Here is a 144,179-nt window from a genome sequence, read left to right as displayed (position 1 = left end):
TAGAGCCTAGAGATCAGGGTGCCAAGCGTGGTACATAGAGGTCTGTGGGTGAGTGGTTAAACTGGACAGCTGGCAGTGCCAAGTCCACCCCCACCTAACCTTGCTGGTCTGAGTCTGTACTCAGCCCAGAACCCGGTGGGATTAGAGGAATCAAAGTTGTATTTGGTTCCTCTAGAAAGATATGAGTCCTCTTCTTGCATTTCCATTTCATACCCAGTTCAAGGAGGCCTAAAGCTCCCCCCCCCCACTAATTCCATCCTTAAGCCCACATAATGGGGAGGGGAATTAGGAATGTGTGAGTTTAGGGTGTCTGTGACTCAGACTGTGACTGAAGAACTCTAGAATAACAGGGTACCAGAAGCAGGAAGCAGGTCCTGGGGCCCTCCATGCACTGTTTGCTTGGTAGACTCCAACCTTCACCTCAGGTACACTGCAACAGAGTTCCTGGGCACATGACGTACCTTGCCCCTCACTGTGCTGGACTCTTGTCTACCCTGCATTCCTGTTCTCTGGGTGGACTTCAAGGGAAAAGGCATCAGGCCACTGGAATGGAGGCATAGAGGTCCATCAGTAGCCCGGCCAGGCATAGCAGGCATGGCCCAGCAGGAAGCCCTGTGCCATTCCAGGGAGAATTGTTCCAAACTGAAAAATGCCCCTGGTCACTTCTCTGACCCAGATCTCATTCCAGCCCATCTCTCCTGAGTCTTGAGAATGATACCAGAACTATGAGACTGTACAAGCAGGGTCATGTCCACTGGGGACAAACCAATTACACAGACCAGGCAAAGCTAAGTGGTATAGGTGGTTTCCAGGGAGAACTCCTACCTGCTAAATCTCCTGCCTCCTCCACACATGGGTTCCCCATAGAGGGTAAGTCTCAAGGGACTGTTGTTGGGAACAAAGATGGGCCTTAGGGACAGTGCTTGGCCAATCACAAATACCAAGGACTCTTGGCCACTGGGCACAGAGACACTAAAGGGAGAAACCAAGGGGGTTCCACCACTCCAGGGGGCACAAAACCACAAGGCTGAGGCCACACACAAAGGGTATAATGCAATGCGGCTGGAGCCTGGTACCTCGGCCTGCAGAGGAGGGAAGGAGACAACCCATGGGCTCAGCTCTGTAAGCACAAAGCATCACTGAAGAAGGCTTCACCACCAGCATGCTTCAGCCGTCTCAATAATTCCTTCTCCGTCTTGATAAAGCCTGAGCTAAAGAACCTCTATGTGTTATCTAAAGACTCCTGGAACTAGTGGTCTCTACCTGACATTTATAGTCAAGATTTCTTGAGTCCACAGTAGGTAAAACTCAGTAACAGTTTCAACTGCTCCCTTTAAATTTCATTACCATTGACTGCTATTTCACACAAGAATGTGGTAAAGAGCCGGGGCCCTGGAATCAAACTGTGCCCTAAAATCTCATCACTTCTGCACCTTGACCTTGACCAAATTACTTAGTTGTTCTTGTTTTCATCAAACATTAAAAAACAGCTAATAATAATACAGGCTGAGCATCCCTGATCTGAAAATCTGAAATCTGAAATGCTCCACAATCCAAAATATTTTGAGTACCAACATGATGCCACTGGTAGAAAATTCCACACTACACCTCATGCGACAGGTCACAGTCAGAACACAGGCACACTAAAGACACTGTATGAAATTACCTTTAGCCTATATATATAAGGTATATATGAAACAAGTATACTTCATATTTAGACCACACCCAAGTTACCTCATTAGGTATATGCAAATATTCAAAAAAAAAAAATCCAAAATCCAAAATAACTCTGTTCCCTAGCATTCTGGATAAGACATTCAGCTGGCAGCATTTTAAGGTATTTAGAATTATGCTTACTACACAGCAATTGCTCAATACATGTCATTAATTACTGTTATTGATATCATTATACATGATAGAATTATGAACAAATTCCTATACTCTTACATTTGCCTCACTATATTTCAAGGTGTCTCCAATAAGCATATATTATCATTTTATAATAATGAAAAATTTATCTTAGGAAAATAACTTTCAATTAAATTAATACAGTTTTACCAAAAGAATGTTCTAAAGACTAGTGATAAGATGGTTTTGAGTGAGCAGAGCTCTCTGGTTAGACCACATACAGTCTTATGGTAAGCACAGAAGACAGTGGCTAAACTGCTAGACCCTGCAGGAGACAAGAGGCTGCTGGCCCAGCCACCATCGTGCCAAGCTGGCACACCTCTGATGTGCTCACACTTCTGGAGCTCCACAAGGACTCCCTTGACACAGCCTCAGGGGATGATCATATCTGGGCTTTGAGCATGGACCACTGAAGCAGGAGTCTGAGCCTGCCTCTGACCAGCTATGCAGCTTGGAGCCAACTGCCCATCCTCTCTGCCTCACTTTCCCCATTCACCAGTCAGAGAAAATAGGAATTAAAGGCCAAAAACTGTTTCAGTGGCTACATCTCTACTGATTCCCAAACTGACTCCTCAGCCCTATGACAGGACCATAGCTTTGATGACCCACAGCACATCTCCCTTCCTTGTCTTCCTGGTTACTCAACTTAGCCTGTTCCAAACCCAAGCCCATACCCTAATGGGGAAGGGAAGGTGGAAGAGCACGATTTCCTAATTACAGCAGTGCTGAAATTCCCAAGGTTGAAACCAAGAGTACTTTTCAACCACTATATTGAGGTCTGACTTGTAAAAAGCTGCACGTATTTAATGCATATGCATCAAAGAGTTTGGGGATAAGTATACACTAGCAAAAGCATCATCAAGGCCATACACACATCTATCACCTCCAAAAATTCCTCTTCCCCTCTTTATTATTACCTCTGTCACTATTATTAGTGTGTGCGTGTATATGCCAAGAAGACTTAACATAGCTTGCACCCTCTTTGCAAACTCTTTAAGTATACAACACAGCATTGTTAGCTATAGGCACTATGCAGTACAGTAGCTCTCTAGAACTTTCACAGTGGAAATATTATACCCTTTGACCAACACCTTGGCATATCCCTTTCCTCCTATTTTCAGCCAACCATCATTCTACTTTCTGCTCCTTTGAGTTTGACTATTTCAGATTCCACATATAAGTGAGATTAATCTGTATTTGTCTTTCTGAGCCTGGCTTATTTCATCATGTGTTCCAGGTTCATCCATGTTGTTACAAATGTAGGACTTCATTTTTAAGGCTAAACAATATTCCGTTGTATATATATACACCACATTTTCTTTACTCATCCATCCATAGACAGTATATTGGCCACTATGAATAATACTGCAATGAATACAAAATGCAGCCATCTTTTTGAAGTCCTGATTTCAATTCATTTGTATAAATACCCAGAAGTGGGATTGCTGGATCACGTGGTAGTTGTTTTTATTTTGAGGAACCTATACAGTTTTCCATAATGGCTGTGCCAATTTACATTCCCACCAACAATGTAACAGGGCTCCCTTTTCTCCACATCCTTGCCAACAATTGTTATCATTCATCTTTTTTACCTTAGCCATGCTAATGGGTGTGAAATGATCATGGTTTTGATTTGCATTTGCCTGGTGATTAGTGATGTTGGGCATCGATTCACATACCTTAGAGTTATTTATATGTCTTCCTTGAGGAAATCTCTTTTCAGGTCCATTTTTAAACCAGATAATTTGGGGGGGGGTTGCTATTAAGCTATAGGAGTTCCTATACATATTAATCCCTTGTCTAATATATGGCTTTCAAATATTTTCTCTTGTTTATTTTTTCCTTACCTGTGCAGCAGCTTTTTAGTTTGATGTAGTTCCACTTGCTTACTTTTGTTTTAGTTATCTGAACTTTTGGTGTGCAAAAGAAAATCATTGGCAAGACCAATCCCAAGAAGCTTTCCCCTATGCTTTCTTTAAGGAGTTTTGTGGCTTTGGGTCTTATGTTGAAGCCCTTAATATATTTTAGTTGATTTGTGTGTGTGGTGTGAAATATGGGTCTAATTTCATTCTTTCACATGTGGATATTCAGTTTTCCCAGCTCAATTTACTGAAGAGATTGTCCTTTCTCTATTGTGCATTCTTAACTTTTGTCAAAGATTAACTGACCATATATGTGTGGGGTTTTTTTCTGGGCTTTCTATTCTGTTCCATTGGTCTAAAGGTCCATTTTTAATGCCAATCCCATACTGTTTTGATTACCATGGTGTAACTGAAATTAGGAAATGTGAAACCTCCAGCTTTATTCTAGCTGCTCCAGACACTCTGAGGTATTTATGGTTCTATATAAATTTAAGGATTTTCCCTATTTCTGAACAGAAAGATGCCACTGGAATTTTGATAGAGATTGCATTAAATGTGTAGATCACTTTTAGTAATATGGACAATTTAACAGTATTAATGTTTCCAATTCTTTGTGTCTTCTTTCCATTCATTTGTGTCTTTTTCAATTAAAGAGCATTTCTCTAGATACCTACATGTTGTCTCCCTTCTAGTTAAAACAGTTTATTTAGATTAACAAATTTTACTGAGTGTTTACTCAAAAGACTTACTCAGAAATGATGAGGTCAGCCCCTGCCCTCAAGAAGGACCAAGTTGTCTGGGTGAAACAGAATTAGGAATAAACAGTTAAAGCACACTCTGTGATCCACTAGATCTGCCCAGGGTTTGATACATCCCAGAAGAGGAAGCAATAGCTCTGCCCACAGGGGATGGGCCGCAAAAGCTTGGGCTGGGCCTTAGAGACTGAGGAGTCCAGCAGGTGGGCAAGAGGCAAAGACAGAGAGCAGAGCAGGCAAAAGACCAAACCATACAGCAGGAAGATGCAGCTAATCCCGTGCCTGGACACCAGGCTGCAGAGTGGGAAAGGACTGAAATGTGCCATAGAGAGTGGCTGCCACAAGTTGCAGAGCTTTTTACATAACAAATGTTTTGTGTAGTTTTTGAGGCCATAGTCCTCTTTGCATGAAAGCTAATGACCTTGTACCCAAAATGCATGTACCTATTCACAGTACAACACAGACAGCTTCCTACCCATCAGTGGCAGTCTACTGATGACTCCTAGCATACTGAGCCCAGTGGTCCCAGTGGGCATCCTCCAGAAGAAACCCCATAGTGTGACCCCACCCCTTTTCCAGGCACGTCAGATGGCTCAGACCTGTACTCTGTGGCTTCAATTCTTTTTTTTTTTTTTTCTTTTTGCTTAAATTCTTTTATTGGTACATTTTAGGTATACTTTTACATTTATCATTGGGTGCTTGTACCTGTACATGATGTATCTTAGTTCTTATTTTTTCCCCATTACCTGTGCACCCTTCACCCCCTCCACCCTTCCCTATTTACATAGACTTTTTTTGGCCATTTTTTTTCCTCATAATTTTTCCTTTCCCTTCTTTCCTTTCCCCTTCCTCTCCCACTTCCCCTATCCCTTTGGACCTTTTCTTCCTATTTCAAATTATCAATTATTCATCTTAATCATTTTAATCCTTATTTACACTTTCAGTTTCTCACACCAGAGAAACTATTCAGTATTTACACATGTGTGTCCTATTTATTTCATTTAAGAGTATGGCCTCAGCTGGGGATTTAGTTCAGTGGTTCCACCGCCTGCCTCACAAGTGCAAGGACCCAAGTTCGATCCCCGGTACCAAAAAAAAAAAGAGTATGGCCTCAATATGCATCCATTTAACTATAAATGTCTCTAGTTTCTCATTCTTTATGGCTGAATAGTACTCCGTTTTATTTTAAAAAAACAAAAAAACCCACATCTTCTTTCTCCAGTTTCCAGCTGATGGGCACTTGTGCTGTTTCCAAGCTTTCCCTATTACAAACTGTGTGTGGCTTCAATTCTTAATCACTGAAAGCATCATATCCCACTCTCCCACATTAATGCCACCCTGCTCTGCCTCTTCCATTTGCCCAGGCTGTGAACCCTCTTCATGATCTCTCCCCCAGAAGCCTGGAAGAATCTCTTGCAAACCTGGAGGTCACCTTGTGAACATCCTTCTTGTCACCATTTACAAGGTGCTCCATAGGCCCAGGTCCACCCGGGCCCAGGGAATAACTATTTTCATCCCATCCATCCTACCCTTCACTCCCTGTTGCCAAACAGCTCCTCTACCTGTAACCAAGTCATAGCCCAGCTTCATGGCAACTCAATTATCTTTAAATTGCCTTTGGTGAGTAACCTTGAACAGGCCTCTGAAAGCCAGGCAGATTAGAATTGCTGGCTCCCCTTCACCTGACTGCTTATTTCCCCCTCAAGGAAGCCCATTAAACCACCCAGTGCACATTCCCTGTGCAGAAATCCATAATCTGGCCCCCATTAAAGGTGTTCTGCTTATATGTTTGGTTACCCTGTTCAACTGGTAGAAGCTGACATGGTTTTCGATATTTAACCACTTTAAATACATTGGTAATGATAACAACTTTGCTGATGGCAGCTCAAATTAGGCTTCAGATCAAATAAGATCTGCTGAACCCAAAATACTTCTAATTAACTCCCTGGCTAGCTTCCCTCACAGCAGATGGCCACAAGGGGCAGCTGTATGTCCTGGGAAGAGCACTGTACTGGGAGTCCATCTGTAAAGGGGAGTAAATAGTACTTATTGTGTTGAAAAAGTATATAACATCACGCTGCACCAGTACTTCCTCTTGTCACCTATCAATAAGGAGATATAAATGTAAGGATTATGACACTGATCAAGACGCTAGTCACACTCAGGTGGCTGCCCTATGAGTTCCTAGAACTCTTACTCAGAAATCCTTTGGGACAGGCAGGACCAAGTGGGTGGCAGGCTAGTGCTGTCCTCCAGACCCACAGAAGCAACCACAGCATCAACATGAGGGCTGCACCCTCAGGGAAACTGTGAGGGGTGCCTTCCCCTCCAACTGAGTGTTCCACGTGCTGTATCCCAAATCTTAGGGAGCACCCCCAGCTACAGTCTCCCTGCTGAGTCCCTCTCCCCTGCTCTGGGAGTGGTGTTGGTCTTGGGTTCATTCAGGGAGCTTAGGGGGCAGATGGTCAGTGCCCCCTTTCTTCCCTTTCCCAACTGAGAGAGCAAAGAGAGGAGAAACGGAGTGTGGCCCCAGGCCGAGTGACAAAGCTGGCCTTCACTCTGTCACCTTCTGTGGGAGGACCCTAACTCTTCCCTGAGGTCACTCAGAAGTCTGAGTCCCCACCCTGGCATCACCAGAACTGTCCTGTAGGCTCACCTATCAATATATAGGATGAGTATCCCTCATCAGAAATGTTTGGGACCAGAAGTGTTTCAGATCTGAAGCATTGTCAGATTTTATATCTGCATTTTCATAATGAGATAACTTGGGGATGGGACCCAAGTCTAAATAGGAAATTCATGGATGATTCATTTATATCTTATAGATATAGACTGAAAAAAATAATTTTACACAATACATTTAATAATTCGGTCCGTTTTAGTTGCAACTCATCACACGAGGCCAGGTGTGGAACTTTCTACTTGTACTATGACATCAGTACTCGAAAGTTTTGAATTTTTTTTTTTTTTTTTTGGTACCAGGAATCAAACTCGGGAACTTGCATTCTCGAGACAGGCAGCAGAACCACTGAGCTAAATGCCTGGCCCGAAAGTTTTGAATTTTAAAGTATTTCAGATTGATTTCAGATTAGGGTTCTGCAACCTGTATCGCACTGATTCCAATGGAGAGGCTTTACTTTCCCTTCCTCCTGACTTCCTCCCTCTCTGGGGACAGTCAGGTAGTAAGCCAGGGGGACTTCCCTTATCAATGTCTCAGCCCAGCAGCAAACTTGAGCACCAGCCCCATCTGTGTACTTGAGGCAGAACAGAGGCCAGAGGCAGTTTGCCCAGACAGCCTGAAGCCACAAGGAAGCCAATGATAATGGCTAATGCAATACACACAATTTCATTACTAATGTGAAAATTGATTCCAACTCCCAAAGAAGGAAAAGGAAAATCTGATTGGAATGTTAAGTCCCAAGGATGTGGAATGGCTGGTTGTGCCTGTGCTGGGATAGCAAACCTTTTACAACACAGGTTTCATGGGAAGGGAATCAGATGCTTGGCTGGTGGACCAGGGGTAAGGGTCACCAGGACATTTTCAACTTCCCTAAGCAAGCATCTGCTATAACTGAACAGATTCATCTTTTCCTGCTCAGGAGGAGACGTGTCTCCAGAAGCGGGTCCTCTCCCACAGCCTGTCGTCGAAGTGATGTGCCATCCTGCCTGGGAAAGCAGCTGCATCCTGGGGCCAGGCACACCTTCAGAGGGATGTATGCTGCTTCAGAAACTGTGAATGGGGGCCAGCTCTTTATAGCTTCACAGAAAGACTTCTGCCCCCATCAGAGCTGTGTCATATATGGACGCCTGTGAATATGACATCAAAACCCACTTCTGTTTATTAAGGCTAAGAGAGACAAGGTTTTTATTTAAACATGGACTTGGCAATCAGTCACAAACCTGTATGTGAGTCTTCCTGCTGTGTGATCTATAGATGTATTGCCCTGCCCTCCACCTGGCTCTGTCTCCTTCACAGAAAAACTCACTGGAAGGTTTTCTGTTTTGTTTTTTTAAGAACAAGCAAATATGTGTTCCAGCCTGAACACAGAAGAACATGTATTTATTCTACAACAGATTCCTTCATTCATTATTGAGTATATACTTAGTTCATGGCACAGGGCCAAGACAGGCTGCAAACAGCCACAGGGAGTGTGCCACAGTGTGGTGGGAGGAAGGCTCGCAAATGCCCATCCACAGTGCAGGCTAATGAGCACTAACAGGAAGGTACAAGGTGGAGATCGAAGAGGGAATGACTAATTCTGTCTCTGGGTTTGGAGAGGGTTTCCAGGAGGCTGATCTGCTTTCTTCCTGGGTAGGACACCCCCAGGTATGAGATCCCAGACATTCTCTTGTACACACCCACCTGCCTTCTCTTTGTGTCCCATAAAAAGCAAGCAGACACTCTAGAGGGTGTGATCGGCTCTTTTGAAGTTTGCTGTATGGATGTGGCCCTGGCAGCACTGAACAGCTCCAGCAATGAGCTGCCCCTGATCACAGCCCTCATTTCCTCTGGCTTCTCATTCTCTCATCCCAAAGCACCTGCCAGCCAGGCTAGAAGCTAGGACTGAAAGGAGGAAAAGAGGGTGTCCTGCATGATCACTGGTTGGGGACAAACTGTAAGGGACAGAGACACAAATGAGTGGGCTCTCCTACAGCTCTTCCAGTATTTGAATCAGTTATCCCAAGTCTGTTCACATTCAGGGAAGACTCCCAAAGAAAGGGTCTTAGCTTCCCTGCCATCTGGCCAGTGCTCCTCAAGACCAACTGTGGGGTTTATCCATGGGCACCCTCAAGCATGCACTAATCAAGAAGCAGTGGGGTGTGTGTGCCCCTTGCCTGAACACTTGGGCTCCCTCAGCTGCATCTGGCAGGGGGTAGCTGGTGGGCAGCCCCACCTCCAAGTCATCGCCCTTAGTGAGGCTGCCTGACGTCTCACCATCTTGTGTTTATGCAACTAATGTTTAAAAATCTAGATGAGTGCTTTCCATTTGTCCATGCTTAATTCCATCTCATGGGTTTGGGCCCACTGTTCTGCCTATGGATCACTCTACACACTGATGACATCATCTCAAGGAGTCCCTCAAAGCCCAGCATCCTGTGTGAATTGAATAATCTGCTCCCTCAGCCACCAATAAATATGCCAGGAGGGATAAATAGGCCAAAGGAGGGTCCCCATGGCAGAAGAGACCTATAGGAAGGGAACAACTAATCTTTGTTATGGGCCAGAAGTAAAGTGAATAACTGAATGAATCAACAGTCAGATATCACCTCTCTACATCCACCCTGATCCTTAATCAATGTTCTGGGTCCAGTGGCTCACCCACCTATGAATCCACCTGTCTGTATCCCAGTTCAATGACAGCTTTGCATTGTTTCCTTATAGCCACCAGGCTGGGCTTTACGTTCACTAAAATGAAGACACCAACTTTTAGAAAACAAGAAGGGAGGTAAACGTGACCCAAGTTGTCCTTCATGAACTGCAGCTGCCCTGCGAGCACTCTGTTTACTCAGCGCCCCAGCCATCTGCTTCATACACTCTTGCAAACTGCTAGAGGAAAATGGCCTAACACTTATAGCTTCAGAATATTTTCTAATCTACCTTTTTCTTCCTTGCGAAAACATCTGCCTGTCTTCATCTTTCTGGCACTGCTCACTTTCTCCAGTTTCTCAGTAACACACACAATGCTTCCAGAATTGCATTTATAATCTTTCACCACTCCCCTGAGAATGACTTTATAGTTACCTTTGTTTGTCCTGGTCTCAGTTTATGTGCCTGGCATTGGCCCACCATGGTGTAAATGTAGTCCTGTGGCCAGAGGGAGCCAGCCAAGCATGCCAAGACAGTATTTATGTGCACTCAAGCCTATGGCAGAATAGTCACAATTAAGCCCACCAAGGGAAGGCAGGATACAGCACCAACTTCTGTATCTCAAGGATGGCTCATTATATGAAAACAAGGTAGAAATATGTGTGGCAATGCAAGTATAAGAAAATATTCAGTGGTTATAAGTATAAAATCTCAGTATGCATTGACTTCTTTCTATAAAAATACTAGTTAATGTTTTATATCACTTTACTATGCTCAGGTAGTGAGTGTTTCATATATTTTAACTCATTTAATTCACACTAAAGTCCTATGAGGTGAGTACCATCACTCTCCCAAATTTACACCAAACAAAAGCACACATCTGTAAGTGGTAAAGCCAGCCTGAAAGTGGCCTGGCTCCAGAGTTCAGGATCCCAACTACTATTGCCTCTTCTTAGGCTGTTTTACATACACCAGCAAGCCACACCACCCCCCAAAGCTTTTCACTTTACTTCCTCCAATGCACCAGCACACACCACACATTCTTTACAGCTGGACACTCCTCACTGTTTCCCAAATATTCCATGTACTTTCACATACCTGCACCCCTGCTGATGAGACTGGCTCTGCCTAGAACGTCCTTTCTCCTCTTGCCCACTCAGAAAACGCCTATTCATCCTCTGAAGCCCAGTTCAATGTCACCTTTCCCATAAAGCATGTCCTAATCCTATGTCAGGTTAACTCTGATCCTGCAGCAAACTGTTTGTACTGTACCATATCACAGCCTGCTTTTTACATAGTGAAAGAGTGTAGAACAAGGATCTAGAAGCCAGGAAGCTGACAAATACAATATAAAAAATAAAGTTTGCAGGGCTTTTATTTATCTATTCAGCAAATATTAAATGCTTACTGTGTATCAGGCACTGTTCTAGATACTGGGGTAGAACTTATAACAAAACACAAACTCACACCGCTTACAATCTAGTGAGGGGAGACAAACAATCAACACACCAATAGGTAAAGCCTGTGGCAGGTGAGAAGTTGACAGGTTCTGTAGGAAGGAAGAAAGCAGGGACAGGGGTAGAGAGCCCTCGGAGGAGCAGCAGGAAGGTTGTGCCAGGGAATGCCGAACTCAGACTTATTCCCACTCTCACAGGAGGTGCCAACCGCGATGGCATGGAGGGTGCTCCCATGCCCAGTGAACTGAGCCAGGTTCTCAGATAAACCAAAGACCCTTCAGCAGCCTCCCTCTCACCTCCCACAGTGGTGACGGTGAGGGTGAAAGGGGGAGGTAGACACCTATGAGAAGAGCCCTGCCCTGAGGTCACTGTGGAGCTACATCCATTGACAGCCTAATTCACTGGCTGAGCTCCAAACCTGCCCAAGAGCAGAGATGAGGCAGGGCAAGGAGGTGCCCAAGGGGAAACTGAGTGGTCTGGCCTGAAGCTGCCCTCCAGGACTGCCCATACGCTCTCCCATCTCCTGGACCCAGCCTGGGGCACCACCCCAACACCCCAGGACTCCCTTCATCTGGTCGCCTGGCACAGCAGATGTATTTATCCTCATCGAGGTTTGGCCGCCAGCTGGACTGACAGCCTGTGGCCACCACCTCAAGTTATATCCAGCTCCTCTGGAACCACTGAATATTGCTCATCTTTCACCAAACCTTTTCTGATACCAGTGACTAGACCCATGCTAGCCAGCTGCCAGCAGAGCCCATCACGCCTCCACAGGTCTGTACCCATCCCTCCTCCCCGAGGAGCTGCCCTTACCAGCTCTGCCTCCGCCCCCACTGCACCTGACAAGTAGAGTTTGCAGCTCTCCCTGACTGGTCTGCAGCCTATAGCCAGCTGCTGTACTGCCACGACCCTGAGCCAACCTGCCCTTGTCCTTTGGTCACCCTTGCCCTACAAAACCCAAAGGGAAGCCCGGTGTAGTAGCACACATTACAATCTCAGTCCTTTAGGGGTCTGAGGCAGGAGGATCACAAGTTTGAGCCCAGCTTGAGCAACTTAGTGACACCCTGCCTCAAAATAAAAGATAAAAATGGACGGGGATATAGCTCAGAGCAAAGGACCTGGGTCCAATCTCCAGCTCCACAGAAGAAAAGAAAACAAAACAATAAGCTGGCTTCTCCAAGCCCCTACAGCAGCTCCTGAAGGTTGCAAAGCAGAAGGCATCTGGACAGTGCTAGAGCCCAGCCGGCCAGTGCTGCTCTGGAGGCTTTCTTCGGGGTGGCTGGGATACTGGTCTGCTCCTCCTCCTCCTCCTCCTCCTCCTCTCACAGGCCTTTCTCAACTCCTTCTCCAGCCCCTCCTTCCACCTACCCCTTCACACCCCCAGAATCACTGTCACACTGGGACCCACACGGCCAGGCCCCACCTGCCCCTGTTCCTTGGTCTCCATGGAAGGGAACTCCTCCTCTGCCCCACCCCACCTGCTCTCCCAGGAGGTGCAGAGCCAGCTCAGAGCAGCTTGGGAGGGCAGGCAGTGCCCATCTCTCCCCAGCTCTGCATTAGCAACATCATGTTCCTAGCCTGACATCCACCACAGGAGAGTATCCATGCCTCAGAAGTCGACAAACCCTGAGGTCAAGGCTCCCCCAGGAGAGGCACTGCTAAACAGCACTGGGTCACGGCAGGACCAACCTGGCTTAGCACGAAGCCCCTCGGTCCTGGGTCCTGGCTACAACAGGCAGCTAGCGCCCCAACCACTCCAGCTCTTCTAAGTGTTCCCTCAGTTAGCAAACTCAGAAGAGGCCCCCCTGAGTCTGTCCCCACTCCTACCCTGGATCTCCAGTCTCCCCCCAGGGGTGGGGGGCCATGGAGGCCATCTCCACATATTCCCCCCCAACACACAGCGCCACCCTCCTACTGCAGTCCCTCCTGCCCGTGCCATGCCCAGGAGTAACCAAGCGACAGCAGTGACCTCCAATTGCCAGCCCACTGAACACTGTTCCCCTTCTCCTCCTTACAACTGCAGTGTTTCACCCTGCAAGTTGCTTTCTTCTGCAATCCCCTTCCCATGGGCTCCTGTCACCCTCTCTCCTCTGCTGCCCTGCCTGTGGCTGCTCCTTCCAGTCTCTTTGGTGGACTCAGGCCCTGGGTGTGGGGTCTAGAGCTCCATCAGGAGCTCCCCTCTCCCCACATTAAACCTTCTTCCAGAGGAGCTGACCCCCCTTTGCCCTTCTGTGCATGACCTGTGCTCCGGGTGTGCATGTTCTACACAGATGTTCCTCAGCCACATCAAACTAAGCAGTCAGAAAAAGAATGGACTCCACCACCTCTTTCCACAGTCTAGATTCTGGCTGTCCTGTCCTGGCAGCTGAGTGTCAAGTGCCCCAACTGAAGAATGTGAGACTCATCAGAACACTGGCCTTCTGCCCACCACCCTCACCCATACCCAGCCCTGGTGTCTTCTGTACCCATGCCCCGCCTTAGCCTCTCTTCAGTAGGACACCCCAGGCCCTCACCAACAAGTCCACCTACCCTGCACATAGCAGCTAGAGATTAATATTAAAAACAAGTCTGATAGAGCTAAAATTTTTCAGTGGCTGAGTTTTCAGGATAAAATTAAAACTTTTTAGTCTGCCTTCCATAATCTGGCACAGGGACACCCCAAGGTCGATGATCCAACCTTGTTGTCACATCCTTGGGCCAGACAACATGTAGAGGCCACCAGCAGCCTTTATTCAGATGCCTGCGTTCATGTCTCTGGTCCTCCACATGGAGGTATGAGATCCAGCCTCTGCTATCTGTGGGGGAGGAAGAGGCACTAATGGTACATGTGTGTGTGTGTGTGTGTGTGTGTGTGTGTAGTTCTTAGAAGAAGTAAACTAGATAACGCAGGCCCCTTCGAACAGCCAGGGTGCTTGGTAATTGAGCCACGGCATTGTCATTACTATAAACATAGCCCCAGCTGCACTCTCTGCCACCTCAGACTCCCCAGCCAGGACACCGCCTCTGCCTACATGCTCTTGCCCTGCCTCACCCAGGCAGCTCCCCCTACCCTCTGAAAAGCAGCCATGCTCTAGTGTAGGAATTCTTCTTCCTCCGGGAAGCCTTTCCTGCCAGCCCATCCTTCCTCTTCTGTGTCCCCATGTCACCCACACTGGCTCCTCTGTGGCATAGTATACTCACCTCTATTATTTCTTGCTTTCCTTTACAAACATTAAACTCAGATATTTGTCCTTTTAGTGCTGAACACTGGGCCTGGCACAGAGTTGGTGCCAAAAAAATATCTACCAGAGGAGGGAAGGAAGAGAGGAAGGAAAGGAGGGAGGGAAAGAGGGAGGGAGGAAAGAAGCAGCACACTTGGAACAAATGCCAAACTCCAGGTTACTGCTCTTCTCACGCTCTTCCAAAGAAATGCTCGAAGCACTGACATCCCCAAAAGAAAGGCAGCAGGCCCACTCTGCCTTTGTCTTGAGTATCCTGATACTTCAGAAAACTCTGGTTGAGAAATGAGTCACAAAAATCCACTTGGGAGGGACGAGTGGCTGCAGGGAGGCCAAGGCTGGAGCCAGAAAACAAAAGATGCTAATTATGAAGCCAGTGGAATGAAACCAAGATTTACTGGGCGCAGGGAAGGAGTCCACATTAGAAGAAGAGAAATGAGGGCAAAGCAAGCAACCTATTCAAACAGTTGACTAAGACTCCAAAGGGGAAGGACAGAGTAAATCAAACCTCTGACAGGCGATCAATGGACATTCAATTAACAGTTACAATATTACTAATTTACACAAAATGTCTAAACAATACCCTTTCCCCCTCTGAGGATACCTTGATTCAAAGCCTCCTAGCTGTGGGACATTCCCTGCTAACACTCTAGGGCCACAGAGCCGCTTTGCCCCACCCAGGGCAGACCCTGGCACACCGCAGCCCAAGCAAAGGGAGCAGGGAACGAGGTGGCCCCGGTGCAGGCAGAGAGCTTGGCCTGGGGCTGTGGGAAAGGGTTCCTAGTGGTGAGGCGAGGTCACTTCTGGGACAGGGAAGGCCACCAAGGACTCAGGGGGCCACACTCAGGGTCAAGCACTCACCCTCACATCGGCAGCCCCAGGGCCCAAGTGGCCGTGGCACAGCCTTTGTATGTCCTGCTCCCCTGCAGTCAGTGGCACACTCCCTCCAGAAATAAATGCATCAAGTAGGTGCAGCAACCTCAGAGTTATGATCCTGACCTTTCTGGCACCCCCTACACACAAGGTCTCCCTCCTTGGTCACATTTCCTAAGCCCACAAAACCACACCCCCTCCAAGCAGAGAAGGCAGTGTGAGAGTCACCTCCACACACCCAAAGGGCTGTGACACCCTTCTGTTTAGACAGCCCAACTCTCTGCTCTAGATCCTATGAAGTGGGCCACACAGGGTTCATGGTCTCCACTGCACAGATGGGAAAGCTAAGGCACAGAGGTAATTCACTCAAAGTCACACGGTGGCAAGTCTCATCTTGTTTAAATTGGTATTTGTCCCTGCTCACCACCTTCCTGAGAACACAAGCAAGAGATTCTACTCCAGGGAAGGGGTTCTAGCAATCAGAGTACTCCTCACCCCAATACGGTCAGCAGAGCCAGGCACTGTGGTGCAGACCTGTAAGGCCCGTTATTTGGGAGGCAGAGGCAGGAAGATCATAAGTTCAAGGCCAGCCTGGCCGACTTACCAGGAACTTATCTCAAAATAAAATTTTCAAAGGCCTGGGGATACAGCTCAGTGGTAGAATGCTTTCCTAGCATATGTGAGGCCCCACCACAGAAACCAAAACAAAGCAAAAAAGCCACTCTCCACCAAGTTCCCTCTGCAGCCCAGCACCAGGAAGCATCTTCACTCTCCAACAGCACAGGCCGTGCCATTCTCTCACGAAATACCCTTTGGGGGCATCCTCTCCCCATGGGGCATCGACCAATTCATTTACTCACCATTATTTTTAAAATTCAAGTTTTATTAGCAGTGGTGCACGAGTAATAAATACTAATACACTGTTTGCACTTGAATTAGCCCTGCACATCCTGGGACCACAGTGCTATTGGTCAGATTCATACTTCTCTCCCCATCTGTACCTAGTGGTCTGGACATTGGTCCTTCCGAGGTTAGGGGCTCTCATGCTAAACAAGGACATGGGGCTCTGAGGATTCACACCTGAGGCCCTCAATTCCTAAGCAGACCACTGCGCTGCCAGGAAGGAAGGGAGGACATGGTGGAGATGTACAGGAAAGAAAGAAATAGATTTCAGTCCTGCTGCTCACCAGCTAGGTGGCCTGCACTCCCAGGCTCAGTGCCCAATGGAGAGGCTGAGCAGGGAGCTGGCAGCTGCAATACAATGTGGGAAGTGATCCAAAGGGAAGGGGTAGGGGGCTGCTTCAGGAGCAACACAGAAGGGGTCTTGTGTAGGCTGGAGGTAGGGGCAGCAAAAAAAAGGGCTTCTCAAAAGGGGAATAAATAAGCCAAGTACAGCAAGCAAGGGAGGAGAGAGAAGAGGGGTTCCAAGCAGGTTTAAAAGCCTGTGCAAAGGTCCTGAGGCAGTAAGTCAAAGCCATACTGGGGGGCAGAGTGAGCACTATAGATGAGCACTCATTGGAAGGAACCCCTGAGCGAGGGTCCATGGTTGCTGCTCAAAGCCAGCCTCCAGTCAGAGTTAACAGTCCTAACATGCTAAAGACAAACAAGATATAAATAATCATAAGCAACCACAACGTACTGATGTGCTCTCTCCACAGTGTGTATGTCCCTGCTGAAGTCCCGTACGAAACAGTCCAAAGGCTGAAAGAGTTAATCATGGCAGGCCTCCCTTAGAAAGGCTGGCTTAGCTGGAAGAGAAGGGCCCTTTTCTAGCACCCTGAGTGGGGCCATCAGGCCCTTTTTCTCCACCTGATTGGAGCAGCTTTAGCTGCTCAGCCAGCTGCATGTAAACGGAACACAATGGCATCTCTCCCTCCCCACACAAGGCTCCATGTTGAGGCAATTTAGTGAGACTATAAGCAAGGTAACAAAAGCAGCTGACTTCCCATCTTCTTCCCAGTCCCCAGGAGGCTGCAGGCTGTGGGTGAGAAGGTGTCTGAGAAGCTGGGATCCCCAGCAGGGCTCTTGGGGAAATAGTAGGGGGAATACACACTCCACAGCAGCAGCAGTTCCTTTCTTCCCTCCACTGCTGGGTAAAAACTGGCAGGCCCCTTCTCTCCCCTCTCCCCTGGATGGCTGTAACTCAGCACCTGACCTTTGCCCTGAGCTCTCACCCACTCCCTTCCCTCCACAGCCCTAGAGACCCATACACACAGCACAATGGTCTCGCTGCTCTCCAGACTAACGCGTTCCTCCCTGGCTCCTGATCCCCACTACTTCCATTCTAAAAGCATCTCCAGATTGGGAGCCACAGGAACTGATGATGTCCCACACATTCCACCCAAGTAGCACCCAGGCACAACCCTGCACAGTCAGAGCTGCTGAGATGACTTGGACCCAGGGTCCACACGCCTAGTTCACCAATGAGGAGGTCAAGGTAACACTGTGCACCGCAGCATCCTGAAAAGGCTACTGAGCTCTGAGTGCTGGCTCTGGGTCAGACCTCCCTTGGGCCCCACCTCTGCCACTGGGCTGGCTGTGCAACTCTGGGCAACTTAGGTCACTCTCCAAGCCTCAGTTTACCCACTTATAAAATGTAGGTTGTTGTAGGATTAAACAAGAAAATGTTTGTGAAGTGATTAGCAAACTGGCTAAAATGCTCAACAAATATCAGCTATTATTTTTATTAATGTCTTTCCAGGTCTCCTCTTGGACATTCTGTCAAGTGACCTTACTTTAGCCATTTAACCTGGCCATTATACCCATTATAGCCACTTAAATTATAAAGAATTTTCAACACTGAAATACAATGTACAGGCATAAAAGAGAACCTAAGTGTCCAGCTCAATGAGTTTCCATGAAACAGCTCTCAGATCACAAAACAGCATAACCAGTATTCCAGGGGCTCCCCATGGGCCCCTTCCAGGGATAACTGCCATCCTGACTTTTGTTGCTATAGATTACTTTGCCTTCTTTTTAATTTTATAAAAATTAAATCATACAGTATGTACTGAAAGCATCTTAAGACTTAAGAACCTCTTATAAAGATGTCATCTTATTTGCTTTCCCCTAAACACTGTGAGATTAGGATTTTTATTGGCCCCATTTTAGTGCTGAGCAAACAGAGCCTTCAGATAAGTGAAGTGGCTTGTCCAAGGCTAAAGAGTGAGTAGACAGGGACTCTCATCACAGGCTGTCCAGGCCCCTCTCCGGGAACCCTGCCCCTACACCAGGTGATTTCCCACACATCTAACTAGACCCTCTCTATGATGCCTGGCCCCTCCCCCCCAAAGGCCTATGATCTCCAAGAAGCTTCCTTGGATTGTCTGAGGTCTTTCTCTGTTCCACCCCAACCTGGACCCCAGGACCTAACATACCTAACTTTGGCACGGGTCAGTTGGACATGTATTTACTGCCTGTGGCCTTGCTCTTCTCCATGTGCCCCTCAGAGTCACAGTGCTTGCTCCTGTGGCTCACTCCATACCCTGCCCAGCAAGAATGAAACCGGATGAAGTGAGGGATCGGGAGAACCACTGCTTTAAGCTCATCCCAGTGAGGAGCAAAGCATGTGCTCCCCTGTTTGATGAGAGGCTCCATAGGAGTGTGATGAAAGACAAAAGACTAAATGGACTACAGGCAAGGGAAGCCCATTTCAAGTCCTCATTCGGCAAGTCATATGACCTTGGAAAAGCTACTAGTCCTCTCAGGGCCTCAGTTTCCTTTTCTGCAGAAGGAGATGATTGGACCAACTCATTGTACTCTGGGCATAGTTCTAACATTACAAGGTGATAGAGCACCCTCTTCCCAAGGAGCACACACTTGGTCCCAGACATCCTTTAACCAGCCCTGCAGGTACCACTGCCAATCACTCTAAATGGGTAAAGGAAGGGAAACCCCCCTACAGCTGTGACTAGTGAAAGCACCATGGGCCAGTTACCGGGGCACCCCCAGGGTCGGTCCCCATGGGCTCAGGATCCAGAGGATGAAAGGTGACATCAGACCTCAGTTCCCCCTCCAGAATGTGGGTGCCTCTTTTTGCCCTGCACAAAGACAGCCTTCTCCTGGGACTCTGCCCCTATAAATCCCATTGTCCAGCCTGTCACCGCCCTCCGTATAACTAACTGGGCTCCAGGGTAAATGAACAGGAGTGCATACAAGTCCTAGCTCAAATTGTGTGCATCCAAGGAAACACTCCTGGGGTCTGGCCTATTCCCAGAGCCTCCTTCTGACTCATGGGAGGTGTGTGCTCCCTACCTTGACCTACAGTCATGCCGGTCACTCCACATGGCACCCTTCTCTGCCTCTCACCCCATGCCAGGCTCAGTTGGGTTCAAGGAGGGGGAAAAGTGCCTTGGGCCAAGATCCAGGCAGATCTAGGGTTACCCTTATACTAACACAGCTCCATTATTGGTGATGGTAACAAGATCCAGCAGGAGACAGATGTTTTGAACTTCTCAACCCCACACATCTGTGAGCTGAAGGCTGCCCATCCAGCTTTCCAGAGCCAAGGCTCACTGCTAGCCCAGGGCTCTAGGACACAGGTCCTGCAGACAAGCACCCTCAAAGTAAGCTGTTCATTCAACAGATAGGTATTGAGCACCTACTCCATACTGGTACTGCCCTAGCTATTGCTGAAAGAATGCTGAGAAACAGATACGGTGCCTGCCCTGGAGCCCACATCTGTGGGGCAGATAGATAATGGCAGAGGACCTCACTAAAGTGCCTGGGGCTGGAGGAGTGTGGGTTGGCCTCACCTTACCACTGCCCACCTGAACACCCACGGGGAAGCTGTACAGTTCCTGCCTTTAGGAGGCTGAAGCACAGATCTCTCTTGGCTATTGAAGAGGCCCTGGCCACCATGAAGACACAGTGGCATAAGAAGAGAGGGTAATGCTGTGGTTTAGCTGTGTGACCCTGTGCAAAGGACCAAGCATCCAAAAATCTCTGGTCTCCTGTGTCAAGTAGGATTAACAAAGCTACAGTGCAAGGACAGAAACTGGAAGTCCTGGCCCAGAAAACAGAACAAAGATCAGCCATGCCCCAGGCCCTGGAGCCAACAAGCTCTGGACATCCCAATACCTTCTCTTCCAAAATGAGCTGAGGGGAAGAGAGAGCCTATCAGCTGCAGATAGTAGCACACTTTCTCCATTGACTTTCCATTTCACTGACCGCCTAACTGCCTTGTTTACTGCCAGTTTGCACCCTACCTGGAAGAGGTCATGTTTCAGCCTATTGGGCTCTGGTAGGACTCTTCATTTCAAAGGAGGGTCTGATGGTGCTATTTTAGCTCAAATGAACTAGTGAGCTTTCTCCCCCTAGTTGTCCACTCTGTGCTCTTAGACTTGGTTCATAGGAATTTTGGGTCCTCTGATGGGGTGTTTTGCCTCTTAAAAGCTCAAAGAACAGCAGCCCCTCTGCCCTCAGACCCAGTCTAGCACCTGGAAGATTCAGTAGCTATCTGTGTACATACTGTGTAGGACCCAGGCTGGGGTGTACCAGCCCTGACTGCTGGCGTGCAGGAGGCACTCTAGAAACACACGCTCAGGAATGGATGTGTGGCACGGTGCTGAGTGGCAAGGGACCAGGCCACTTCCTCCCCCAGGAGGCAACTCCTAGCCTTGGACACTACTCTGAGCCCCCTGGGCCACTGCTGCCTTCTCAGATAGGTTTCAGTCTAAGGAGGAGAGTCTTAGAAACCCAGGGAGGATGAAATGAACTACTGGCTTTGTTCCTTGCTTATTAGGTATCTTCACACCTCAAGGGCTGCAATGGGGTTCCAAGGGGTGCAGGATAAGGACACAGGGAAAGTGGATTCGGCTCAGCACAAGAAAAACCCTCTGGTATCTCTAGAAGAAAGTCACTCCCATTTATTAAGCACCTGCCACATGCCTGACAGCACACTGAGTGCTTTCACCTGTTCCTGTGTTCACACCTGCCGAATCCAGGGATGGCCTGTCTTATGAATGGGGAAGAGTGTGGCCCAGCTGCCTTGGGTATGTCATGACTCCACCATGACAGGTGGTCACCTTGGGCAAACTGTAATCTCTGTAGATCTGCTTCCTCATACATAAGACTGAAGCCATACCCAAAATCATGCAGAACAGTGCCTGCCATGCATGGCAAGTGCCCAGTGAGGTCAGCTTTCAGAAGACAGGGCAAGGGGAGATAAGCAGAGCTGGATATTGATCCATGGGAAGTTCTGTGTGGAGCAGCACCAGGTGGAACATTGAATGCAATGGTCTCAGGCTCCTTCCTGGAAAAAGATTCTATGATTCATTTAACCTCCCTGGGTTTTAGTTTTCCCAGCAATCAAATAGGCATTGTCATTGCTGAACAAACACTGCTTTATTCTGTGTACAGTTTTCAACCTTAGGAGGAGCAGGTGTTCCTGAGGACTGCCACCTCTGCCCTTTGTGCAGATAGTGCCATGGATGGGGGCAGAGTCCTAGATTCTGCCCCAACATTCCCATCAAACTATGTGGGTCTCACCTGGTTACTGAACTTATTAGAATCTGGTGGTTCCTACCAGCCCAGTCTGCCTCTTAGGTTTGGTAGGTCTTAGGGGGAGGGGGACAGAGAGAGCCAAGAACATAATCAGCCTGGAGCAAGTGACCACTCATCAGACATGGTGTGGCAGTGTCAGCAGGAGGGCTGTGCTGTGCTGATGGAGGCTCAGAGGGCTGGGAAAGAGCTCCATGAAATGACTCCTCAAACCCACTCAAGTCTCTAATGCTAAAAACCCCTCTGCTGCCACCAATAAGAGAGATGCCTCAACTCCCAGTCTACCACCAACCTTACCAGGGATACTACCAATCATGACTCATGAACTGAACTAGCTACAGGAGGCACCAGCAAGGGCAACAATAACCATAACTGTCACAACTCTGCAGCCCTGGGGTTTCATCCCAGAGTCTCTGGTAATGCTGCTGAGAATCCAGGACCTCAGTCAGATCCTCTCCTGCTAACTCCAATTAACAACCCAGGACAGTCATGCCAGCTAGTAGGACCCTAGTTGGTCCTACTAGGGTGGGACTGTCCTAAAGTCAATGGGGTCCAGTCTCACCTGAGCTCCCACCAATGCTTGTGACAGGGTCTCATCAATGCTTCAGGTCGAAGCCCTTTCCCTGCCTCCACTCCAAGCCCATTCCATCCCTGGATGCCGTCTGAAAGATGAGCACCTGATTGACTATAACTAGGAGTGAATCCTTAACAGATTCCCAATATGGCCAGTGGCCCCCTCGCTCAGGGTGGAAGAAACCAGGACAAGGAGAGACAAGTAGCAAAATGCATAAGGCTCCACTGCCCTCCTCATGCTGGCTGACAGCAGGATAGCCTGGGCCTGGAGCTTGCTGCTGTCAGTTCTAGAAATGAACTTTGGCAAGCCTGCCAAAGACATGAGGAATATTAGTGTACATTTCACACACACATGCTCATAAAGACAAACATCATCAGAGTTTGAAATCAGACTGCCTAGATACAAATACCAACTCTGCTTCATACTAGCTACAGTGTTTTGGGGTTAATCATTTCTCTGAATCTCAGCTTCCTTATCTATAAAATGGGCATAATAACAGTACTTAAAGTTACTATCTTAGTCCATTCAAGCTGCTATAACAAAATGTCATAGCTCTAGAGGCCAGGAAATCCAAGATCAAGGCACCAGCAAGGTTCTGCGTCTGGTGAGAACTTCCTGGTTCCTCCACAGTACACTCTCAGTGTCTTCACATGGGGGAAGAGGTGAGGGAGCTCTGTGGAGCTTCTTTTATAAAAGCATTAATCCCTTTCCTAAGGTTCCACCCTCATGACCTCATCACCTCCCAAAGACCCCACTTCCTACCCTTGGCCATTAGAATTTCAACATAAGAATTTAGAGAGGGACTTAAACATTCTGGCCTTGGCAGTTAGTAAAAGGATTAACTGAGATAATATATGGAAAGCCCCTTGCATCATGCTTGGTACACAATGGGCATTTAATCAGTATTAGCTATTATTATTGTCATCGTCACTGTTGTTTTGTTGAATTCACATCTGCTGTATGTCAGCCTGGTGTAAGATAAAAAGACAAAGTCCCCCATCCCCCCTGGAGCTCACACACAAATGCTTTAAAGAATCCAGAGCAGGGCCAGGGATTTAGCTCAGTGGTTCCGTCGCCTGCCTTGCAAGCTCAAGGACCTGAGTTTGATCCCCAGCACCAAAAAAAAAGAAGAAGAAGAATCCAGAGCACTTTCCTGCTTAGTTCTACTTTGATTTTGTTTGAAGGCTGGCATTGGAGTGAATGACTGTTAAAATCTCTCTTTCAGCCCTCTCCCCAAAGAGGGCCACAAGACCCAGGAAAAGGGATGCAGGCCAGGGAGCCTAGAGCCTGGCCTCCAGCTCTGCTCCTCCCCTGCTGCACAACTTGGATAAGCGGCTTCACCTTCCTAGGCCCCAGGGCTCTCCTCTGACGGGGTCTCAAACTAAATCCACTCTAGATGTCTCCCCCAGAGGGCAATGTCCCCTTCCCAGTGTTCTCACCAGCCTTCCTAGGGACTCTTATCTGTAGAGTCTTATGAAGGGGACAGGGCTGGCAACAAGCTAGACAGATGAAAACATAGTTAATACTTTGAACACTAACAACTGCAGCCGCTCACTGGGTCCTCCTGCACCTGCTAGGTTTCAGAGACACTGCTGGCCTGGGTTCACTCCTGCCTGAAGCCATGCTGCTGGATCTGAAGAGCTGAGCACCCGATCCAAGAGTGCCAACCACTGCACTTCCCAGCATGTTGGGTCCAAATGCTGGAGGCAGCAGCAGAGCACAAGGCTGCCCTTCACTTTACTCCTGGGAGCCGACGTCAGGCTGCAGAGCAGGACACGCACAGAACAGCCCACCCCAGCTCCCCCATCCAGAGCAGCACCTCCATCTTCTGTGCCACGTTAAACTGTTCTTTTTTATTAAGTGTGCCTTACAGCCTACCTCTCACTTACACATCTTAACCACCTCTGGGCTATTGATTTCTCATTCTATTAAATCCTCCTTTTTAACTCTGGCCCTATACTCCAATTCAAAACATGTACTTATAGCACAGCCACCTCCTAGGCCACCCTAGGGCTCCCCTGTGGGTGTGGGAAGTTGGCCCCCACCTGCTCTTTCTGGGGCTGTGTGGAAGCCCCCTGCTTGGGTTGGGTCAGTGAATTGGGAAGCTGAGAGGTAAAGTTTATTAGATTCCCATGTCTTTAGAGAGGAAACTAAGGCAGCAATGAGTAGCCTGGGTTTCCTGTTTCCAAGGCTACCCTTCCGTTGGTCCACAGCACACCCCACTCCTACAGTGTCGCTGTGACTCTGGACACACCCCAGCCTCCATCTCAGCCTATGGCCAAACTACCACAAAGCACCCTGAAAAGTGATTACTGTCACTGGGTGGTTCTCCCTGCTCCCTGAGTCTCTTACAGGTGAGCAGGCAGGAGCTCACAGGGCCTGGTCTAGGGACCTGCCCAAGGCCTCCCACCATGAGCATTGCCCAAACCTCAAACACAGGACTGAGGGAAGAAGTGAGGCCTATCAGCCTGGGTCCTGGTAGTCCTGGGTGCTGCTGGCCACACAAACCAGTACTGCATGGTTGGATACAAAGGACAGGAGAGGGTCATAGACAGCAGGAGGTACAGGTAAGTTCTTATTCCCAGAAACCCAAGGCCCACACAGCCTGTGAATCCATCCCTGTAACAAACATTTGCTAAACACAAGTTGAGGCCTCTCACGCAGGACAAATATTTACTAGCACCTGCTCTGTGCAAGCGCTAGGGACACATCAGTGAGCAAAGCACATCCAGCCCTCATTGCCTTCTCTGATGGAAGTGCCACTCTGGGTGATGGACAGAAGAGGAGGAACTTTGTGGACAGAGTGCTGGGCACAGAGTCCTAGAGCCACAGGAGGCAGCAAAGCTGGCAGAGGTTGGGGAGGTGAGAACCAGGCAGCAGAGACACCTTAGGGACAGCACACTTGCTCAGGACTACTCAGCTGGTGCCTGGGGATTCAGCAGCCACACAGCCCAGTCCCCAATGCTCTAGTACCTTCCTCCTGGCAGCCTGGCAGCCTAATGTGGCAGCTTTCCCTAAGACCATGTCCCCTTCTGGCCCCACTGTTTCAGAAAGCAGCATCACCATTCTCTCTGGGCTACCAGGTTAGAAATCACAGTTTTCCCAATACTCCCTGCTCCTTCATCTGCTATACACAAGCTGTCGGCATGTTCCGCCGCTCCTTGGAAATGTCACCTGCTGTGCACATCAACACCTGTCCATGTCAGCATGGACATCATGTCCACTCGAGCCGGTGTCTCCGCACCAACTATACACCTCTGGGAAGAAGGGCAGGGCCCTGCTTCACACTAAGGGCTTCGTCACTACTCAGCCCTGACTGTGCTCTGTGTAGATGATGTTAATGCACAGCTTGTAAAGAAAGACCTATGGTGAACCATTTTATGAAGTGCCCCCTCCCACATTTTAAAAGGTAGTGATGCCCAGGTGTAGGGAAGAAGCAGGGGGCTGGAGCCATCACTGGTCTGTGATGTGGGACAGGTTATGTGACATGTGGTATGGGCCCCTGGGACCCATCCATCCTCATCTCTAAAGATGGAGATGTGTGCATCCAACACACAGGGTAGCCAAGTGGTTGAGCAAAACAAACAAGAGTATGCAGTCAATACAATATTAAATTAATTTCTTCTTTCCTTTCCATAATTTACACAGCCTGTATGGCATAAGATTTTTTTCTTCATAAAGGATCTGCTCAATATAAGGCATACCCTATTTTATGTCACAAAATGTTATAATCAAGTAACAGCTATTTCTTATGTCCCTGCTGTCAAACAAGGCCAGCTGACAGGTGTTGAGGGACAGTGCCATCTCTGTTAGGAACCACAGGATGGAAACAAGTGTCAGGCCCAAGCTTTGCTCCTCAGGGGATCTGCTGTCTGAGTACCAAGACAAATACAAACAGGTCATTATCAATACCAGGCAGGAGCTAGGAGCTAACCCAGCCCCCTGAGAGGGCGGGAGGAGGTCACCCCACAGGGGGTGACCCTGGATACCCAACAGACCTCCCTTCCTATGTGACCAATCACAGTTCCACCCTCTCACATTCCACACAGCCAATCCCCACTCTACAGGTGAGGAGGCTCAGAGAGGATACACAGTGTGTCCAAGGTCATGCAGCAAGTTGTGCGAGCTAGAGCTGCCACCCCTTCCACACCAGAGACAGACCAGCTGCATCTTGAAGATAGGGCATTTTAGTTACTTTTCTTGTTTCTGAGACAAAATACCCAATACCCGCAAGTTAAGGAGGAAAGGTTTATTTAGCTCACAGTTTGTGGAGGTTTCAATCCATAATTGGCTGGCCCCAAGGCAGGGTGGGATGGGAGACAGGCATCACAGAAACAGATCGTGGCAGGCAGAAGGTAGCAAAGCAATCAAGAAAAGGACAGCTCTTTCTGTCCCTTATATTTTATCTAGGCTAACTGCCTTTAGGGTGGGTAGCACTCACATCCTTAATCCTAGCCATGAATCAATCCCAGTGTCACAGACTCTTGATCCAGACCCCTCTGAAAAAGTCCCACCTATGACTGCATGAGGCTTTGAGAGGACATCTAGACACAAGCTGCCTCTGACCCCCTAAAGACTCATGCACATCCCTTTATGCAAAAGTCATTTAGTCCATCTCTAAGAGTTGCCAAAGTCCTAACAGTTTCAACATTGCTGAAAAGTCCATGTTCAGAGTCTCCTCTGAGATTTGAGGCAAACTCTTAGCTGTGAGCCCCTGTACAAATGAAAAGAAAATTAAACACTTCCAACATACAATGGCAAAAGATAAACATTACCACTCCAAAAAGGTACAAATGGGGGGATACAAAGGAATGGGACCACAGCAAGTCCAAAATCAAGTAGGACAAACATTAAATCCTATAGTTCCACGTGTAGCATCTGAGGCAATTTGTGGCAAGATGTGGTCTCTAAAGGGCTTGGGTAGCTTCGCCCCTATGACACTGCTGATGGTTGTAGCTCCCATGGCTTCTCTCTTGGGCCAGCTCTGCTCTCCCTCCTTACAGTTTTCCTCAGATGATCCACATTCCTGGCTTCTCCAAACTTCTGGAGTTTTCACTGCACCTTCAGTTTAACACTCAGAGCTTCACACACTGCCCTCTACGGGGCACACTGCCTGGCCTCCCAGGCCTTCTTCTGAAATCTAGGTGGAAGCCTTCCTGACTCCACAATTCCTGCATTCTGCACGCAACTAAAACTAGCACCGTTTGGATGATGCCAAGGTCTGCCACCAGCTGGAGCAGTAGCCAGGCTTGCTTTTCTCTTGGCTGTAGGGGGCAAGTACCTATGAACCAAATCCTGAGGAACAACTTCTCTAGGCTGCCACCATTCTGGAACATGATGCTCTTGGGCTCTCTTCTGAAAGGAAAGTCTCACTTTTGCAATTTTGAGGCTGTAAAGGGTGGATTTCTGGTGCTTCTTGTGATATCCTTAGGCCATCTTTTTGCTCCTATTCTTTCTCAGCAATCAAGATCTCCTCTGCTCTATCTTTGCAGTCCACAGCTTTACTGGAGCTTCGTTTCTAGCCAAACTCACCTTTTAAATCATTCTGCTGGCCTCTTTGCTCTTGATTCGCAACATAAATCTCGCTCAAATCCCCCAACAGGAGCCATGCCACTGCCTCAACATTAGACTGCTCTGAAATTTCTTTTCCAAGATTATTTGGTCCACCACCCTTAACATCAGTCAGGCAAGGTCTCTGGACACAAGCAAAATGCAGACAAACTTTCTGCCAAGGCATAACACACATTGCCTGGAATCCAACAGCCAGTGCAGTCCTTCTTCCCAGCAGAAAACTCCTGAGCCTGGTCTTTACTGGCAGCATTCTGGTCTTCTGAGCTTTGACCAGAATCTCCTATCAAGTACAGCCTAAGGCTTTTCAGGGCTGCTTTTTCAGCTGGTATCTCCAAACTGTTCCAAACTTTCCACAAGCCAGTTCCAAAGGCTCCTGAACCACTTGGCCAGGTACAGTCACAGTAATGACCCTACTTCTCTGGTACCAAATTCTGTTTCATTTTTTTCATTGCTAAAACAAAATACCTAACACCCACAAGTTAAGGGATGAAAAGTTTATTTAGCTCACAGTTTGTAGAGGTTTCAGTTAATAATCAGCTGGCTCCAAGGCAGGGTGGCATGGAAGATAGGCATCACAGAGGAGAAACACTGCATGGAGGGCAGAAGGTAGCAAAGCAATCAAGGAAACCACAGCTCTTTCTGTCCCTTATAGCTTATCCAGACTACTTAGGGCGGGTAGCACTCAAACCTTTAATCCTAGTGCCCTGGATCCTAGCACTGCATCATGAATCAATCCCAACCTCACACACTCTACATCCAGTCACCTTTGAAAAGCCCCACCTTTGACCACATGGGGTCTTGGGGAGACATCTAGACACAGCCATAACACTGGACAAGACACGGAAGGGTAGAAACAAGGAGGGAGGACAAGGACATGGGTGACAGCAGATGACACCTTTGCTGAGGGGTGAGCAAAAGGCTGTGCCAGATGGTACAGCATGACAGAAAGCTGGGACCCACAAGCAGAAGGTCCAACTCTGAGGGAGGCATCTGCACTGTATCCTGTGGCCCAGGAGCACAGACTCCCGAGATAGCATCCCCTGTGAGAAGCACCCCCTTTGTGGAGAGCCAAAGTCTCAGCCCAGGTGGAGAAAGCCAGCTAAGCTGACAATGGACCAAAGCAGTGGATAGGGAGAAGGCAGGCTTTCCAAGGACTGAACAGCTGAGACCTTGAAAACCAGCAAGGGTTTGCCTAAGAACACAGGACAGTGTGTCCAGAGACCTCCCATGTAGCTGTGGAGTTCTGACCAGCCAGGAAATCTCTTCAAGCCTTGCTTTCTGTGGGTTAGTGATACCTGCTTATGACAGTGTTAGCAGCACAGACCAAATGCTGTGGGGCTGGGGTGGAGACTAAATGAACTCATTCCCAAAAGCTTCTGGAAGCCTGCAGAAATCTGGGCATACATAAGGGATGAGTACAGTGCTCTGCGGCAGAGATTCAAGCCATGTCCTTCCCACATGCATGCTGTGGCAGCCCACCCTCGCCAGCCACATAACCACCCATCCTGCTCACCATTCCCCTTGATTTCTGAGCTGCTTTTCCATCTCACCAGAGCTGGTCTTCTTTCTTCTCAACTCTGCAGGGTGAGACCCAGCTCAGGAGCAGCTGAGCTCCCCTCATCAAAAACCCTCTGCCTCCCAGCAGCAGAGAGTCTCCCTAAGGAAGGGTCCACGCCCCGCCCCCATTACACATAAGTTCCCTCCCTTCCTAAGGGAAACCAAACTGGAAATCAAGACCATGAAGCAGCACCGGTCTCTGGAAAAACTTTCAGCACTGGGAAAACCAATGATCAACATGCCTTGGATAGGGGGTAAGGAAAACATGGAAATCTAAGATCTCCTCCCAGTATCTCCTTTACCACTACCTCTTCCCCACCTGGTGGGAAGAGCCCTGCCTCTGGGTCTAAGAAACAGGTCCAGAGGAGGACAGGGGGGTGGAGCTGGTGAGACAGGCAGAAGGCTGGTGGACAAGCCCAGGCCCCAGAAATGAACAAAATATGGAAAATTAAACAAACCCAGACACTGTAATGTGTGCACATTAGATTAATTCTTCAAAGGGTCGTGACCTTGAGGAACACATCCAACCAGCAAAGAAAATAATAAACCTGATTAATGATGAAGCATGAGCTGCAGCTTCAGCAAATAAAGCCAGCCTGACGAGGCCCAGTGGAGCTTCAGGGGCTTCCTTCCCTGGCAGGACCAGAGGTAACCACTCCTTCAACCCCTCACTCCCACCTCGCAAGCAACCCCTCAGGACCACAGCTCAACCAGGTTTCTCTTGAGTGCCCACTGCCTGCCTGGGCAGCCCCATCCCAAAAGGGTGCCACACCAGCTGTTTCCAGGTGTCCTGGAAGTGTCCCTATCACTAGGTGACCCACGGGAAGTGCAAGCGAAGGTAGTTCTCTTTGTCCCTGGCAGGGCTCGCTCCTCTTGGCCAGTCCTCAGACTTCTTGGGCTGGTCTTGAGCGAAACCCATTGCCCGGCACAAGGGCCCAGCCAGAGCTCCCTCCCCTTCCCAGACAACCCAGGCCCCTGGGAGACATGCCCAGGAGAGCCACTGGAGGGAGGCAGGGAGGTGGCACCGCGTGGCATCGCCAGACAACAGCACCAGGAGGAAGATGGCACCATCAAGTACAGATGCCAAAAGCCTCGCAGTCCGAGGTCCAGGCGGGGAACAGCTCGGACCGCATTGCCCCGCCACTGCCAGGCGGCTGGTCCTGAGGGATCTGGCCCCGCCACCTCGCACCTCCCCCACCCCAAGGCCCTGGCCAACTCTCCCCAGGCTCCACCTCCTCCCTCACTTTCCCCAGTCCCAGCAGCCAGGCAAGGAGGCACAGGTGCTCTAAGCGCCGCGAACCCCCGTCCCAGCTGCGGCGTCCGCGCGCCCTCCACCCGGGCCAGGTCCCAGCCAGGCAGGCCCCCACCGGGATGCCTCTCGGCGGCTCCCCTCCCCCCTTACCGCCCCCTCCCCCTCCCCCTCCCGCACCCAGTGCAGCTCTCCAGAGTTTCTCCCTCACTTCCCACTCGGGTGAACTAGGGTGTGATGGCCGGGAGCCCCATCAGTCGCGGGAAGGAGGGTCATTTCTGATAGGACGGCGGTTCAGCCAAAGACAGACGGCGCGTCGGGTGGGGGTGTGGTGGCGGCCAGAGTCCTGGGCAGGGCAGGGGGCAGTGGAGGCGGATGGCTGCGAGCAACGGGGGAGGGGGCGTCGCGAGCCGGGCTGTGCCCCGGGAACGGCGGCCGGGAGAGCGAGGGTGAGGAGACAGGGAGCAGCGCCAGGTCGGGAAGGCGCCGTCACCCCTGAGGGGGCAGATGCTGGGCCGCGAGTTGCGCGAGGAAGGGGAAGACCCCAGCGGGAGGGCCGGGGGGCGGCGGGACGAGACGAAAACTAGGGGGCAGCGCGGCGGGCTCAGCGGAGCGCGGGGGCCGGGCGGCCGAAGGCGGGAGCGGGAGGCGGGGGCGGGGGCTGCGGCCCCCCAGCGAAAGAGCGCTGGGGACCTCAAGTCCGGGTGCGGCGCAGCGGGGGCTGGCGCGGCTGCACTCGGGCCGCGGGCAGCCCTCCGTGCGGCCGGGGTCGCCGCGGCGGGCCGTTGCCCTTACCTGGACGGCTCCGCACTCCGGAGCTGAGTGGGGGCACGGGCGCTGCTCCGCCGCCCGCCGGGCTATTGGTTTCCATTTTTTTTTTTTCCTCTTCCGCAGCAGCCTCGGCGGCTCCAGTCCGATCCGCCGGCAGCCGAAGACAGAGTCTGTGTCCGGCTGCGAGCGAGCCGAGAGCGGGGAGCGCGGGAGGCGCGGGGCGCCGCCCGGCGGGCAGCGTAGGAACTGCGGCGGCCCCGCGCTCTGCCGGCTGGAGGGGGGCGGTCCCTACGGGGCCCGCCGGCCTCCGCACGCCCGGTGCCCGCTTGGGTTCTCGCTTGGAGCGGCCGGAGCCCAGGCGCAGGGTCCGCGGGGCGGCGGCGGGGTCGGGCGCCCGGGGCAAACTTCCCGCCGCGGGAGCTGGGGCGCGTGAGAGGCTCCTGGCCGCGGAGCGGCGCGGGGCCGGGACGAGGGGCGCTCCAGTGCGGTGGTGCGGGCGTGTGGGAAACTCAGGCTGGGCGGCCCGGCGCAGCCCGCACCCTCCCCTGCCCTGCGCAAAGGGGCAGCCCACCCGGCCCGAAGAGTTTTGAGCCGGGCTAGCTTCTGCGGGCAAAGGGCGCCCTCCGGTGGCGCTTGGGCAACAGCGCACGGGCAGGGTTACGGAAGAGACTGCGGCCTAGGTGGTGGCACGGAAGATGGAGACTGGGAAGGCTTTGTGAGGCGAGGCAAGACCACATTGTTCCAGGAGGCTGACGAGCAACAGCTTGCATTTGGTAGTTCCAGGGCACTACTTTATGAATATAAGCATCTACACCCACAATCTCACTAGATTCTCTGTGAAGGGCTTGTTTCCAGACATACTTGATTGGGTCTTAGGCAGGAAAAGACAATTGTGAGGATGCAGAATATTGATTGACATTGCCTTCCACAAGGCAGGCTTCCTGATGGGTGCACTTTAGGGAGGGTTATCATCATACGGTACAGGGCTGCATTTCTCCAGCCAAACATTATTTAGCGCCTGCTGTGTGCCAAGACTACACCACTACACAAGTATGAGTCCAGAAACCATCCTGTCAGAGTTACAAACTGACAAGGCAGATGTCAAGGTGAACCTAGCTCATTTCACAGATGAAATGGTTTAAGATCCTCTGTAGGAAAGTCACATCTGAGAGAATGGGCCTCTCAGAACTGAGGTTTACCTCCAGTTCAGTTCTCTCACTCTGGACTCACTCCCCTTTGTACATGGGACAGAACAGTAGCATGAGCCTAGCAGGAATTTCCCTGGGCTGGGAGGACTGAGGGGAATCCTTGTGACCTTGGCAAACGACTTCACTTCCCTTGCCCTCTATTTCCACATCTCTAAAAATGTGCATGGATCTCTGGTCCCTTTGACTGGAAGGATGCAAGGTCAGTGAGACCATTGTCTGGGAAGGAAAATACTATATAGATGAAATGCTTCTTCATATTTTATGCCCTGATGTGCTCATTCTCTGACCCAGGGAAGGAGGGAGAAGCTTTATGCAGGCCCCAGAGATGCTGGTGGCTGGAGGAAACCTTGACTATGGCCTTGTGAGGACTCCCTTCCAGCAGAGGAGATCCTTTCTCCTTTGTGTCTGGCCCTAGAAGAAGGAGCCTCTGTAGGCCAGAGTGAGCAACAGGGCCAGAGCAGTCTTTGAGCCCAGCCCTGGTTGCCCCCCGCCCGCTTCCTGTCTCTTTCTTCCCTCTGTAGCCAGTTGTTGAATTCTTTTGAAATACTCACTGCTTGCGTCCCACCTCATTTCCTCCTGAATGTCAGTGCCACTTGCCAGTCAAACTCCAATTCCGGGCAAGCTAATTTCTCAAGCTCCGCTCTAGGGCTAGAAAGGTCATTTTTGAATTCCATACCAGGGAGAGGTCAGAGGGCAGTGGGCTGGACCTGCTGATCTGAAATGAAGAAGCACAGGGGTTGGGAAATTGGGCCCCTTCCATGCTATGCTAGACAGAGAGGGTTTGGTGTGCTTGGGCATCATGATTAGGACAGGTGAAACCAAGCTTTTTCGTGGCCAGAGCCTGCTGGAAGGTGCTTGTCCTCTGGGGTTTATCTTTAGCTTCCTCCCTTTGTATTTGCCACAGGTACATCTACAAAGAATACTTGATCTGAATTTCCTACGATGTCTTTTCCAGAGGTCCCTCTTAAGGCTTATCACAAGTACATAATGACCCTACTCTCTAAAGGGTGCTGCCTGAGGTACCCAGGGAGCAGGTGACTTGTCCTCACATTGCTTAGTGGCATATGTCATCATCGTGTCACTGTCTGTTAGAAACTATTACAATAATCTTATTGGTCTCCCTGTCTGTGGACTAGCTCCCTCTAGTACCTCTTCAAACACTTGCCAGAATGGTATATATAGACAAAACTGACCACTTCACACCCAATCTGAAAACCCTTCCATCAACCCATATAAACCAGAAGGTGAAATCGAGTCCACAATTCCTTGGCACAGACTGGGTCTCTGCTTGCTTCTGCCTCTCTCAACTTCTGCCCCTGCCTGTCTTAAACACCATGAGTCCCGAACTGCTTCAAGTTCTGCTCATCCTGTCCTACGCCTCTGTGCCTTAACCAATGAACTTCTGCCTGGAATCCCTACACCCTCATAGATGCAGATACACAAGTGCATTCTTGCCTTTCAGAACTCAGGTCAGAATTGTGCCCTACCAGAAGCTTCTCAGACCTTGATAGCTAGTCCCTCTGGGCCTCTCTTGCATGTATTAGACTTTATGCTTCCTTATTTGATTCATGTCTGCTCTAATTGACAGTGAACTTGTCCTTCTGGATCTATATTTTAGCTTCTTTCTTCTTTGGATTTGCCTCAAGTATATCCATGAAGCAGAATATTTTATCTTAAATTTACCTGCCATTTCTCTTCTACGGTCCTATGGAAGGTTTGTCAACAAGTTCACAAAGTACAGAATATAGAATAGGGCTTAGTGGGGTCCATAATTCTGAGAAATCAAATTTGTTCCTGTCATTAGTCCACGAGTCAGGTGAAATGATCAAACTGAAAACTATGAAACTATGAGTCCTTGCTAAGCTTGAAGTCTCTAATTCCAGGCTGAAGTGGGAGTTCACATTTGAGAAAATTGAGGTCAAAGGAAGCAAGAGCCTGATTGTACGTCCACATTGCTATGTAGTATTATAGTTCATCTATCTTATCGGAGCACTCACTCAAACTCCAGATTAAAAGAAAATAATAAATACTGTGTCCTTCTTGTCACTTGAGGGATAAATGGTTCTTTTTTAAGGGATAATGTCCAACTGAACTTTGGAAGTAGAACTGAGGAGGAATGTTCTTTGATTTTTCTTTTTTACTCATGTCTTAAATGATGACATAACAAAAAATAGATTTACCCAATGACGTTAGGGACAAGTGTTGGCTAAGAATAAATACGGTACATGTGGCAGGTGGGGTAATCCTCATCATACCATATTGCTTAGTGTAGCTGGCTACATAGACTACACCCAATGTTAAAAAGCTGTGCACTGCCTCAACAACTATAGTCTAATGCAGCTGCATTCCCCCAGCATCTCTTATTTCTACTTTATTACTCTAGGCATAAAGAACACCATGCATGCTGAAATTAAAGTGAAACTCTGGATCATCTTTGATCAAAATACAACTTGCTTCTCATTTCTGCAGCCCTGCTCTCAACCCTAATGTGAGAACCTAATGTATGTTCACCACGTGTCTCACTTCCCATTTACCACATTGCAAAGGAGATAAGCTGCCATGCTAATTCTTTCTTCAAGAAATCTTTGGTGCCTTTTATGTGCCAGCCACCGGACACAAAATAGAAAACAAGACACATCCAGGTCTTGTCCTCTTGGAGTTCACAATCAAGTAAAAGGGACTGTAGATGTAGTGTGTCCTCCTCCTGACAGTTTCTGTCCATTCAGACATTGGCTATTTTCTGTATTGTATTGTGCAAGCAATTCACTCAGTTACACGGCCATTGTCCGGTCTAGCAAGTAGGGTAGGGGTGGGGTTGGAAGCAGGAATATGTTTAATGGCAATTCAAGAGTTGGGGGCCGGGGATTTAGCTCAGTGGTTCTATCGCCTGCCTTGAAAGTACAAGGACCCAAGTTTGATCCCTGGTACCAAAAAAAAAAGAAAGATAAAATACTTAGGGCCGGGGATTTAGCTCAGTGGTTCTGACGCCTGCCTCGCAAGCGCAAGGTCCCAAGTTTGATCCCTGGTACCAAAAAGAAAAAGAAAAGAAAAGAAGAGTTGGGGCCAAGGACCTTGAATGCACTGGCTTGGATGAAAACCCAGAATTCTGTCTGAATCTTCTAAAGATCCATACAGTAGCTGAAGCTGTACTACAATGGCTGTGCTCAATGGGAAAGGGGCAGTGGCATTCATTTGTACAAATAAAGGCTTGTAACCAGTACCACCATATCAGAGGCCCTCTGCTCAGATCTCAAAGCAGCATTTTGCTTGTGATAAGCTTTATCCTTCTACATCCACCTTTCCTCATTTGATTCTTACAGTTACCCTAGGTATAGTTTATTCCGTCATGCTAAAGATACAGACCATCCAGGAAGGAAGTAGCCCTGAGGCAGAGTTAAAACTCAGGGCTTCTGGCTCCAGGAGGGGGAGCATGTTGTCTGAAAGATCATCATGGCAAGGGATGAAGTTCATTTAGGTCACTTGGAATAAAATGTAAACAAAGACTAAAGAAGCTGCATTTCTTCATCTTTTCACTGTTTTCCTTCTCTCTCTGAGAGTAACTAAAAAGACAATACAATAGAACAGGAGCAACAGACAGGAGGAGCAGCAAATAGGGCAGCATTTTCTACCTGGAAGCAAAACTTAATCCCTATAGTGATGGAAGGTGTGCAGTATGACTGAAAAGTACAGTGACTGTTTAAGGACTTTTAAATTTGAATTTATTAAAGCAAAAGATACATTGCCATTAGTCCCGCTCATGATACTCCCCCTCACTTCAAACACACGTTCCATCATCCTTGTCACTTTCTGAAGCAGTTCTGGAAGTCCTTTTTTGTGTCTTTAATTGTTCTGTCATGGTTGCCTCTATGTCCTGAATCAATTCAAAACCTTTACCTTTCATGGTCATTTTTACTTTGGGGAAGAGTCAGAAGTCATAAGGTGCCATATGTGGTGAATAAGGTGGACAAGGACACACTTAATGCTTTTATGAACCTGTTTTTCTGTTGGATGGCACTCTCTGGCAGCATTTTTTGTATTTTTCATCATCCCTCTTAAAGACATGATAAACTTCCAGAAGTGCTCCAAAAATGGTGAGAATAATGGGATAAGTGTGTTCAAAGTGAGGGGGATTAATGGCAATGTGTTTCTTACTATAAGTCTTTTTATTGAAAAATTCACCATATATTTTGATCACACCCCACACAGAGTAAAGGGTTTGTTATCGCAGTGCTACACACTATGATATCAAAAAGGAGGTGGCAGTTTCCATATTACCTCAGGTGTTTGGCATTTGGAATTTATCCAGAGTAATGAACAGTGGCCTTAAGTCATGTTATGAATTATTATACAGGAACACAGAGATATTATAACAGTATTTGAAGGCAAAAAGTGTGTGTGTATATATATAGTTTATCTGTGTACATGTACGTGGGTTTATATGTTTATATTTTCAATATTTATATATATTTCTATGTAATTCTAGCCAGTTCTCTTCTTCAGCCCCACAGAGCACTACAATACTTCACTGAGTAGTGTATATCTGCCAGTAAGGTATTAGGCACTATAAGGGACAGAAAGAAAAACTGGACATGTTTTCTAGTTTTGAAAAACATGCTCTGATGCATTTAATTTTCCCTCCTAAAGGAAAACCTTTATATTTTATCTCACAACAATTTTCAAGAGTTTGGGCTCCCTTGAGGAATTCAGAATAGGGAAAGGAGTAAGATAGCAGCATTTCTGTTCACTCAGGACAGATGTCCTACTTACTGCAGCTAAATGAGGGCTGGGTTATATTCCAGAGCTGCACTAGGTAGTGACTGCGCCCAAGTGTGAAGTACTAGAAGAGACGCCTTACCTAGCTGCAACTGTAGAAAAACTTCCTGTTGGTCACTGCAGAATTTAATGTGCAGTCATTTCCACTCTTGTTCTTCCAGATTCCAGGCAATAGTCTTAATTTTAAAAGACTTGTTATCTTAATTTGGAAAACACTAACAGAAGATGCGATAGCTATATTCAAATACTTCAGATCATCCCTATGTTGTGCCACAGCCAGGACCAATGGATAAAGGTCACTGAGAAGCCAATTTTAGCTCAAATAAGACAGAATTGATGAGTTGCCTTGGGAGATAATGAGCTCCCCAGCACTGGAAGTATACAAGCAGATGGATGGCCATCTGCCAGGACTGTTGTGGAGGATATCCATCAATGGATTAGGAGGTTCAATGAGATAGCTTTCATTTCCAAATTCTTAGATTCTCAGCCTGTCTCCCTGTCCCAAGTCTAAAAGAAAATTTGAATCTTTGGAGAAATCTGACACTTGTTGAAAGTAAAAACTTGCCTATATCACTTGGTTTAACTCCCAGCACTACACACACACACACACACACACACACACACACACACCTGTGCCCTATGTTTTTGGTTCTTTTTTTTTCTTAGATGCATAGGCACTTTTCTTTAAATGCAGCAAAGATACTTAATACTATACTATAAAATGCAATAATAACTTGTGTGCTGTACTGACAAAAGCAGTATTATTGACATATTCAAGTATTACTAGGTAAATAGCATTCATGACCTTGTTGAAAAAGGTCATGTATTTACATGAAAGAAAGATAGTTCCAAAATAAGACCAAAGTTTGAACATCATGCTTATTTTTAAAATGACTTCTTAGAAAATACATATGTGCATATATTTTCAAGAATGAAGACAGGTGGAAGAAAAATGTAAAAAAGTATCTCAATCTATCCTACTGCTTTTATGCCTCTGAGACAGACTGCATCTCTTTCTAGAGAAAGGCAGGTTTTCTTCAAGCACTAAGCACTTGGGTGAAGCTCAGAACACACAATAATACCTTGTTCCTCTGAATACAAACTGTCTCCAAGCTACCCTTCCTCCCTATCTGATGGTGTACACTGCTTTTCAAATGCTAATTAATTCGGCCCACTGTGGAGGTGACATGGTTCTCTTAAAAATTTGGTGCAGAAAAGGAATAGAGAAAATTGAAAATCAAACACAAAAAAGGTAGACCCAGGCAAAAATACCTATGCACAACTATCTATATACAATATGTTCCTGCCCCCAGACAAGATTTTTGTTTTCTAGTAGTGATATAGGATCTGTTTTATGGTGGTGTTAGCTAATGAAGTATATAGGTGATGGTGGGCTGTTTATAAATAATGCAGGTAAATAAATAATGGGGCTGTTTGCAACCTTTGGTTGAATTTAGTGAATAATTTCTCAGTGGCTTTCTGATGCCAGGCACTGTTCTTGGTGCTGGGTGTCCTTGGTCCCTTGTGAGCAGCAAAGTCCCTGCAGTGGGAAGCTGGCTCACCCCAAGTAGCACAGACCAGCACATTGCCCTGTGTGTGCACTTCTGAAATTAGTTCTATACTGCTACCCCTTACTCATTAAAAACAGGGCTGGGGGTATAGCTTAGTGGTACAGCATATGGGTGAAGACCTAGGTTCAATCTCCAGCATCCTCTACCAAAAGAATAAATAAAATGAAAAATATGAGCATCTGAAAAATAAATCTGGATACATACATATAAATATGTACAAATGCAACCACAAGCATTCTCAGGATACTTTTCAATGGTCATTATATAGGTATATAATTCACGCCACCACTGTACTTCATAACCACTAACACTTGCACTGCACGTCACAGTTTACAAAGTGCTTTCACAGCCACAATTGTATTTGTTCCTCATCTCCACTCTCTGAGTTACATTATCTTCTTTTCCAAAATAGGAAAGTATCCTATTTAGTAAATTATGAGCCTTGAAGTGTCATTTTCTGATTTTAAATGAGAATAGTCTTCTTCTGCTGCTGTCCTGATACAGACATATGGGACTCAAGGCAGAGTGAGTATTTCACTGAACCAAGCTATACACTTAAGTGAACTGAAACTGAAACTCTGCTCCTCAGGACTCCAGGCTCTTTTCTTATAATGGAGACAAGTCACCAGCTTTGCCTTGGGGCTGAATGAAAAGATCAAAACATTCTTTGTAGAATGAAAAGCATAGGTGATACCAAAGTAGCTGAAAAATTCAACCTATCATTTGAAATAAAGTTAAAAATTACAGTAGAAGCCTACCTTTCACAAGAAGTTCAAGTGTATTTTAACTCTTAGTTTGTTCCTTGTTTTATATATGGTTTCAGATATGTCTCCTCCAAAGGCAGGAATTTAATAGAAATTGTATTAATTAATTGTATTAATAGAATTGTATTAATTTAATAGAAAATGTTTAGAAAACATCCCTGAGGGTGATATCCATTGACCACTGTACATTTTTTTTTTAGTTACAAGCGCTGAAGTCAAACCTCCCAGACTGTAAACCCAGACAGAGCCATGCTATTCTTTGGATTTAACAGAGCACATGGATGACATTTAATAAATGTTAAATAATAAAAATGCAAGTGGTACCTTACAATAAGAGTATGGAAGGAATCTCACTAAGCAGAAGAAAGGTGAACAAGCCACCGTCACGTCTGGACACCCAGCAAGACACCCTCCCCTTGGCCATTATACAAGACAGAGACTTAGGGTCCACTTAGACAGCACGTTTAAGTGTTTTAGGCAGCATGTTTCACCAACACCATGGTGAGAGAAAGGGGTAAAAGGTCACTTTTGTTCAGATCCCATCCCTATTTATATCTTAGATCTAAATAAAGAAAATACAGCATGCATGATCAGAAATGACTTAGAAGTAAATGCAAAGCCATACAGTGGGGAGTTTAATCACATTATCAGTGACAGGGTCAGAGGAAATGGACAGATGGAAGCACCAAATTATTGACCATGGCATGAAATGGAGAAAGAGACTCAAAGTCAGAGGAGCTGAATCAAGAAATTAAACTTTGTTTTCATGCTAATTCAAAACTGTCTGTTTGGAGGTTCAAGGAAAACAGAAGCAATGTGGTTTCCAATAGAGAAACTGCTCATTAATATCCTAACAAAGCAATAACCTCAGATAATAGGAAACATTATGATGTCTCCAGAGAACAGAGAAATTCAGATTTACTCTCCCATCCATGGAGCTCAGTTTAATACAATATATTCAACAGAGCTGAATAAATATCAACAAGAAGGTTAAAACACTGATTGGGAGAAACACTGACATCTGGAAACAGGCCAGTTTAAAAACAAACAGAAAAACAGGCAGAGAGACGTCGGTTGTTTTATTCCTCTGAAAGTAACACTGGTGATTTGTGGTTTCAGCTGCCCAGTGGGGGAAAGAAGTAGGGAGCGGGAGTAGGAAGGAGAGGAAATGTGGTTGGAGGGGATGTGCTCTTGGTGCAATGAGACTGAAGGCTGCTTCCACGGCATTTCTTACAGTGTTTTATGAAGCAGTACAAGAGACATCTTCAGCTAACACCAAGATTGCACTAGACACATAATATAACAAATGGTTTATAAAATGTTTCCGAATCTTCTAGATGACTAAACCTAAATAAATTGTGTCCTGTATAGGCTTTTGGTGCCACATCATTTCATAGTACTTGTCTCATCTCAGCCAAAACAAGGATGAGAAGTCTGAGGTTAGGACAAGAATCTAGGAAACAACTCCATGTTACTTTCACACATTGTACAAATTACCTTTCTGTTTATATCTTTCAACTACTAAAGAACATGGGGATGGTAGGAAGATTCAGATCAGGTGCTTTATGATAAATAAAACTGCTTTCAGCTCTCTTAATATCACTAGCTCTTTGGAATTGAGGGAAAAAACTGAAACTAAGCATGAAGCTCCCCTGGCATCTTGTGGGCCACCGCACTGCTGTCAAGATCTAAGGCACAGCCTATCTCTTGCTAAATGATACACATGTCTCTTGAAGAGAGAAACAGAACCGCTGGCAAATTGGCCTAACATAAATGCATCAGTAGATCCTAATGAAATTCTTAAAAAACAAAAACAAGCCACATGTTTTCATAGTTCATTCCAATTAAGCTCTTGTTCTCTGTTCCTCTACTTGGTGCAATAGACTTTTTGGGCTCTGAGGCAAAGAACAGTTGAGCTCTCACTAGATATTTTATATCATGAAGACTAGGCAAAAAATTATTTTTAAAAACCTAACTGTTACCACTTAGCAAGTGTTTGCTGTGTGCTAGGCACTACACTTCATATGCACTGTTTGATGACACAGCCCTATGTGGCAGGTACTTAAATGTTATGGTTTAAATCTAGATGACCCTTGAAAGCCTCAGGTGCCCATGGAGCTTTTGGGAGGTGGCTGGATCATGGGTGTGTGATACTGGATTAAGGGTGTGATAATTGGGTTAATTCACTGATTGGTTTAGTGCATTTCTAGGTGTGGGTGGCACCAGCCAGTAGACTTGTAGCTTGTATGGAATATAAAGGGTCTTCGGCCTCCCCTGCCATACACTGTTTCTCCTCGGCTTTGCCCCTCTGCCATGCCACCCTGCCTTGGAGCCAGCCAACTGAAACCTTGACAAACTATGAGCTGAAATAAACCTTTCCTCCTTTAACTTGTGACTGTGGGTTATTTTGTCCCAGCAAGAAGAAAGTAACTAAGACATCATGTTACCTCCCTTTGGCAGATAAATAGGGGCTTTTGAAGTTAACTGCCTTGTCCAATGTCACACAAGTTAGGAAGCAACAAAGCCAGGGCTGTCTGATGTCAAAGACCATGCTCTTTATCCAATTCCAAAGTAATGGAAGGGCTTATTGTGTAAGAGTAAGTCCCCTACAACATGTTTTCTACCTCCAGGCCAAGCAGGGGATGGATTAAGGCACTGAGTCACTTGGTATGGGGACAGAATAGGTGATTTTCAAGATTATTTCCTTCCAAATTTTAAAAAAATATAATCCACATGCCATACAATTCACCAATTAAAATGTATGATTTGATGGTTTTTAGTATATTCACAAATTTATACAACCATCACTACTAATTCCAGAATATTTTCATCACCCAATCTCCCTTCTTTCCAGCCTCTGGTAATCACTAATCTACTTTCTGTCTCCATGAATATAGCTATTCTAGACATTTCATATAAATGAATCATACAATATGTGGTCTTTTGTGACTGGCTTCTTCACTTAGCATAACGTTTTTAAGGTTCATCATATCACATGTATTAGTACTTTATTCCTTTATGGTCAAATAATGTTCCAGTGGAGGTACCACATTTTGTTTACCCATTCATTAAATTAGCTGATGAACTCTAAAGTACTTTCAAATCTGCTATTTTATGAACACAAGATTCCAGTCCTTAATCCAACCAGGAAAACTAACTTGTGAGGCTCACCGCCACCCAGACCCAGGGCTGAATTTGCAACTTCTTGCTGGATACAACTCAATGCAACACTTAATATGGCAAGATAAACTGACTTTCCCTATAAGGCCTTTCCCCTCTCCATGTTTCTCTACTCCTATTAATAGTAAGATTGATCTCTTATATACACTGATCTCTTATATTCAGAAATTGGTTCCAACTTCTCCTTCTCCTCTATGCAGCATATTAACTTCTGTGTCAACTACATCATTTTCTTTCCATTCTTTCACTTTACCACATTTACTGCTCATTTTTATATTACAGTAGCTTTCCATTCAATTTCTCTATTTCCTAACCCTCTCTGTACTCTGTCCTACCCAGTGTAATTCAATTTCTGAAAAGATCTTTTTAATCCTCAGCTATGTTTGAGTCATTCCCAAATCAAAAGCCTTGAATGAAATGGAAACTTCTCGGGATTTCTACCCCTGAGTTCAGCATAGGTGCCTGCAGGTTAGTGAGGGGGAAAGGCAGAAAAGTGATATTGATGTTCTTGTCTTTACTACTGATTGGTTTGTAAACCCTTTTAAGGGCAGAAACTGTTTCTCCAGCTGGGTAATAAAGACAAAGTTTTGGTGGAAGATAGACCTTGTTTGAATCCTGGCTGTACTACTAGGGGCATCATCATCACTAGCTTCAGTAACTTCTTCTGGAAAAGGCAGAGAAACCATTTACCTCTTAGATTAGATTAGAGGTAATTTTTGTAAAGTGGACAATGCCTGTCACATTGTTTGTGTTCAGTAATTTGTAGCTATTATTTTTAATACTTGTCTTTGAAACCTTTGCAAAATGCAGCACACTATTCTGCATAGGTTGTTACTCAAACATACTTCCGTTACTAAGTGGAAATGTGGGTGTCAGATGGAGCACCAGGGAGAACCATGGCTGCAGGAATAATCAAGCACAGCCAGCAGTAACTCATGTTTTCAGGAAACAAGAAAGGTGAGCTTGAAAAGATGAGCAGGATTCAGATGGCCAGAGAGGAAGAAGGGGTGCACTTCAGATGAGAATCAAAGGCTGAGGCAGTAAGTGGAATGCCAGGTGGAGGAAAAAGGAGGCCAAGAGTTGCTGGAGAAGGGTTCATGGTGGAGAACAGAAGGAAATGAAGCTGGATGGATAAATTATAAACATTTGGACACTAAGCAGGGTTTAGTCTGAGGAGAGCAGTGTCCACAGAGCCCACATAGATTCTTGGGCAGACAAGTGGCATGATGGAGTGTCTTTGGGGACATTGAATAGGCAGCTGTGTGCATGACAGACTGGAGAGCAAAAAGAGGCAATGTATGCAGGTGTTTAGTTGTGAAGATGTGCAGCAAAATGACCTGGCTACACTGGGAATAGACGGGGTAAATCAGAGAGACAATTTGAAAGAAGGAGGGCTGGGGATTTAGCTCAGTGGTGCTGCCACCTGCCTTGCAAGTGCAAGGTCTGGAGTTTGAGCCTGGGTGCCAAAAAAGGGGGAAAAAAAATCACAGGACCTAGTTATAAATACTGTAAATAATCCTAGTCTTTGGCCTCCTTTCCCTACAGCCTATGTTTCTTTTTGTTTTCTTTTCTGAGCCTTACTTTTACAGCTTAGAACAGTTTTTCTGATGGCACATTTGCTTGCCAAATCACCAACCAGCTCACTCGCATTGCTGGAACTCTATTTTTGGGAAGTCTCAGTCCTTACTCAGCCAATGCCCAGTGAATCTCATGAGAACCAGGAATGACAGATCTTTTTCCCAAAAGCCTGCAAGTTTCTTGTAAACTGGCAGTGAGACCAGGGTGGGGGGCGGGGGGGGATGAAAATAATGTTTCATCAGCCTGCAGGTGAACAGGAAGAAGTTATTTTAAAAAAAGATATTCCAAAGAGGAAGAGGGAATAAAGAAATTTCCAGGGACAGACCTCAGTGAGTGACACTAAAATAATTCTCTTATCTGAAGCAACACACAAAATTGGAAAAGAAAAGGATAGAGCTCACCTGAGAACATGCAGCAAGATAGTAACAGACTACCTGTCTCTATTTTCTTATGTCATCAAGTTCACAGGCTTTCGGAGCTGGAAAGACCTTAGAGAGAAGTATCACTCAACTTTCTCAGTGTGAGATGAGAACACAGAGACACCATAAGGTAAAGGACTTGTTCTAAGTGAAACAACAAGCTGAGACCACAGCAGAAATCAGAGAGAACTCAGTTTAGTTTGATCTTGCTTCCCTGGTAGGGATGGCCCTCTTGCCATGGACAAGAATCCCTGAGATCCTGCCATCCACTGGATTTCAGGCCATGATGTTAGGCTCTTTATTTCTTCAGAAAGGGTTTCAAAGTAGGACCAGGGATTTAGCTCAGTGGTTTTACCACCTGCTGCGCAAGCGCAAGGACCCGAGTTTGATCCCCGGTACCCCCCCCACAAAAAGAAGTACTATTATGATTTGTACTCTCTAATGCTATAGACATGGCAATCAATGCATTTTCAGAAAGACAAAACAGAAACTCTCATTAAATAAGCACAATGTAAATTGATTCCCCTTAAAAAAGAAAAGGAAAATAAAGAGCTAATATATTTGAAGAGAATAGCGATATTTCAGAACTAGCAAGATCTAGAAATTTCAACCTGCTGCAAATGGAAGGGGAACCTGTAGCTAGAGAACAACATTACAGTTACACAGGCCTACTGGGGTATTTCTGGAACATTTACTGCCATGCCACTCCCTTGTAACAGCAGTACCAGAACAGCACAAGCTCAACACACAGGTTTCTCCAAAACCAAGGTTCTTGCTAAATCAAATATAAAGACCAATTTTACTTTCTTAAAATACCAACCAACTTTAAAGTTTATTGTTTTAGGGCCAGGAATTTAGCTCAGTGGTTCCACCACCTGCTTTGCACACGCAAGGACCCAAGTTCAATCCCCAGTACCAAAAATAAATAAATAAATAAAGTTTATTGCTTTAGAGATTAGCATCTAATTTTTAAAACATGAACACAAAATAGCCCTCCCCCTGACAGCTGAGGGTTTGGACATAAAGAACCATTCTAAGGTATAAAATGCAGCTGTATTAGTGAGAGATATTTACATATTTTAACTTCATTGATCATTTTTCTCCTCTCCTTCAAGTACTTAAGACACTAGAATGGAAAAAAACCCAAAAAATAAAAAACACAACAACCTTCAGGGAAACCCAGTCTACTGAGTAATTTCTCATTCAATCCTCACAACAGTTGAGTATTATGTACTCTGACTTACAGATGAGAAAATGAAAACTGAAAGGGAAATTTACTCAAGGTCACAAGGTAAGTATGTAGAAGAGTTGGAATTGATTCCCAATCTTTCAAGTTCACGCTGTTCTCACAATTATCAACAGTTCTCTGTCTGAAAACCTCTGGGGTGTGCAAGATTCTTTAAGGGAATTTGGGGGGGGGGGTAAAATTATTTTCCTAAAACCACCAAGACATCATTTCCCTTTTCACCTTGTTGACATTTGCACTGATAGTGCAAAAACAATGTAAGTTCCTGCAGGCTTAGGTGTGGCACCAATCTTTACCAACAGTCACTACATTGCTTACTGCCACTCATTTGCAATATAGCCTCTGCCAGTTTCACTAAGAATGCCTTGATGTGGTGGAGCTGACCTATAATTCCAGCACTCAGGAGGGTGGGAACTTCAAGGCCACACTAGGCTACTTAGTAGCGAGGCTCCATCCAAAAGAAAAAGAAAAAAACCAACAAAACAAAAAGCCCTTGATGAAAGAATAAAAACTATTGTCATAAAATTTCAATCTTTGAATAAACTTTTTTTTCCTAGTGTTGCTGAGGATTGAATCCAAGGTCCACAGAGCTCCACCCCCAGCCCCACAACTTATTATCTTATGTGATGATATGGGAAACAGGCATAATGCACCTCCACCACATACCAAAATACCATGGCTTTGGCTGAAAAAAAAAGTACCTGAATGATTATTTGAGCTGAAATATAACTAGCCACTTTTTACTTTGTTCTTTTTTTTAAATTTAAGACTATTTCACCCTAAAAGAATGACTGGTAATTTCAAACTTGAATATGTGGCAGATATTTTCTCAAAAATAAAGTAAGTGAGACTATCATTTCAAGAAAAACTGTATTTGTTGCCCATGATAAAAAAAAAATTGAGATTTCAAGGAAAAATGATTATTTTGGAAGTTCTCATTTACCGTGAGACTTTGATGAGATCAACTGTGAAACTGACAAATTGGATATTATATAAGGTCCTATATCAATATTTAGAAGACTCGCATAACTGAATAAGCCAAATTTTCCAAATGACCAATATAGGATCCTACAAATCATGCCTGGGAAAACGATAACTCTCTTCACAGGTTTAAAGTATATAATGGACCAATGGATTCTTAGTGTTAATACAGAAAAACGTCATTGATTCTGTTTCTGATTTCACACTGCATCTCTTTTAAGAAACTACCACTTGTCAAGTTTCACTGTAGTATCAAAGAATAACCTTAATTATCTGAAAGAGTATTAAAATACTTCTCCCTTTTAAAAAAATATCTGTGGGGGCCCAGGATTTAGCTCAGTGGCACCACACCTGTCTCGCAAGCACAAGGTCCTGAGTTCGATCCCTGGTACTAAAAAAAAAAAATGTCTGTGAGAGGCTGAATTTTCTGTATATACTTTAATCACAATAGATTACATGCAGAAATACTTATGTGAATCCTATTGCCTTTTTTTTTTCTGTTGCCTTTTTTATGCCAAACATTATTATAGAGATATTTCAAAAACTCTTCTCAGTAAGTATTTTGTTGCGGGAAATACAGTAATTTTTCATGAAAATGCGACTTTTATGTTAACATGTAATGGATTTAATATTTTAAATTTATGTTTAAATTAATTTACTCATAATTTTTCTCATTTTAATTTTGAGTACAATAAGTATTGATAGATATAATCCATGTTTGTAAGCTTCTCCATAGTCTTCCATAATTTTTAAGTGTAAAGTCCTGAAATAAAAGGATTGAAAAATCACTGCATTCATACAGCTATTTGATCTGTAATGAAGGAGCAAAATATACAGTGGAAGAAAGATAGCCTCTTTAATAAATGACGCTGAAGACATGAAGAAGACTGAGTCTAGACCCATATAGCTCACCATGTACTAACTAAAATCAAAATGTATCAAAGATCTAAATGTTAAAACAGAAACAATCTACTGGAAGACAAAATAGGTACAATTGCTGAAGACATGGGTGTAGGCAAGAACTTTATGAACAGAACCCCAATGGCACAAGAAATAATACTGAGAATCAAGTGGAATCATATCAAATTAAAAGGCTTCTGCATAGCAAAGGAAAAAACCAACAGAGTAATGAGACAGTCTACAGGGTGGGAAAAAAATATTTGCAAGCTATTCCTCAGAGGACTAACATCAAGAATACGTAAAGAATTTTAAAAAACAGACCCCTCCCCAAATAAAAGACCCAATCAAAAAATGGGCAACTGGGAGACAGCAGCCTGCTGTGCGCCAAGCCCTGGAGATAGCTTTCACAAGTCACGTGACCTGCTATCACCATTGCCCTGGGACTTTGCTGGTTTTACTCCTAAAAGTCTTGCATCCCAGGAGTGCCTCTAGTCTTGGGTGATGGGTTACCCTATTACCAAACCTAAGCTTTATTGAATGCCTCTAAATCAAGAATTTGGTTTCTCTATTGCAAAGGTGAGCTAGACTCAATCATTTAGTCTCTTTGACAAGAAAATCTGAGGCTAAAAAATGAGCAGATCATAACAAACATTAGGGATACGCACCGAGATGCTGAGTGAGAGAAGACAGGCTTGGGGGGTGGGGGGGAGGCAACCAAAATGAACACATACTTCTCAGCAAATGGCCAATAAATACATGAAAAATGTTTATCATTGCTGACCATCAGAGAAATGCAAATTAAAAATACACTGAGATATCATCTTACCCCAGAAAGAATAACTATCATCAAAAAATCTAGTAACAAATCCTGGTGAGGCTTGGGGGGGGGCACTCCACTACATTGTTGGTGGGAATGTAAACTACTACAACCACCGTGGAAATCAGTGTGAAGATTCTTCAAAAAACTAAAAACAGAAATTGCATTTGACCCAGCTATCATCCTTCTAGGTATCTTCCCGAAGCAGTTAAAATCATTGTAATAAAGGGATACATGCATACCCTTGTGTATAGTAGCACAATTTGTAATAGCTAGATTTTTGAAACAGCGTGTATGTTCATCAACAAAAGAATGGCTAAGGAAAATGTAGTATTCATATACAATGGAGTACTAAGCTGCCATAAAGAGATAAAGTTGAGGCATCCCTGGGTAAACAGATGCTACTTGAGAACATAATGTTAAGTGACATAAAGACATTCAAGCTCAAATATGGTGTAGTTTTTCTTATATGAGAAACACAAAAGAACCAAATAGAAGACAGATAAATAGGAAATAGGGCAAGTTCAAATACCTCTCCAAACTACAAATTCTGTTGTTTTAAAAATACTTCAATATATATGCTAATTGGTTTCATTTATACTACTAGTTTATCTTAGTTTGGTGAAAACTTTGTGTTATCTGTTTGTCCTTTTTAATTTTTTGTTTTTTGGTTTTTTTGAAACAAGGTCTCACTATGTAGTTCAGGCTGGCCTCAAACTCCCAGTGATCCTCCTGGGTGCTGGGATTATAGGTGTGCACCACCACACTGGGCCAAATGTTTCTTTTTTTTTTTTTTTTTTTTTTGGTAACAATCTATTTGGTTCATGTCTTGTGTTTTAACTACTCTAAAGATAATAATACCTAATGTAAAAATTGTTATTCTCTTATTTAATGATAAAATTTTGTTCTATTTTTCATAAAATAAAAATTTTTAAATCACTTCATTATATCATGTTCTTTCTTATATTTAAAATAATGATAGTTTTAAAATTCTCTGAACAGATACTTCTCCAAAAGTTTTATGATTACCAAGATGTACCCTAGTGTTTTTTTGTTTTTTTTTTGTACCAGAGATCAAACTTAGGACCTTGTGCTTGCGAGGCAGGCTAATTAGTGTTTTTGATCAGTGTTTTCAGACAAGTCCAATCAAGTGATCATATGCACAGAAAAAGAGATCCCCTAAAACAAAATGCTTGTAAAAGCAGCTTTCTAAATAAGTCCAAAAACACCCTAAGCAATGAGGGAAAAGAGAGTGTTGCTTACCTTAAATAATCTCATACCAAGGTCCTCACCGACACTCACCTAATGATGTCTCACTGGTAATAACACATGGAAACAAACATATTCCTTGACAGATAAAATTGAGGGAGTGTTTTTAATTAGTCCCAAGAATGATCCTTGACATTACAGAAAAAAATGGAAAGCATCTCTATCTAGGTATTTATCTGTAATGTTTTATGATAGTCATCAAGGTAACAACAAATTTAATTGAAAAGCAACCTTTAGCAGTGCATGGTGGTGTATGTCTGTAATCACAGCACTCGGGGAGGCTGCAGCAAGAGGATCACAAGTAGGTCCCCAGCCAGCCTGGGCAACCTAGCAATTTAGTGAGATATCTCAAAATTTAAAAATTTTGTTGGAGATGTAGCTCAGTGTGGAGATGCTGGGTTCAATCCCCACTATCACAATAAAACAAGAACAAAAACCCAAAATAGCTATTTTTAAATATTTTCAGACATCAGGATAGACCCTGTTTTCTTTGAAGTCTATATTAAACCTTTGGTGAAATGGTCATCTGGCTTAAAGAGCGCAGTAGAAGTAGAAGCTACTGCTCATAGGCAAACAGTTTTATTTCCTCCATTGTATTAAAAGATGGCTATTTAAGAGCAAGTGGAAATGCTGTGAGCATTATTTGTTCTATCAGACATACATGCTATGTTTTTAAACAGAAGTAAGAATAAATTAAGTTTCTAATTTAAATTTCCAAGTGAGGGAAGATTACAAACATTTAACTTTTAAGTATTCTTAATTTTTAAAATGTTTAAAAGACCATACAAAATAAAGCACTAAGCACTTTTTATTCATCTTAGCTGTGTCACATTTGTGTTCTGAATGCCTAAAAACTAAATTACTATCCCCAAAATAAGTCAAATTAAACCTATATTTCAAAATCAAAATATAGAAAACACCAAAAGTCATTGAGCCTTCTGAGTTTAAATAAAAGCACAAAAATGTTTGTGTGTTAGGAAGCTCAGCACTGGGGACAGGGATGATAATAAAAATGCCGTATTTTTCATTTAGGGTAGTGGTAAACCAAAGTTATCTTCAAGTGAGCGATAAAAGCTAGCCCATTAATTCTACTAAATTATAAATTTAAAGATGATAAAAGGGTAAATTTTATGTCATATATATTTTACCCAAATTTTAAAAAGATATATGCCAAAACCCAATAGAGCGTACACTTTAAATGGATGCGCTGTTTTTTATCCTAATAAAATTGTTTTTAAAGAAACAGCAACAAAGTTGCCCTGCTTCTAATAAAATTCTAGCTGCTAACTTATTGAGGAGGTTCATATATTATCCAGCAAAGATACTCCAATAAGTGGGAAGATGTTCGAGTCACTGCCATTATGATTAGTTTTGAGCTACAAGCTCCTTGACTCTTCTAAAATAACTCGTATAAGACAATAAAAGTGCATACAAATAAATAGTCACATACTTGGTTCCTTTAAGCTTATTTAATATTTGAACTCTTATTTTCTATTTTCCCAAACCCCAGAAAACAGAAAGTTTTTAGATGACCAACATTTTGTTCCAGAAACATACAGCCTTATTAGGTAATTCATAAAAGAGCTATTTTACAAAGGTACATCTGGATAATTAGAACAATAGTCTTTTAGGTATTTCAAAATGTGATCAGTAAAAATACATGATTATTAATAAAGTTTTTTTAAAGATAGTTCCAGATTTTTTTTAAAGTAATTTCTGTTAAAGAGTACATGATTGTATGATGAACAAGGAAAATAAAATGTTCTAGTAGGAAGAGGCTTATTAAAAATAACCAACAGTGTGCACAGTACAGTTCCCATTTTTGAAGTACATCTGCTTAGCAGTTGGCACCTGGAAATGGCAGGGAGGCTTCCTTCTAGGAGGTACATTTTTTTCCTACTCATTTATTACCAAAACTCTCAGTTCCAGTGGTGACGGCATAAGGAATAAGACAACAGGAATCTTAAAATTAAAGATTAATTTTGCAGATCACTCTGAAAAGGTGGTAATGTCAGAAAAGCATGATTTACAAAACAAAAATTCTACTCTGGGGAGAGGGGACTAGCCCATAAGAAGCTGCTGTAAGTTCCTGCTAATTGTGTATTTTGAGGTCTTATGCACTAGTTCTCAGTGGTGTCTTCTATGACAAATAGAAAGGAAACACTGACCAAAGCTCTAGTAGCTCCAAATAACACCACATAGCAACTTCACAGAAGAGAGCTTTCAGTGTGAAATATGGATGCTACAGGTAATGCATCAAATTTACAAAATGTCAAAAAAGATGAAAGTAAATGACAATTTGCAGGAAACGTAATTATTTTTTCATTTCTAAAAATTAGGGAAGGATCTTTTTCCTCTATCACAGTAGCTCCCTCTCCCTCCCTGAAACACAGTAAGAAACAAAAGCCCACTTTTTCAAAGGAGCCTTATTTTATAATAGTCATTAGAAGTAGTTTTGGGGGAAAGCCAAAAAGCTCACAAAACATACCTCCCATGCAATATAATAAATAGTTACAATTTAAGTTCTAAAAGCCAACATAACTAACAGTCCAAGTTAGCTGATTTTAAAGTCTATAAAATATATGGCTAGGATGATAATCTCGATTTTAAATTACAGCACTTTGGGGCTTTGCTGATTGCCTTGATTAAGTCTGTTCTCTGAAAAGGATGGAGACACTCCAAATGAAATTTGGCAATTAATAGCAAAGGAGCCATTAAGCCCGCAAGAGAGTTGAGTGTCACTGCAGGTCACTTCCGTAGCTAACACAGCTTTCTGGCTTTGGGAAGGCTCTTTTCCCCATTTCCCTGTATTCTTCAGCACAAGAGTAGAGTCTAACTTCTAGTCATATAACTTAAAACCACTTTGAGATGAGAACCAGTCTCACTCAAAGACAGGGAAAATATATAATTCCATCATCCTGAGAGGCAGAGAGGAGAATCTAGTGGATATGATTATAACAGCTAAAATGAAATGGAAGGCATGGGAGCCCAAGTTGGGAAGAAGAAAGGAAAAAGCTAGAATATGATAAAAGGAATGCTCAAAATGGTGTTTGTTTTGTTTTGTTTTTTGTTTTGAGAATTAATTTGTCTTGGGGCTTCATTTGAAAATCTAATTTGGAAGCATTAGAGTTATAGTCCAGGTATTTTTTCAGTTAGCTCTGTTAGTCCAAGGAGAGAAAAAGAAATCACAAAGAACAAGATAATGGCTGAGCTGGAAGAGCAAACAAAACTTCATTCAGGTTTTTTGAGTGCTAGAGAATCATGCCGTCACCTTGCAGTATCTGAAGTTAAGAGGAAAATTTTATTATATTTACCTTTCTCCTATCTCCTGATAGTTTAGTGTCAAGTGGCTACAGGTATAACCCTTTTCCTTGAGAGTGACATTATTTCCAGCAGCACAATATAACCATTTGATTTCTACTTGCTTTTCCTAAGAGATACAGAAAATTCCAAATTCCAAGCTTCACTTATATATTAGCTTCTGCTTCTAAAAATTTAAATTCCATTCTGATTAAATTTGCTTGGTCTATGACTAGAAATATAATCCCAATTGATAGATGAGGTATGAAGATAAAAGTTGATCTACTTAACAACAGGTCAATTTTGAAGGACAGAAACAGGAATCTGGACACAAATAAGTGAGCTTGTTAAGTTGTAGTGGTGTTTATAAAGGTTGAGTATCTTTACCATTTGTAGTGAGGGAAAAACTTCCCTTTTGGGGTAGGGTTAGGGGGGACTGTCGGAAAGAATAAAATTACATCCTGACTACCCACAGAATTCAGCAGGCACTATTGAAAGATGTGAGCAATGGATGAACTCCTTGTTTATTAACAGAATTTACAGGTTGACAAATGATTTTGTTTTAGTTGGCAAAATACTTCAAAATCATTTACCTAATGCACAAAAATCAGACAGCTGATGTAACTGAAGGAGTTCTCAAGTTACAATTCTGATACATTTATCCCCTGTAGGTGCTGCCAAATACTGCTATTCATCCTAGAGCAGGCAGTTAGTTACCAACACTGTGCCTGCAGTATCCAGTGTATGTTCTGGTCTGCATTTCCTAAGGTCATTCATGGCCCAGTGTGAACAGAGCTGCAGTGGTGAAGTCAGAGGAAGTGCTTCTGGAGCTGGTGTAAGCAGTTCTGCCTCCTCCACCACATCTCTCTGTACTCTACCATTGGCTCTCCTTGTGACTCAAAGAGCCCTTTGGCACCATCAGTGCAAAAAATTAGAGTCAAACCTCCAGGTACTATTATTTTACTGGCCTTATAATCAGCAGTACCTGTGGCTAATGATAGCTATGGTTCAACTCAGTAGTGATTCAGTTTAGATAACCTCCCCAAACTCTTTACCCATCCCATCTCACCCTTCCTTAGCAACCCCCACCACCACGGAAGCATTTCCTTTTGTTCGTTCTTACTTCCTGCTCAATCTGCAGGGATGGTTTTACACAAGTGCCAAAGTCTAATGTATAATATAAAAATGAAACAATACCATGAATAACAAATTTATAATCAAGAAAATAAAAATTTGCTTTCTTTTCCCTCCGAAATCCCAACCCTTAACAGAAAAGACAATAGAAGAAAATACACCCATTTTCAAGTGCCTGCTATTTAGTACATTGAGGATTCTTGTTAATTGGGGGTGGATCCCAGCTACAGAGAAGTGCTTGCCTCAGGGTGGGAGGAAGTCCACCTACTCTCTGACCACCTTGGGCAGCATATACCTTGAGTCCACTGCACCTAAGGGCCACAGAGCACACCATGCTGTTAAGGTGACCCTCAGAAAAGCAGTGTACTGAGCAACAGAGGGCATGGCATAGACTTCCGTGAAGGCAAGATGTTTCTCCTTCCATACCCTTCTTGCTTCTTCAGTATCACCTCTCTACCAACCTCCTCAATACCCCATCCTGACCTCTGCTTCACGAGCAATTGATCCTTGGGTGTACTAAATACAAAACGCTAAAACTCTCACTACTTAAAACAAAACAAGGCAAATAAAAATTAAAATGTGCTTTCAAATATGGAATGAGTCAAATAAATACATCTGATTTTCTCTTTTTCTTACGTCTAAGTACAATTTCATATACTACACCCAAAGCTTTATACATTTGGTTTATTGTTCTGAATCAAAATGACTTTCCAACAATGAGGAGAGGAGAGTGAGGGAACGGACATTCCCTCACTGACAGACCAGTGCAGCTGCCAGACTGAAGAACTAGTCCCGCTCTGGGCACCTTGGGACATGGCTAATCCCTGGTGGTTTTCCAGCAGGTCCTCTAGCACACAATCTCTGCATCCACACTGGAGCCAGGATGTGGTTGATACAAGGCCGATGCTCAAAATCCAACAACCTGCAGTCACCTCCAGGGCACTCGGCTCTAACTTTTATCTGAGAAGAATAAAGATATATGCAAACTGAGTTAAGAATAAATGAACATGCAAAAGAAAAAAAAAAACCCCAAACAATAACAACAACAAAATTCCAAAAAGAATGACTAAAATCTATGGGCGTGGTTACATGCTTGTTTTTGAATCAGAACAATGCCTCCAGAAGGTACCCAAGTTAATGAGTATGAACTGCGGCAGGACACACAGACTCGTCTGTAGTCAAGGGGAGGCACTGGCCTCATCATCAGGAGAAGCACGAAAGCATAGCAGGACCTGAGGAGGACCCTTCCTCCTCACTGGGGAGTCATAGCAGCACCAGCACATCACACACTGAAGGTATGATTTATCAAGCATCCTGATGCTTGTGCTCTTGAAAAGGTGAAGAGCAAGAGAGAAGAGAGGTAGCATGAGAACTGACAATTGCAGTTCTTCTGAGAGAAGGAAGAGCAGAGTCAGCAGACAAGAGCTTTTGCTTGATATATGATGTTTAGCAACACACAGTTTTTAAAGACAGAAAAGAAATGGAATCTCAGAAGGTTTTCATTTTAAAGAATAATAAATCACTTTATTCAGTGTACTATTTGAGAAGGATGATTCTACCGCAATTTCACGTACCTGAGTGCTTGTCTGTGAGGGCTGATCCTGCCAGCCTTTGGCAAAGAAGGGTGTAACTTTCCTCCACCTCCTGTAAAATAAAACCCATGGGCTTTTCATTTGGACAGGATAAGAAAAACAAACTGTTCAAAGTATGAAAGAAGGCATTTTTATATTAGCGGTATATACACCCAAATTTCAACATTAATATTAATCATTAATAATATTGTTAATGTGGTGGGGGAGTAAATTTCCTTTTCCCATTTCTCCTTTGATCAAACAGCTTCAAACTTTCCCAGGTAAAAAAAGTATGTGGGAGGGGGCAGGAAAGGCAACTCTCCCACCCAAGAGTCTCCCTGAACATGGCTTCACATCATGTGGCATAAGCTACATGAGAGCCAATCTGTCCACAATGCCTTTGCGCTACTTCATTCCATCAGCACAGGATGACATTACATGTTGCCATATGAAAATCTATTATACAGAGTTAAAAAAAATTTAAGGGTTAACAGTCTTTAGCTAAAAGTCTAAGAACACACTGTTAAACCTGTCCCTAAAGCCTTCCAACTAAATAATTTGATGAAAAACATATGAGCTCTGGCAGCTGTCTACTGAAGGCCAACTTTAGTAGGGTCCTTTTCTTCAAAATTGCCACACATGTCATTTTTGAAACAGTGACATCTTCCATTACTGTGGACAGTGAAGGGTTGAAAGGACCCTGAGCCTTTTGAGATTCTTGAGTCAGGTAAGAACATAATGAGCCAGGATATGAACCTAGTACAAAACAAGGATGTTGACTTTTAAAGAGAACAACAAATATAGAAAAGATTTGAATGTCTGCTGGACAAGAAAGTAACATTCCCAGAATCGTAAAGATATAATTGACCTTTTCTCTGTAAAAATAATTAGTTACCAGCTCCTGAGGGGAGGAAGGGAGGGAGGCTGTGGGTAATGAAGGAGGACATATAAAAGGCTTAATAAAGTGGGAAGGAGAAGGCTCTCCCTCTCCTCTCCTTTTCTTTTCTCCCGCATTTGTGTTGGTTTTCTTAATCCTCACCCCTCTCCTCAGGTACTGTTCGTCTAGTGACGGCTGGCTCCATCACGTTACCAATTAAGTTTTTGAATTGCAGGAGCTCCTGAAGCCAATTTCTATCTGTCATGGCATCAAGGAAACTACTAGCATTACCTAATGAGTCATGGATTATTAATAGATTACAGCAAGACATAGCATTTCCCAGCCTAAATTCACAACTATACAAACACTACCTAGGTTCAGCTTGTTTATGTCATCTGATGGCTGCCAGGCAACTTCCCCAAGTGTTTTTACATTCTTAAACTTAGAAACATACACAGACAGTTACAGAAGTACAACTTTTTCTCTGCTTGTGATATGTCATAAGATAAACAGTATGCCTCTTAGCTTTTTATCTAAGCCTATTCATGAATAATGGTCAAAAAACCCCATAAGGATCTAAAACCTGGAAAAGTCTACTGGCATCAGCATTTCAGTCATTCCTTACTTTTGTTCTGCTAAGTGTATTTCTTATGATTAAAACCTATGGATTCTTAAGTGTGAGGTACCTTTAAGTGTTCAAGGTCAGCCTCTATCTTATGAATGTACTCCATGATCTGGCTTTGTGAATCTGTACAAGAGGAGGGACTCTGGATCTCAAAACAGGAATCCTCCATAGCTCCCCAGCGCTGCTGAACCAGGAATTCTGGGGTGAATGGTGAACCTGCCCCATCGGAATGAGCACTCTGGGGAGAATGTTGTTGCTGGTAGGTGGAGTCCATAGAGGAGATGCCTGTCACAGGCTGCAGGGTAAATGAGGAAGCAACCTCCTCATCTGTGGAGCTCTCCTGCACTGTGTCATAGCCATCAAGGATCAAGCAATTTCCTATTGATGAAGACAGAATGCTTTGATGAGATGAGCACTGATATCAGGAAATCAAAAACTAAGCTTATACGCTGAAAACCGGAAAGCTATTAAAAAGAGGGAAAATTCAATTACTCTAAAGTTTTGTATCTGTCAGAATTTTCTCACTTCAGATTAAAGCTAAATTGGGTAAACTTCCATGGTAACTCCTGAATAAGTTCATATTAGTAAGCATTTCAAAAGTTTAAAGCTGAAAATTAGAAAGTCCCTATGTGATCTTGCCACCACTCACTTCCCTACCAATCACCTCTCTTACCTGGCTTCCTCCCACTCTCTCCCCACACTACATTCCCTAACCACAAAGAGCTTGCTCCTGATATGCAGCCTGCCCACTGCTCCCAGCCATCCACAGGGATCTCTGCTCAGCAGAGGTCCTCTTCCCTGAAATCCCTGACTGCTCTCATTGCTCTCTGCCCCTGTACTCTCACTTGTTTTCTTCCTAATACTGACATCTGTTTTTCTTTTTTTTGTTTTGTTTTCTTTTGGTACTGGGGACTGAACTCAGGACCCGGTGCTTGTAAGGCAGGTGCAGCGCCACTGAGCTAAATCCCTGACCCTGTTTGTTTTCTTACCATTACTCTTTCCCCTGAGAGTAGTTACAGTTCTTGAGAATTGGGGACTTTTCTGCATTTTATTCAATTCTCTATCTCCGAGACTTTAGGATGAGGTCTGGTATACAGTAGATTCAGTAATTTATTGTATGAAGGAATAAATTAATACTACATACACAGAGACACACACAAACACAAATGATGCTTGGATACTGAAACAATATTCATCCCTGCATACAGAACAGTTAACAATGATCAAAATAAAAGTTTAAATGTAAAGAAACTTGCCTGAGATGTGTAAATTAACATCCTTCTCTTCCTTTTTAACGGCTCCATCACCTTCTGATGGATTATCATCACTATGTGCTTCACGGTCATCAAAAAAGTGCTCTCCACTCTCATCAAGACCCCCTTCTGGCTCTGTGGTAGACATCTCTGGGGTCAGAATCATGTGGTCCATTACTAAAATGTTACTTGCCTGGCTATCTTGGGATGCCAGTACCACTGAATCCCGTGGAGCAGACGATTCAGTTGAAGTCCATGAACTGTAACAACTTGCAGTGTCACCAGTTCCAGTTCTAAAGGGCATCTGTCCTTCAGCAGAATGACAGGCTTTAGTATTTTCAGAGTTCTGAATTCCACTGTCAGCCTGTGCCTCTTGAGAGCCTATCCTATATCTCGGGAAACGCTGCCAGTCTTCCTGATTGCTCTTCTCAGCCAAACCCAGCTGTTGTACCAGTAATTGCTTCAACAAACCCACTAACAAGTTAGGGGAGGGAATGAAGAAAAAAAAGCAGAGAAAAAGAGAAAAGAAAGGCACATTCAGATTGCTAAGATTATATTACCTGAGTTGCCAATCATCTCTAAAATTAAGTACCTTTTAACAACATAACCAAAATATTAATCTTTCACCTTTATCTTTTTCCAGTAGGAACTGAACCCAGGGCCTCACACAGGCTAGGCAAGCACTATAGCACTGAACTACATCCCTAGTCCCAAAATATTCATCTTATACAATCATTTGTTTTGAAAAATGAAATAAAGTGCCATCTTCTAGAGAAGACTTAGCACTAAACTAGAGTTGACAAGAATTAAGCACCCTAAGTAGGTAAGTGCTTCCCTGTTTAGAATCCCAAATACCAATATCATGCCTATATTTAATTTTCTATGTAGCTGAAGTAACACTCTAAAGGGATGTAAGGACGCTAAAAGGTTGTGTTAGGCTAGACAAAAAAGCTAAATGTTCTGCTTTTTCTAGAAGCAAACACTATAGGTATTGGCATTTCCCCACATTTTTATTAGGCATATAGAATACTTACTTTATCATTTATAGTAACTCAAGAATCTCCTAAAATGGTGGAGGAAATAAAATTGCCTTGTAATAAAATTTAATTCCAGTGATTGGTGTTTTATATATATATATTATATTATATATATAATTGCAAAAAATAAGAAGTTCATCAGTATTTTAAAAAATAACCATCTTACTAGTGGGACAGCTTCTTTAGCTTGTTGAAAATAAGAACCAGTTAAACTTTGAATGGGCTAAGTTTATATTGAGGTCACTCATACAGTGATAGAGCTTTAGGATAATATTAGTCAAACCATCAGAAATCACTAAAACTATTAATTCAGGAGAATCTAGTTAAGTAACAACTCCTTAATATCATCCTGGGCTTCATTTGTAACTTATATTTCTTTAGGTAAACAGTTTCCACACAGGTCTGAGTGTCTGACCCTCTGTGTTTCTGTTCTACATTCACTTCCAGAGAGATGCCATGAATTCTTAGGACTTTAGCACTCAAATCTTTCTTCCTAATCTCACCAGTCCTAAAATTCCAACTTTCTGCTATTTACTTCCTCTTGAATGGTTTGTCTCTCATTATCTTAATCTTGACATGTTTTAAAACGGAAGGTAGGAGAGGCAGCAGTGGTCCATTCTGACTCTTACTTCCAACAAAACACTGAAATTATCTCTAGATATTTCTTTTCCTTTGCCCTCATATCCAAATAAGTCAACTGTTCTAAATATGTGATGACCCCTCTCTTGACTCTAAACTCATTCTAGTTCAAACCCTTTCAATCTTGAACCCAGACCAGTATAATAGCTCACACTGAGTAAGTGCACTACTCCAACCCTCTTTCCATTGAAATCCTTGTGCTATTCTCAACTAATCTTTTCCATTAGTCATACTCTAGCTTTAAAACCTCTAGTGGTTTTCTATAGACGGAGCAACTAGTTTCAGACTTTTCCCTACTTCATTACTCCTGAGAGATATGCTAGCCTCCCACTGTGACAGTGATTCTCAACTAGGCTGGAGGGGGAGGAGGCAGCTATGGGGGTGTGTGGGGTGTGGGTGTGGGTGTGTGTGTGTGTGTGTGTGCGTGGTGAGCTCTGGCAGAGAATATTATAATCTCTGAAAGAGAGCTAGAAGGACATATGTAGTTTTGAAAAAGCTCTTATGTGACATGTATCCTTAAAGTACAGAGCCCACAGTCTGGTATCCAAAGTTCACAACAGCTGGGCTAAACAATACATCTTCCATCTTTCCAACTTTATCTCCCACACTCCTTTTACTTATAGCATTTACCACAGCCTCACTGCTTCCTGAACACCTTTACATTTTCTGTCTGTCTTTTTGGTGCTACCATTATTCTTGTCTAAATGGCTTCTATTCTTCCACAAATCTGTTTGAATCTTACCCATTCTTTAAGATAATAATTGGGCCAGGGATTTAGCTCAGTGATACCGCTCCTGCCTCGCAAGCACAAGGTCCTGAGTTCAATCCCTGGTACCAAAAAAAAAAGATAATCACATCTCTCTTGTTCCCTAATGCTTCCCTTCTCTGGTCACCCCAAACCAAATCAATTTTGACATATCTGCAATACTGTCTGAAAGGTGGGGGTGGGATGGGTAGGGGTTTCTGACATCTTCCCCAATAGAATATAAATTTCTTGATGGGAAAAGTTACAGCTTACACTTCTTTAGATTCTTCCAAATGACTCTTCAGTATATTACACAACTCTTGAATGCCAAACGTGGTGGCACATGCCTATTATCCCAGCACTTGGGAGGCTAAGGCAACAGGATCATGATGAGTTCCAGGCCAGCCTGGGCTACATAGTCAGTTCAAGACCAACCTGAACAACTACACAGTGCAATTCTGTCTCAAAAAAAAAAAAGTATCCATAATCAGTTATGAATGAAACTTACAATTCCTTAGTGCATTCAATGCCCACCGTTCTTCTGACACAGGCAAGTGGGGATCTGGGATTGTGATCTGATAGTTTTCTCCACCTTCCTTCCCATCTGCATGCTGTTCTTTTGCAAACTGTCTCTCCGCCACAAAGAGATCATCAGCCTCTGATTTTTCAGAGGTACTCAGTGAATGAGTCTGAGGTTTTGATGATATTAAGGGAGATTCTAATCCCAAATCTCTGTCTATTCAGTGGAACAGAAAAGGCAGAATAAAAATCTTAATAAAACTTTAAACTTTTCACATGAACATTCAGAAAATACTTGGAAAATAATAACCACCCAAGCTACAGAGATCATCTTTAAGCAAAACACACAACACATAGGGTAGTGTTCCACTGCCACACAGAAGGCTCCAAAACAGTTTCTTAAATTGTATAGCTAATGCCAAAAGCTGCATGCACCAAAAATTTCAAAGTTACTTTGCATTTTAGTAGATAATAGACTACATTCTTCCAGGAAAACTTATCTTTGAAGTTTACCTGGACTCTGTAGATTAGTGACTGAAATCCCATGATGCTCCACTTTTAATTTTGGAGGTTCTTCATCATTGTCTCCTCTATAGAAGAAAAAAAATCTTTGAGCTTCACAACATGTCCAAACATTGTTACAACCAAACAGAAAAATGATCAATTTCTTTTCTGACCAAAAACAATTCTATTACACAACACTCCTATTATGACACAAAGGAACACTCACTCGCAAGGTGGTGACTGTAAAGGAATAACTGGCTTTGTAGACTGCTCCTTTACTGACGTAGCCATTTGACAGATAAGATCCTGCCAGCTTCAGGACGTGTGAAAGGAATCCAAAATACAAAACAAAAAGGAAAAAAGAAATACCATTTAAATACACTTAGAAAGCAAAAATAAAAAAATATTTCTCCTAGAATTGCCAAAATAAGACTAGGCAGAGATTCTAAAGAAAAATCTAACAACATTATAGATACACTGCCAGTTAAAAAAATTCACTTGACCCTTCTGAGAATCTTTTCTTTAGAAAATTTCTTCTCCTAGAACAAAATAAAAGATTTCAATCTAAAAAGGTAAACGTTCTTAGGGGACTATCGCTAAAAGGATAAGAAGTACTTGGTGAGTATATAGCTTTTGGTTTTCAGAGTCTTATAAAACAAAGTTAAATCTGTGTAATACTACACATGGAATAATAAAAACTTTAATGACAGCAAGGTAGCTAATACATACACAGTCTTTTCAGAAACTGTCTGTGCCACCAGTTCATAAATCTGGGCTCCATTGTCTGACATGGAGATGATGAATAAAGCTTTGTTATCTGAAGAAAAAAAAAAAAAGACAAAATTTATTCTATCACTCTGATCTGGAGAGGTCATGAGTGTTATTTCTAGGGTCTTAGTAATATTCTGCATCTTAATTCAGATAAAGCTTCCATAAGTTTACTTCCTAAAAATTCATCAAGCTGTATATTTAAATGTTGTATCATTTACTGTATGTTATACTATATATATTATACTTCAATAAACAAAGATGATAAAAAGTAATACTACACTCAGAGTAGATTAGAAACAAGATGTCAAAGTACAAGACATTGAACTGGGTGCTATTACTCCTTTATATCTATTTTGAACTGTCCTTCTGCTAAACTGGTAGTTAATAATTTTCAATGATTAATGGAGAAAAAAGATCACAAATATATTTTGCCATTATGAAATTAACAAGGTTTAAAAGGGATCTCATTGTGGTACAGTTAAAATATAACTTGCCAATTTAAACTAATGTTGAAAAATCCAAACCCCACCTCTTCAGTTTTCATTTTTTTCCCCTCACCAAATCAAAAAACACATTTCTCTAATCAAAGACTTCTTTTTTTTTTTTTTCTACCAGAGATCGAACTCCGGTCCTTGCACTTGCGCAGCAGGTGGCGAAACCACTGAGCTGAATCCCCGGCCCAATCAAAGACTTCTTGTGGGAATTACTTCCCAATTCTCTGTCTTCATTGGTATCTATTAATGATTTGAACATGTAATAGAGCCCAAAATAACTGCACAAACTTTCAAATGCAAAAATGACTCAGAGAATTGAGGCATCTTAAATAATGTGGAGGGCTGGGGATTTAACTCAATGGTTCCACTGCCTGCTTCGCAAGCACAAGGACCCAAGTTCGATCCCTGGTAGAAAAAAGAAAAATAATGTGGAGGTATAGATTCTTTTTTTTTTTTGGTACCAGGGATTGAACTCGAGTCCTTGTGTTTGTGCAGCAGGCGGCGAAACCACTGAGCTAAATCCCCGGCCTGAGGTATAGATTCTTAATTCACTTTTTTTCCCCATGTTTTATTTCCTGTTGCTTTTTCTTCTAAAGATAAGGTCTCACTATATAGTACAGGCTGGCCTGGAACTTGCTATGTAACCTAGGGTGGCTTCTTGTCTCAGTCTCTCAAATGCTGGGATTACAAGCGTGTGCTACCACACCTGGCTTCTTAATTCATTTTAATAAACTTCACTTAATTTACCTAAATATATAAAAGTAACAAAACTCTATACCAGTTGTGCTATATAAGTAACACTGACTATCTCGTGCAGCTTTACAGTGAATCTGAAGGTCAGCATCCTCCAGTGGACATACTTACCTGTTGCCACTTGTCGAACCAACACAGTATTCAACTTAATGACAGGATTAAATGTGTGTTTGCTATCAGCTGTAGATGCCAGAATCTTACTATGGCACCTTAACACCAGTTTATCATCCTGCTTTTGTAACAGTACAAGAATGTCTTCCAGCAGTAATGTATACAGATCTAGAAATAAAAATGCACAAAAGGTGGGAAGTACAGAAGTTGAGATATATTTAATACACTTTAAAACAATTTGACAGAGAAATTTAACTTCTGCTAAATCTAATCATTTAAAAACTGAGGGCCGGGGATTTAGCTCAGAGGTGCCCCACCTGCCTTGAAAGTGCAAGGTCCTGAGTTCGATCCCTGGTACAAAAAACAAACAAACCCTGGTTTCATTCATTTTTATTGTATTTCACCAAAGCAATCAGTCTGTGACCAATAAAAATTAAAAACAATGATCACTCACCACAGATGATTGAGAGTTACTGGCTTAAAGAAAACTTATTACAAAGACTCATTAAACTTTAAGAATGATAGAAAAATCTGATTCATGACAAAGTTTTCTGCTGCATTCCTAAATAAATACTTAACACACTTTACATAATACAAAATAATGCAAGTAGATTTTCTATTATTATCTAAACAACACAAAGTAGCACTGCTAACTACTGTACTGCAAACTGTGTGGTTCTTTCTTTTTCCCTTTGTCAAAAAGGAACTTTTCTATTTTTTCCCTTTCTCCACTCTCCCTAAAATCTAACAGACAAATCAGACTTACCAATAGTTTTGTCTCTATTCACCTTCCAAACCAACGGCCCTTCATGAATCATCTTCCTTTTTGTTAAATCCAAATTCTACCAAACAGAATTACATACAAATTATTTACAAGCACTCAGTGAGATGATTTTTCATACAATTTGATCTCTTTTCAAAACATTCTTGATGTAAAAGATACATTTACATTCAATTGTTATTGCAATCTGTTTTGAAATGTAATAAAATAACCTACAGAAAATCTTTTTTAAAGAACAAGCTTCCTGCAGAAAAAATTCAGGAGTCTCATCTTCCAAATCTCACTCTAAATAGATGGTAACATCTTATGAAAATGAAGTTACAAACACTCAGCCACTACATTCCCAACCCATGCCTTAGGATGAGGAAGGTGCATGATGTACAGCCTTGTCTGTAAGAGGCTTCTGCAGCCTATAGTTTATTCTAAAGAAAGCTGTAGAGAACAGCATTCAACATGAAAAGACCAATGCTTACTCTAAATGTCAACAAATTATTAGTAAGAAAATCTTTTTTTTTTTAAAGCATAAGGAGCACTAGGAAAATCTCAGTCTTTGGAAGTTAACATGATAAATTCATTAAAATGCTTTTTTCCCACTGGTATCTGAGGATTGAACTCAGCACCTTCACCTTGAGCTCCATCTCCAGCACATTTTTGTCTATTTTGAGATAGAGTCTTGCTAAGTCACTAAGTTGCCCAGGCTGGACTTGAACATTTGATCTTCCTGCCATAAGCTAATGATATAGGCATGCACCTCCATGGCCAACTGTTTAGCATGCTTTTTGACAAACTTGTATATGACACAGAAATCTACTTCAAAAAGTCATCAAATAAATCTGCCAAAACAACTACCTAATAAAATGGTATAAGAAACTTAAAATACTAAAAAGTTTATGATACAAAAGCCCAGGTACAAGAAATGGCAATTAGTAAGTATTTTACTATCATATTTTTACTCTCATATTTTACTATTAATATTTTACTTGTAATAGTTTCAACGTTTTATACTTTTCAAGAGCTATGGGGAAAAAGAATTATTTTACTTTATTCAACAATATGGAAAATTCCGGTAGTAGATAAGCAAACACAGTAAAATTAAATTTACTAATGACTAGTGTTTCTCAGTTTCCTGACAGTTGCTGTCACAAAATATTCCTCTAACAAAAGACAAAAGTAACCATCATACAGATCAGGCATATAAAATCAGATTAAAATCATAAATATAGGTAATATATGTTACAGAACTCCTTCAGATGATGGATATTCCCATGGAGATGTTAATTACAGGGAGGGTCTTTAGTACATTTTATTTTATTTTTTAAATTATGATTAGACCATCTCTCACCCTGAGCTCTTCAACATTTGGGTACTTTGACTTCTTCAGTTTGGAGGTATCAAGGCGACGCTGATAATCTTCTAAGCGCTAAAAAGTAGACAAAATAGAACCATGGTTACTGCTTTGGGCATCATTTACTTCTCTGTTTCTGAATTGATGGACATTTTAAAATCTGCATTTTACTAAGCTTGCTGAGATACTCAGCATGACTGATAATTCACATTTTCTTAAACACCTTTCCCTTCGCTATGGTGATATTACACTTTCTTAGTTTTCTTCCTCTTTGTCCCTTCTCAATCCTCTTTTCAAACTCTGACTCCTAACTAGCTTATATTTATTTTCTAAATATGTAAATCATTTGCATAGTACAAAATTCAGAAGGTAATATAAAGCATACAATAAAAAGTCTCCTTCCAATTTTCTCTACAGAAGGAATCACTAAGATCCATTTCTTGAGTAGCCTTTGAGAAAAATCCTATGCAAATAGAATGTACCCATATTCAAGTACACTGATCTCTATGTATGTTGAAAAGTGTTGAGAAGGATATATACATCCTTTCCAAAAACTTGGCATAGCACTATCCATTCCTCATCTAAATGGTAGATCAATATGCTCACATACATATTCCTCTGTGTGTGTGTGTGTGTGTGTGTGTGTGTGTGTGTGTGACTTATCAGTGTATCTTGGAGACTGTTCCACATTACGATATTCAGAGAGATGTCTAATTTTTTTCCAACAACTACACAGTATTTAACTGTGAATGAACTATAATTTATTTAACTACATCTTAGTGATAGACAAATTGGTTAATTCCAAACTTTTCCAATAACTACTCTGTACTAAGATTGCCTGTACACTTGTGTAGATATAATTATAGAATAAATTTCTAGAAGAACTGTTAGATTGAATGTATATATGTATATATGTTTAGTACATTCTTCCTAAACATCATAAAAGTTTGAATATGTGTAATGAATACCTATTAGGATATATCCACCACATACGTTTTGTTATATCTAATTACATATCTACCCATCTATATATCCTTCTATCTACCCAAACACCATCTTATTTTTTGTATATATTTCAAAATAAATCATAGACTTAAGTACAGTTTAACTCTAAACACTGCAACATGCATATCATTAACAAGAGTTCAATATTTGTTTATAGTTCTTTTTAAATGTAAAATTCACATACTGTGAAATATATACTTTCGGGGGGCGGGGTACTGGGGATCAAACTCGGTACCTTACGCTTGCAAGGCAGGTGATGGAATCACTGAGCTAAGTCCCCAGCCCTTGAAATATATACTTTTAAAAGTCTATCTTTCCACATATCTGGACATAATGCATATGCCCTTGTAACTCAAACTTCTATCAAGATAGGAAATATTACCGGAACACCCCAGAATATGTTGTACTTCTTCCCAGTTAATCTCTACTCCCACATCTCCAGGGGCAACCATTTTTCTAATTTTTTTCTACCACAGATTAGTTTAGCCTCCTAGAAATTCATATAAATAGAATTATATGTATTATTTTGTGTCTGGCTTCCTTCACTCAGCATATTAGTGAGAGTCATTCCTTTTGATCACTAGTAGTATTCTATTTTATGACAATATCACAGTTGGTTTATCCACTTTCCTGCTGATGAATTCTTGGGCTGTTTCCAGGTTTTGCCTGTTATGAATAAAGCTGTCATAAACACTCTTGTATAAGTCTGTTTGTGGGCATAAATCTTCATTTCTCTTGAGTAAAATCACTACAAACAGAATTGCTAGGTCAAAAGGTAGAAGTAGCGGCAGGTACATTTTAATTTAAACCTTGCCAAATTTCTCTCTGGGGTTATATCATTTTACACTCCAAATAATACATTTCAAAGTAACTTTTTTTCTACAGCCTCCCTAACAGTCATCATCATAATCAGTTCCTAAGAAACTACACTCACTGTCCATGTATTCAATTAGCCTCTTTATATGTTTACAATTCTTCTTGTTGCTATTTTTGTTGTTGTTGTTTTTCCCCCGGTACTGGGGATTGAACTCAGGACCTTGCACTTGTCAGGAAGGTGTGATGCCACTGAGCTAAATCCCTGACCCATTTGTTTTTGTTTCTTTTTGAGACAAGGTCTCACTATGTAGTTCAGGCTGGTCTTGAACTCACTATGTAGTTCAGGCTGGCCTTGAACTCACAGTGATCCTCCTGCCTCAGCCTCCCCAGTGCCAGGATTACAGGCATGCACCACCATGCCCAGGCATAATCTTAAACTTCTATCTTCAGCATAGTCCTCTTGGAGGTGGACCCATATAGCTAACTGCTTACTGCACATCTCCACCTGAAATCCCAAACATCTTCCCCACACGTCAGAGACTTCTCCTGTCCAACCACATAAGAAAGCCAGAACGCTGGGGCTTTATTCTTGATATCACTTCTCAAATCCTTCTCTGAGCCAGTTACCAAGTCCTGCTAATTTTACCTCCTGAATACTTCTCCAGTTTTTGCCATTCTCTACACTACTTGTCCTGCTAACAGACTCATGACTGGGCTCTCCCATGCACTATCTTCCCCCTTCAATCCACTCTCCCTAGAACAGTGTAAGTGCTATAGTGAACATCTTCAATATCTATAACCAATTCCTACTGCTCTTAGACTAAAAATCAGTCTTTAACATGGTGTAAAGCACCTTGTATAATTTGGTTCTAACCTATCTTAACTGTTTTTATGACACTCTCAAGACTTTATAAGTGCATTCCACTCTTACCTTTCAGTTACTCAAACAGACCATGCTTCTTTTGCATACAAGGACTTTTGTACATAGTGGGTCCTCTACCTCTGTGTTACCCCCTTCCACACAGTTTAGGTTCATTTCTACTCATCTTCTAGAGCATGCCTCAAATGTCAATTCTTGAAGGAAGTTTTTCTGATTACCATGACTTAACATCCCCAAACGCAGCGAGGCCCTCTAGTTAGAGACAGTATCTCAGAATTCTCCTTCATGGTAGTTATCACAACTGATAGGAAACACCTGCACTATACTCTGTTAAATGCCTTTCTATCCTGCTAGAAAACAAGCTCAGTGTGGACAGTCACTGTGCTCATTTCTTCAACCACTCTATATAGCACACAGCGTATGTTGTACAAATATCTGTTGAATCAAACAAGCATCTACAGATACTCAAGACAGTCAAATACAATTCTGATATTCTATCACAAACTTATCTAGACTCATGTACTACGTGATCAGCTAACAAATGCCCAGCCCACTGATTATGTAATGATCACTTCAATTATTATTTCAGATTCCAGGTACTACTAACTTAATATTCTCAATGCCATCCTGTACCTTCTTGCTTTCCCCTTTTACCTGCTTGTTTTCTGCTTCCTTGACAGCCTGATTGACATAGTTTAATATCTGACGACAGTGATCTGCAGCTTTCTTCACCTTCTCCCTTTCTGTTGGCCATTCTAAGGGAAAGAAACCCAAAATGTAAGGTGAGAAAATTAGAAAATAAAAATATAAATATAATTATGAGATTTCATTTTATTTCAACATTTTTCAGTACATACCCTAAATATTTTCATATCAGTTAAAACCTAGGGCAGAGTCTCAACTCAGGAAGTCTTTGGACAATTGAGACTTTCATGAGTCGTGGTTCCCCAAAAATAAGACCTAACCAGAGATCAAAAATGTGAGTCCCAATCAGCCTATCCTTGCCTTACCTGCCATTACAGAGTACGCATCAAGCAATGGAATAGTGAGGCATAACCTGCATGGCACTGGCCATCACCATGGTGATAATCAGCTATTAATTACAGCTGAAGTTTATTTTCCAGTTAGGTCTTATTTTCAGGGAAACACAGCAGTACTTTAAAACAAAAATTCTCATCTTTAAAAAGAAACTGTAGCATAGAATCCTAAATCCAGGAATGATGCTTGACAGAACATAGTGGGGTAACAGTGTTATACATTCCAAGAGGCAGGTCTTATTCACTGTATAAACTATACAAGTGGGGCTTTTTTGTTTCTGGAATTTCACAGTATAGAGCTGATGTGATTATGTCCAGTGGACCTGTTAAGCAATATTTTTTGAGTAACTCCATTACAAAATTACAAAATAAGTTTCTTTGAGGTTGTATTAAACAAAGAAAATAGATTATAACATTTGTATCATTAAGAGATGAAGTTCACCAAAATATGTTGAAGCTTTATCATTTCTATAGTCTAAAGAAATCAGAACCAGAATACCCCAAATTATAATCCAGTGTAAAAAACAGTGCAGCTATAATGAACAAATTAAAGAATAAAAATTAACATCTGTAAATGTAAAACTACTTATTTTGCCAGATGCTGTAATTTTAAATTGCCAAGTGATACACTCAAATTCTCAAGCATAAGAAACAACAGTTTGGTTTAATAAGAAGTACAAGATCCTAAAGCTCAACTGAGAAACTCAGATTCATCTCATGTTTCAAAACAGGAGAGCTGGAATTATAAATACACTGGTTCACTTAATGAGAGTACACATATAAGTACAAAATATCTCTTCAACCCAATATTACTTTTCTTCAAAGAAAAAAATATGTGCTAGAGCAAGCTTTTTCTACAAAAGGTCAAATAATAACTATTTTACACTTTGCAGCCTAAATGGCTTCTGTTGTAACTACTCAACTCTGCCATTATAGAGTCAAAAGTAGTCAGAGATAATATATAAATAGATAAACAAAGCCGTATTCTAATAAAACTTTATTTACAAAAACAGGCAGCACGTGATTTGGCCCATGATCTAGTTTGCCAAACTGTGTTAGAGCTACCAATGGCATGTATTAAATCAAACAGGCTGAAGGATACTAGATTTTATCTTGTTTGACAATTTTGCCACAGTAATTGTAAATCCAATTCCGGGCACCAACATGCTGGGATAGACTAGTCAGCAGGACCTACTATTGGTTTGGTGTTTGTTTCTAGCTTTTTTATTTCAGTGAGAATGTTATACCTGTGTATTTGGCAATATTATCCAAGAGAAGTGGGTACTTAGTAAGTCTCTGCATTTGAGTGGGAATGAGATCTTTCAGCTGAAGACGACGACACAATGGATTACTCTCAGCATCCTGAAATTAAAGTGCAGTAAGTGAACCTGTAGTTCTTTTTAAGACAATAATTATCTAACCTGTACCACATAGTCAATTCTTTTAACATACCAAGACATTTCTTTGAACACAATACTTCTGCTTTCCTTTTTAATCAAATATTAGAGGAAGGCAGCCTTTAACAATAAATCAATGGTTTCTCCTATCTTTTAAACAAAGACAGAGCATCCATAATCAATTCTAACTGCTTTTTTGTGTGTTATTTGCTTTTTTTGTGCTTTATCTTCATCTATTCAGAAAATCTAGGCATATTTTCCTGATTGGCATTCCCACCAACAGTTACCTAATTCTTTACATGCCATTGCAAGTAGACACAATGGCTCATCAGTCTAGATATGCCAGCTTATCTGTATCAGACGTCTCCAAACTTTACAGTCACATTCCAGTTAGTTGCAGGCCAGGCTCTCATAACTATTCAACTCTGCTGTTTTAGCTCAAAAATAGCCATAGACAATCCATACATGAATGAACATGGCTGTTTACTAAAAACAAAACAAAACAAAGCAAAGCAAAGAAACCCTCTAAGATGGCCTCTGAGATTCCCATCTTCTGGTGTGCACATCCTATGTAATCCCATATACTTGAGTGTTGCTGAAATCTTCGAATACGAAACGATGATAGGAAATCCTTCCTATGATTAGTTTATCACCAGCTGACTTTAAGTTAACCAAAAAAGCAGACTATCCTGGGTAGGCTTGACTTTCAGAGCAGCCTTTAAAAGAAAGAATCTGGGTCAGTGAGATGCATTCCTGCTGGCCTAGAATAAAGCAAACAGCTACCTGTAAACTGCTTAAGGGGGCACAGAGATAAGGGCATTCCCTAGGAGCCAAGACTGGTTCCTCAACAACTAGCAGGAAGCTGGGGCCCTGAGTTATGTATTTACAAGGAAATTAATTCTAATAACAACCCAGGAGCTTAGAAGAGGCCCGAAGTCTCAGATGAGAATTGCAACTGTAGCTGACACTGTGATTTAAGCCCAGAAAAACCCTGAAGAGAGGATCTAGCTAAACTGTAGTTATACTCCTCAACCACAAAAGCTTGCAATGATAAATTTACATTAAGTGGCGACATTATAACAATTTCTTATACAATGACAGAAAATGAATACACTTTGCTCCAGTAAAATTTTTATTTACAAAAAAAGGCAACAAGGTGTGACCTATGGACCATGTTCACAGACTTTCACTTATACCAATATATACTCCTACCCCAATGAGTATGACTGCTGTTATAATCTTCCCTGGGCTTGATATATATCTATTCTCTATGCATTAACAATACCCTTTTAATGGTATGGTGCATTTCCTGATAAAACTTCCATGGCAATGTGATATCCATGTCAAGTATTTTAATAAAGATGCGTATTTTTTTATAATTCATCATTCCAAAATCATCTTTACGCCTTCCAGTAATTTAAGAGATACTGTATGGCTTTTTAAAGTAATATAATGTAATCCTTATAAAAGACATTCTATGTCAAAATTTAAGTTCATTCTATAATTGACAAAAAATCTTGTTATTTTCTCTTTTATGTGACTCACTCACTTGCACAAAAGTCTGGAATCGAGAATCCTTTTTCTGACGAGACTTGATCATTTCCAGGGCAAAAGGTTGGTTACTGCAAAACGTAGCAGCAGCGTGTTTCAACTTCTCCTCTCCTGGTCCACTGAACTGTGCCAAGAATGCAAAAGAAAACAATACAGGAAAGACTGAATTTAAATAGAAGGCTGAGCAAAATGTGAGACAAACACAATCCTTTCACTATTCCAGGAAGTATTCTCAAGCGACAAAAAATAGAGAGCTGTATATTCAGGTAGAGTAGTAATGGCTCTTCATTAAAAAGGTCTGACCCTGAGACATCCAGACCTCTCTCACTATGAACCAATGTTTCCTTGCTGGTAATTTACCGTACTTATTATCTTGTAGCCTATACCACTTCTAAATTAAATAGAAAGGTTAACATTTGAAGAATATGAGAACACAAAACACTCAGAGAATGATAATGAAATTCATCTCCATAGACTCTGACACCTTTACAAAAATTACTCTCTCACTGCCACAGGAAGCAAATCCCTGGGAGATCGGCTTTCTTTCCTACTCACTGTGAAATGCACCATGACTACGAACAAAGTAGAAATAAAATCAGGCTACTGCTACCTCACCTTTACAGAGGCTAGAGCTGGAGGGGGGAGATCCATGAGCATAGGAAACGTTTTAGCTAAAAATTATACTTTTTGATAATATTTTAAATTTATAAATTCAAGTTTGCATATGCCATGATTTTAAAATTTATGATGAAACATCTAACAGGTACTTTAGTCATAAAATATGCTTTTAAGTCAAACTTTTCATACAACGTCTATATTTTTAAATAATTACTTTAAAATTTACCAAGAGACTTTCCATATAATCTTTCATCTAAAGCCGTATTCCCAAAAATTTATACATGAAGACATTTTGTAAAAAGTCCTTTTGTAGTATATTTATAGACAAATTCTTTTCTTCAAGTAGGTTGCATCAAATTTGTATTATTATTCAATTAAAAACCTGACACTAGGGCTGGGGATGTAGCTCTCTGGTATAGTACTTGCCTACTATGTGCAAGCTCCTGGGTTCCATCTCCAGCATTGGGTAAGTAAATAAGTGAATAAATCAGAAACCTAACATGTTTTCAGATGAGACTGGCAGCATTTCTGATATGTTGGTCAATCAAAGCACCACACAAATACAAAGAGCAGCTGGGTTAACAAAAGAAAATAACACTGCCCACCTCAAGTATTCATACAATGGTTTTATAAGCAGCTTAAGTACATGTAAGGTGATTCTAATGGATCAATATAAGAAAAAAATTTTCCAAAACTATTTTTGAAAAATAGCAGGAGAGGGAGTATGGGTGTAACTTAGTTTTGCAGCAAGGCCCTAGATTCAATCCCTAGCCCCCCCCCCCAAAACAATATACACACACACACACACACACACACACACACACACTTAAAATAGCAACTTCTGCTTCTAGGATTTCTGTCTAATGCTTTCCCCTAAACTAACCCTTGATATGTAACAGTTAACAAACCACATTAGTTATTCCATTCTGTGTTTTCTCAACTTTTCATAAGGTATACATATAACTCAAGAATACATTTCTTTTTACATGTTCTGAAAAAAATCTTTTGTCTCACTCTGTTCATAGGTTTCTTCACTTTATTTTGCCCAGTGGATTTATGCACTGTGATAAGAGGACTTTTGTATCTTTTTGGGGGGTACCAGGGATCGAACTCAGGGCCTTGTGCTTGCAAGGCAGGTGGAGGCACCACTGAGCTAAATCCCCAGCCCTAGGACTTTTGTATCTTATTAATAATGTATCTCACTTGAAACTTGCCCATTATTTTATAGAAGAGGCAAATGAACCTGCATTATCTTAAATCCATATACCTTACAGCCTTTTAACTAAGTTGTACCTGGAAATTGATGTCTTATTATAAAAGGAAATCACAGTCTTACAAAACTTTCAGTGTCCCATTTCAAGTTGAGCACCATGCTGTCAAGCCAATGAAACTCAGTTATAGTTTTCATTGCTACACTGAGATCAAGGAATAAGACAGGCCACATTACTAAGAGTAGCCATACAGTAAGCTGAATTTTTCAAAGAAGTTAAATCTTCATAGTAACAATAATGCTAAAGTGGGCTTAGGATAGAAAATGCTTTGGCAAGTGTAATAAATGCAAAGTAAAAATGGATTATGATTTTTTGGCCCTGTTCTAAGACAAATAATTAAAGAATATCTAGGGACTGGGGATTTAGCTCAGTGGTTCTGCCACCTGCCTCGCAAGTACAAGGACCCAAGTTCGATCCCCCAGCACCAAAAAAAAAAGAATATCTACTATTAGATTACCTGATTCTAGACCATGATCTTACAAGTGAGATAAATAAACCAGTAAAATGAAGAATGTCTTAGTTAACTTTCTAGTCTTTAATCTTTTAAAAAGCTATAATTAAGGGCTGAGAATTTAGCTCAGTGGTGCCACACCTGCCTCACAAGTGCAAAGTCCTGAGTTTGATCCCTGGTATCAGAAAAAATAAAATAAAATTAAATAAATAAAAAGCTATAATTATAGAATTACAAAAATCTTGTGGCATTTCCTCAAGTAGTGTACGTAAAATGAAGTGAATTTCTGTGGGCATATCTAAACCATTCTTGTTCAGCCTGTGTTAAAATTCTGAGAACTAAGCCATACACTTCAACATTTTTATTATTAACTATACAGTACTTTCTTAAAAATTTAAATCAACTGTTTTTTATATGTTCTAGTTTCGAGGTCTCTGCTATGTAGTCCTGTAACAACCTGTATTCTCCCTTTTTGTTACACTCATCATGTTTCTTTTGTTTTTGTAAGAAATGGCTTCTTTTAAAAATAAATTTTATTGGTACAATTTAGATACACATAATGATCACATTCATTATGAGGAATTTGTGCCTGTAGAGTGGACCCTTGACTTATGAACTCAGTTTGTTCCCAAGGGCTGGTTTTAACTCAAGTTGGTCAACTGAAAGCTCAGGCTCCTCCACACAGCTCTCAAAGTCTCTCTTCTGTATACAGGCAGTGTCCTTAGAGAGACATTGCCAGGATTTCTCAACCCCACACAAGAAAGGATGTTGTATGTTCCTTCTAGAATTCTGTAGGGTTAAATCTGTTAATGACATGGATGAGACATAGTGTTCATTCATGAACCCTTAATAAAGGTGGAGTCGGGTGAAGGTGACTGAAGGTCAGGCTAGGAGATCCAAAGCATGTGCTCGCACCTAGAGCATTGGATTTACTCGTTCTTTGTTATGAGTCTCTGCCTCTCTTGGGACAAGGGAAGGAAGAAAGGCCCTCTGGTGCTGTGTAAAATTAAACGAGTGGAAGGGAGTGACTTCATCAGCTCCTTTGTTTCTAACTGTACTACTCCTTTCTCATGACAAAATTTTAAAATTTTTAAAAATTTTAATATAGTTTAAGATTTGAGTTAATTTCAAAGATAGAAAAAAGATTCCTCATACAGGTTAAAATTGTTTGAATAAATACATGTACACAAGTTAAATCTGATATATATCTTACTATGTAAAGTGAAAATTATTTGAAGGAGCACTGCTGTACATGCTACATCTTGATTCCTCTTTTTTTCCCATTCCCCTCCCCTTCCTTCAACCCTTCTTCTCCTCCTTATTTACAAAGCTTTGTTTCCATTTTATCCTTCTTTTCTCATTTTTTTTTCTTTTCCCTTCCTCCCTAGCTCTCCTTTCCTTTTGAACTATTTCTTCCTATTTCACAATATCTATTACACACTTTGGTCTTTATTTATACTTTCAATTTCTCACACCAGAGAGACAATGTGATATTTACATATGTGTGTCCGATTTATTGCACTTAATAGCCTCAACATGCACCCATTTACCTAGAAATGTCTCAAGTGTATCCTTCTTTATGGCTGAGTACTACTACATTGTATAAAAAACACATTTTTTATACATTCATCAGCTGATGGGCATCTAGGTTGTTTCAAGATTTAGCCATTACAAACTGTGCTATAAACATGGATGTGCATATATTGCTGTGGTATGATGCTTTTAATTCTTTTGGGAAGACACCCAGAAGTGAAATAGCTGGGTCAAATGGGACTTCTAATCCTAGTTTTTTGAAGAATCTCCATACTGATCTCCATACTGGTGGCACCAGTCCACACTCCCACCAATAGGAAAGAAAGGTTCCTTTTTTCCCCACAGCCCCGCCAGCATTTGTTATTGGTTGATTTCATGATTCATGATACCAGCCATTCTTTCTTGAGTGAGATGGAATCTCAGAGTTGTTTTAATTTGCATCTCTCAAATGACCGTGATGTTGAACATTTTTTCACATATTTATTTGCCATTTGTACTTCTTCAACTGAGAAGTACATATGCATTTCCAATGCCCATTTTTGGATTGCATCTTTAAATTTGAGGGGTCTCATATCTTTTACCACGCACTAACCTAAAATCGAAATGGATCGAAGATCTAAATATTAAAAAAGAAACATTAAATCTGCCAGAAGAGAGAATAGGTAGGATGCTTGAAGATACAGGAGTAGGCAAAGACTTCATGAACAAAACCCAGACTGCACAGGAAAGACTACAAAGAATCAACAACTGGAACTTCATTTATTAAAAAGCTTTTGCACAGCAAGAGAAACCACCAACAGAGTGAAGAGACAATCCACAGTGCAGGAAAAAAATTTTACCAGCTGTTCATCAGATAAAGGACTATTATCTAGAACATATAAAGAACTCAAAAAAATCAGACCCCCTAAATTTAAAGATCTAATCCAAAAATGGGCATCTGAAATGAAAAGACACTTCTCAGATGAAGAATTAGAAACAGCAAGTAAATGTATGAAAAAATGTTCAACATCACTGGTCATTCTTAAAATGAAAATTAAAACAAAGCTGAGATTCCATCTCACTCCAGAAAGAATGGCTGTTATCAAGAAATCAATGAATAACAAATGCTGGAGGGGCTGGAGGGAAAAAGGAACCCTTCTCCACTGTTGGTGGAAGTGTAGACTGGTGCAATCACTGTGAAAATCAGTGTAGAGATTTCTCAAAAAACTAAAACTGGAGGTTCCATTTGACCCAGCTATACCTCTTTTTGGTAACTTCATGAAAGAATTTTAAAAGCATCATACCACAACGATATATGCACACCCATGTTTATCGCAACACAATCTTGGAAACAGCCCAAATACCTATCAAGCGACAAATGGATAAAGAAAATATGGGTTTTTTTTTTATACTCTGCCATAAAGAAGGATGAGCTTCAGACATTTATAGTTAAATGGATGCACCTTGAGACCATACTCCTATGTGAAATAAATCTGACATATATGTTTAAATACCACACTGTTTCTATGGTGTGAGAAACCAAAAGTGGAAATAAGGATTGAAATGTATAACGGATGTTGGGAAATTGGAAAAAAGTGTTCAAATGGGAAGGGGAACAAGGGAGGATGGAAGGAGAAAGGAAGGAAGGGACAAGAAAAAAAGTGAAAATAGAAGGAAAAAATGGAAACAAATCTTTTGCATGTAGGGAGAGGAGGGGGCTTGAAGGGGAATGGGATTAAATAAATAAATAAATTTGAGGAGTCTGAATTTTTTCAATTTTTTATGTTTTAGATACTAGTCCTTTGTCTGAAGAAAACTGGCTAAAATTTTTCCCCACTCTGTGCATTGTCTTTTTACTCTGTTGGTGATTTCTTTTGCTGTGCAAAAGCTTTTTAATAAGGACTCATCGTATTTTAAATAACCAAGAGAATGTTTTCCCATTAATTACAAGCTCTCGAGGGCAGGAGCTATGTTTCTTTTGATGGCCACTGTGTCCCAGCACTTTGCACAGCACTGTCCTGTATACTGACCTAGTCAAAAAGACAGAATTTGACAGACAAGTACTACAGCTTCTGGACTCATACCATATACAAATAAGATTAAATAATTTTCATTTTTCTATCATGATGGCAGTTCTGTATCTATCATTGCATATTATATAGTTGTAAGATTTAGACAATAGAAGATAATTAAAATACTATATTAAATTATTTTTATCAAGATGCATTTTACTCTATTCTTTAAAACACAAAGACTAGTATTATCTTTATTTCAATGAAATAGAGCACTTAGTTTCATTAATGATTAGAATATACTAACCAAAACAACACATAATTCTACCCTTTCCAGCTTTACATTAATTTTGCCAAACGGATGAGTTTGTATATTTGGAAAAGACTTGCTACTTAACATTGAATCTGATTGTTAAGTCTCTGTAAAAATATTAAAAAGAAACAGGAAATTTCCTTACCCAGCTCAGCAAATCTTCCCCAATATGATCTATAACAGGGGTCTCATTTCTCTTTCGAACAGCCTTCATTTGCTCATTCAACCCAACTGGAAAAAAAAAAAGTACAGACATATTGAATTATTGGTAGTACTAAGTACCTAAATTTTCAAAATAAGAATTTTCAAGCCAGAATGGTGGTAAATGCCTGTAATCTCAGATACTAATGAGGCTGAGGCAGGAGGATTATAAGTTCAAGGTCAACATGGGCAACTTAGTGAGACTGTTTCAAAATCTGAAAAATCAAAAGAGCGAGGGTTGTAGCTCAGTGCTCCCAGGGTTTGAGTTCTAGTACTAGAAACCAACACACACACACAAACAAATTTCAGAGAATCATCAGTACTTCCAACATCCTTAAATATAAATATGGACCCAATGCTTATCCATCTAGATAACTCTAAGCCTGACCTAAAAAACAGGTGCTACGCCACCTGCCTCGTAAGTGCAAGGTCCTGAGTTCGATCCCCAGTACAAAAAAACAAAACAAAACAAAAAAGCAGGTGCTAAAGCATCAAACATTTTTAGAAACTAGTACATTACACACAGTGTAGTTGCATCAAATATGCATTTAACCTTAAAACTCCATCTATAACCATGCTCAGAAAGAATTTAAGTAGAAATAGTGCAGGTGATTCTGTTCACTATTCCTCTCAAAATATGTATGTGCGGGCCGGGGATTTAGCTCAGTGGTTCCGCCGCCTGCCTCACAAGTGCAAGGACCCGAGTTTGATCCCTGGTATCAAAAATAAATAAATAAATATGTATGTGCATAGCAATGGATGTAATCAGGCCTGAACTTTTCCATGCATGCTGGTAAACCTGATTGCCTACAGAACTGTAAAAGGCATTCATTGATTTGGCTGGAAGGTGTTGAGTTGATAGGTGGTAATGATACCCTTGACAGAGACTGAAAATTAAGGGTCATAGAGAAATGGTGACCTAACAAAGTGAAGGACATCCCACTATTATCTACAAAAATCTAAGATGAGGGCCAGCGATTTAGTTCAGTGGTTCTGTTGCCTGCTTTGCAAGTGCAAGGTCCTGAGTTTGATCCCCGGTACCAAAAATAAAAAATAACAAAATCCAAGATGAGTCACCCAGGGAAAGTCAGAGGTAGAATATTTGTATATTTAACAATATAACAATTTCTCAAAATTATCCCACTATGGGATAATGATAGTTATAACAGTAATATTGTATATTACTATTTATAAAATACATTTAAGCATATATTATTAAATGGGATATAAAATTTTGAGTCATATATACTGTACCTGACAGGAAATTTTGGGCGGGGGGGTGGGGGTACCGGGGATTGAACTCAGGTCCTTGCGCTTGCACAGCAGGTGGCAAAACCACTGAGCTAAATCCCTGGCCCTGACAGGAAATTTTTTAGGGCAATTTTGACTGTTATTATTTTTCAGCTTAAGCACTGACTTTAGACTTAAAGGCTTGTGTTTACACTCTATATAAAAAAAAAACTGACTGTGGGGATAAAGGACCTAGTGAAAGATCCAGTCATTTCTTTATTTACATGATACGTTCACATATAATTTTAGGCATGCTAACCTATACACATTTACAAAATTATATACTCACAATCTTTTCTCTATTCCAGTCATTTCTTTATTTACATGATACGTTCACATATAATTTTAGGCATGCTAACTTATGCACATTTACAAAACTATATACTCACAATCTTTTCTCTATTGGAAATGTAGGGACAAAGATCACAGCCAATTCATCTTACCATGAAGTTGAAGAATATCTTCCAAGTTTGAAAAAATCTTCCGTAATTCTGAAGGTGACAGAATTCCTTCTCTGGACACACGCTGATAGAACACTTGGTCAAGAACCTTCAGTGTCCGAACGTGAGCTCTTTCAGTATAGAACAATTCTAAGTTTTAAAAAAATGTATGAAATGTTCTTATTTAGAATAATTCCAAAGGACCAAACAATCTTTAGTTGGAATTAGGTAGCAAATGAGTTACATAATAAATTATTCATGTAGAAAGAATGACCTATCCTCTGAAGTCATTCTGATTCCATGAAATTCTCCTATATAGTGGTTCTGAGTTGAATGAAAGCTATCATTCAAAACTATTTTATACTTAAGCTGGCATGGTAACACATGCCTGTAATGCAGTACTCTAGGAGGCTAAGACAAGAGGATCGAAATTTTGAGTCCAGCCCAACCCTGGACAGTTTAACAACTTAGCAAAAGCCTGTTTCAAAATAAAAAAGGCCTGGGGATGTAGTTCAGTGTGAAAGCCTTGGATTCCATCCCTAGTACTGTACAAAATAACCATAACAACAAAAACAAGTCTATTTATACTTAAAAAGTAATGATGCACCCCTAAACTTATCCATTTGTTTATCTATCATGACCACAATATTAAAAAACTAAGCACCAATACCATATAGACTTTAACGTAAGCCACTTTCAGAATACAGGGCCTTTGGTTATCTAATCTGCCTAAAAAACAGGCAAAGTAGACTGTAATTTCATTACATCACAAAGTTGTCAGAGACAAAAAGGATATTAAATCATGTCCTAAGGACAGTACAGAATACAGCATCCAAGCCACATTTGTGTCACATATCTGTCAGGGTAACTAAAAAGCACTGGAACAAGGTACAGGGGGCCGTGGATGTAGCTCAGTGGTTTTGCTGCCTGCTGCACAAGCGCAAGGACCCAAATTTGATCCCCGGTACCAAAAAAAAAAAAAACCAAAAGAAACAAGGTACAGAAAGAGCTAGATCCTAGTTTCCCTTTATCACTTACCGGCTATTATGATCTTCATTAACTCAATTGATTTCCCTGGGCTTTAGCCTCCTCTTTATGCATAAAAAATGACTTTGACTAGCTTAAGATCTATAATGCTATGGATCTTAAATATCTTGAAGGATAAACACCCTTCCATTTTAAATTATCAGTAAGAGTCATAGAATCATTTACATTTTTTGAGTTGAAAGATTCAAGAATTTTCTATTTAATTCTCTTTGTTTAAAAAAAGGTTGAGAGAAACTGAAGCAAACTCCAAGGCAGGGAGTGGTGGTGGTGGTGTCTGTTTTACTCTGATAAAACTCAATATATGTGAAGAACAATGGATTGATTAGACTCACCATTAATCACTTCCTGTCTTTTGATCTCACAAGGTTTCAGTCCCAGTAACACTTCTCGACTAACAAGCTGTTGCCAGTTGGGTGGATCTGTCTCTAGGTCATTTTCAAATTGCTCATCTTCACTTTGACTTTCTCCAAAGGCTATGCTGTCAAACCTAGTGAAGAAAAATGATGAAATCTATTTGAAAATAGAAACTGCATAACTCTTAACGTTACCATAATTCAGTCAGCTTTCTAAATCTGATTTAGCACAGAGCCTCAAACATAGTCCTTTCTTACAAAATGGTTTACATATGCTATACACACTTCAATAAATATCTTCAGATTTGTGTTCATTAAAAACTTTCTTTTATGGGCCGGGGATTTTAGCTCAGTGGTTTCGCCACCTGCTGCACAAGGGCAAGGACCCGAGTTCCATCCCTGGTACCAAAAAAACAAAACAAAACAAAACTTTCTTTTATAATATTTAACACATTTACTGTACAAAGTTAAAAACTAGAAATTTAGGAGAAAAAGCTCTATTTCTTAGACTGTAAGAATCCTTTATTGAACGTAGCTCTTTATTGAAAGCTACTTAAGAGTTACTTACTTCCGGAAGGGCTTTGGTGTCCCATGTTCTGTCACCCTTAAAACAATGAAGAACAGAGTCAAAAGGAAAGCAAAATGGAGATCAAGAAATTTATACCAAAGGAGTCAAAACTGGGTTAAACGTCAGTGGCTGGATAAACAATTCTCCCAGATATAGGAATTATTTAATATAAACAGAAAATTTCAGTATCTAATATTTACCACCAAGTGCTAGATCTTTCAAAACATTACAAAAGAAAAATGCCGCAAAATACAGGAATAGTACTCAATTTTTAAAAACTTTAAGCAATGCCCTAAACCTCTCTACGATCTCATTGAATTACCTTTCCACTTCACATTCCTCCTCCTGAACTTGGTCTAGTGGAGGAGGAGGGAAATCAATCGTATTGGAGGTACGAGGTGTGCCATCCAAGGAGTCTCCAGATGCTGGTGTTTCTCCAACTTGTTTTAATCCTGAAAAGATGTAAGTCAGACATTGGTATAGTGTTAATATTAAATAAAGTCACTGATTATAGAAAACTTAGTCCCCAGAAAACCTATTTCACAGTGAAATTTTTATTTAAATATTTTCAGGCTAGTTAAAACCAAAAGTTTAATATATAAAATTTTTAAATGCACTAAAAAACAGGAAAATAATTTTTAAAGTACTTCTTAAAAATTAACATATGACACCGCAACAACTCGATTCAGAAGAGTATATGATTAGAGGTAATATCCTCCCATATTATATTCTTCTACTTCTGGTACCAACCTTATTATGGTTTACATCTAGATGTCCCCCCAAAGTCTCATGTGGTTACAGGTGGGGCTCTTGGGAGGTGATTAGATAATGGGAGTGTAATGACCATTGGTGAATTAAGCCCACTGATGAGTTTATAGCTGACTTGCTGTTGGGAGGTGGGATCTGGTCCAAAGAGGTGAGTCACTGGAGGGCACGGCCTAAAGGATTTATCTTCCTCCACTCTCTCCGCTTCCCAGGTGCTATGCCATGTGCCACTTTTCCTCTGCCATGCCGCTCTGCCATGTCATACTGCCTTGGAGCCAGCCAAATATAGACAGAAACCTCTAAAACTATGAGCCACAATGAACCTTTACTCCTTTAATTCGTTGGTGTTGGGCACTGTGTCCCAGCAACAACTAAAGTAATTAAGACAAACCCTTTTTCATGTTTTCAATTTTTAGTTATTATGGTGGTCCAACTCCAAATAATAACCTGTTATTTATTTTTCTTGATTTATTATCTTTAAGTAATATCTGTTTCTTTCCCTTGTCATGATTTTGCTCATTTATACTTCCTAAACTCACTTTCCCAAACAGTCCTAATGGACCACCATCATATATACAGTCCATTTTTAATCAAACTGCTGTTACGTGGCACATAATTATATAATGAATGAAATATACGATGAATAAAAAAAAAGGATTCATCCCTACAATGTCCATGGAAACATTAAATACACTAAAAAAGTTTGACACTTAATAGTTATTAAATATGTTTATGGTTATATTATTATATTATTACTAGCTAAGTTACTAGTTATTACCTAAATTAAAGTATGTCTCTATTTATGTTCCATCAAGGAGTTTGTATCTCAATTCTTTTCTCTGCTGGATTAGAGATTTAGTGTCCATATCCTTGCCTCTAATTGTATTTCTTTCTGCTTTGTATTTCTTTCAACTGTATTTTATTTAGAGCAAGATGATTTTTGACATTTATATTCTGATCTGCAGTCATGGGAAAATATTCTATGCTTTGCCTAGTAGAATGATTCTAAAAGTCCAAAAATCAATAAAGTGTGGTTACATTATTATAATATGCATACTGTCATATATAATCTAGAACGTACATATACATACTATCTTTGTCAGGTTAAGAGATATGCTAGTTGGGGGCTGGGGATTTAGCTCAGTGGTGCCACCCCTGCCTCACAAGTGCAAGGTCCTGAGTTCGATCCCCGTACTGAGAGAGAGAGAGAGAGAGAGAGAGAGAGAGAGAGAGAGAGAGAGAGAGGAAGGGAAAGAACCATGGAGGAGGGAAAGAAGGAGATGACGAACGGATGAACAGAAAAGGGGAGAGAAAGTAGAAAATGAGGGTGAGAAGGATGAAGCAGAAGGTGAAGGCTCATGAGAAAAGGAAATAAGAGCAATGGGGGGGTATGCTAAGAGATAGATATCTATGGAGCTGTACCATTTGTAAGAATAAAGAGGAAATCTTTATCACTGTGAGCACTTTAGCAAGCCCCATGCCACTTTTTCCCCAACACTCACAACTTTATCATCATAATACACCTCAGAGACGACGTGGACTAATTCTCATCCTGTTCATTACCATGTTTACATCAGTCAGCAGGAAAAGCTCCAGATGCTCTGGTCACCATCCTCCACAGCATGGTACATACATCCACAGTTCTACACCCTGAGTCTAACCTTATCTTCCCAAATTCCTAAAACTCTCTCTGCCTTGTTTGGAAGTCAGGGTCAGCATCTGTAACATCCTCCATCTCCTCAACCTCCTTTCCAAACATTTCCTCCACCTTTCTCAGTATTTCTCAACCAGAAGTACTAATGGCATTTGACTAAGAACTTTTCATTGTGCAGGACACTCACTATCACTGTTACACAACTCGTCTTCCAGCCTCATCATACCAGTATTTCCAAATGTCATACTGTCTGAGATGAGATGTACTACTTGACCTAGTTACTTTCCCCACAATGCCACCATCCCTGTTTCTCCTGCAGCCCCCTCTAGTGAGCTGTTCTTTCCCCACTGGGTCTAGGAGAGAAGGGAGACCATAAAATAAAAGCAAAAGCTAAGTGTGGTGGTACATGCTTATAATTCCAGCTCTCTAGGAGGGTGAGACAGGAGGTTCACAAGTTTGAGTCCATCTGAACAACTTAATGAGATCCTGTCTCAAAATAAAAAATGGGGGCCGGGGACGTAGCTCAGTAGCACTGCACCTGCCTGACAAGCACAAGGTTCTGAGTTTGATCCTCGGTTCCAAAAAAAAAAAAAGAAAATGGGCTGAGGAAGTAGCTCAGTAAAAAGGCCCTGGGTTCCATTCCCAGGACAAGACAAGACAAAAGAAAATGCACAATGGAGAGAGTGAGTGATATATGTACAAGGAGATAGAATGATATATGTGGAGGGATCCATATGTACCTTTTTTTAATCCAACAAATACAAGTGGAATGGGAACAAAATCAGAAGAGGTAAGTAAACGAGGTTATGGGTATCTGACAGAACACTGCCATTAAAGAGAATGTTGATGACAATTATATAGAAACTAGGGGATACTTAGTTCAGAAACATCACTGAAGAGAAGAAGCAAAGCACATTGGAAATTCAGTGATATCTCAAAAACACCTTCCTTCACCAATTCATTCCAGCCAAAGGAGCCTCTGATATAAAGACAGAACAGTAAGAATGCAGCATTTCAACTTTCCACATACTTGCACTATTGTCATGCCGGCTTGGTCTCCTTGGGGGTCCCAGGATGCTGGGGAATCCTCTTCATTTCCCTTTGTCTTCACCTTCTTTATCTTTCTTCATGCTTTGCTAGAATTGGGGCATCATCAAAGAGATAAGAGGTACACAACACAGGGCAGACTTCCTTTGCTACTTTCAAATGGAAATGTAATACTGATAGCTGCGGGGGGGGGGGGGGAGGTTAAATGTAAATGAAAGTGTATACAGGGAAAAGGGCTTGAGGGAAGAGGGCGCATGGGAAAAAGGGGGCAGAATGTACCATGTACAGGTGCAAATTCCCATGATGAGTGTTATCATTATGTATGCCTAAAATGTACCAATAAATGTTGTGCTATAAAAACAAGTGTACACACACATACCCACACCCAGAGCACTCATTAGAGGTTGTTACACAGTACTGCAGACATTTAAAACTCAAGATGTCTACTCAAACCCTTTAGAGATAATACTTTTGGAAAATAAAAGGGCAATTTTACCAGGAGCTTCTTAACCATATGAATTTACACATTTACCAGGAGCTTGTACCAGGAGCAACTGATTCATCCATTCAACAATTTCATAAGGTATTATTATGCCTAGTGATGTGCTGATTTAGTAAATACTAAGGAAAAAACTGCAATCAAATGTAAAGAAGCACTAAGCCCTAAACACTCTATTATTATTCCAATCTTACTTTAATTTTTGGAAGGAATCCAATCCGACCCCTCTTGTGCTCCAAATTTCGAGGTTCTTTCACTTTTACTCCCAAATGCTTCATATACATGAGAATAACATACTGCATTGTGGAACTGAAGGAGAAAGATTAAGTAAAATAAGTCTTCTTAGAAGAGAAGGTTGGTTAGAATAAAGACATCAAATGATTTCTAAAGCCCCAATGTTGAAATTCTTGAAATTAATCAAGCATAAACAAAGTAAAACTATCTTCAATGCACACAGAAAAAGATTCTACTTGTACAGTATTAGAATGTTAGTCAAAATACAGCCACCAGAGGGAGACCATACTCTACTTTAAATTGTAATTTAAAGCTGACAGAAAAAGTCAGCTTCTTTTCTTCTTAAAAATTCTATGAAAAAATAAAGTTGTATTACCTCTTTTCTTTTTCTACAGCCTGAGCAGTCATCCTAAAAATAAAAATATTTTAAAAAGAAGTATATAAATTTAATGAAAAAGTGTTACTAGACTCAGACACCTAAAACAATAGAACAGAGCCAAATGCTTTGGGCCTCACCTAAATCTGTCATCAAGGATAAAATACCCAATGAATATCCTAATTCCCAAAGGAATCACACCATTTTCACATTCATGTCATCATCAAGTGAATATCGTTTATAGCAAGAAATAATTTCAAACCCTATACATTAAAACCAATGAAAGTATTCACCCAGTTTTAATTACAGATTAGATGTTTTAGTGTTAGTCATTTGCCAACACACAGAAAAAAGAAACACCAGAACTTTACCTAAAATAAATATCAAGAAAAAAAGCCCCATAGTTTCTCTAGTAGTATGACAAAATAAACAGCTCCACATACACAATCTGATCTGCCCTTTTAAATTTATTTTTATTAGTACGTTTGAAGTACACTTCTTATGTGGAGTTGGTACATGTACATAACACATCTTAATTCCTTTTGTAATCCCCTTTCCCTCCCCTCCTCTCTCCCTCTAGCTCTTGATCTACTTCCAATTTTTTTTTTTTTGGTACTGGGGATCGAACTCGGGTCCTTGCGCTTGCACAGTAGGCGGCGAAACCACTGAGCTAAATTCCCAGCCCATACTTCCCATTTTAGAAAGATCTACTTCTTTCCTTCTATTATTTATCTTTAATTTTGCTCTTTATTTTTAATTTAGTTTTCTGATATAAGAGAAACCATGCTATATTTAAGCTCATATGTCATATTTATTTCCCTTAACATTACAATCTAAAGTGCAGCCATTTTCCTACAAATAACTGAAGTTTATCTTTCTCGGTGACAAGGTTGGGGGGTGGGGACTCCTCTACATTGGTGGTGGGAATGTAAACTACTACAACCACTATAGAAATCAGTATGGAGATTCCTCAAAAATCTAAAACTAGAAATTTTATTTGACCCAGCTGTTCTAGATATCTTCCCAAAGGTGTTAAAGACATAATACATGATGCATGATATGCATACACATGTTTAAAGCAGCACAATTTATGATACCTAAATCTTGGAAGTAGCCTATAAGTCTATCAACAGAAGAATGGATAAAGGAAATGTGGTATTTCCACACAATGGAGTATTATTCTGCCCTATTAAATTTGTTCAGAGTACTTCAAGTATAAATAGAAATTCCACATGCGCTTCTATTACTTACAGTACTTCTTCAATTTTGGAAACAATCTGTTCTGCACATGCCCGCTCCTTCTCCAAAGTTACCCGGTCCTTGTCTCGCTCTGCATCAAGTTTAGTCAGCTCACTTTCAGCCAAGGTTAGTCCCATGCTACGTTTCTGCCTAAAGGGAATAGAAGAAATCTCCTGCGTGGCCTAGAAAAAAATCATCTCTGGACAGGTTTTATCAGTCTCTATAAGCTACGAGTTTCTAGAAACAAACAGTCACATTTTCATACATATGGATCCACATCACCTAGGGTACCAATGGGGAAGAAAGCCCAACGGTAATCACTCAAAGATACATCTCTTTATCATAGGCACAGTACTGAGTTCAAATCCTGTAAATACACACGTGAGATGAAGACTGAACTCTTAGTTTCACTCTAACCCTTTGACTCCACATGTTTATTTAAGACCATATGGTTTACCTAGTGCTATGTTAAGTATTTAATGTCTTTTTCCTACTTTAAAAAAATTCAGAATGACCATATCAGGTTTCATCTACTACCAAGCTTACCGAAAATCTTCCAGGTGCCTCTGAACTTCTGGGTGGACTCTCTCTTGCATAGTTTGGATATAGTGGTGATGCAGATCCTCAGGAATAAGCTCAGGTCTTCTCTTTTCTGCATAAGGAAAAGAATTATTTAATCTAAAGGTGTATTCCTTGAAATATATAATATAGCTGGCAACACAGCAATGCTACTTTGTAGAAATTTAACTTGGAGTACACCAAAGAGAAATTCTTCAGTGCAGTTCATGCATTTCATCTCAGAATTTGGATTTTAATTCCCTTTAATGAATTATTGATTCTTCTATAGAGATTCAGATGACTGACCAATCGCCAAATGACAGATAAAACCTTTACAGCTGAACTGAGTTACATATCTACATAGATTTAATTCTGCAGAATACTGGTGTTCCAAACTTACCCAGGTCTATAGATATTTCATCAGGAACAGAAACTTTCAAGTGCTAAAATGAAATACAAACAAAAGGTGAAACAGCACTAAAGACTTTTCGTGATGTATATAAACTCCTGTATAAAGGGATACAACTTGGATACTTAATTATGCAAGCATATCCACATCAAAGCTTACCTGCTCATCCATATTTCATAGCTCTGGAATGTTCTATTGTTTAAACTTAAAAATAAGACCTTTCTCAAGTGTCATGCTCTAAAGGAAATATCTACTGGTATTTCACTAGAGGACTGAATGGTTCAATGTCATACTTATTCCTAATGAATATATTGGCTTTGGTTTTCTAAAATTATTGATTATTACAATCACATACACATTATTTGAATAAATATAGGTAAAATCTAAACTGACATATATAAAACCATGATTTTTATTTTTTGGATTTGAGACCCTACAGGTCACAATACTCCCATTTTCCTATATAATTTTCTAAAACCTCAGGAGTCAAACTTCCAAAAGGAATCTCTCTGAACGCCAATGTTGAATTTTTTGGTGTCTTAAATCTCCATTAATCATCTGTAGTTCTTGATATTGAATAAATTAGGTGACAGTCTCAGAATTTACTTCTTCCTAGTTAAGATTTTCCTTATGAAGTTAATATTAGAGTAAGGGAAAAAAGGTTAGGGCTCAGCATCAATTAGAATTTTCAGTGATGTGATTTCAGATCCTAGCTTACTATCAGTTAAGTCCAGCCTATTTTCTTGTGATTATTAACCTTCCTAAAAGTTGAAAAACACATTTCTGGAAGTGGACAGGGATGATGGTTATATAACATTCTGATAGTACTTAGTGACACTGAATTGTATCCTTTAAAATGGTAAATTTTATGGGGTTTTTTAACCACCATAAAACTACATCTTTGTGAAAGCTGCAAAATAATTCAAATTGTAATGTGAATCGCTTCTTGGCCTTTTGGCTAAGATCAAGTGTAGTATCAAATTGTAATGTGAAAATATGTACAATAAACTATTTCTGCACAAAAAAAAGATTTTCCTTATAATAACTGCAGTTTGGGGTCCTACTACAAGTAAATTTTGGGGAAATTAACATTTTGTATTTAGAAGAAAAAGTTTCTTCATGCTTAAAATTATACACTATAGCTATTTAAGTCACAGACTTTCAGAATTTAAACAATTCCAATAAAGATCTGAAGCCTTAAAAAAAAAATTTTTTTTTTAATTAAAAAAATTTTAAAAAAAAGATCTGAAGCCTTAAATTTGAAAATAAGTCATTGCTAAAACACTGTGAGATCTCTTACACTCATTTTTAGAATAGTGAGATGTACTTCAAACCTTTCTCATTAACTGAAGAGGCCAAGCAACAATTCAAATCAACTTTCTAGCATAAGTGCAAAGTATTTCTAGCATAAGTGCAAAAGTATACAAGAGTTCATTTCTGTAAATGGATATTTATGTGAAATAAATATGGCCTGTAGCATGAATAATTAGAAAATTAATCAGAATTCTTTTTATAATTCCATACTGATATAGACCATGAATAGCAAAATATAAGGTTTTTACTTAGCTTGGAGCACTATTAAAAATGTGAAATTCAAACATACTTGAATATACTGTTATTCTTCGTGACAAAATATTTTTAATAAAAATAATGTGTAATAGTTTAAACAATAACAGTATAAAAAGATCTTAATTCAATCAACAAATATCTGAATCATACTATGTGCCAAGAACTGCTGGAGAAACAGCAGCATACAAAACCAAAAATATCTGCCTGATGGAGCTGATATTCAGAGTAGGAAAGCAGAAATATAAACAAATAAAATTAGTAAGTAAAATATAAATTCTTGGACACAGAAAATGAAGAAAAAAACATGCAGAAAATGAAGGGGGCAAGATTTTTAAGCAATTGGTCAAGGAAGGGTTTATTAAGAAGGCAATTATATTTGGCAATGCAAAAGTGCAGTCAACTTTATAAAAGAATACAAAGAAAATAGGGGCAAGAGCTGGAGAAAACTATGGAGTCAAAATGTTTCTGTGTGTTTATTTTTAAGATAAAAAGAAATTAACAATGTTTGCATGCTACTATAATGATTCAGTAGAAAAAAACCTGATGATAAGAAAAGAAGGATAACTGTCTAAGGAAAGTCTTTGAGTAGGTATAAAAAATATACTCTTGGGTAGAAAGGAAAACAGCTGGCTTTGGATAAAGGAGAGACAATTCCTCAACAGCATCAGAAAACGGGTAGAGCACATGGTAAAATAGAAGCAGGTAATATATCTGGTAGAAGTTCTCTTCTCTACACACTAAATTTCCCAGAGAAACAGCAAGGTTATCAGCTGAGAAAAGGTTAGGAGTGGAAGTGATGGATATTTGAAGAGAATGTATAAAGCAGCCATTAAGAGAAATACAAAGTGCAAGGATGAGGGCCATACAGCCTGATCATCCAAGGAAGTATTCAGCATTAAATGCTATTCACGCAAAGCAAGGGTAATAATAAAACTTAGTTTTAAAACATTACTAAAATTTCCACTGGTAAAAGAAAGCCCTACCACCATTTATTTCACGTATGGAGTTTTCCATTTTTAATATCTGGTTAAACAAAATACATCTTTTGTAAACAAACCCAGCACAAGGCCAACAAAAAAAGGGAACAAAAGCAAGGAAAACAAAGCCTAGGGTTGCCCCTTACTGGGCATCAGGGTCAGGCCTGCTCCCTTCCTTAAAGGAGTGGCCTTTCTGCCCTTGGGCATCAGCATGGGTCCCCGTTCCTAAGCACCAGAATTGGCTATGAACAGAGAAACCAGCCCTGAAATGTTGAAGCATCTTTGCATATTCCATTGGCTCGTGGACTCCATGTGCATGGGACTCTGAAGTGCCATTTGCACAGGCCCAAGCAGATTTGTGGAGAGGAGTTTCCTCCTCCCAGGAAATGGCTTACTCTCACGGACAGTGCCAATGGGCCCACAGTCCTGCTTGTGACAGTCAGCAAGGTTGGCTGTAACTTCCTGCCTGGTGTGGGTGGAATGTCATTGTGCAGGGGGAAAGAGCTCCCTGTGGTGCCAAGCAGGTCTGGTGTATAAAATGGTGCAGAAGAGATCATGGCCAGTTGCTGAGAGGGCATAATGCAGTTGCCGCTTGGGGCCTCTTGTTACTCGGCATAAAAAACAGCCTTGTTGGATTGAAGATACATGTGCAGAAAAAGTGCTGGTGTAAACATGCACTCCAGTCACAGTGGGGAGCAAACCTTGGCTTCCCCTGTGAAGCTTGCTGAGGATCAACATGCAAGCCCCAGGCTGGCTCTGCTGCTGGAGAGAAGTCTGGCCAGTGGGGCAGCCCTCCAACCTGCCAAGACCATGGATCCGGAAGGGCTAGCCATGTCACCCCCACCTCCCCACCTGTCCTGAGGCAACCACAGCCACTTTGGTGACACGTGGTATGACAACTTCCTCTCCTCTTTTGTTTTCCAACGTTACAGGAGAAATGTGGCCTACAACTACCTCGAGGTAGGGGATGGGTCAATCCGGTATCACCATTTATTGCAATGTTAGTGAGATCTTTTCCACCACTTACTTAAATTTGTGTCTCTAAACCTCAAAGTGGTCACCCAGAGTTCAATTCTGCAAATATTATCCCTGGGACCCTAATACACATGTCTATCTTATGTGTCCTCTCTTTTGTTCCCCCATTCTAATTATGCACATGTGAAAACTCAAATATACACGTGTGTGTGTGTATATCTCCTAAAATGTACTGGAAGAATTTACATTCCCAAAACTAATTTAGAAATGATAAAAAAGAAAAACCAGTCAAGCACAGTCAATAACAGAGATATACGGGCCGGGGATTTAGCTCAGTGGTTCTGCTGCCTGCCCTGGAAGCACAAAGACCCAAGTTCGATCCTGGGTACCAAATAATAATAATAATAATAATAATAATAATAGAGATATAATATCGATTTCCAAAAGCATAATGAAGTCCAAAAGCATGGGACTGAAGATTGGAAACAGAAGGCCAGTAAGTCAATGTACTGAAGTAAAGATAATAATATTAACTTGGCAACTTACTCCAGATCGATCCAGGAAGAACTGATGAAACTCAAGAAAGATACGACGTGTTTCCTTGGAATTGGTCTGTTTATACAGATCTGAGTAGAGGTAACAGAGCTGACATGGAGAAAGAAACAGAAAATACAAAATGAAAAATCACCAAAAAATGTTATTTGCTAGATCCTCTTAAATAGGAATGTTTGGAACATGTAGGTCACCATCAACAATGCAGTCATTACCAATCAAGTCTTTAAAAAAATGAAATACCATTTTATGTTATCTTTCCTTTACTTATTCTTATATGCTTGGAAAACTGAAAGTCTACTCATGTTGTACATACAAAGAGTTCTATGTTACATGAATTAATATAGGACATCTGAATCAGCCAAATTGTAAAATATATTACCAATGTTGCAGGGTCAAATTGTGAAACTACATGGTGTAAGAAAACAGCCAAATGAGCAGGGCGAGACTTTAGTAATTCAATGCTCTGGAAACAGCTGCATTGCCCATTGATCTAGAAGAAACAGTTACACATCAATAATTCTGACATACAAATACAAAATGCAACATAAGCACAAATGAACAAAGCTATGCAAATTTCATTCTGACCTCCCTGTCAAAAATTCAGTATTTAAAAAATTTCACTAAAATTTATTGGTAACACAGGTTATACAATTTCTTCCTCTTAAGCAAGGTATGGTGGCACATACCTACAGTGCCAGCTCTGAGGAGGCTGAGGCCAGATCAAGGATCAAAGTTGAAGGCCAAAAAAAAAAAAAGGTGAAGGTCAACCTGGGCTACATCTTAATATACCCTGTCTCAAAAACAAAACTAAAATAAACAGAACACCTTTTCCTTGAAAAATTAATCATCATCAGATCATTTTGAGAGAATGGAAGTTTAGGAGGTGATTATCAAGGAGTTCATATACCTGTAAGTATGTATGTAAAACTAATAGTACCTATAAAAATATAAGGAAGGCTTTTTGCCCAGTAATGTAATAACTCTTTTTATTTTGGGCTAATCACAGAAATGGCAATAGAAAATGAAACTGTCTTATTTTAAGACAACTCCTAAAATACCGTATAATCCCCTAGTCTCAACACAGAAGACAGATTTAGGGTAAACTAGCATCGTAATTTCCATACAACTTTTCACATTTAGATAAATTAGAGAAGTTTAACTAAGTAAATAGTATCAATTCTTCACATCTGCCAAAAAATAAGAGATCTCTTCCCAAATCATTCTCAAGTCTACCAATGCCCCATTATCAAAACTAAACAAAGATATTACCAAAAGAAGAAGACTACAGGCCAATATCCCTCATGAACAGATACAAAAATCCTCAGTAAAATGAAAGCAAATTGAATCGAACAATATAAAAAAGGATAATAGATTATGATTGATTCTGAGAACTCAAGGCTTGTTCAACATTCTAAAATTAATCAGTGTAATTTACTATATTCGAATAGTAAACCAGAAAAACCATATGATCATCTCATTCAACATACAATATTTATATATACATTCCATATATATTTCAAATCCTAGTCATTGTGTATATAAATATGTTACAATGAAAAAATGACTGAGATTTGACATTTGAAAAAATAATAACATATTCAATAACATCTCATCAACAAAATGAAATGAAAGAATTATAAATCAATGACCTAATTTTTACTGTCTTTAAAAGCAAAGTCATTTGTATCAGTAAAAACTAAAGCAAACAATTAATCCAAGGGGCACTGGTTCTAAGATGTAGTTTCAAATCCTTACACGTTATTTTAATCTCCAGAAAATGTTTATTTTTTGCAGTAAGTCAGGCATTTCAGAAAGTCAATTTATTTTTCAGGAAAAAAAAATGGCCATTACCTGTTCATGTTCAGAACCAAAATCATCATCCTCTGCTCCAATAATATGAGGTGTAATACGGGTTAAGGGACTCCTGACAAATGACTGAGTGTCCTGGTAACATTCAGAGAAAAGGAACAGAAAAAATTATCTGGTGGTCAAAGTCAGTGAAAGAATAAATCCAAATCACCACAAAAAATAGTTCACTTAATCGGATTTATTTTTGCTTGAGGTACTTTATTCTCAAAGTAGTGGTTCTCAAATTGTCAAGGCCATGAACCACTGTAGTAGAGAAAACAATCACAACAGTAATAACTGTTTCTTGGAGAATGAGGGGAGTTCAAAATTATTCCTGAAAGTAGTAAATACTCTTTGATCACTACACCCATGACTCTAGTCACTTTCTGTATCCTTAATTTATTAACACCTATGCCTTGTTACAGAAAGACATAAAATGGCTTATATACTTACCATAAAAAGTAAAATTTTAAAAAGTGAAAAAAGCAAGACAGAAAAAAATGAGAGCAGAAATGATTAGACAAAATTAGCGCAGCAATTAACACACTTGAGAAGTACTAAAGATTTCCACTAACTATAGAAAAACTGAAAGCTATAACTGAACCCTAAATTTTCACTTAATTCATTTTCATACAAGGTTTCTCAACTTTGCCACTATTGACATTCTTGGTCAGATAACTACTTGTTGGGGGGCTGTCCTATGCAATGTAGGATAGTTAACAGCATCCCCAATCTCCGCCCATCCACCAGATGCTAGTAGCAGCCTCCCAGTTGAGACAATCAAAAGTATTCCCAGATATTGTCAAATATTCTCTGCAAGGCAAAATCACTCCTGGTTGAAAATCACTGGCATAATGCAATAAAATTTTCAAGTGATCATCTCAGTGATCTCACAAACACTGCTAGAGAAAGAAAGATAAAAAAGATTGTAAAAATAAATTGGAGGTGGGCAGTAGCTCTCCATTCAGTACCTCATTTGTTTGTCTACTCACAAGGCTGGATTCAGCATGAAAAAGGCAGTATAAAGGAAATAATGTATAATGAGATATGTGAAGAACAACAAGTAGTAAAATCAAAGGTCATGTAGGACCAAAAAAATAAAAATTTTGAAAGAAATAAAATAAGAATGAATTTGGCTTCAATATGACAGCAGTTGAACATGGAAAATCTGGAGCTCACACTGATGGGTAGGGCTACATTGGCTTAGCAGTCATTATACAGTAGTTAGACTGGCTCAATATAAGTAGATCCATAAATTATAAGTTCAGTGAAAAATATATATCTGTAGTTTTTCTTCCTTAAGTGTGTTACACTACATACTACACCTAAATATAATTCTCCTTTTTTAAAATTATTTTTCTAACTTCAAAGTTTTAATGAAAAAAAAATCATGTAAAAGCAACAGAAATTTGTTTAAAACACTAGATAGACAAATTTTAGTTTGATAATTGACTTGATGTCTTTGATTTTTCAAGTCTTTATGTTGCTAATAGTTAATACATCACAAAATTTTGTTAAATCTTTCACTATAAATCAACGTCAGCCAGGTTTGATGGTGCACACCTATAATTCTAGCACTTTGAGAGGCTGAGGCAGGGGGAGGCAAATTTGAACCCAGCCTGGACAAATTAGCAAAACCCTGTTCCAAAATAAAAAAATAACAAAAGGCTGAGGATACAGCTTTGTGCGAAAGCCCTGAGTTCAATGTCCAGTATCACAAAAAACAAAAGAAAAAAACCCAAAAAACAAAAAAACCTTCAAACAAATCTAATTTTAAAATCAAATGCTAAAAATATTCAATTGACAACAGAATTGAAAGCAAGGCATTATTCACAATAGCCAAAAGGTAGAAGCATCCACTGCCAGGAGAATGGATAAAAAATATGTGGAATATATATATATATATATATATATATATATATATATATATATATATCATAGAGTATTATCCAGTCTCAAGATAGAAGAGAATTCTGATACATGACGTAGCACGGAGGAACTGAAGACACTGTGCTACTTGAAGAAAGTCACAAAAGTCATGTAACAGCATGACTGCATTTACTTGAGCAGCTGAAATAGTCAAATTCATTAGAGACAGAAAATAAAATGGTGGCTGCCAGGGGTTGGAGGGAGGGACACATGTAGACTTAGTGCCTAATGAGCACCAAATTTCAGTTAAGGAGACAGATGGCAGTGATGGTTGCACAGCAGCATTAACATATTTAAAGCCACTGTGCACTTACAACAGTGTATTTTACACTTGATCTTAGTCAAAAGGCTGGGAAGCAATTACAACAGTATATTTTATGTTATGAATATTTTAACAAAACAACAAAACACTACCAAGCAACCTAATAATACCCATTTTTTCAAATCTTCATTATATGCTCTTAACAAAGAAAAACAAATAAAATTTGTCTATCATAACTTAATCTCCCCCCCATCTCCGGTACTGGGGATCGAACTCAGAACCTTTCACTTGCGAGGCAGGTGCAGTGCCTGTGAGCTAAATCCCCGGCCCTATCATAACTTAATTATATGAAAAGGTAAAAGAGCTGGGGGTGTACCTCCGTGATTGAGCACTTGCCTAGCATGTGTGAGACCCTGTGTTCGATCCTTAGCACACACACACACACACACACACACACACACACACACACAAGTGAAGACAACATTCACTGAACAGATTTCATACTCACACTGTCCTGAACTGCTTCACTTTTCTCTAGGTTTCCCTCTGGATAAACTTTCTCTTTCAGGCCACTCTTGGGACTCTAATGAGAAAAAAACACACAAAAAGATCTTCAGTTCGTTTCAACAGGCTCAGAAAAGCAAACAAGGGAAAACTTATATAGAAAAATTAATTTTGGGAATCATCCCGCTGCAGACAGGCAGGTCTGTGCACGCCCTACCGAGGTCCTGAGTCACGAGGAAGACGCCGAATCAGCCCGCTACAGACAGGCAGGTCTGTGCACGCCCTACCGAGGTCCTGAGTCCCACAGAACGAGCCGAATCAGCCCACTGCAGACAGGCAGGTCTGTGCACGCCCTACCGAGGTCCTGAGTCACGCGGAAGACGCCTAATCAGCCCGCTGCAGACAGGCAGGTCTGCCCATGCCCTACCGAGGTCCCCAGTCACGTGGAATACGCCGAATCAGCCGGCTGCACACAGGAAGGTCTGTGCACGCCCTACAGAGGTCCTGAGTCACGCAGAAGATGCCGAATCACCCCGCTGCAGACAGACAGCCACCTGGTTCCACACTACAAAGACGCAGAGGACACCAGACCACCAGACCAAGGTACTGAGTCCCACTGTTCCCGGCCCAGAGGTAGGGGCTTCTGAGCCATCGTCCCACTGCTCCTGGTCCAGAGGAAGGGACTTCCCGGTCACCATCCCTCCCGCTGCTCCCAGCCCAGAGGAAAGGGCTTTTGGGCCACCTTCTGTCCCACTGCTCCTGGCCCAGAGGAGGGGGCTTCCAGGCCACCATGCCTCCCACCGCTCCTGGCCCAGAGGGAGGGGCTTCTGAGCCACCATCCCACTGCTCCTGGTCCAGAGGAAGGGGCTTCCCGGCCACCATCCCTCTGGCTGCTCCCAGCCCACAGAAAGGGCTTTTGGGTCACCATCCCTACCGCTGCTCCCGGCCCCTGTCCCACCTCACCCACCTCAGAGAAGGTAATCCGTACAGGTGCTAACAGCCCCCCACCTCAGTTGAAATGAGAAAACACGTAAATAAGTCTCAAAACCAGACTTCCAGATCACCTACAGCAACCCCAAAGGGAAATGAGATGGAACACTCTGATACTCAACCACTTGGACCCACTGAACTGGCAACAAAAGGGGATCTGCAAAAATGAAATCAGAAATAATTTCTCAGATAACAGGAGAAATTGTGCCTCTAGTGCAAGACATGATTAATAAATCTAGAGAGGAGCTCAGGAACATGATGCAATCCCAACATAAGAAACAAATGGAATCCATAAAACAGATGCAAATAGATTTCCAGGACATGAAAAACTCCATTGAAAGTCTACACAGCAGAATGAGCCAGTGTGAGGACAGAATTTCAGATATAGAAGATAAGATTGCAATTAGTGACCAGGAAAAGAAAAATTGCTTCAAAATTCTAAGGGAACATGAGAAATCAATCCAGCAGCTGCTAGATGATACAAAGAAGAATAACATAAGACTGATTGGGCTCGATGAAGAAACAGGAGAGAGTGCAGATGACATAAAAAATCTCTTCACAGAAATAATGGCAGAAAACTTCCCAAGCAGGGGAAAAGAGCTTGACATACAGATAAGTGAGGCATATAGGACTCCAAATAGCCTTGATCAAAAAAAATCTACACATAGGCATATAATTGTTAAGATTCCAGAAACACAACAGAAGAACAAAGTTCTCCAAGCAGTCAGAGAAAAGAAACAAATCACATACAAAGGAAAGCCCATCAGAATCACAGCAGACTTCTCAACACAAACCATCAAGGCAAGAAGAGCTTGGAGTGACATATTCCAAGCCCTAAAAGAAAACAGCCTCCACCCCAGATTGATGTACCCTGCCAAACTATCTTTCAAAATGGATGGAGAAATAAGATACTTTCATGACAAAGAGCACCTTAGGAACTTCGTAAATACCAAACCAGCACTCCAAAGAATTTTACACAATATCCTAGGAAACGACATTGAGGATCACAACCCCAGGAAGCAAAGCAGAATGAACCCATCTGGCATGACAAGAAATTAAATGTAAAGGGGGAGAACCCAACAAAAAGAAAAAATCATGGCAATGACAAGTCAATACGTTTCGGTTATAACCATCAACGTTAATGGTCTCAATTCACCAATCAAAAGTGAAATTTCAGGAGGGACACCTAAAACTACTAGCATTTTCAGGCCAGCCTCTTAGCGGAGGAGAGGATGTGTGTACTTCTGTGTATAAAAAACAACAATGCATGAGTCCTGAGACCCCTCCCAGGGTAGAGATGAGTAAACAGAGGCTCATCCTAGGACCCCAGATCCATTTATGAGGTCACAGAGAATGTTCCCCAGGTTTCTGTTGAAATGGCCCAGGAGGGGGTCAGGTCGAGCTTCCTTATCCATGTGAGGCTGAATGGCTGTGTTTACTGCCTCTCATAGGAGGTCCTGTAGCCCACGCTTCCTGGCATCTGACCAGGGCCACATGGACGCCTGGGCCAGGAGTTACAATGAGGCGAATGGCAGGACTGAAGTGACACAGTGTCCATGTCCCTTTTCTGATGTTCGCCCCAGCATGTTCACAGTAGCCTTGCCCCTGGCCAAGGTGGAAGCTGCTCAGAGAGGATGTGGATGTTGAGGACATGGGGCCCAGATTCCTTTGGGAGCAGGACCCTGGCCCACTGTTTACCAGGCCCTGCAGGGAGACGGTGAAGGTGTTATCTGTCCCCGAGGGTCCTCTCTCTCCTCCTGTGGCCTCAGAGAAGAGCTCCCTCCTCACAGACACACCCTGGGCCTGAGCTGGCACCTGTTGTTCTTGTGGCTCCCACTTTCTGTCACAGGCACGTGGCACACAGGCCCCAGTCGCAGCTCCAGCCCGATGTCCTGTGCGCAGCTCTGTTTGGACAGTGCCCAGCAGCTGGCACAAAGCATGAGGCTCTGCCTGACCACAGTTTGTGCTGCCTTGGCCCCAGCTAACCTTGTGTTATCTGAAACACAAACAGCTCTGTCACAGGCCTCTACCCCAAGAGGACAGGACAGGACTCTGGAGGCTGTGGACCATCACTGGGCACTGCCTTTCTCCTCCTGCCAGCCTTATCATGGGTGGGACTGTGACAGGACCCCGGGCTGCTCACAGCCTCCCAGCTCCTGCTCCTGCCCAGAATGAACTTTGCTCCTGACCCCGACCTCCCACCCCGCACACTCAGACTGAGGACCTAGGATGGGAGTTTCTCCGGGTACTCACAGTGGCGCCTGGGCCTAACTGGACCTGTCCTGGACTCGGTTGCTCTGACTGCCTGGTGACCAGGCCCAGAGAGACCTGCCCTGGGCTCCCTCTCATCTCAGGGCCCATGGCAATTAGGTCTGGTGAGACCTCCCCTGTACCGGCCATGAGGGCTGGGTGGTTCCTGCCAAGCAGCCTGTAGAGTCTGGACTTAGTCATCCATCCTCTCACTCGGTTCCAAATACTTTCCTTCTGCGTGGTCCTCAGGCTGAGGCCTTGAGGCCTGGGAAAGCAGCACAGCATGTTCCCTGCTGACTGTCCCCAGCCAAGTGACTGTTAGGCAGCCGTCTCTAGACTGTGATGCCCGGTGACTCTAGGGTTCCAAGTTCTATTTAGACCTGTCAGCAAGGAAGCGAGGGCATATGCTGGGGTCAATAAGCTGAGCCCCCCGCCTCTGATACGAAGACCCTACTCCCCCTTCCTGTTTTTCTTTTTTTCTTACTGTGACATAACAATCTACTATTTTGTTTCATGTATATATCATTCTCGAAGTATTTTATAGTCATGGCGTTTTTCAACAATTAAATTTTTGGTACATTTTAGGTATACGTGATGATCACATTTACCATAGGGAATTTGTACCTGTACATGATATATCTTGTGATTCCTTTTTTCCCCAATCCCCTTCCCTCCCTTCAACCCTTCTTTCCCTTTTTCTTTATAAATTTTGGTTTCCATTTTTTCCTTCGATTCTCTTTTATCCTTATCCCTTCCTTCCTTTCCCCCTTTCCTCTGTCCCCCTTCCCATTTGAACACTTGTTTCCTACTTCCCAACATCTGTTATACACTTTGGACTTTATTTACCCTTTGGTTTCTCACAGCACAGAAACAATGCAATATTTAAACATTTGTGTCAGATTTATTTCACTTAAGACTATGGTCTCAAGAGGCATCCATTTACCTAGAAGGTCTCAAGTTTACCTTTTTCTGGCTGCGTTGCACTCCACTGTATAAGAAGAGCACCTCATGTTCTTTATCCATTCATCCATTGATGGGCATTTGGGTTGTTTCCATAATTTAGCTATTACACATTGTGCTGCTGCTCTAAACATGTTTGTGCATTTATTGCTCCAGTATAAAGGTTTTAAGTATTTTGGGAAGATATCCCCTATCCTTTTAGTAGAAGAAATCAGTGTGCTCCTTAAAAATAGCAATAAAGAACTAGAAAAGCTGTCTGTAATGTTAGCGTTTGATGAATTTGAAATTTTATGGCAACAAACACGTAGATGCCTCAGATGCAGCAGGCACAGAGGGAAGTGTGATTTTCCATCCAAAGGATTCCTTCTCTCTCAAGACGCTGTGCTCAGGGTCATCACTTTGAGATCTGTCAGATTTTAGGAGGATTTTCTTTCCTGGTTCCTTCGGTTTCATTTTAATTCCAATAGGGACCAAGGAGATGTTCCAAAAAAGGCCATAGTAATTTTTCTTAATGGATCAAAATGTTTCAAATTATAACCCCTGGGTGGTCAGGAGTGGAGGATTCATAGCAAGTTGTAACTTTCAGGTGCACATGGATAACAATTCATACACAGATACTGAACTCAATACCAAAATACAGTATTCAGTGCTGCAGATGGTGACTGCAAGGTGCAGTGTTTGTGAGGCTGTGGAGATCATCGCCCCAGTGGTGATGCAGAACACATTCACACATCACTTGGGAACTTCTCTTGTGGCCACTGCTATCCCCTCTGTACTCCCATCCCCAGCTGACCATGTTCTTTGTGTCCCTGGTAGAGAATTTGCCTTTTCTCAAGAGGGGCCTTGTCTGCGCTCCTGCCTGCACCTCTGCTCCAGCAAGGTGCTCCTGGCTGCATCTCTGCTCTAGAGAGATCTCCGCCCTTCAAAGGACACTGTCCCTGCCAGGTAGGGCCCACCCTCCCTGGATCCACTACCCTGAAGCTGTTTGTATAGATGTGGGGTGGGGGTGCTGCAGGAGGAGGAAGCCCCAGATTGAGCCAGAGATCCAACAGAGAGTCCGATACCAGCGGCATGACTCGAAGTTCCTTACCTGCTCCAAGACAGTGTTCTCAGCACTCCCATGGTTTGGGAGAAGGAGGTAAAATGGGAAACATAAGCGAAGGTATTTTGCCTCCACAAGGAACTGTGTGAATTTCAAGGAATGTCTTAGTTCTAGTGAACCAGTACTGGGCTGGGAAGCAACACTATCTAACAAAGTCTTCAATCCATATCAGATGTTTAACAAATGGAGCGATTAATTTCCTAAATCCTAGTAAGAGCTACAGCAGAAGAAACAGAGCTCAGCCTTTGTACCCAGCACTCGTTACCTCCCACTCCCTGTTAACACCCCCACTGCATATATGGCATGGGCCAGTTCAGGCCTGTCTGAGACTGGTGGCAGTCAGTTCCTTGATTCTGTTATACCATTCACGGGTATTAGGATGCCACACATGGGGAAGAATGCAGCACTTCCCAGCTGTGTTCCATAAAATGTTAGCATCCTGTGGCCTTTTCTCAGCATCCTTTGGGGGCTCATGGTCACCCATATTTGTAAGATGATAAAGTAAATAGTTATTTTGGCTGCAGGACATCTCAGAGAGTCCAGGTTTTTGTGTATTGTCTCTCTACAAGGTGGGAAAAGAACGCAGGGTTATGCAGGATTTTTTTTTTTTGCCTAGAAAACTCTGTCCATAAACCACTTCTCCTCCTCCTCCTCTCCGCCTCCTTTTCTTCCTTCTCCTCCTCCTCCTCCTCCTCCTCCTACTCCTCATCACCATCATCATCATCATCAAAGCAGTGTGGACCAATAGAGCTTTCTGTGGTGATGGGAATGTTCTGTATCTATGTGGCTACTATGGTAGCCACCAGCCATACTGGCTGTTGAGCACTTAAAATGTGGCTAATGAGACCGAGCAACAGAATTTTTAGAATTTTATTTCATTTTAATAAGTTCATTTTTAAATTTAAATAATCAGAAGTGGCTTGGGGCTGCTGCACTGGTCAGCATAGATCTAGAGGAACCCAGTTTGAGAAATACTTGTGTAATGGTGACAGTGTATTGGGTTGTGATCCAGGTAACTGGGGTTCAAATCCTGGCTCTACCATATTAGTTATGGAACCCTAGGCCTGTCATACTATTCTCTTGGCCTCAGTTTTCTCATCTGTAAATGGAAGGGTTAGACTCTGTTCTCAGAGCTTCTGCCAAAGACCCTCCGTGCAACAAATGCCTGAGACTCTGCTGCACCACACTCCCTGTGAGCTCTGATTCATCATTTTCCTGGCTTAACTGCTTTCTGTCCATATAACTGCTTATTCTCCAATGAAACTGCTCCATTTTTTTTTTTGTACTGGGGACTTGAACCAGGGCCTCCCACATGTCAGGCAAGTGCTCTATTACTGAGTTACATCCCCAACTCTTTTTAAAAATTTATATTTTGAGACAGGGTCTCAAAGGTCACTAAATTGCCCTGGTTGGCCTCAAATTGATGTTCTTCCTGCCTCAGCCTCCTGAGTATCTGGAATTATAGGTGTGGACAAGACTATGCTATTCTTGCTGTATCACATAGAGCCTAACATGGTACCCAGGACATAAGAGATGCCCAATAAATGCCCACTGATCGACTGAATGAAGGGTTGGCATGTTCTCACACATACCCAACTCTCTCTGGCCCCTCTTAGGACCTGGCTATTGAGACAGAGTTGATGCCAACTTTCTTTCCCCAAGTCTTCTGAGAATCCCCAGATCCTTGGGTCTAATTCCAACTTGCCAACCCTTTTTTAAAAAATTAATTTTATTGGTACATTTTAGATACACAATATAATAACATTCATCATTGGAAATTTGCACTTTTACATAATCTCTCTTGGTTATTTTTTCCCCATTCCCCTGCCCTCCATTCAACCCCTCCATCCTTCCCTATTTACAAAGACTTTGTTTCCATTTTTTCATTTTCTCAGATTAATTCCATTCCCTTCTTTCCTTTCCCCTACCCCTCCCACTTCCCCGTCCCCTTTGCCCCTTTTCTTCCTATTTCACATTATCTATTATACCTTTTGGTCCTTATTTACACTTTCAATTTCTCACACTAGAGACACTATTTGGCATTTACACATGTGTGCCCTATTTATTGCACTTAAGAATATCGCCTCAATGTGCATCCATTTAGCTATAAATGTCTCTAATTTCTCATTTTTTATGGCTGAGTAGTACTCCAGTTTATTTTTTAAAATCCACATTTTCTTTATCCAATCTCCAGTTGATGGGCAATTGGGCTGCTTCCAAATTTTACCTATTACAAATTGTGCTGCTATGCACATGGGTGCACATATATCACTGTGGTAGGATTCTTTTAATTCTTTGGGGAAGATACCCAGCAGGGGAATAGCTGGGTCAAATGGGACTTTCAGTCCTAGTTCTTTGAGGTATCTCCATACTGATTTCCATAGTGGTTGTACATCTACACTCCCACCAGCAGTGGAGCAGGGTTCCTCTTTCCCCACAGTCTGCCAGCATTTGTTATTGGTTGATTTCATGACAGCAGCCATTCTTTCTGGAGTGAGGTGGAATCTCAGCATTGTTTTCATTTGCATCCCTCGAATGACCAGTGATGTTGAACATTTTTTCATATGTTTATTTGATATTTCTACTTCTTTGTCTGAGAAATGTCTGTTCATTTCAGATGCCCAGTTTTTGGATTGGGTCTTTAAATTTGGGAGGTTTGATTTTTTTAAGTTCTTTGTAGAGTCTAGGTAGTAGACTTTTGTCTGAGGAACAGCAGGTGAAAATTTTTTCCCACATTGTGGGTTGTCTCTTCACACTGTTGGTGGTTTCCTTGCTGTGCAGAAGCTTTTTAATAAGAAGAGATTTCACTTGTTGATTGTTTGTGCTAGTTCACGGACAACTGAGGTTTTGTTCATAAAATCTTTTCCTACACCAGTGTCTTCAAAAGTTCTACCTAACCTCTGTTCCAGCCAGTTTAGTGTTTCTGTTTTAATATTTAGATCTTTCATCCATTTTGATTTTAGTTTAGTGCACCATGAGAGATATAGGTCTAGTTTCAATCTTTGGCAAGTTGAAACCCAGTTTTTCTAGCACCATTTATTAAAGAGGTTATCTTTCCTCCAGTGAGGGTGTTTGCCAGTCCTTTTTAATGGATCCTAAAAGCAGTCCTTTCCCCAGTGGGACACCCATGATTAGACTGGCCTTTCCTGTAAGGACATTACTCAAGGGAAAGACCTTCAATCTCCCTCCATTGATACAGGCTGAAGTCCATGCTGCCTTACCTGCCACTCAAGGTTCTCTGTCCTTTCCCCAGCCTCTATCCACCTTTAATATCTGCTCTTGGCTTCAGTCACCTCCTTCCTAGGCATGGCAAGAGGCTTCCTGCTTTCCTCACTTACATGCTCTCTCTTCTCTATTTATCTGAATCTTTTTCATTCTTCGCGACCCCATGCCCTGGTCTCAAAGCCTTTCCTGGCACTTCTGCACTCAGGTACCTCTCTCTCTTGAGTAGCCACCGTGCACATTTGACACTTGGCACAGACTACTCAGTGTTATCTCATGTTAATGGCAGGAACATCTCTGTAGCCACTATAGGGTTCCGAAATGAGTGCTGGACTGGTAGCAAGAAGGTCTGTATTTGATTTGGACCCTGCTGCTTAAGTTGTGTGACCTTGGGTAAGTCACTTCACCTCTGAGTCTCCACTTCCTCAACTATGAATCAGGGAATTCCAGCACCTCCAAAAGCTGAGTGGTTATAATAATTAAATAAGGTATATATAAAGCATATAGAATTGAGACTCTGACACTTTGTTACTTCAGTAGCACAGAGTAAATACTCAGTAAAACTGTGTTGAAGAAATGAATGGATGCAGGTGTGGAGTCAGGTGGTGCAAGGGTCTGGCAATGCAGATGGTTCTGACCCATGACAGGGAAGAGGGTTTTGCCTTTAATGTTGTTGGGATCTCTGGATGGAGGAAGGATGTAAAAATGCAGATGGTTCTGAGAAGCTACAGAATGGAGCCCAGATGGAAGACACTCTGCCAGTGCAGCCCATGAAGATCTGCAGGTTAAGACCTGTGCAGGCACAGAGGCCAGGTTCAGGCTCTGGTTCCCTGTGTGTGAGTCAGTGGCCAGCACCTGATGACTGTGTGTGGGTGTGCAGCTGCCACAAGGAGCACACTGTTGCACAGGTTTGCTGGGAGGTGCTGGCTGATATTAGCTAAATCTCATAAACACTAAACTCATGTCACAAATTGAGAGTCAGAGAAAATGTGTTTCTAAACCATGTATTTGCAAAAAATCCTTTATCAAGAGTTGACCTTGGACCTTATTCCATCAGCAAAACCTGCTCTCCAGGGGAAAAAGATCTTCAACCTATCAAGTACAAATGCATTCAATTTGATCTCTCTCTCTCTCTCTCTCTCTCTCTCTCTCTCTCTCTCTCTGTCTCTCTCTGAGGCTGAAAACATGGGAATTGAGTTTGCAGATGCAAAATGTTTTGGCAGTTGGCCAGTCTCCCTGTAACCTAGTTCCTTTCTGTTCTGCTTGTGCCCAGGGAGTTCTGGTAAAGGGTGTTCCTGGGCCATGCATTCTTTCACTCTTACAAACACACAAACACACACATGCATGCATGCATGCACACGCATACACACACATGGACAAACACCCAAGGACACATGGGAATGCCTGAACCTGCTGGTTACCAGCTCCATGATCTGAGGAAGGCCTCATCCTCCTTGTGTGGCTCCAACCTGGGGCCCAGGAGCCAGGTGGAAATCAGCAATACCATCCTGTGTGGGGCAGAAGGCTCAGGGAGACTCACATTCTGCTTTGGCACAGATGAGGCAGGCGGTGGTGCAGTTGAAGAAGTTCAGGATCCCAGCCACAGCCACGCTGATGTCTGTGTTGCTGGGGTGCAGGTTCAGGGTTGTGAATCTCTGGAACTGGAACCTGACAAACTCCTCTGGGGCCACTTTGAAATGAGGGACCTGGCAGAAGGAACAAAAATGAGCGGCAAGAAGGAACCAAATGAGTGAAAAGAAAAGGGGGCATGGTGTGGGAGCCAGGCTGTGGGGGAAGCAGGACCCAGGGCACCTGGTCCACAAGAGGAAGACACAGTGGCGTCCGTGACAAGAGCCAGGATGGGTCACCTTTTGGCCAGAGACCTATATGAATGTAATGTGGAACTCAGTGCCAATCTGTGGCCCGGAGAAGCCAAAAGAACAGGTGTTTATTCTCAGAGGAAGTGCCTGGTGCTAGGCAGTGAGACAAATGGCCCTTGAAGGGTTTGTCCCTGTATTATTTTATTTGTAGTTCATAAATCAGAGTAGAGATGGCAGGAAGAGAAAAACACTACCCTGGGGACCTAAAGAGGCGCCCCCTCAGCATAGGCAACAGGTGTGTAAATCAGCTCCCAGCAAACCTCCTGGGCGAATGCCAGGAGTGTGTGCTTGTCGGGGCGGGGTGGGGGTGAACTCTGTTGCAGATCTGCCTATGGGAAAGGAAGCGACGCAGCAGGAGAAGCCAGCTAGAGCACCACTGATGGAGCCAGGTAAATAAACACCTGCTCCAGATGCATTATGGCAATGTCAGCTTCCCTAGGCCTCTACTTACTGAGGTCTCCAAGAGGCACTAGCCTGCCTTCTGCCTCTCTTCTCTGGCTGCTTCTCTGGCTGCCAGGGCTGCTCTACTGGTGATTAAGGCTATTTGGTAGGTAACAGGAAAGTTAAAATGTAGTAAGCTGCCATCCGCCTTGATTTTGTTCTGCCACTTTCCTCCCAGGTACTCAGCCAGGAGAAAGCTAAGGCTGAGCATGAGTTTATACTTATGTTAAATGAAGTAAGATTGAAGGTTGATGACAGGAAGAACCTCCTGATGGTGAGCTACTTGGCTTCTAGAATAGATTATTCAGAAATGATTACAGAAGTTTTCTTTGTCTGGCCTGGCCCAGAAGTTATGCTGCCAGGAGCCTAGGAAGATGCTGTGACAGTCTCTGTAGAACTCTAGCTATTTATGCTTTTAAATTTTGGGGTGAAGCCATCAGAGACCAGAGCTCTTCTAAAATTAAGGTTGGGAGAGAGTAAAGATTTAGCAAAAAACAGGAGAAAATTACTGAATTCAACTAGGATTAACCCTTGAACTATAAAGAGAGTGTGATCATAATTTTTCTAGCAGGGATTGCAGAGTGCAGAATTGAGGAAAACCTGGCATGTTTTGAACAATGACTCCAAAGAGTGAAGCTGACCAGGCACATGTCATAAGGGATGTTTCTTCTTGCTTTCATGCTCCATCTCACATAATTGATCCAAAATGACTAACAAATGCACCTTGAAAGGAAAAGAGGTCACAAAGACAGCAAGATAGAAGGTGAGGCCAAGCAGCAGCAAGTACAGGCTGATTTAGGCATCTGAGCACCTCTGACCAAGGTTCTCCCTTTGTGGACTCCATCAGCAGCTAACCCATCAGAGAGCCCTGCCCATTAGCACTCCCAACAGTGGGAGCCCTTGAAGATACTTAAGAACCAGCCATGAGTTGGGGGGAGGTGTCCTTGAGGAAAGCAAAAGACAGGTGGCTTTTGAAATCTACAGACTTGGCTGTACCTCCAGGTTCTGTGGTGTGATTTGGGGGCAAACCACTTAGCCTGTCTATACATATATGCTTCATTAGGGTGAAGATAACCAAAGGTGTTTTTTAGAGCTTCAGGCAGATAAAATGAGATCCCATGTGTGAAGGCCAAGTGCTTGGCAATGCCCTTCTTCCCTCCCTTCCACTTTCTCTCCCAAAACAGGAGTTCCCATAAAGCTCTGGGAGCTGGATTTGCAGCAGAGGGTGTAGGGGGCTCCCTGGGAAGGAATGCTGGTGGGGAGTCTCTATCACTGGGCCACTGGGAAGGCTGCTGGGGAGGAAGTCAGCTGCTCTGCCAGCCGAGGCAGGGATAGGTCTATCCCCTTCTGTCAATTCTCTCTTTTGGACAAAGATTAATTCATAATCAATTTGCAATTTTAAATGCATCCCAGGAAGTCATCATGGAGGTGTGTAGGGGGAGTAGTGAGGCAGAAAGCAGCCAGCCACAAGGGCTGCAGAGATGTTATGAGCATTTAGAGGATGGACTCTGGTGAAAACTCCATTGGTTTTCCCTGAAGCTGGGGATCAGTGTAAAGCAGTTCAGCCTCATAAAATATTAACAGAAATGCATAATCTGAATGAGAGAAAGAGTTGCTCTAGAAGGAACATGACCAGACAAGGGAGGGGCAACCATCTGACTGCTCCCTGGGTGGGCTGGCTGGCTGGTCTAGGGCACAGGAGCAAGCGTAGCAGAATGGAGTGACATTGCAAATTGGGGACTCAGTCTGTGACCTGAAATGCCAAACACACCGGGCTAAGAGATCTGGCTGAGATGAAATAATCAGTGAATCCCAAGAAGAGGCCATTTTAGAGTAGGTTTGGTGGGGAGGACAATAAAGGCCCAGCAAGAAAGTGTGCTATCGAGGGAGGGACAGAGGAGAAACAATGGGGATCCAAAGTCTTGGCAATTTCACTTGAAGATCAGAGTGACTGCTGTAATAATGGCATGCCACAGACTTGAGCTGGTCCTTGGGGACTGGCAAAGAAGATTTAAATGAAGTATCAGGGCTCATGTCCTGGGCCTAGGCCTGGGAGATGCTGGAAGGGACTATGGTAGGACAGAAGCCGCTTGGTGGCCGATGCAGCTGAAGAGTCATCCTCAGGATGTCTAAGAGGGAGGGGATGAGAAGTTGCCAAAATGGACCTGGCCCTTAGCAAGAAAGCTCTGGAGACTCAGCCTATGGGGTAGAGCAGAACCAACCTTGGGTCAGGGCCACAAAGCACTAGAATATGCAGATAACAATTCTGAGAGTAGCTTCATAAAACGGGGAGGATAAACACTCTGCCTCAAGCCGCAGGGACTCATCAAGGCTTCTGATCACATAAGAGGGTTGGGGCATCAAGGGTTAGCTTCTAAGAGGACATGGGATGGGCAGAAGCCAGTCTGCAGCACCCCAACTCTGCAAGGGCAGATGGGTTGGCCTGTCTGGCAGTGGGTTTCTCCTCTATTTCCAGGATCCAGACCCTCCCAAAACTAGAGCTTCTGAAAGGCCGAGCCTTCAGTTCCACTAGGGGGTTGCAAGGTGATGCTTCCTCCCCATGTCCTCCCTGGCCCTTCCTCAGCTCAGGACCTCACATATCTTAACTACCAAGCTCCATCTGCCCCATACAGATCTGACTAGAATGCTTCTGGGACACAGATAGGCCAATGGGCCACTTGTCCATGATGCCCTAGGAACACAGAACAGAAGGACCGATGGATTCCAGGAAGGACTAGCAAGTTCCAACTTCTTCTCTGGGGAAGAGGGAGGGGAGAGTGGACAGGGACTGCTGCTCAGAAACTTGCCCCTGACATGTTTTTCTCCAAATGAACTTGAACTAGAGGAAATGGCCTCCACAGTTTGGGTCTAGAGAGACTCCAGTCAGAGGTCACACCAGAGGAATAACCTCCTACCTGGAGGAGTATGTGCTAGAACTGGCAAATGAGGAAAAAAGCAAAATAAACTCTCTTCTCAGAAACTTACAAAACAGGCTTTCAAACTTTATTTTTCCAATAAAATGTAGTAATGCCTTCCTCCAAACCTAGAATCCCAAATGTATGAGCAGATGACCATAGAGCTGCCTAGGTAGACTGGAGCCTGAGACTCAGACCTCTGCCCTCTTGTCCCCCCTCAGTCTCCCTCTCTGCCAACACCAAGAGGCCACTGGAGGCACTGCTATGGACCCTATCTAAGACCCTGAGGAGCTCAGCTCGGAAAACCAGCTGTCACCATCTCCTGAGGCCCTTCCTTCCACGTGACTCAAAACAAAGCAAGAGCTCAGCCAAGGACCATTTCTTATTTGTATTGATATCATTAACAAAACCAACACAGCAGCTTCAACAGGCCCTTCTGGCCCTTAAAACCTCATGACGCCCCTGGGTTTGGCCTGTGGGTATTCTCCCAACCTGACCCAGTACTCACCTCCTTCTCCCCACAGATGTTGCTGATGATGGAACTGGAGGCAGGGCTAGATGATGGTCCCAGGACAGCAACTACTCCCTTGGGGAGGATCTGACACACTGCAGCCAGAAGCAGGGGCAGGAAAAGAAACAAGGTATGCATAAGATGGGGGCTCAGGCCAGTGGCCCTGCCTGGGCCCTGTGGCCTTGACTCCTTTGATTTTCCACCTGCTGCTCCTCATTTTCTCTCCACCCTCACCCCTATCCAGCCCCTCCAAACCCAGTGTCTCCCCTTCTCCCCCTGGAGTACTGGGCTTTGGGACAGCTTTATTGGAGTTTACGGACACAAATGAGGAAATGACCCAGGTTATGACAACATACAGCCACAGCCAACAGGGTGTGTAAATCATCTGGGCTGACTGGAGCAGCCCAGGCATCGCTGCTACAGGGGTAGAGGAGGCCACAGTTGCCAAAGCAGCTGCCCAGCCTTCAATCTGCTACTGCCTCCCAGGTATAAAGATAGTTGGGAGTCAGAAAGGCAGGCAGGCTGGGACAAAGGTGGCAAGGATGATGCCCACAGAGAGGAGGAAAGCAGGCTTAGTTGAAATCAAAAAGAGCAAGAGAGAGAGAGAGAAAAGAGAAAGGGGAGGCAGAGATAAAGAATGAGAGGCAAAGAGGGGTGACATCTACAAAAGCCCTTGTTTGCCTTGCCCAGAGCCTGCCACATCTATTCCCCGGGTATGTTAGGCACTGTCCTGACCACCCACATGCCCATGACCTTGCACTGCCTCAGCTGGGAAGGTGCCTTTCCCTCCTCTTCTCTGGACACTCACCAGTCAAGGGTCACCCGACATGCTACCTTCTCCTCAGACCTCCTGGGTTCTAAGGTGGAATTCGCCCTGCCTGGGGCTCCCAACGTCCTCAGTTTGTACCTTTATTCTGAAACACTTGTAACTGTATCTGCTTGTTGCTTAGAGCTTTACTAGATTCAAATCCTTTCCAGTCAAGAAGAGAACAACATTTATCTCCAAACTGCCACTTCTCATTTCCTTGGGGTACAATGTTTTCTAGACAGTAGATGCCCAGTCCACATTTGTTGAATGAATGGGACATGTGGTCAGAAAAGGAGGAAAAAATCTAAGATTTTTAAATGCTAGAGGATGAAAAGGAAAGATGGGAGAGAAAGGGGGGGAAACAGGAGGAGAGAGAACATGAGGTAATTCTCTGCACATACATGTGGACCTAGAGCCAAGGTACTGCTGCTCAGAATACACATCAAGGTTCCCAGTTATACAATGTGCCATCTGTGTCTGAAAAGCCCAAAGTGTAACCTCACACACTTCCCCTTGTATTCACCTTAGGAGTCAGGTAGAGTCATTTCCCAGACCAGGAAACTGCATGTAAGCAATGAGAGGATTGGGAGGCAATTGCAGAGTCACACCTGCACCCTGATACTTTCCCCTGGTGACAATCCTAATCATTGGCCAGCACAGCCATGTGATCACCTGAGTAGGGCACAGGTGCCAAGATAGATGCCAATGGCAGGGTTCAAATCCCAGATTTTCAATTTGCCATATGAACTACAGAACTGTGAGGTCTTCTCTTAGCTTGTGGCATGGCCAGGACTGCACCACATCCTAAATCTCAACTGACTGAGAGGTTGTGGGCAAAGGGGACTGCAGGGGGTCTGACAGGGGCTAAGTGTCAGAACCATCATCAGCGGCAGAGGTAATGATGACCAGGCCTCACCTCTAGAGAAGGTCTGCAAAGTGCAAGCTGTTTCCACAGGAGTGACCCCATGATAGCAGCCAGCTTAACTGTTCACTGCCTTTTAATTCTACACCCCATCACAACCCTGCAACAACACCCCATTACATCCCTGTATTACCTCTTGACTTTACTAATAAGTGAATAATATCCTAGAAATATCAAGTGCCTTTCTTTAGGTCACAAAACTACTCAAAGTTAGAGCCAGCAATTGGGTTCAAGCCTCCTGACCCACACCCAGTGTTTATTCCAGATTCTCACAGACTATTTTTGTCTTCATGGCTCCCTGCAGCCTTCTTTCACTCAGCTACTCTCAGCCCTTTACAGCCTTGGTCTCCCTGCACACCTCACCCTACTGAATCTGCTCTGTCCAAGGTCACCATGACCTGTTACTGGTCCTCATCCAGCTCTCTTCGTAGAGCATTTGATGTTGCTGATGGCATTGTTCTTTTAAATTTCATAACACCATCCAGTTCTGACACTCATCCAATTCTCTGATCGTATTTTGCTTTGCTGACTTCTTTTCCTTCTTCTACCTGCTGCATTCAGGTTCTACCTAGTCCTTACTCTCCTTGGGCAATCTCTTTTGCCTCATCTCTGCCCAGATGACCCGACACTCTGACCTGTGTAGTGGGTTACAAAGTTAAGCTCCAACCACCTGCCTGCCAGATGTGGCCACAGGGCTTCCTTCTGGCATGTGCAGTGGCACCATGGGTGCGTGCATTAAGAGATGGACTCTGATGCTGAACTGTCTAGGTTTGAGCCTCAGCACTGTTCCTTGTTAGCTGTGAGAACTTTGAACCTCCCTGGGCCTGTTCACTTACCTATAAAACTAGGACAATACCTGACAGTACCTCTCTCGTAGGGATGTTGTGAGGATTAAAATGAGTCAATATAAACAAGTGCTAAGAATCATATCTCACATGTTGCACAACCCTTCTTACTATTCTCACTACATTGTATTTGCTGTTTTTCATAATCTAATTTGATTTTATACTTCTAATAAGGTTCATTTTTTATCCCCATTTAATGGGGAAACTTAGAATATTTAAATAACTTGTTCAAACTTACACTAGTAACATATGGTAGAACTGGATTTGACCATGAAGATCCATCTGGCATCCAAACACATACCCTTAACCACTCTGCATCACTCCCCTTAGCTCTTCAAGGTCAAAGCCCTGGTTATCCTTGCCCCATGCTCCCCTTTCCTCACTAATCGCTATTCACTCACTATGGTGTCAAGGGCAAGACTCTGCCCACCTCGCCTGTTCACTCCCTGCCCCTCTTCCTACTCCACTGCATTGTCAGGTCAGTCCCCTTCACTACCTGTTGTCCATCGCCAATCCTTTCTGAAATCTGTGAGGCAAATTATAATCCTAAAATATTGATCTGCATGTTCCTCCACAGCAGAGAGCTTGTCTAATTTACCTTGGTACCCTCCCTCCTGAGGACAGGGTTATGTGCCCAGTAAATCACCATGGAATCGCATGAAAGCCTGCACAACACCTTCCCTGGAATACTGGAAATGAACGAAATGTCTAATTATAAGAGAACAGTTACAGAGCATGTGGGTCATATGCCCAAATAGAATATTATTTAGGCATTTTAAATGCTTATGAGTAGTTTATTATACACTAAACCATTTATATAATAGTACTAAGATAAAGAAACAGGTTATAAAGTTATATGTATGTCTATATGAAATCTAAAACTAAGCAAATTCAAGAAACAGTGATGCATTGAGGAATGATTGGAAGAAGACATGATTAAAGCCAACATTTATTGAGTGCTAATTATGGCTCATTCGAAGCACTTTACAGGAATTGACTTATTTAATTCTAAAAACACCGTGATGAAATAGGTACTGTTACTGTCATCCTCATTTCACAGACATAAAAACAAGACAGAAAAGCTGAAGAACAGAGTGAAGATCCAGCTACTCAAACCCTAGCCTCAGGGAGCAGTTCCTCACCCATGGCCTCCAGCAAGGAATGGCAATCACCCAGAATGGTCCCAGAGACTGCCTTGGCCACTGGGATGCAGAGTGAGCTCCTTTATTTTTTTTCATTACTTTCAATAATGAGCATGTATTCCTTTTATAATATATTATAAGGAATACCATGCTACAGCAAAAAAAAAATCTTCTGACGATAGGTAGAATCCAAGCGGGTCTGATCTCTCCACACCCCTGACCGCCCCACATTTTCTCCTACTGTCCCACCTCCCATGTCCAGACAGCTCCCCTGGAACATACTTGTTATCTTCCTACCGGACCCCACTTCCAGGTAGTTATCTCTGACTAGAACAGGGGTTCTTCCTGCTGCCTGGGGTTTCTGGGGGTCCTGCGGTCAGGGTTCTATAAGCATTTGGGGAGGTTACATCTTTATTTTCTCTAACCCCCAGCTGACATGTAGATCTCCTTGCATGTTGAATGCAGGCAACAAACCACAGTCCATTAATAGTACCTGTGGGTTTGTCACCAACAGAAATCACCAATGTTTTTCCATCACATTATAGAGCTGTGGATATCTTGAAATGTCATTTATATTCTTTCTACTTCAGAATTGTTCTGAATTGTTAGACCCAGTGCTGGTTTTGGCTATTTAATACATTGATAAAGAAGCACAGACATTAATATATCAATATTGAAATAGGTGAGCTGCATTTCCATATAATTGGCTTCCATGACCATCTGACTCATTTTATAATATTCATTTTTAAAATATTTCTCTAAGTAGGGGGCCATTAGTATCTTCAGTACACCATGGTCTAGACCTTGTCTTGCCCTTCTGCCTGGCAAACTCCTATTGATCCTCCAATACCCAGGTCAGATCTTGCCCCTAGGTGCGAGTACTCTTGCTCTGAGTCAGCTGCCTTTAGAAGTCAGGGAAATTCCCTTATTCTCTAATTTCCTAGTCAGCTACTACCCCAAACAGGCTCATGATGTTGGCTCTCAACAGAGGGAAGTTTTTCCTTAAAATGAATTCTTACAAAAGATGTTTTTCATCAAATTCATTTGGTGGCAAAATATCTAATAGACAGATGTGTAGCTATTTATTAGTAAATATACCTAATTCAAAAATCCAAAATTTGAAATGCTCTGAAATCTGAATTTTTTTTTTTTTAGCACTGACACAATATTCCAAATGTTTTGGACTTTGGAGCTTTTTGGATTTCAGATTTTTGTATTAGGAATGTTCAACCAGTAAAATCTTTGCAAATACTGTATTTAAAAAAACCCTCAGAAATTGAAAACATACTTCTTGTCCTAAGCATTTCAGATAAGTGATAACCACTCTGTACAATGTGTAAATATAAGAACGTAAGCATGCATTTGAGATATTATTTAGTGTATGATCCATGAGCCACACGTCTCAGAACTTCCAGATTCTAAACACATGGGGCCTCAGGGGTTTGTGAAAACAGGAAGCATCTGGGAAGGGCCTCAGTTCTAGAGTCCCCTGGGAGCTGATTCCACAGGCCAAGGCCTCCTGAGTCAGGACTCTAAGCAGTTTGTGGAAGGGATGGCAGGGAAGAGAGACAGCTTCACTTGGGGAGCAGGGAAGAGAGAGAGAACAAGGAGACACGAGTGACACTGCCATGGCAACTAAGTTTTCCAGCCAGCAGAGGAGTTGGATGGCAAATGTCAGAGCAGCTGCTGGAATAATAGACCATGATGGGGTATGGGAAGCCAATGGAAGAACTTCTTCCCCTTCAGATGCCAGTTCTGTCCTGGGTTCAAAGTCCCCTCAGAAACTGGACAGGAAGGGCCTATACGAACAGAGTTCTCCCCTGAGTCCACAAAGATCCCCCCCGACCCCCAACAAGAGCAGTGCAGGGAAGGGAAAGGGCTGGCTGTGAGGTAGATGGTGCAGAGGGCTGTTGATTGCAGCCCCCTCTAGGGAAGGGCTTCCTGGATGTGATGAGGAAGATGGGTCCTCCCCACTGGCAGGGTGGTGCTGGATGAGCCACTCAACTGCTCTGAGTCCTGGGAATAAACAGTTCTGACTTTATGGGGCTGTCAGAGATATAGAGCAGAAAGCTGGGAGAACTCAAAGATACAAAGACACTTTGCTGACCTGAAGCTCAAGAGGAACAGGAGGGCAAGGTCCCTCTTTGTGCCTGTTTATACCACCCATGTAGCCCACAGAGAAACCCTGAGCATCCCAGACAAGGCATAAATGCCTCAACCCATTCTGAAGAACAATCTCCTCTCTCCTACCAAAGCCCTCAGGAACGCTGAATTCTCTGTGGATCCACAGGGGGCTAAATGGATTGGACGTGCTACCCCTAAGACAAGAAGAGGTGCATGTGAGGGTGGAGGGTCGGGTCTCTCCACCCCTGTGCCCCACATGAAGTCTGCCTGTTCAAAGTTCCTAAAGGCATCAAGGAACTCGAAACTGCTAAATCCTCCCTCACCAGTAACATGCTGTTCCAAGGCCCAGCCTGGTCCCAAACTACTGTGTGAGGAGCAGTGCCACTTGGGCTTTCCACATATCAGGTACTGGCTTGTAGACACACTACCCTGAGTCCCACAATGTCCCCAAGAGGGAGGCATTGCGGTGCCATTCCACCACTGGTCACCAGAACAGGGAAAACTTAATGAGGGCTTCCCTAAGTCAGAAGCATCTCTCCCTTCACCCTCACAGCAATGAAATAAGAACTCCAACTCCTCCCACTGTGGGGGGATTTTAATTATTCCCAATGAGGATTTGGAGGCACAAGGCATAGCCCCACAGTGCTGTTAGAGTCATGGGTAGAATCCTGGTGCATCTGACTCCTGCCCTTGAGTGTGAGCACTGGTCTACCCTGCCCTCCAACTCTGGCCCTCACTTCTGTCCCAGGTAAACTCTCTCATTGCCACCTTCATCTGCCCCTGTGCCCCAACATACCCCATTTTGTCCAGGCTCAGTCCTTTCCTCATGCTATTGTTCCCTCTACCTGGATGCCTTCTTCCCTTGTCTTCACCTGGGAAAAGTGCCAGACCCCTCACCTGTGCACCAGGCCTGTATTCTAGTCTGACTTCTTGTCTGAGCCACTCCCTGGTACACCAGAGGAGATCTACCTAGGACTTATGTCGTTTTGCAGATGTGTGGATCTCAACTTCTCCCTGGAAAAGATTGTGAGTCCCAGTTTCCTCATCAGTAAAGTGAGGGAATTGGACTGGATGATTTCTAAGCATTTTCAAGTTTGTATCACACAAATGTGACATGGGCAAGTCAGAGAGGGGAGCAAGGAATGTCCATTGAATGATTCATCACTATTTCATTATTTGTATATATTTTCTTCTGGATTCTTGATTTCTTTTTCCTTATGCTGACCTCAATTTACTCTGTCAAACTAACAGAGGAATGCTGGCCCTTACTTATTAGAGGCAGCTCTAATTAGCTCTAATAAGCTGGAAGCCATGCCCATGGAACCTGTGCAGGAAGAGTGGCCTGGCAGAGCCAGAACATCATATGCTGTGCTCCATGCCAGGCACACTGGAGCTACAATAGGCCTCTCATTAGTGAGCCTCTAGGTTTCCAGGGGGCGCGGGCAGTGTGGACAGCTGATGGCATGGTTGGGCTCACAGAGACAAACCGAGGCAAAGAAGAATGTTGGATAAGGAAGACCCTGCTTACAGCTCTGCAGTAAATTAAACTGCAAACTGGCTCTGGAAGCAGCAGGGATGCTGCCTTGGGGTATCTGGGTGGTAAAGGGGTGATGTTTAGTTAAGCTCTAATACCATCACCGCAGGAGACACAGTGATCTGTGGAACTCAGGACTGCTATGCCTAGTGGGAGCTCCCTAGAAAGAGAAAGGCTGTGATGGAGATGAGATATGGAAGAGAGGGAGGAAAGGCCCGATGGGAAGGGAGATGACCTCACAGGTCTTGTCCATCCTTTTATTTCAGATCTGTGGGCTGTGTTGGGGAGTTGGGAAATCAAACATCTAGAAGCCTGAGGCAGTAATGGTGAAAGGGCAGAGGTCTGGGGAGACTCAGTGGGTTGGAGGAAGCTTTACAAGTGACCCTCACTTTAACCAAACCCACCGTATGAAAATCTGTCTATTTGAACTTGATGGGATGAGGGAGAAGTGATTTCTACTGCTATCTTTCAAGCTTCCTGGTTGGTTGTTAATTAATACCTTGTGTGATGCTTTTTTATCTCTTAGCCTCATATTCAACCATCATATGAGGTGGGGTCACCTCTAGATTCTAGCATCTTTGTCTTCTTTGGACTTCCTCATCTTTGATTCTCAAAATAACCACTGTTTTCCTGGACTGACTTGCCCACCCTGAATGTGACTCATTAAGCGTGATGTGTACTGAACTTTTTGAAACCCACCTATTATAGAAAGAAAGGCATAACTGTGTCCTGCTGGACTGCTACAGCCCCAACTTCAATCAGAGTTTTTGCATTCCACAGCCCAAAACATTATCACCAGGGTCTCTTTCATTCCCTTGAAGTGGACTCCCTGGCCACAGGGTGATAGGTGTGACATTGGGGGAGTTGTTCATAGTCTCAGGGCCATACACATATTTTTAAATTAGCAATGAAAATTAGCCTTGGGCCACTAGCCCAGGGAAAACAGTCTGTGACATTGAGTGGCAGCTGGCTTGAGGTAGCCCAGCATAACCTCCAAAGGCTCAAAGCTGTCAGATGCATCAAGTCCACATAACTGGAAAGAGACGGGGAATATCCAATTAAGATTGCTGTTGACATTCAGCAAGCCACCTGAGAAGAGCCGGGACATGGTACTGCCCTGTGGGTGTGGCCTAACTTTGAAACAGAGGAAAGAGAGGTGGTAAGAGGCTGAGAAGCAGTCTGCTTAGCTGTGACTGGAAGAAAATAAAGCCAACAAAAAGCTCCACCTGTCACTCACTGTCACCTGTGTGTAGGTGAACTACACTGTCTCCTGGTGTACTCTGAACGACCCTGACCCTGTGAAGTGACATTACCATAACTCTTGTTTTACAAATGAGGAAATGAAGCACAAAACTGTTAAATAACCTGTCCACATTGCACAGCTAATCAATGGCACAGCCAGAATTTAACCCTAGCCGGTCTGATTCTAAAACCTATGATCCTAATTTTTATACTGCAGGAATCACAGAGCCATCAGCCCTCTTTCACCTAGGGATGCTGTCTCCTTCCTATGTTCCTTCCCCTACTTCCTCCACTGACATCCAGTCCCTGTGCCTCCTGACTCAGCCAACAGTACTAACCTACCACCCATCTGTCATCCTCTTTCTTTGGGAGAGATGGAACCTGTCTACAAACTACTTAGATGATGTTTAAAACCCAATGTGGGAGAGCACTCTGGCTTCAGATGAAAGGTCTTTGGGGTAGAAAGATCCAGAAGCTTTCTTTTCTAACAAATGCTAATGATGCCTCCAACACACTGAGATGTAAAAGCTGAATGAGGGCTACTTGCTAATAAATACTTGGCAACTAAAAGAAGGGCATTAAAATGATGCCCAAAGCTCTGCAATGTAGAATAAAGATATCAATTTCCTTTATTCCCAGTTCATCTGGTTTAATATTTTACATGTATTTACTTTAGCAGGCAGGCTGCCTGGGTCACTGGGAGGGGAAATTTACATCTGCTAATGATGCCATCGACAGACAACAGGCAAATCTGCACTTTGGGTCCTGCCAGGGAAGCCTGTAGGTGGAGCTGATGGACTCAGCTCAAGTGGACTACAGAACTGTTTAGAAGCCTGGACCCTCATCTGAGACCTGAACAAAGAAATCCTGCAGACAGAGCTAGAAGATCCATTGGAAGTCGTTGCTGGTATATCTGATTTCACTTGGACAATCTCAAGAAATTCAATTTTCTGTTTATTGTACTACAAATTAACCTCTATGACAACTAGGACTTGTATATCTTCCCTGCTGAACCCTTATTAACTAGACTCAAGTATAATAGTCACTCAATAAATATTTATTGACTGAATGAGTTAATGAATAAATGAGCAACTATTTTGCTTCTTATTCCACCACACCCTCTTCTGGAGGAATTTGTACCCATAGAGACTCTGACAGCCTCAGTAGCACTGTTCTGTAAAGTATGATTCATCCTCAGTCACAGCTACTGGACCAGGAATGGACAGTGTCCACAAGGGTAGTCAGCAGACAATCTGGCCAATACCTGTGAGACTGGACATACACCAGAACAAGCTGAACAAATCAGGTTCTCCACCTTGTGGACACCAAGTAAGAGGCACTGTGGGAAGCTGCCACTGATGTGCTGAACACAGGCTGCAAGCCACCTGAGGGCAAGGTCTGTACCTGCCTTGTTTCTGGCATTATTTCCACTGTGTGATGTCCTGAACCATGCCAGAAATCGAGTAAGTCCTCAATAAAAGTTGCCATTGATGTGTACTCTGAACAGAGGCTGCAAGCCATCTGAGAGCAGGGACTGTCTGTCTAGTAATCATACCAGAAATAGAGTAAGTCCTCCACAATGAATAAACAATGAGTTAATCAGGCCCAGGCAGCCATTATGACACAAGGGCAAAATGAAAATAAGGAAACCAGACAGAGTGGATTGTGATCTGGGTTTACAAGGTCTGGGACTTGCTTAACCACTAACTCTGTGGCCAGGTAAATAATTCAGTGACTGTTATGGCTTGTCACTCCAAAACCTCATGTGCTCAGAGGTGGGGCTTTTCAGAGGTGGCTGGTCCTAGGGTGTGTGATGCTGGGATTAAATTGTGTGATGTGGGGATTAAATTGTATGATGTGGGGGATTAAACTGTGTGATGCTGGGATTAAGGGTGCATGATTACTAAATTAGTCTACTGATTGGTTAAGCATAGTTCTGGGTGTGGATAATGGGAAGGCCTACCCTGGGTATGGGTGGTACCACCCAAAAGGCAGGTAGCCTGGAACTGATTAAAAACAAGAGACTTCTATCTCTCTGCTTGCTGCTGCTTTGCTACTTTGTTGCTTGCTGCCTTCTGCTTGCCATGAACTGTTTCTTTTCTGTGATGTTCCTCTGCCATGCCGCCCTGCCTTGAGCCAGCCAACTATGAACTGAAACCTCTACAAACTGTGAGCTAAAGTAAACCCTTTCTCCTTTAACTTTGGGGGTGAGGTATTTTGTCTCAGCAAGAAGAAAGGTAACTCAGACAGTAACTTTGAGTCTTGGTTTCTTTTCTAAGTGGAGGTAATGACACGTAATTCTCAGACTATTGTAAAAACTAAAAGCTATGCCTAGCATATATTAAGGATGCCCTATGTATGACTTAAGTGACCTACTGTATGTTCCTAACACAGCAATTCGTAGAGGATTTTCATATATATATATTTTTGGGGGGTACCGGGGATCAAACTCAGGTCCTTGTGCTGCAAGACAGGCAGCAGAATCACTGAGCTAAATCCCTGGCCATCCTATATTTTAAGTTATTTAAATCTCACAACAACTTGCAGGATTTGCAAAGTAGAGCTCTGCATTCTTTTGTAAGATGAAGAAACTGAAATTCAGATAGGGTAAGTACTGATTTTTCCTAGATTACTTATGGAGTAAGCAGCCAAACTCTATACAGACTCCCAAGTCCCAGTTTCCTCCCACAAAGCTGCTTTCTCCACAAGAAAGCAAGAAAAGCAATCAGATGTGCAATGGCTCAGCTACCATTGGGCTGGAGATATTTCTTCTTCTCAGTCATGTACAATATTTCATTCAGGGACTTGGGTACAAAATATCCAGGACATAACTGAATCAGTCTAAGAAGAAATGCATGAGTAAGGAGATGAATAAATGAAGTAATTAGTATTCTATCTTAATTCTATTCTACACATGATTCACAACAAAAGTGGGAGTCTCATACAGGCTGCACTCCTCAAAGGACCTCCTGGTGCACATTTTCCCCCTCCCCCAGGGATGTCTCTAGCAGAGCCCTGGCAATGGTATAGCTCACAGCACCAGCTATTCCTCTGCAAGCCCTGTCCATTCTACGTACTGGTTTCTGCAGTCTCGTACTCGCTGTCTCTGAGAAGCTCAAAGATGTGCACTTCAACCTTGGCCTTGCCCAGCCTCTCAGGAGCACGGTTGATGTGGTTCTTGGCCAGAGTGATGGAGAGCCTCTCCCCTCTGCTGCATTCCATGGGGTCGTCCAATATAGCAGCTGTGGGCAGGAAACCATATGGAGACAATTGGTACACCACCCACTGCTGTTACCCCTCCTCCTTCCCAAGCCTCCCTTCAACTACCATCTTCTGTTTCCAGGCAGATCCTTAAGTCTCTCTCCATGCCAACACTATTCCAAAAGCAAGTTCTCTACATGCTTGAGGGGCTGTTTGCAGCCAGGTGAATGTAACCTCAGGAACTCTGTAATGTAATGGCAGGCCATCAGGGGTCCTGTCTGTATGAGGTCCATGGGCCCAGGCCTAGTGATACCCTTGGATATGTCACTTTGTGCACACAGTGAGGCAAACACGTGCTATCCTTTGAAAATGGAATTCCAGGCATGTAAGAATCTCTTCCAAAGGTGAGAGAGGGCTACAGGAGGCCAAATCTGAGGGAGAGCTATGGGAAGCAAGGAAAAGTGCAGGACACTGCTGACACTGGTGCCCCAGCCTCTAATGTGTATGAACCATGTCACCCAGGTGAGCCATGGATCTGCTCTGAACCTCTTTTCTTCACTCAACATTAGAGATATTAAGACAACTTCACCTGGCTTGTGTTAAAATTCAATTAAGATAGTGCAAGTAGGTGGCCCAATATCTGGACCTGATCAGTGTAATAGTTTGTGTGGGTGACTAGAATGGTGCAACACCAACAGGTGCTCAACTTCTGGAAGTAATGTGGAGAATCAGTGTTATGGGTTCACAGAGAGCCATTTCCACCTCTTAGCTATAGGACCTCAGGTTCCTCACTTGGAAAATGGGAACAAACCTCCTCCTTGGGCTTCTGTGAAGATTACAGGAGATAGTATGTGCTCAACACAATATCTTGCACATAGCAGATAAATATAGCAACTGAGAACCTTAATTCTTTTGATAGCTTAAGTTACGAAAATGAAAATCTACAAACAAAAATGTATAAAAACATTTATAGCTGCATTATTCAGAACGTGGCAAAAGGTGAAAACAACCCAAATGTCCATCAACTGATGGAAAAGTAAAATGTGGTTTTTCTATGCACTAGAATATAATTTAATAATAAAAGTGAATAAAGTACTGATTCATATTGCAACACAGATGAACTTTGCAAACATTGTTAAGTCAGAAACAAAGGACGCATACTGAATGGTTCTATTTATATGAAAAGTTTAGACTAGGTGAATTCATAGACGTGAAAAGTAGATTAAAGTTGCCTGGGGAGGGTTAGAAGACTTTGGGGGAAAGCAATAGTGACTGCTAACTAGTAGGGGGTTTCATTTTAGGGTGAAGAAAATTTCTAAATTTATTGTGGTGATGGTTGCACAGCTCTGAGAATATAATAAAAATGACTGAACTATATCCTTTAAATAGGTGAATTAGGGCCAGGGACTTAGCTCAGTGGTTTCGCTGCCTGCTGCGCAAGCGGAAGGACCCGAGTTCGATCCCTGGTACCAAAAAAATAGGTGAATTAAGTGGTATGTAAATTATATGTCAATGAAGACATTATAGAAAAAAGATAAATGAAACTTATCTTTCAAGCCAGACTCCACCAACACATGGCCCCTAATTCTCTGTGGCTAGGGTAGATGGAGAGATCCAGATTCCATGCTGTCTTTTCCACATATTGCTCCCATACTTACTATCTCACAAGTCCAAAAACCAGGACATTGAATACTACAAAGCATTTTCAAAGTGTGCATATATTTGTATGCATAACTTCAATGAACAAGCAAAGTGACATTTCATTTACTCAAGGTGGCCATGCATGGGCCAACAGAAGGGCAAGCCCAGACAAAGGCATTAAAGTGGGCTCCTATGAATTAACTACCAAGGGCTACATTCACCTGAGATGTGACACCTGCAGGATGGCCAAAGGACTACAAGTGTGCTACTACAAACACTTCAAACCCCCACCACATTAAAGCAAAGAAGATGACAGGAACGGGATGGTTCCTCCAGAAGCAGAAACGAAAGCAATTGCACTGTGCTGTACCAAGTGACAACTTTTGACTAGGAGGAGAATGGGAATAAGAGGGGTGATGTATAAATGGTGTTCCTAAACTTTCTGGACCACCATACCACCCCCGCCAGGGCTGAGGACCAGAGCTGCCCTCAGTGCAGAGGAGGTGCGCCTTGCTGGCTACCATACCACCGCCCCCAGCACCAAGGAGGTGAGCCACGAGGGAGTCAGAAGCATACATCCCTCCCCCACAATCCCCACTGAACTGAAAAGACACTTAAACAAGTCTCAAAACCAGACTTCAAAATCACTAAAGCAACCCCAAAGGGAAACAAAATGGAACACTCTGATACTCAACCACCTGGACTCCCTGAACTGGCAACAAAAGAGGATCTGGAAAAAAGGAAATCAGAAATAATTTCTCAGATAACAGCAGAAATTGTGCCCATAGTTCAAGACATGATTTACAAATCTAGAGAGGACACAGATAAAAAAATAAAGGAGCAGAGGAACATGATGGAATTCCAACAAAGGAAACAAATGGAATCCAGATAACAGATGCAAACAGATTTCCAGGAGATTAAAAACTCCATTGAAAGTTTACACAGCAGAATGAGCCAATGTGAGGACAGAATTCCAGATATAGAAGATAAGATTGCAATTAGTGACCAGGAAAAAAAAATGGCTTTAAATAGTAAGGGACCATGAGAAATCAATCCAGCAGCTGCTAGACAATGCAAAGAAGAATAACATAAGACTGATCAGAGTCAATGAAGAAACAAGAGAGAGTGCAGATGACATAAAAAAACTGTTCACAGAAGTGATGGCAGAAAACTTCCCAAGCAGGGGAAAAGAACTTGACATACAGATAAGTGAGGCTTATAGGACTCCAAATAGACTTGATCAAAAAAAAAAATCTACACATAGGCATATAATACTTAAGATTCCAGAAACCCAACAAAAGAACAAAATTTTACAAGCAGTTAGAGAAAAGAAACAAATTACATACAAAGGAAAGCCCATAAGAATCATGGCAGACTTCTCAACCCAAACCATCAAGGCAAGAGATTGGAGTGACATATTTGAAGCTCTAAAGGAAAATAGACTCCCAACACAGATTGATGTACCCTAAAAAACTATCTTTGAACATTGTTGGAAAAATAAGATACTTTCATGAAAAAGAGCACCTTAGGAACTTCATGAATATCAAAGCAACACTCCAAAAATTTTAGAAAATATCCTAGGAAAAGACAATGAGGATCACACCCCAGAAAGCCCAGTAGAATGAATCTATCAGGCACAACAAGAAATTAAATGCAAAGGAAGAGAATCCAACAAAAAGAAAAAGTGATGACAATGATATGTCAATACATATCAATTATAACCATCCATGTTAATGGTCTCAATTCATCAATCAAAAGATATAGACTGGCAGAATGAGTCAAGAAGCAAGATCCAACAATGTGCTGCACACAAGAAACACACTAAATTCAATACATATCAGTTATATCCATCCATGTTAATGGTCTCAATTCATCAATCAAAATATATAGATGGGCAGAATGGGTCAAGAAGCAAGATCCAAAGAAGATGTGGTTTTTTTATAAAATGGAGTACTACTTGGCCATAAAGAATGAGAAACTAGAGACATTTATAGCCAAATGGATGCAAATTGAGGCCATACTCTTAAGTGAAATAAATAGGACACACATGTGTAAATACAGAATAGTTTCTCTAGTGTGAGAAATTGAAAATGTAAATAAGGATGAAAATGATTAAAATCAATAATTGATAATTTGAAATAGGAAAAGGTCCAAGGGTTTGGGGATGACAGGAGGGGAAGGGGAAAGGGAAGAAGGGAAAAGAAAAATAACGAGAAAGAACAAAAAAATGGAATCAAAGTCTATGTAAATAGGGAAGGATGGAGGGGGTGAAGGGGGCACAGGTAATGGGAGAAAAAATAAGAACTAAGATACATCATGTTCTGGTACAAACACGAATGATAAATGTAAATGTATTTTATGCCTAAAATGTACGAATAAATATATATAATTTTACAAAGAAGCCAAAACCAACAATATGCTGCATACGAGAAACACACTTAATTCAAAAAGAAACTCATAGACTGAAAGTTAAAGGGTGGAAAACAATACTCCATGCAAAAGGAACCCCCAAAAAAGCAGGAGTAGCTAACATCATTGAAGATCAAGTGTATTTCAAACTAACACTGATTAAGAGAGACAAAGAAGGACGCTACACCCTTGTAAAGGGAACAATCCAAGAGGAAGAGATGACAATCATAAACTTATATGCACCAAACACTAGTTTGCCCAACTGTATAAAACAAATACTAACGGACATGAAAAATCAAATAAACACTAATACAGTAGTAGTGGGGGATCTCAATACCCATTTTCACAAATAGATCAACTAGACAAAAACTAAGCAACAAAATAGTAGAACTCAATCAAACTCTTGAACACATGAACTTAACAGATGTTTACAGAGTGTTCCACCCCACAAAATCAGAATACACATTCTTTTCAGCTACACAAGGGTCATTCTCCAAAACAGACCACATACTCACTCATAGAATATGTTTAAGTAAGTGCAAAGGAATTGAAGTTATCCCCTGTATATTATCAGACCATAGTGTGATGAAATCGGAGATCAATAGCAAAAGAAATCACAAGAATTTCAAAAACACACGGAAATTGAACAACACATTTCTGAATAACCAATGGGTCACAGAGGAAATTAAAGATGAAATCAGATAGTTCCTTCAAATAAATGACAATGACCATACAACATATCAGAATCTATGGGACACAATGAAAGCAGTCTTACGAGGGAAATTCATAGCAGTGAATATTCATATTAGGAAAACAGAGAGAGCCCAACTAAACACCAGAAGAGCAGGACAAACCCAAAGCTCATATAAGGGAGGAAATTATACAGATCAGAGGAGAAATCAATGCAATGGAGACTAAGAGAACGATACAAAAAATCAATGAAGCTAAGACTAGGTTCTTCGAAAGAATAAACAAAATTGACAAGCCCTTAGCCAACCTTGTCAGAAAAAGGAAAGAAAAGGCCCAAATCCAGGCAATTAGGAATGAAAAGGATGAAATTACAACAGACCCAGCAGAAATCCAGAGGATCATCAACACCTACTTCGAGAACCTAGATGCCAGTAAGATGGAAAACACAGAAGAAATGGACAGATTCCTAGATATGTATGAATTACCAAAGTTGAACAAAGAAGTCCTACAAATTCTAAAGAACCCAACCTCAATCAATGAAATTGAAAATGTAATTAAAAACTTACCAACTAAGAAAAGCCTGGGTCCTGATGGCTTCACTGCTGAATTCTACAAGATATTTAGAGAGGAAATACTGCCACTACTGTTTAAACTCTTCAATGAAACTGAAAGGGAAGCAATACTCTCGAATTCATGCCTGGAAGCAAGCATCACCTTGATCCCCAAAGCACAGAAAGACCCAACCAAAAAAGAGAACTATAGGCCAATCTCACTAATGAACATAGATGCAAAAATCCTTAATAAAATACTGGCAAATAGAATGCAGAAGATCAACAAGAAGATCATACACCCTGACCAAATGGAATTCATCCCAGGGATGCCAGGGATGGTTCATCATACACAAATCAATAAATGTAATATACTATATCAATAGAGCCGAGGACAAAAACCATATTTTCATCTCAATAGATGCAGAAAAAGCATTTGACAAAATCCAACACATTTATGATAAAAACAGCATTTATGATAAAAACCCTACAAAAAATTGGAATAGATGGTCTCTACCTCAATCTGATAAAAGCCATCTATGAAAACCCAACAGCCAATATCATACTAGATGCTCAAAAACTGAACTCCTTCACACTAAAATCAGGAAAAAGATGAAGATGTCCACTATCACCACTCCTGTTCAATATAGTTTGGGAAACATTAGCCAGGGCAATTGGACAAGAGAAAGAAATAAAAGGAGTAAGATAGGAAATGAAGAGGTCAAATTGTCATTATTTGCAGATGACATGATACTTTATATAGAAGACCCCAAGAACTCCACCAACAGTCTTCTAGACTTAATAACCAAATTCAGGAGAGTAGCTGGATACAAGGTCAACACACACAAAATGAATAGCTTTCCTCTACACGAACAACAGACTCACTGAGACAGAAATAGGGCAAACAATTCCTTTCACAATAGCATCCAAAAACCTGAAATACCTAGGAATCAACCTAACAAAAGAAATCAAAGTCCTCTTCTCTGAAAACGATAGCACTCTGAAAAGAGAGATTGAAAACGATATCAGAAAATGGAAAGACATCCCTCTCTCCTGGGTAGGAAGAGTCAACATAGCGAAAATGGCCATACTTCCAAAACTGCTATATAGATTCAATGCAATCCCACTTGAAATTCCAGTAGCATACTTCATGGACATTGAGAAAACAGTCCAAAAATTCATTTGGAACAAGAGGGGACCTAGAATAGCAAAAACAATTCTAGGCAACAGAGACATGGGAGGGGGTATCACAACTCCCACACTATACTACAAAGCTCCTGTGATGAAAACAGCATGGTACTAGCAAAGAAACAGACCTGAGGACCAGTGGAACAGATTAGAAGATGCAGAAACAATGCCAGACACACTCAGCCATCTCATCTTCGACAAAGGAGCCAAACACCCTCACTGGAGGAAAGATAGCCTCTTTAATAAATGGTATAGAAAAAATTGGGTTTCAACTTGCCAAAGATTAAAACTAGACCTGTATCTCTCACCATGCACTAAACTAAAATCAAAATGGATTAAAGATCTAAATATTAAAATAGAAACTCTGAACCAGTTGGAACAGAGGTTAGGTAGAACCCTTGAAGACATCGGTGTAAGAAAAGATTTTATGAACAAAACCTCAGTTGCCCATGAACTAGCACAAACAATCAACAAATGGGATCTCTTCTTATTAAAAAGCTTCTGCACAGCAAGAGAAACCACCAGCAGTGTGAAGAGACAACCCACAGTGTGGGAAAAAATCTTCACCTGCTCTTCCTCAGACAAAGGTCTACTATCTCGAATCTATAAAGAACTTCAAAAGATCAGACCTCCCAAATTTAAAGACCCAATCCAAAAATGGACATCTGAAATGAACAGACATTTTTCAGACAAAGAAGTAGAAATAGCAAATAAATACATGAAAAAATGTTCAATGTCACTGGTCATTCAAGAGATGCAAATGAAAACGCTGAGATTCCACTTCACTCCAGAAAGAATGGCTGCTATCATGAAATCAACCAATAACAAATGCTGGTGGGGCTGTGGGGAAAGAGGAACCCTGCTCCACTGCTGGTGGGAGTGTAGACTGGTGCAACCACTGTGGAAATCAGTATGGAGATACCTCAAAGAACTAGGACTGGAAATCCCATTTGACCCTGCTATTCCACTGCTGGGGATCTTCCCCAAAGAACTAAAAGAATCATACCACAGTGATATATGTGCACCCATGTTCATAGCAGCGCAGTTTGTAATAGCTAAAACTTGGAAACAGCCCAAATGCCCATCAACTGAAGATCGGATAAAGAAAATATGGTTTTTTAATAAAATGGAGTACTACTCAGCCATAAAAAATGAGAAATTAGAGACATTTATAGCTAAATGGATGCACATTGAGGCAATACTCTTAAGTGAAATAAATAGGACACACATGTGTAAATACCGAATAGTTTCTCTGGTGTGAGAAACTGAAAGTGTAAATAAGGACTAAATGTATAATAGGTCATGTGAAATAGGAAGAAAAGGGGCAAAGGGGAAGGAAGTGGGAGGGCTAAGGGAAAGGATAGAAGGGAATGGGATTAATATGAGAAAATGGAAAAATAGGAACAAAATCTTTGTAAATAGGGAGGGCTGGTGGGGTTGAAGGGAGGGCTGGGCAAAGGTGAAAAACAAGAACCAAGAGAGACTATGTAAAGGTGCAAATTTCCAATGATGAATGTCATTATATTGTATACCTAAAATGTACCAATTATTAGAATGAATAATTGATAATGTAAAATAGGAATAAAAGGTCCAAAGGGGTAGGGGTAGTGGGAGGGGCAGGGGAAAGGAAAGAAGGGAAAGGAAAAATGATGAGAAATGGAAAAAATGGAAATAAAGTCTATGTAAATAGGGAAGGGTGGAGGGCGTGAATGGAGGGCTAGGAATGGGGAAAAAATAAGAACCAAGATGCATTATATAAAGGTACAATTCCCAATGAGAAATGTAATTGTGTTGTATACGTACAATGTACCAATAAAAGAATTTAATACAAAAAAAAATTGTTAAAAAACTCCATGACTATAAAATACTTCGAGAATGATATATACATGAAACAAAATAGTAGACTGTTATGTCACGGTAAGAAAAAAAAGAAAAACAGGAAGGGGGAGTAGGGTCTTCGTATCAGAGGCCGGGGGCTCAGCTTATTGACCCCAGCATATGCCCTCGCTTCCTTGCTGACAGGTCTAAACAGAACTTGGAACCCTAGAGTCACCGGGCATCACAGTCTAGAGATGGCTGCCTAACAGTCACTTGGCTGGGGACAGTCAGCAGGGAACATGCTGTGCTGCTTTCCCAGGTCTCGAGGCCTCAGCCTGAGGACCACGCAGAAGGAAAGTATTTGGAAATGAGTGAGAGGATGGATGACTAAGTCCAGACTCTACAGGTGCTTGGCAGAAACCACCCAGCCCTCATGGCCAGTACAGGGGAGGTCTCACCAGACCCAATTGCCATGGGCCCTGAGATGAGAGGGAGCCCAGGGCAGGTCTCTCTGGGCCTGGTCACCAGGCAGTCAGAGCAACCGAGTCCAGGACAGGTCCAGTTAGGCCCAGGCGCCACTGTGAGTACCCGGAGAAACTCCCATCCTAGGTCCTCAGTCTGAGTGTGCGGGGTGGGAGGTCGGGGTCAGGAGCAAAGTTCATTCTGGGCAGGAGCAGGAGCTGGGAGGCTGTGAGCAGCCCGGGGTCCTGTCACAGTCCCACCCATGATAAGGCTGGCAGGAGGAGAAAGGCAGTGCCCAGTGATGGTCCACAGCCTCCAGAGTCCTGTCCTGTCCTCTTGGGGTAGAGGCCTGTGACAGAGCTGTTTGTGTTTCAGATAACACAAGGTTAGCTGGGGCCAAGGCAGCACAAACTGTGGTCAGGCAGAGCCTCATGCTTTGTGCCAGCTGCTGGGCACTGTCCAAACAGAGCTGCGCACAGGACATCGGGTTGGAGCTGCGACTGGGGCCTGTGTGCCACGTGCCTGTGACAGACAGTGGGAGCCACAAGAACAACAGGTGCCAGCTCAGGCCCAGGGTGTGTCTGTGAGGAGGGAGCTCTTCTCTGAGGCCACAGGAGGAGAGAGAGGACCCTCGGGGACAGATAACACCTTCACCGTCTCCCTGCAGGGCCTGGTAAACAGTGGGCCAGGGTCCTGCTCCCAAAGGAATCTGGGCCCCATGTCCTCAACATCCACATCCTCTCTGAGCAGCTTCCACCTTGGCCAGGGGCAAGGCTACTGTGAACATGCTGGGGCGAACATCAGAAAAGGGACATGGACACTGTGTCACTTCAGTCCTGCCATTCGCCTCATTGTAACTCCTGGCCCAGGCGTCCATGTGGCCCTGGTCAGATGCCAGGAAGCGTGGGCTACAGGACCTCCTATGAGAGGCAGTAAACACAGCCATTCAGCCTCACATGGATAAGGAAGCTCGACCTGACCCCCTCCTGGGCCATTTCAACAGAAACCTGGGGAACATTCTCTGTGACCTCATAAATGGATCTGGGGTCCTAGGATGAGCCTCTGTTTACTCATCTCTACCCTGGGAGGGGTCTCAGGACTCATGCATTGTTGTTTTTTATACACAGAAGTACACACATCCTCTCCTCCGCTAAGAGGCTGGCCTGAAAATGCTAGTAGTTTTAGGTGTCCCTCCTGAAATTTCACTTTTGATTGGTGAATTGAGACCATTAACGTTGATGGTTATAACCGAAACGTATTGACTTGTCATTGCCATGATTTTTTCTTTTTGTTGGGTTCTCCCCCTTTACATTTAATTTCTTGTCATGCCAGATGGGTTCATTCTGCTTTGCTTCCTGGGGTTGTGATCCTCAATGTCGTTTCCTAGGATATTGTGTAAAATTCTTTGGAGTGCTGGTTTGGTATTTACGAAGTTCCTAAGGTGCTCTTTGTCATGAAAGTATCTTATTTCTCCATCCATTTTGAAAGATAGTTTGGCAGGGTACATCAATCTGGGGTGGAGGCTGTTTTCTTTTAGGGCTTGGAATATGTCACTCCAAGCTCTTCTTGCCTTGATGGTTTGTGTTGAGAAGTCTGCTGTGATTCTGATGGGCTTTCCTTTGTATGTGATTTGTTTCTTTTCTCTGACTGCTTGGAGAACTTTGTTCTTCTGTTGTGTTTCTGGAATCTTAACAATTATATGCCTATGTGTAGATTTTTTTTGATCAAGGCTATTTGGAGTCCTATATGCCTCACTTATCTGTATGTCAAGCTCTTTTCCCCTGCTTGGGAAGTTTTCTGCCATTATTTCTGTGAAGAGATTTTTTTATGTCATCTCCACTCTGTCCTGTTTCATCGAGCCCAGTCAGTCTTATGTTATTCTTCTTTGCATCATCTAGCAGCTGCTGGATTGATTTCTCATGTTCCCTTAGAATTTTGAAGCAGTTTTTCTTTTCCTGGTCACTAATTGCAATCTTATCTTCTATATGTGAAATTCTATCCTCACATTGGCTCATTCTGCTGTGTAGACTTTCAATGGAGTTTTTCATGTCCTGGAAATCTATTTGCATCTGTTTTATGGATTCCATTTGTTTCTTATGTTGGGATTGCATCATGTTCCTGAGCTCCTCTCTAGATTTATTAATCATGTCTTGCACTAGGGGCACAATTTCTCCTGTTATCTGAGAAATTATTTCTGATTTCACTTTTCCAGATCCCCTTTTGTTGCCAGTTCAGTGGGCCCAGGTGGTTGAGTAGAGTGTTCCATCTCATTTCCCTTTGGGGTTGCTGTAGGTGATCTGGAAGTCTGGTTTTGAGACTTATTTATGTGTTTTCTCATTTCGACTGGGGCAGGGGACTGTTAGGGCCTGCACGGATTACCTCCTCTGAGGTGGGTGAGGTGGGACAGGGGCCGGGAGCAGCGGTAGGGATGGTGACCCAAAAGCCCTTTCTGTGGGCTGGGAGCAGCCAGAGGGATGGTGGCCGGGAAACCCCTTCCTCTGGACCAGGAGCAGTGGGATGGTGGCTCAGAAGCCCCTCCCTCTGGGCCAGGAGCAGTGGGAGGCATGGTGGCCTGGAAGCCCCTTCCTCTGGGCCAGGAGCAGTGGGACAGAAGGTGGCCCAAAAGCCCTTTCCTCTGGGCTGGGAGCAGCCAGAGGGATGGTGACTGGGAAGCCCCTTCCTCTGGACCAGGAGCAGTGGGACGATGGCTCAGAAGCCCCTACCTCTGGGCCGGGAACAGTGGGACTCAGTACCTTGGTCTGGTGGTCTAGTGTCCTCTGAGTCTTTGTAGTGTGGAACCAGGTGACTGTCTGTCTGCAGCGGGGTGATTCGGCATCTTCTGCGTGACTCAGGACCTCCATAGGGCGTGCACAGACCTGCCTGTCTGCAGCGGGCTGATTCGACATCTTCTGCGTCCGTTTTAGTCTTTCATATTTAGGTTTATAGTTCCTTTCAAGTTATTTTTATATATGGAAATAAAGGGTTGAGGTTAATTTTTTATGTACAGATACCAGGTGGTCTAGTACCATTTGTTGCAAACATTATCTTTTCCTCTCCTCTTGAGTTGAGTTTATGTTCTATAAAATGTTAATGTTAAATAATCTTTCAAAAATCAGGGGGCCATATGTGTGTGGTTCTATTCCTAGATTTTCTGTTTTATTCCATTGATATGTATGTCATTCCTTATGCCAAAATCACCTTGATTACTGTAGCTTTAGAAGTCTTAAAATTAGGTAATTTTGTCTTCCAACACTGTTTTGTTTTTTTTTTCTTTTTACTTTTCCGGTCCTTTGTATTCCTACATAACTTTTAAATTTCCATATCCAGTTCATTTATAGCAAGTATACATAGACCTGAATTTTTATATATACCTTGTGTTTTCTAATCCTGCTAAACTCAAATACAGGTTCTAGGGGCTCCTAGAGATTTCTTAGTATTTTCTCTGTAGATGATTATTTCATCTACATATAAAGATTTTACTTCTACCTTGCCAATCCTATGCTCTTTATTTTTATTGCCAGACTATTTTGGTTTGGGCCTATGTTTCAAACTTTAATGGACTGATGAAGAGTAGGCATATTTGCCCTTGTTCATCACCTTAGGGAGAAAGCATTGTATCTTTTCCATTCATGTAAGGTGTTTTTGCTGGAAGTATGGAATACATGTCTTTTATCTGTTGAGAAGGTTCTGTTCTACTTCTAGTCTCCTGATAGCTTTTACATGAACAGCTGTAGAATTTAGTCCAATACTTTTCCTGCAAGTACTGATAGGATCATATGGATTTTTCCTTTCCTTTGTTAAAATGATGACTTAGAGGGGTGGATCTTCCAATGCTGAACCAACACTGCCATCCGTATAATAAAACCATTTAATCCATAGTGCCAGATCTGACTTGTAATAGTTTGTTTTGTTAAACAAATTTTTATTTATGTTCATACTTTTATCTTCTATTATCTTTATCCCATTTTAGTATCAGCACAATGTTGATTTCCTAATATGAGGGGAGAAGTGTTCCTTCTTTTTTCTGCTTTAAATGTTTGATGTAATTTATCAGTTAAAATGTATATGAGCCTGTTGTTGTCATATAGGTAGGTTTTCAAGCTAGGAATATACTTTCTTTAATAGGTGCTATTCAAATTTTATATTTCTTCCAGAGTCAGTTTCATTAATTTGTCTTCTAAGTTACTTCATAGAAGTTGTCAAATTTATTTCAAAAAAGATTTTTGTAATATGCTTTCTATATCCTTTTAAATTCTGTAAAATCTGTGGTAATGTCCTCTAAATCTTGATTTTGTAATTTAACAAAGTGTAATTGATATTGTATAATAGGAAGAAAAGATCTAAAGGAGTAAGGGAAGTGGGAGGGGTAGGTGAAAGGAAAGAAGGGAAAAGAAAAAATATGAGAAAAGGAAAAAAATTGAAACAAAGTCTTTGCAAATAGGGAAGGGTGGAGGGGGTGAAGGGAGGGCAGGGGAATGGGGAAAATAATAAGAACCAAGGTACGTAAAGATACAAGATCCCAATGATGAATGTAGCTGCATTTTGTACCTAAAATGTACCAATAAACTTAATGGAAAAAAACCCAAACAAACTAGAGGATACCACAGATGGATTCACTAACATGCTTACAGAAATCATGGAAGAAAACTTCCTATATATAAGAAAAGAGTTTAAAATACAAGGAAGTGATGCTTACAGAATGCCAAACAATTATGATGGAAAAAAGCTGATCAAGGCACACCCTTATTAAATTACCAGATATTCAGCAAAAAAAACCCCACATAATTTTAAGACCAGTCAGAGAAAAAATTTTAAAAATCGTATATAAAGGTGAACCAATTAGAATCACAGCAGACTTCTCAACACAAACACTAAAGACCAGAAGACCTTGGAATAAAGTATTTCAAGCCCTAGGATCAAATAACTTTCAACCCAGATTAATGTACCCAGGAAACGTATCCTTCAAAATAGAGAAATAAGCTATTTCCATGGAAAGACCAGCTCAGAAGATATATGAATGCTAAACCAGCTCCAGAGAAAAACTTTAAATTATTCTCAACAGAAATAATGAATTAGACACAGTTAAAAACACAGAGAAAACTAATGAGGTCAATGGGCGAATAGCAATAAAAACATCAGGAAAAGAAAAACAAAGGCTACATCAACAGATAAAGAAGGCAATGATAGTAAATAAGCAACATGTCTCAGTAATATCTCTCAATGTTAATGGCCTCAACTCTCCAATTAAAAAACACAGACTGGTAGACTGGATCAAAAAACAGAATCCAACAATCTGTTCCATTCAAGAAACTCATCTAATCAAAAAAGATATTCATAGACTAAAAATTAAAGGATGGAAAACAACTTTTCATGTACTAGGACCCCCAAAACAAGCAAGGGTAGCAATTCTAGTATCAAACATGGTAAACTTCAAGCTAGAACTGATTAGAAGAGACAAAGAAGGTCACTACATACTACTTAAGTGAATGATCCAACCAGAAAAGATAACACTGATAAACATATATGCAACAAATACAGGAGTACCTATCTGCATAAAATAAAAACTGCTGAAATTAAAGATCAAATAAACATTAATACAATCATATCAGGGAATTTTAACGCCCCACTTTCATGAAGGGATAGATCAACTAAACAAAAACCAATAAAGAAAATTCGAGCTGAAAACACGTCCTTGAACATATGGAGTTAATGGGCATATGCAGAGTATTCCAACCCTCCACAACAGGGTATACATTCTTTTCAGCAGCACATGCACTTTTTCCAAAAGAGGTCTCATATTACTCCACAAAGCCTGCTTAAGTAAATATAAAAGAATAGAAGTTACCCCATGCATACTATTAGACCACTATGCAATGAAAATAAAAATCAATGAGAGGAAATTTTGAAAAGGCAAAAGCTCCTAGAAAATTTACAGTATACTCCTAAACAACCAATGCGTCACAGAAGATATTTAAAAATTTGTGGATGTTAATGATGATACAACTTGTCAAAGTTGTATAGGACACCATGAAAACAATTCTAGAGGAAAATTCATCAAAATCAATGTTCACATTAGGAAAACAGAGCAAGCTCAAATACACAATTCATGAGAAATCTTAAGAAACTTGAGAAACAATAATAAACCAGGCCCAAACCAAAATTAAGGAAGAAAATTATAAAGATGAGAGTGAAAATCAGTGAAATTGAGACCAAAAAAAAAAAAGTAAAAAAAAAAAAATCAACAAATCAAAGAGCTGGTTCTTTGAAAGAATAAATAAAATAGATAAGCCCCTCATAAGACTTACCAAGAGATGGTGAGAAAAGACATCAAGCCCATAAAATGTACACCTAAGGTAAATCTTAATGTAAACCATGGACTTTGATAATGATTTATCAAAATAGGTTCATTGATTATAACAAATTTACCACTCTGGCGGTAGATGTTGATAATGGGGAGACTATACATACAGAGGAGTCAGGCATATGTAGGAACTGTACTTTCTGCTCAGTTTTGCTATAAAACTAAAACTAACCTTTAAAAATTCTGTATTTGGGGGCTGGGGAATTTAGCTCAGCGGTTCCACCGCCTGCCTCACAAGCTCAAGATCCCAAATTAGATCCCCGGTACCAAAAAGAAACCAAAAACCCTCTATTTTTTAAATGCCATCATAAATATCCTTAAAATATTTAGAGAGAACTCAGCGTTGCCACCGCCTGCCTGGCAAGCACAAGGTCCCAAGTTCGATCCCCAGTACCCCCCCAAAAAATGTTTAGGGCGAAGATACAGCTATTTAACAGACTTGGAGCAGTTACTGTCTGCTGCTAAGATTTACATTGTAGATGCAAGAAAATAATGTTCTGGTGCCCCACCACCACCAGGGGAATTAAACCAAGGGCCTTTGCACATGCTAGGCAAGTGGTCTACCACTGAACTACATCCCATCCCTTTTCTAGTGCTTTCTGATTTGGTGATTGATTAGAAGAATATGTGGAGTAGAGGGTAACCAGGCAAATTTTTAAAATTCAGAAATAATCTTTTAAACAGTGAAGATTCTAATGCCAAAGAACAATTTAAAACCTGAATTTAAAAAACAAAGAGAAAGAGAAAAGTGATGTTGCAGCAACCACCGGAAGTTAGAGGAAACATAAAATGGATTCTCCTAGAGCCCCAGGAGGGAGCATGGCCCCGCCATATTTTGGATTTCTGGCCTTCAGATCTATGAGAAAGTATTCCTATGTCATTTTAAGCTAGTATGTTGGTAATAATTTGGTTCAGTCTTCTCTCCTCTTTTTCTAAATTTACCTGTGCAGATACACAGCTCTGTCACATTGGAGAGTGTGTCTTCTACAACACTGCCATGTTGTTCAAGAACCTTATTCTCCCTACAAATAATCCTATTTCCCTTTCACTTAAAACTATCTTCTCTACTCCCTCCCCCATCTTAAGCCACTGAAAAACCTAAACAATATATCTGAAACTACAGGACCTCAGTGAATAGGAATCAGTTATGTATACTATTATACTTCTTTTGACTTATTGCCTACTAGACTCTTCCACTTTTTTAAGAAGTTGAGAATATAATTATCTTTGAGTCTCTTAGGCAACCACATCCCTATTATCCTTTCCAACATACTCTATTATTTCTCCAGTGGGATTTTTCCTTTATGCAAGACCTATATTCTTTCTGGAAGGCCCATAGACAAAGTAGGCCTTCTCCCCTGACCCTATGCCAAATACCAAACAAAAGGCAATTCTATGAAACATCATTGTAAGAATATCACCCACTGTGGCATCAGTTATATCTAAGACATGTACCCTAGATAGGATGAATATAAAGGAAAGAGGATTTCTATTTTCCTCCCTACTAACCAGAGCAAAATTATATATGTGATAAGAGAAACTATCTGATATTTACATATGTGTGTCTTATTTCTTAAAGGAGAGAAAATGACTTAGAAATATATTTAAGGAAATAATGACAAAATTCCCAAAATCTGAGTAGAGATGACAAATGCAGGTAGAGAAGTTCGAAGATTACCAACCAAATTCAACCCAAAGAGGAGCTCATGAAGACATCATAATCAAATTTTCAAAAATCTAGAACAAAGATACAAAACATCACATTTAAGGAGACCTAATATGGCTTTCAGATTTCTCAGCAGAAAATTTGCAGGCTGGGAGAAAGTGAGATAATATATTCAAAGTGTTGATGGAAAAAAGTACCAGCTAAGAATGCTTTATGTAGAGTTCATCACCAGAGTCTGGCTTATAGGAATTATTAAAGGGAATTCTTTAAGCTGAAACAAAAGGCTGCTAACTGATATATATAGATTAAACATAGATATAGACATATGAAAGTTAAAAATTCAGTGGTATAAATAATGCATAGTCATGCTCAGAATTCTGTGAAACTGTAAAGGTAGTATGTAATTTAACCCTACTATGAGAGTTAAAAGACAAAATTATTAAAAACATTACAGGTTTTAGCCACTAAATATATCTGTTCCATTCTTGATGTCTCTGGCTATTACCATCCTAGCCTAAGCTACCAGGATCTTTCCACCTGGAATATACAACTACCATATTTCCCATCTGGGCTTTACATATAATCTTGACCTTCTCAAATCCATTCTCCTCAATGCAGCAATTTCAAATGCAAACATGAACATGGCACATTATATACCCAATTCCTGCTTAGAACACTTCAGTTTCCTTATGGTAAAGACCAAATCCCTGTTGTTGGCCTACATGACCTGCATGATTTGGTCCTTATTTACTTCTCAGTCTCATCTCTACCTCTCTTTTTTGTTAGTCCTCTTTCAATATCCTAAAACTTCTAAGCTTCTAGCCCCATACACTTCCCTCTACCTAGAAAATTCTTTTCATCCCCATCTCTACCCTCCACATCCTTTCACCAACTTATCCTTCAGTTCTTGGTGCAGTGACACTGTGCCAAATCCTTTTATTATTTGAGGTTCCCACTGAAGTTTGTCCCTTACCACTGATTGACCACAGCTGTAATTTTACAATAATTTATATTGATCAATATCAATTTTTCCTATCTGACAAGAAAACTCATAAAGGCAGAGATTATGTCTTTTTAAATTCATTATTAAATCATCAAGACATACCATAATACCTAACACGGGTATTCAATATATATTTGTTGAATAAATTATCAAATATTCCTTTTAGGACCAGGAAAGACAATTGGCATTCACTAACATATTATTAGATCACTAGTGACCTTTGAAAGTATAGTTTTAATATACTGATAAAGTAGACTTCAGAACACAGACACTTGAGCCACCAAGCAATGAGAATAGGGAAGAGAGGACGCACAAGAAGGCTGACAAAGGATATGTGGCTTATCTTCCTTTTGCTATCCTTTATGTCATTACTGTTGTTCCCCCAGTATTGGGAAGACTAAAATAGGGAAGAAATGAAAATGTTAGAAACAGGATATAATTGGTCAGACAAGAAAAAACTACAGTTGAGGGAGTTTGAACAACGAAAGGGTGAGGTTAATAAAGATATCATAAAGAATGATCAATTTAAGCATGACCATATAACTAGCTGAAAAGTAATATTTGAACTCATCCATAAAGACACTAATGGGTTAATAAGCCACTTACACCTAGTTAGAGAGAGCTTATGGAAATGAGCTGGGTTGCAATTAAAAGGCAAAGAAGGCATGTTAAACAACACCACTTGGATATAATTAGCAAAATCCAGATTACGGGAAACTTGATCCAACTAACAACCTGGTTCTTTCAACAAATAAACTGCAAGGGGAAAATGGAGGAGGAATTTTTAGATTAAAAGAAATTTAAAAGCATACCAATCAATCATAATGTGTGGGTTTGATTAGATACTGGTTCAAGGATGCAAACTAAATAAGAGATTAAGTAGGAAAGTAAAACTGGAGATTTGATATCACATACATTAAATACTTTAGGTGTGATAATAGTATTGTTACATTTTTTAATGTCTTTATGTATTATATTGAAATATTTATACATTTCAGATACCTGTAATTTACTTCAAAACAGTAACACAAGAGAAGCCATGTGGGCAATGACATAAAGGCAGCAAGACTAGTCATGTGTTAACAATTCCTAGAGCAGGATATTGAGTTCACTGTATACCATTTCTTTTTAATGTTTAAGATTTCCCATACTAGCTTTTTTTTAAAAGATGATATTGGGTTTGGAAGCTTAGAATATTCTTCCATTTACTATATATATATATATATATATATATATATATATATATATATTTTTTTTTTTTTTTTTTTTTTTTTTTTTTTTTTTGTACCGGGGATCGAACTCGGGACTTCCCACTTGCAAGGCAGGCAGCGGAACCATTGAGCTAAATCCCCGGCCCCTTTTTTTTTGTTTGT

At 41.8% G+C, this 144,179-nt stretch overlaps 1 protein-coding gene and 1 pseudogene across 1 annotated transcript; one reads left to right on the top strand and one right to left on the bottom strand.

Moving 5' to 3' along the window:
- Nucleotides 1-54,109: 54,109 nt before the first annotated feature.
- Nucleotides 54,110-125,041, bottom strand: LOC147827425 (rho guanine nucleotide exchange factor 12-like). The gene is made up of 31 exons (XM_087214257.1): nt 124,897-125,041; nt 113,200-113,297; nt 108,996-109,043; nt 98,936-99,010; nt 96,240-96,332; nt 94,768-94,878; nt 94,380-94,478; nt 90,304-90,346; nt 89,892-89,997; nt 89,358-89,495; nt 88,107-88,139; nt 86,981-87,039; nt 83,854-83,983; nt 83,532-83,567; nt 82,943-83,097; nt 81,567-81,713; nt 79,778-79,863; nt 73,454-73,579; nt 71,755-71,869; nt 70,125-70,225; nt 66,767-66,844; nt 65,410-65,485; nt 64,644-64,811; nt 63,244-63,331; nt 62,741-62,827; nt 62,524-62,600; nt 62,000-62,227; nt 59,074-59,544; nt 57,879-58,195; nt 56,319-56,388; nt 54,110-55,704 (listed from the first exon to the last, which is right to left on the bottom strand). Exons 1-31 carry the CDS (start codon nt 125,039-125,041, stop codon nt 55,694-55,696), a joined length of 3,615 nt encoding a protein of 1,204 aa, XP_087070383.1. The 3' UTR covers nt 54,110-55,693.
- On the top strand, nt 91,251-91,326 carry LOC147827426 (U2 spliceosomal RNA; annotated as a pseudogene).
- Nucleotides 125,042-144,179: the final 19,138 nt, after the last annotated feature.

The sequence above is a fragment of the Heterocephalus glaber genome, unplaced genomic scaffold (genome assembly GCF_053883595.1).
Source record: "Heterocephalus glaber isolate CG9 unplaced genomic scaffold, H.glaber_assembly_v1.0 deba00001446, whole genome shotgun sequence".
NCBI classification, from domain to species: Eukaryota; Metazoa; Chordata; class Mammalia; order Rodentia; family Bathyergidae; genus Heterocephalus; species Heterocephalus glaber.
The sequence above is the reverse complement of the archived record's forward strand: the minus strand, read 5'-3'. Positions and strand labels throughout refer to the sequence as shown.

What these genes read in the sequence shown, in the direction of transcription:
- LOC147827425 (XM_087214257.1), bottom strand. Translation starts at nt 125,041, where the DNA reads ATGGAATGCAGCAGAGGGGAGAGGCTCTCCATCACTCTGGCCAAGAAC. An exon ending in AATTTGACCCTGCAACATTG is followed by an intron (nt 94,479 to 94,767) that starts GTAATATATTTT and finishes TCTCCATGTCAG; the next exon opens with CTCTGTTACCTCTACTCAGA. An exon ending in AGATATTCTTCAACTTCATG is followed by an intron (nt 79,864 to 81,566) that starts GTAAGATGAATT and finishes TTTTTTTTCCAG; the next exon opens with TTGGGTTGAATGAGCAAATG.